The sequence below is a fragment of the Euleptes europaea genome, chromosome 8 (assembly GCF_029931775.1).
Source record: "Euleptes europaea isolate rEulEur1 chromosome 8, rEulEur1.hap1, whole genome shotgun sequence".
NCBI classification, from domain to species: domain Eukaryota; kingdom Metazoa; phylum Chordata; class Lepidosauria; order Squamata; family Sphaerodactylidae; genus Euleptes; species Euleptes europaea.
Genome location: NC_079319.1, coordinates 53,059,848 through 53,204,026, shown reverse-complemented (window position 1 = coordinate 53,204,026; position 144,179 = coordinate 53,059,848). Strand labels below are relative to the sequence as shown.

The window sequence follows — 144,179 nt, the reverse complement described above, 5'->3', positions numbered from 1 at the left end:
TTCAAAAATGCTGCAAACAGATCTACTCAAAGTGTTGCCAACTCCAGCTTAGGAAATTCCTGGAAATTTGAGGGCAGTGCGTAGGGAGGGAAGAATTAAAGTGGGGGAGGACAGCAAGAATGTGATACCTTAAAATCTGTTCTCCAAAGCTGCCATTCTTTTCCAAGGGAACTGATCTCAGTAGCTTAGAGACCAGTTGTAATTGAGGCCCACCTGAAGCTTGGTAACCCTATAAAAATGTAAATCACTTTTCATGCAAGGCAAATTTCATGCTGGTTTTTCTACTTAAAAAAAATTAAAAACAACACAATTAATTTTAAAAGGTTCAGATTGAGCCACACTATGGAATATCAATAGGATTCCAATGTCATACATGAGCTTTAAATGGTACTCCACTGTTTGCCATTCATATTCCATTCAGTATTGACAAAACATGGAACCACCACCACAGGATCAAGCTCAGGCAACTGTCATGCTCATTCATAGTTGAAATTTTCCTGCCACTTCCTCCTTTTGCACCAGCCTCTTCTCACCAGTAAGTGGTTGCAGCAGCAGTGGACACTTCAAAAGACAACCAAATGGTACCGTTTTACAGAAATGACAACTCTGTACACAATGAGCACACTCAGATTATCCTGAACACATTTTCTTATCTCCTTGGCACAATTGCTGGGGAGCATTCAGCTGAAGCTGATGCTCCCAACATCCGTAGAGTCACTCCAGTTTATGACCACCTTTTTTCTCACTATACTGAAACATATAGTTTCAGAGAAATCAGCCATGTGCAACTTGCTGGAACAAATTTACTTCCTTTTTTGTTGTTGTTGCTGCTTTGTCTAGTATCTTAGTTGGAGGATATTACAAGTGGCTTGCTTGGAAAAATAACAACCCAGGCAAAAAAAGGGCAATTAAAGCATTGTTGCATTGCATAACTGTATTTTTAGATGCTATCCTGGAGTTTCTCTGTTCCTTGACTGGAATGGCAGAAGTGTTTTAAACTAACAAGCTCATCATGTGAGAATCAGTGACTTAATAAGAATAACATTATGGCAAAACTGTAGCGTATGTTAGGAGTGTGCACCATTATTATTATTTTTGTATTTTTCGGATTTGGGTTTATTGGATCAAAAAAAATCAGAAAAGCTGAAATAAGCTAAATTCCTATACTGATAAAGGGTTGTTGTTGTTGTTTTTTGCTCCGCCCTCCCGCCCCCAGATATCTGGAAAAAAAATTGGCTCCATTAAAGTCTATGGGGCATGTTTGGGCCTCTGGAAAGGCTGTTGTGTTGTTGTTTTTAAGGTGAGCCACCAAGTTTGCAGCATAGTTGCAGGTGACTCGTCTTAAAAGACTCCCCAAGTTTGATGAAGTTTGGGTCAAGGGGTCCAATTTTATGGGCCTCCAAAGGGAGTGTCCTATCTATCCAATGCAATTAGTTATCCAATGGAGATTGAGCCACCAAATTTGCAGCACAGCTGCTGGTGACTCTCCACAGAAGAATCCCCAAGTTTGGTGAAGTTTGGGTCAGAGGGTCCAATTCTGTGGGAACCCAAATGGAGCTGCCTTATACTGAATCAGACCCTTGGCCCATTAAACTCAGTATTGGCTACTCAGACTGGCAGCAGCTCTCCAGGGTCTCAAGCAGAGGTCTATCACATCACCTAATGTCTGACCTTTTAACTGGAAATGCCAGGGGGATTGAACCTGGGACCTTCTGCATGCCAAGCAGATGCTCTACCACTGAGCCATAGCCCCTCCCCAGAAGGAGACTGTGAAAGAGAAAGTCAGCACCCCTTGATCCTGTGATCAAAAGCATGCGCCACATCATTCACAACCATCCCTTACTTCCCATTCTTTATTTAAACTGAGGCCAAGCTTGCATAGCTGGAATGAAAGAACATTCTTACCACATTTATTCTCACCTTCACTCTTATCTGTTATCTCCCTTATGGCAAATTTTAGACTGCAAGCTCCTTAGGCAGGACCTGTCTCGACATACTCTATAAGTAGGGTTGCCAGTTTCCTCTTTGCCACTGGCGGGAGGTTTTTGGGGCGGAGCATGAGGAGGGTGGGGTTTGGGGAGGGGAGGAACTTCAATGCCATAGAGTCCAATTGCCAAAGCGGCCATTTTCTCCAGGTGAACTGATCTCTATCGGCTGGAGATCAGTTGTAACTGCAGGAGATATCCAGCTACTACCTGGAGGCTGAAGGAAAATAACAAGCACTGATGGCTACTGGAAACATTGATAAGACTTTTTATAATGCAGTCATAAAAATCAAACCTTATACAGTGAAACAGAAGCAAACAAAGTCCCGTGGTGAAAATAAATTTCGCCAGGTGAGGTCTCCCGGTTGCCAAGTTCCAGGTGAAGGCTGGAGATCCGTTCACTGGGGCGGCACTAGCGGCATGCCAAGCCGCAGATGAAACAGGTACCGCAGGCAAAGGTAGTTGCAGATCGATATTGGCTGTATGTACCGTATATACCCATGTATAAGCCGACCTGCGTATAAGCCGAGGTGCCTAATTTCTCCCCAAAAATGGGGAAAAATTAGGCACCCGCGTATAAGCCGAGGGTCGGCTTATAACTCCTCCCCCCTGCAGGCTTACCTGACAGGGCTCTCCAGCGGCGAGGGTCCGGCGGCGGCGCGTCCCGGGGGGGCCTGGGCAGCCTTCCTGCGGCTGCAGGAGTCTGCCCCAGGCAGCTCCCGGCGGGAGGAAGCGGCGGCGAGGCCCAGGGGGACCCGGAGCAGCCTTCCTGCGGCTGAAGGAGGCTGCCCAAGGCCCCTCCCGCCCGGGAAAAATGGCGGCGGGGGCCGGGGCAGCCATCCTGCGGCTGCAGGAGGCTTCCCATGGCCCCTCCCGCCCGAAAAAAATGGCGGCGGGGGCGGGAAGGGCCGGGGCAGCCTTCCTGTGGCTGCAGGAGGCTGCCCAAGGCCCCTCCCGCCCGAAAAAATGGCGGTGGGGGGCGGGGGGCCTTGGGCAGCCATCCTGCGACTGCAGGAGGCTGCCCAAGGCCCCTCCCGCCTGGGAAAAATGGCGGCGGGGGGCGGGGGGGCCTTGGGCAGCCATCCTGCGACTGCAGGAGGCTGCCCAAGGCCCCTCCCGCCCGGGAAAAATGGCGGCGGGGGGCGGGGGGGCCTTGGGCAGCCATCCTGCGACTGCAGGAGGCTGCCCAAGGCCCCTCCTGCCTGAAAAAAATGGCGGGGGGCGGGGGGCCCTTGGGCAGCCATCCTGCGGCTGCAGGAGGCTGCCCAAGGCCCCTCCCGCCCGGGAAAAATGGCGGCGGGGGCCGGGGGGCCGGGGCAGCCTTCCTGCGGCTGCAGGAGGCTGCCCCAGGCCGCTCCCGGCGGCAGGAAGCAGCACGGGCCCGGCGGCGACGGCGGTAAGTTTCCCTCCTCCCTCCTCCCTCCTCCCTCCCTCCCCCCGTATTGACCCGCATATAAGCCTTTTTCAGCCCATTTTTGGGGCTGAAAAACTCGGCTTATACGCGAGTATATACGGTAGCCGAAGAATTTTGAGCCAAAACTTGATTTTAAAGCAAATTGTAACAAAAATTGGGGCTAAATTGCCCTTTACTTTGAGGAGAATTTCCTTAGAATATTTTAATCCCGAAATAGGATTCCGGTATTTTCCTATTTCGCTGATGCTTTGTCCATCGGGCTTAAGGTGGCTTGAGCTAGTATATTTGACTCTATATAAGAAAAATAATACAAAAATGCGAGACTTGAATATGCTATACAATCTTAAGAAAACTAATATTGCTAATATAATTATTCAGAGGAGTCTTAACACATACATACCAAATGCCAGTGAGTAATATCACATCTGTCATGAGGAAGGCTTGTAGCATTCTTAACAATGAGTACTCATAGCAATGCTTAAATGTGCTATATTGCCAACAGGTGCAACTAGCATTAAAGAAACAGTACATTTTAGAAACAAGAGAAGGCCTTGTGCCAATTACATGTTCAAAGCTACCAGGTCATTTTACAAAAAACAGGAATAATCATAGGCTGTATTCAATCCATAAGGAGACATTGTGTTAAACATAAAAATAAAGCGATTTTCTTGTTGAGACAGAAGTCTGTCTATATTTTGTTTTGTGTGAGGTTTGGGTGCATATTGCCAGATCACAAAGAACTGAATGTCAGTGTCAGCATGTCTCATTTCATTGTAATGTGAAACCAAAGGGGCCTCTACCACGTTATTGCGAATACGTGACCTGTGTTCACCCACACGTAATTTAATGGGTCTAGTTGTCTTTCCTACATAAAGTAGACCATATGGACATCTCAATAAATAAATAACATTTTTGCTATTACAGTTTGAGAAATGTTTTAATTTAAAACAAAAATTAGTAACAGGGTTGGTAAATTCTTTTACTGGCAAAGAAAATGGGCACATGTTATATTGTCCACATCTATAATGACCCAATGGGATAGTAGAAGATTTTTTAAGTAAGGCATCTGTATGAATTAATTGATCCCTTAAAGAGGAAGTCTTTCTATAGCCAAATCTGGGCTTTATAGTACAGCCAGGAATTTCCTGTACTAGATGCCAATGCTTATATATGATATTTTGAATATCCCTGGTATGGGTAGAAAATTGTAAAGATGAGGTAATCCCTTGAAACACACTTTGCCTTCTTTGGTCACTAATTAATGTTGAACGATCCATGTTATCCACTTTAGCTCTAGCTTGAGAAATCACTTCATGTGGATAACCTCTAGAGAGAAGTACTTTGGTCAAATCATCAGCTGCTTGATTGTAAATAGCTTGTTCTGTAGCATTTCTACGAAGCCTGAGGAATTGACCATAGGGTAGGTTTTGCTTTAAATGTTTTGGGTGAAAAGAGTTATAATGAAGGAGTGCTCCTTTGTCTGTGATTTTTTTAAATGGTTGCACTGATAAAGTTAAATCCGAGGTAACAGCCACAGTTAAGTCCAAAAAATTAATTTTGTTTTTGTGCATCTGTCCTGTCCACTGAATATGTGGATTTTTTGAATTAAGCCACACTATTAATTCATCATAGTGTTGCTTATTATTTAGGACCATGAAAGCATCATCCAAAAAACGAAAATAAACCAAAATATTAGAAATGAAAGGACAATTTCATTGTCCGCTCCTGGCCAGGAAAAGGCGGCGGCAGCAAGTTCCCCCCTCCCTCCTCCCTCCTCCCTCCCCCCTCTACCGTATTGACCCGTGTATAAGCCAAGTTTGGCTTTTTTAGCCCTTTTTTTGGGCTGCAAAACTCGGCTTATACGCGAGTATATACGGTATGTGTTAAGTGCTGTCAAGTCTCTTCCGACTCATGGCGACCCTATGAATGAAAGTCCTCCAAAATGTCCTATCTTTGACAGCCTTGCTCAGATCTTGCAAATTGAAGGCTGTGGCTTCCTTTATTGAGTCAATCCATCTCTTGTTGGGTCTTCCTCTTTTCCTGCTGCCCTCAACTTTTCCTAGCATGACTGTCTTTTCCAGTGACTCTTGTCATCTCATGACGTGACCAAAATACGATAGCCTCAGTTTAGTCATTTTAGCTTCTAGGGTCAGTTCAGGCTCGATTTGATCTATAACCCACTGATTTGTTTTTTTGGCAGTCCACGGAATCCGTAACACTCTCCTCCAATGCCACATTTCAAAGGAATCTATTTTCTTCCTATCAGCTTTCTTCACTGTCCAACTTTCACACCCATAAATAGTAATAGGGAATACGATGGCATGAATTAATCTATTCTTGGTGGCCAGTGACACATCCTTACACTTCAAAATATTTTCTAGCTCCTTCATGGCTGCCCTTTCCAGTCTCAATCTCCTTCTGATTTCTTGGCTGCAGTCTCCCTTTTGGTTGATGGTGGAGCCAAGGAATAGAAAGTCTTGAACAATTTCTTGAAGGGACTATACAACTGAATAAACTATGCACTTGCAACATGGATGTGCACACAGAGCTGTTTAATTCCATTATTGCAGTGGAATGAGGAAGGGTGCACACTCCAGAACTTCCACACATAAAACCCCCTGAAGCAGGGTTACTATTCAGCTGCTGCAGTCTTATTCTAGGCATATCCTGCCATGTTATTTTAGTTAAGACAACTATTGAGCAGCTTTTTCTCTAGCACTCTGGGTTAGTAAAATAATTAAGGGATGGGGGAAGGGGAAATTAGTGTCACAAACTAAAATAATAATACACCAGATAAATCTATGGCAGCCCCAATTTCCACAATTGGCATGACAAATGGAATCTCTGACAGCATCTGAGTTAGCTGTTTCCCATGTTTCATGAGTCAGTGCAAATTTCAGGCATCTGTAATGTTCATTTGATCTGTGTGGTCTGCACTGTAAACATCTGGAAATCACTGTTGGTGCAATGCTATCACCAAACTACACATCAAAAAAGGACCAAATGAAACTTGCTATAGATATATATGGATGAGTATCCTGAAAACTGACTATCGTGCACTTTTGCAACTCAGCATGTATGATGCTGTAGTATGTGTGGCTTGCCCGAGATGAGTTGGGTTTTTTTGTTTGATTGTTTCTCAAAAATGCAGTCACAAATGCTACAAGCAAAAGCAGAAGAGTGGTACATGCACGTGAGAGAGGGAAGTCAGCAACATAGGACAATTTTAGCAGGAAAATGGCACATTGAGAAGGATAATAAGACACCCCTGCACATTTTTCCACAGTACTGGGTAATATTTTTCTTGTGTTTGTTTGCCCCACTGCACTGTTCTTGTAGCATGCAAGTGCACAATCATTGTTAGAAATATCTGTGGCCATCAAGGAAATTGGCAGGTGAACATTACATGTATATGCATCCCACAGGAAGCAGAGGGGAAAGAGCATGTGAGAAATGCAGCAATAAACATAAACCAAAAATATGTGAAACAGAATGATATCCTACAGTACAAGCATCATCTGAAACCATGTTGAACCTATGAGCACCTTTGAAATTTTAAAAACATAAGAAAAGCCCTGATGGATAGGGTTGCCAGCTCTGGGTTGGGAAATACCTGGAGATTTTTGGGGTGGAGCCTGAGGAGGGTGGGGTTTGGGGAGGGGAGGAACTTCAATGCTATAGAGTCCAATTGCCAAAGCGACCCTTTTCTCCAGGTGAACTGATCTCTATCGGATGGAGATCAGTTGTAATAGCAGGAGATATCCAGCTACTACCTGGAGGTTGGCAACCCTACTGACGGATCAGACCATTGTTCCATCCAGTCCGGAAACTTTTTTCATACATAGGCCAACTGGCTGCCCAGAAAGGCCAACAAATGGCAGAGAGGCCAAAGGACTCCCCCGATGCTGCATCCTAGCACTAAGTTTCAGAGATTTACAGTACATTCCTAAGGAGAGTTACTCCAGTCTAAGCCCATTTGTTTCAATGCACAGGAATGCACTGTTACTGCTTCTGAAGATGGAGGTTCCCACAGAGCTAGTAGTCATTGATTGACCTATCCTCCATGGATCTGACTCACCCTCTTTTAAAGCCATCTATGCTCGTGGTCATCACTACATCCACTGACAGCGAATTCCACAATTTAATTAACCACTTGGGAAGTATTTCCTTTTGTCTGTCCTGTATCTGTTGCTCATCAGCTTCATTGCATGCCCCAAAGCTAGTATTATGGGAGAAGGAGAAAAAGCAGTTTTGAAAATAGGGAGTGGGAACCACCTCAAAATGGCTGCTGTGGGATCTAGGAGCAATAACAAGATGTTGGAAGGTTCCAAGCGCAGCAGCAGCCTATGATTGAGGTCGCTATTTTAAATTAAAAAAAAAAAAATCCCTGTAGACACAAAGGTGATGCTTCTTGGGTCCACTGAAGTGAAGGAAAGCCAGGAATGGCTGTTTGCTTTGAGGAAGAAGGAAGTAGATGCTAGAAAACACATCATCGGGCATCACAGTGACCATGGGAACCACACTGGGGATCACAAGCCTTAAAGAACAGAGAAGTAGGAGAGGTGCTAACATGAGTTCAGCAGTAGACAGAAGGTGGTTTATTTTCCCCTTGTCTTTTCATTTTGTCGGCACTTTTTGAAGCATGTTCAGCTCCTGTGGCCCCACTATTACCCTAAGATAACGAAGGCCAAAGAAAACAAGAAGCACTTATTAAAGCAGTTATTATACTTAGGAAAGCAAAACATCAAAGGGCCAGGGTCTTCATAAACAGCTATTTACATAAATTACAGAGGCACTGATCAAAATACTATATGATCAGCATCACATTTAATGGTTTGCAAAGCCTCTGTGTGCTTTCTGGGAAGAGAAGTGTGTTTCAACATTAGTTTTCCTAGATTTACTTACACCTGCTTGCTCACCTGAGATTCTTACAGGGTACAACTAAAATGAAAAACCTATGCTGAAACTATCAATAGTATATAAAACAAACCGCACGATGGCAACAATAACTAATTGTATTCTAAATCGTACCCTCCAAATACAGTAAAGCAGATATTATAGAAATACAGTCACGTTAATTGAAGTCAGTTTACACACGAAGTACTCTAAACCCCAAAGTTCATGAGCTGTACTTTAACACCACGCTAGGACAATGCTGGGGCAGCAGCATTGTTAAGTACCGCTCATGAACTTTGGGGTTTAGAGTACTTCACATGTGAACTGACTTCAATTAATGCGACTGTATTTCCATAATATCTACTTTACTGTATTTGGAGTGTATGATTTATAATAAAATTAGTTATTGCTGCCATCGTGCTGTTTGTTTTATATACTATAAAGGGTAACACTGGCATCGCCAAAAGTCAAAATGACTCTCTCATCATCCTGGCCTGCATACCAATTTAGACATCCACAACCATGGCTGTTTTATCAACCATATCCACAGCGGACAAAAATAACTATTAGAAAAGTAATCTTGCCTGGCCATTTTAGAGAGATGTTGTCTCAACAACTTTCCTGAAAGAAACTTTCGGCTGTTGTAGCATAGCATCGATTCCTATGGAATCATCTTTACATCTTCCATTTGTGACTTCCAAGGTGACTGAATACAGGGCTTTTTCAGTACTTGTACTTCACCTGTGGAACGCCCTACCCTTTGAGGATTGCCTTGCACCAACCCTACTCTCTTTTAGGTGTGAGGCCAAAACTACCTAGGATTTTAATTACAAGCTTATCTTTTAGCATCATTTTTATAGTCATCTGCTTTTAACCTTTTAAGCTGTCCAATGGTTGGTGCTGTTTAATACTCTGGCTAGGTTTTTAATGCCATTGTTTAATTGTTAATGACTTTTATTGTGTTTAATGTTTTGATTCTGTTTTATTTTGTAAGATGCCTCGAACATGTTCTCTTGAGAAAGAGGATAGAAATTTTCTAAATAAATAAATAATATGAAATAATTCTGCGCACTTAAACCATAGGTTACACACTACACATATACATTTTTATAAATGTAAACAATCATGCTAAAACTAATGTCAATGCAATTCAATCCCCCATTTTTTTCTTTAAACATTATATTTTTCAAAGGTCTGGGTTACTGACTTTCAGTTCCTAAGGACTTTGTCTAGGCAACTGCAAACATTACTAACAAATATTTCATCAGAGGATTTTTAATATCTTGGCAAATCTCTGTTCTGACAATCCTTAGTAATGCAATTATTCCTAACCAGCATTACATTTACTTTTCATAGCAGTCCAATTCTGACACATTTTAAGGGGGAAAAATTAAGTTCCTCCTCTTTCCCAATTCCCACAATATCCTTGTCCTGCCAAGGTTTTGTTTTTTTTAATTCTGTTCCTCGCATTTTCCCAAGTAATGTATCTTGAAAGCAATATTTTTGTGCATTGTACATTTAATGTCTCGTAAAAACTATAAATATTACAACACAATTCCTGGCAATGTTTTATAACTATCTGATCTTCAGTGTATTTTCTTCAAATCCTATATTATCTTTCCCTGGAGGAGTCAAGTCTTTCAAATAGTAACCTATGCAAATCCATCAGACAACCAAAATCGCTCAACAGATTTTTTTTTTTTTGTCCTTGTAATCATTGTCTAAATACAGATTATGGAGATCCCAATATTTAAAAAAAAATTTTTTTTACAGAGCTGTTGAATATTCCTGCTGGTGATCTGTTAATACCATGATAGTGTAATAGGAATGCTGACTGAGGAGAGAAAAAATCCTATAATGTTAAGGAAAAGAGAGCATTAGTAACACCACCAGTCCACAAGGACACTGCTGACATCCCTCAATTATGTAGCATATCATCATGTATTCTCAGAAGGAACCAGTCTCCAGACGATGCTGACATGCCACCATGCCCTACTAAATACGCGCACACAAACAGAACACTAAAACACACACACAATGCAGAACCCTCAACCATGTGAATGTCTGTGACTCATCTAGTACTAGATGTGCCGCCTGGGCAAAGTCCAAATTCCCTTATGTCCCACAAGACCGCAACCCACATAACTTTTTAAAGGAGAACCAAGCCTAAGAAATTGACGTGTTTTTACCCAACTCAAGAGTTAGTGAAGCCAACATTCTAACCATCTTCCAGTAATGTGTGGGGAGAGGAGAACAAATCCTATCTGCCCAAGCTCCAAGGAGACAGAGAGCTGTAAAATAGTCCACATTTTTATTGAAAGTAATAGAATTTCTTATGCCTTTGGGATTTTGAGTATAACATTTGTCTGGAACCACATCTACTATAGTCACTCTCGTCGTCTTCTTTGAGCCTATTCATATATTTGGAGTATGGTATGGTCATTGGTTCTGTATAGTTAAATACTGTAAGTGGTATTCCTACAGATTTTTTGCACAATTTCTAGGGTATTTGCAATTTCCATGGGATATTCCTTCATTAATAAAGGTTACTATCCTATGCTAGGAAAAGTTGAAGACAGCAGGAAAAGAGGAAGACCCAACAAGAGATGGATTGACTCTATAAGGAAGCCACAGCCCTAAGTTTGCAAGATCAGAGCAAGGCTGATGTTTTGGAGAACATTGATTCATAGGGTCGCCATGAGTCGGAAGCGACTTGACAGCACTTAACACACACATCCTATGCACATTTACCTGGGTATGTCCTATTGAACATAGTGAGACTTGTTCCAATATGCTTAGGAAACAGTCACTAAGCTCTGACTTTTCTTGAAGAACAAGAGGCAGCTTGAGATGCACAGGTGTGGTCCTAAACAGACTTATGTCTGTCAAAACCAGTGTAACTTTTTTCTGCATAAACAAGCTTAGAATCTAATTGCATGGACGTTTTCAAGGCAAAACTACCAATGGATATGTATCATATAGCCTGACAGTGACATAGGTTGTGATGAAGGGAGCTTTGACTCTTGGAAGCTTATACCCCAAAAAACATGTTGGTCTTTAAGGTGCTATTGGACTCAAATTGATGGCCATTTATACATGGTTATTAGATGTGCAATCCCAGCAGAACTGCCCTGGGGCTTCTTTTGAGTTATTCATGAATTTTCCATCATTGGGGTCACCCGCAGCCGCTGCTCACTTGTCTCACGTTTCCAGGGACCTGTTGTACTGCGATTTTAAACTTTGCGGTGGATCCATTATGAAGCAAAACGTATCAAAATCTGTGAATAGTAGAAGCTTTGGGTTTTCTCTTTCCCCACCCATTCTCACGTGTCCTGCCCTCATCCAAGCCCTCCCAGAGAATCTATTTTGGTAAGGAGCGTAAAGATCTCAGTAAGGGAGTTTGCTTCCCCCCCCCCCCACCCTCTTGGTGTCCTCTCTAGTTAGTTTCAGCAGTGGAACAAAGATGATCAAGTGAAAGAATCATGCTGCTGCGCTGGTGGAGACTGGGCAGGCTGCTGGGTTGGTGAGGCAGCAGCGGCGGCCATGAGGCAGAAAGTCTCCAGTGGAGAACCACAGCGTGTTTTTTTTTTTACCATGCTGCTTTATCAATGGAACATTAAAGTATTAATAAATAAAGCATTTTATCGATAAATCAGCACTGTAAAAGGAAAAATGCTGCGGCTCGCCACCGGAGAATTCCTGCCCCATGGCCGTTGCAGCTGCTTGTTTCCCCTTCTTCTCCTTTTCCCATTTACCTGGTGTCTCATGGCAGTTTCACTCCTGTGGAATGGAAAGTAACAGCTTTCTCATTTCAGCCAGCAAGCCTCAACACACGCTGCCACAAGAACATGCCCGACTGTGCTCTCATCAGCCTGGGCAACCGCAGCACCAAACAGCTGAGGGGAGGATGGGCCCAGAAGCTGTTGGCGCCCCTTGTCAGCCAATTAAACAGAGAAGCATTTTCAGGGGGGAGGGACTGACAGCCCGCACTTTTGTGGTGACTTCTTCATTGATTATATTTACTCCTTTTACTGGTGGGAGTTCTTCGGGGCAATAAGCCCCCATGCATAGGCCATTTATGCTTCGGATCAGAAAACTGTGCATCTGCAAAGCAGCAAATCCTCCAAAGAATAAAGGGCCTATAGGTTGTGAAAGTTTCTGCGTAAACACTTTGACAAAACACTAGTGTAAATCCATCTTTCAAAATTACTGGTATTCTAGACGTGTATATTTTCAAGACAATAATGTTAAAAAAAATGTTTACGTTACACCAGTATAGAAGTTCAGATCTTAAGCCAAAATAATTGTTTGCATGCAAGCTTTCTCTAGTACGAACAGAAGGCATCTTTTACTTGGTTTGTAAGGGGAAAAAATTCACCTTGGTATATTTGGATTTGTTTTTATTTATTTCATAATAAATGCTTTTAATAATGGCAAACAGAAAGAGCATTAAAGACACCTGGGATGAATAGATCAGTTAGTAATTAGAAGATTCTGTAATAGATACCCTGAAGGGACAAGGAATCACAATTTTTTTTTTAAAAAATGATGCTGTCAATAGCCACACACCTGCACAGTGAGGACAGAAGCATCCCCTGCCGCAGCTTCTGTCAAGCATCTGCCCTGGACATGAATGGGGAGCCATTAAAGCCATTAACCCTCTAGGATGTCTCTCAGCTGCAGCCACCAACACCCCATTCCTGACAGCTGGGAGAACGGCATTGCTGCGATGGCATTTTTGCAGGCACAGCCTCTCTATTCTCAATGGGGCAAAATACCCCATTTAAAATTTAAAAAGCCGGCGAAAGGCTTTTGGGTAAATGGGTTTGGAGGTGCTGTGGTGGTGCCTTGGCTACGCCGTTCCCGGCCGCCGAAAGGTAAGGAATGGGCTGCAAGTATACTTCCGGTGGCGCCTTAGTGGCTATAAAAGGAAACAGGGTCTCCGGGCTGCCAAGCAATCAACTTGCAGCCTAAAGTGGTACAGACACAGGGAAGCTGTAGCATGTGATTTTTCTGTCCATGCAGGTCAACTCTATATCAAGGCAGCAATATTAATTGCCTTGAAGTTATACTGTGGCAGAAACTACAATCCAACAGGATTGTCAATCAGAAGCTTGCTGGTAGTCATGTGACCATAAATTGGCCTGTCTTTTATTAACACTGTTGCTCATGAATAATTACTCAGACATACTCATTTACTTAAGCAGTAACTTCACTGAACAAACTACATGATTATCTATCCGAGTTCCTTTCCCCCCTGTGTAAGACGTTCCTTCTCCTAAAGTAGTACATGTTTTTTGTAAAGCCTAACTCTATATACCTGCCTTGGGACTTGAGGTGCACAGGAGAAAGGTGGGCATAAAAATATTTTAAACAAAGAAATATTTGAATAATAAATGCAACTGACAGAAGCATTGTGCTTCCTGGTATCACTCACAACTTCAGCTTGAGAACAGGGCGGGATTTAGGTTTGATGAGGCCCTAAGCTATTGAAGGTAATGGGGCCCTTCATATGTCCAGCTGTCCTTTGTCAACAACAAATTGTTGCTGTTTTTTGTGTTGAATATATGCTATATGGTAATTTATGGACCTAATAGGTATCTAAAGCTATTTGCACATAACAAAATATGCATTTTATCAAAGTAATTGTTGAACTGAAATACAATTAAGAAGTATATTAATAGTGAAATAATTATTAAGCTCTAACTTAAAATTATTTTTTATTCATAATAAACTTAATAATGCAAACACATTGGCATTTGGCAAAAACAAAAGTTCCTTTAGAAACACAATGTACATCCAGGTTTTTTTCCCTCTAAATTTTTTGGGGGGCCCAAGAGAGTGGGGCCCTAAGCTATAGCTTGTTTAGCTTATACGTAAATCCGGCACTGCTTGAGAATGATAAATAGCTGGTAACTGTGACCAACAGTGGGGAGTCAAAAAGAGTTTTTTGTACCTGCCTTGTATTTTATCTGTTTTGCTCTCTTAAACCGTTGTCAATTAAAATTATTTTTTTAAATCACAAAAGGATACTACAGCAGAGTGTTTCATGATAGGCACAGAGAGAACATCCTGTTGGCAGAGTAATTAATACAGCCAAGGTACACAACCTGATTAAAGTGCAGATAAAGTTTTATTCAGGAACTAACATACTTGACAGTTAGGTTGCCAGCTCTGGGTTGGGAAATACCTGGAGATTTTTGGGGCGGATCCTAAGGAAGGGAGGGTTTGGGGGGGACTTCAATGCCACAGAGTCCAATTGCCAAACCGGCCATTTTCTCCAGGGGGACTGATTTCTATCGCCTGGAGAACAGTTGTAATAGTGGGAGATCTCTAGCCACCACCTGGAGGTTGGCAACCCAATTGACAGTGAAGAGGAGAAAACAGAGATAGTGTCCTAACTATAATCACTAGCTGAGAGAGAGAGAGAGAGAGAGAGAGAGAGACTGATTAACAGTACAATCCTAAAGAAAGTTATTCCAGTCTAAACCAATTGAAATTAATGGGTTTAGACTGGAGTAACTCTCTTTAGGATTGTAGTGTGGAATTTCTGAGAAGATGCAGGATATTTTCGTAAAATTAGCAATCTGGAGCCAGACAAGGAAAGACACTTAACAGGATAAAAGGAGCTGACCTCACTATCCTATCTAATTGTCTTCTTGCTGACCCCTGCAGGGCCTTCTTCTCTTCTCCAACACGCCCAAAGGCAGATTATGCAAAAATATAGAAAAATTATTAATTAGGAAATCAGAATCACTCGGTACTCATAGAGTAAAATAAAAAAGCTGTTGTTTAAATAGTACTCTACCTCTCAAAAATAAGATAATACTTGCAAAATTACAAAAACAAGATTTAAGCAGTTAAAATCCAGTTTCCAAAGCTAGTTCCAAGTCCTGGAAATTAAGTAAGCATAATATTTACTGTTGCAAAATGATGTCAAACTTTGGCAAGTAAAACTCTTACTGCAGTTAATTTCAAAAAGGCTGCTGTCCTAATATTATCTTCGGATGTTCTGCAGAACTGTTGCCCTCCATAAGCCTAGTCACAGAACACTGTAGTTCTTATCATGTATTTAATAAGGCCCAAGCTCACTAGCCTAAACTGAAGCCAGCATATGAAAGTTTATACCATCCTGCAGACTCTAACAAAGAAGGTTCTAAATATCTGAAGGTAATTGTCTGGTTCCTTTAATAGAATCATGGAGTTGGAAGGGACCACCAGGGTCATCTAGTCCAACCCCTGCCCAATGCAGGAAATTAACAACTACCTGCCCACCACATCCCCAGTGACCCCAACCCTCCCCCCACCATGCAGGATCCCACAATCAAAGCCCTCCCGACAGATGGCCATCAAGCCTCTGCTTAAAGACCTCCAAAGATGGGGACTACACCACCCTCCGAGGCAGCGCATTACACCATCAAACATCCCTCACCGTCAGGAGGTTCTTCCTAATGTTTAGGTGGAATCGCTTGCAGGCTAAGGCTGCAATATTGGGGGGGGGGGATTCCTTAGGAGCCAAAGTGACTTTGCTCCAGCATAGGTGCCACTTTATCATGGGATAAAGTGGCAAACACACTGGTGTCCAGGAGCCATGGAGCTCTGCTGCCCCCCACCGCCAGCGCAGCCACTCTGGGAACTAAATCCCAGAAGATAACAGCTGCATGGCAGCTTCCTAACCCTGTTTGCCCCGGGAAAGCCCCCTTGAGCAGCAGCGGGGCTCACTGTTTTAATGAGACATTTCCCACCATTTTTCCTTTTTTAATTTTGTAAAAAACTTTTTTTCTCTCCATGGCAGCCGTGAAGCCTCAGAAGAAGTGGCGTGGCTCTGCTGCTCCCAGCCACTGTGGATCTATCCCCCATTTAGGAATGGGCTGCAAATGTGCAATAGACCATTGAAGCTTTCCATGGCGTGGAAGTAAATAATATCATTAAGTAAATAACATCCCATTAAACCTCTATTAAAGGGACAGAATATTTTTTCCATACCAGTTGGCAGCCACAAGTAACACAGCTCCACTACTTAATATAATTGGAAAAAGGGTACCTTCTCCCTTTTGAGTTATTCACCAATCACTGCACTTTGAGACAGATAACAGAAATGAGGTTGTGGGAAAATCTGTGAAAAGCAGTGCAGTTTATATTAATAGGAAGCATTAATTCTTCATGGGAAACTACCTTCCAAACAGACTGATCAGCAGTTACAGGAAGAAAACATAAAGGAAGGGAGAAAAATAACACATCCATTTTCCTGAAGAGATTTGGTCAGTACCTTGTTATGTGTGTGTCAGGAACACATTGCCCATAAAATAGCAACACTGCTGATTTCTGAAATTTGGCCTTTTTTAAAAATGGAAAACAGGATGCCAAGCTAGCCATACTTTAATTGTCCTGGCCCATTGAAGTCTAGTTCATTTCAATAATTTTACAGACCAAAACTTCAGTTTTATATATAAAAAATATTACTTCTTTTTAGAATGGTAGTAATTGCTAGGCATATAAGGTGCACATGTGAGTTTTGCACAACTAATACAAAACCTTTCCAAATATGTCCACTTCATACACCACATACCAACCACTTATGTCTATTGGTCAGCATCCTTTCTACACAGCATCTGTGTGTTAGAGTGTCAAACTAGGGCCTCAGAGACCCAGGTTCAAATTCCCACTCTGCCAGGTAAACTTGCTGGGTAGGGTTGCCAGGTCCCTCTTTGCCACTGGCGGGAGGTTTTTGGGGCAGAGTCTGAGGAGGGCAGGGTTTGGGGGAGGGGAGGGACTTCAGTGCCATAGAGTCCAATTGCCAAAGTGGCCATTTTCTCCAGGTGAACTGATCTCTATCAGCGGGATATCAGTTGTAATAGCAGGAGATCTCCAGCTACTACCTGGAGGTTGGCAACCCTATTGCTGGGTGACCTTGTAGCACTCATACAATCTCAGTACAACTTAACTCATAAGGTTGCTATGAGGATAAAATGGAGGAGTAAACTATGTTAAGCCGCTTTGGTCCTATCGGAGAGAAAAGCAATGGTAAGCGTAGTTAGCCCTTAGGCACTTGCTTCCCAAGTAAAAGAACAACTCATCTCTTCTCAGATCCAAACAAATTGTATTCTTTAATATTTAACATCAACTTGATAAGAATATTAGAAAATGTAGAACTGGGTACAGCAGAATTGTCTGTGTTCTTATTCTATATTAATTCAGAAGTCTTCTGAGGCCTTTTCTGCCAGCATTCTCAAGCAGAGCAGAACCTCCTCTTCTCCAGACTTCAGTGTAGCAACTCCCTTCATGGACTACCCTTCCTGGTCTACAGCTCTCTCAACTCTCAGGCGCCTTCCACCTCCTGAGGGCATTCTCTGCTGCACATATTTTTGAGACCTAGCCCTGTTGTCTGTAGCCCTTCAGAGTTCTTCCTCTGTCTCTCTGGCTGGCCAAGTTAGTTCTACTTATACATTGAAGGTTTTTGTTTTTTTAATCTAACTTTTGATTGGCTCCCATCAAAGTTTGCTAAAGGGGCCAACAGAATTGCTATATTCTCCCTGCTATCTGATTAGTTCTTCTCTAACCAGGCTAAAGGGATCAATAGGACAGCTCTATTTTCCCTTCCTTCTTCTCCAATCGGTTAGTTTTACCAACCCTGAATTTGCAGGATTGTTCAGCTTTCTAATACATATAAAGACCTTAAGTTCATTCCAATAGATATACTTTTCTATTTACAATTATATATACAAATACATTCATGGGTTTTTATTTCTTCACATACAGGTATAAATGAAGCAAATTTATTTATAGTAAATTTCAGGTGCTATTTTACCATATCAGAATATTTTATGATTGTTCTTTCTGGTACTCGTTCCTGAAAAATCACTATTTTTATATACACTTATATACACGTGGCACTATATTTCTCTGTTTTTGCCTTTGGAAGATGCTCATTTAAATTTTTGTTACTGTGAGGTGTTCCAGTTGTTATTTTCTACAGTCCATCATCATTCCTCAGTGTCTTTGGAAAATAAATCCTGGAGTCAATAATAGATTCATCATCTCAAACATTTTTTTGCACACTCATGAATATTGAGGAACCATACAGTGCCTGTCAATTAATTGCAGCTAATGAAGTATATTTTGAACTGTTAATTAACTATTGTAGGACACTTACGTTTTTTCTAACATATCTTTACAATTTTAATAAACAACCTCCTGGCTTTTGTACTGGTAGAAGACAGGTTGTAAACTAGGTAAGTCCCCTTCTGTTGCTGTCTTCCACCAGCAGGTGACTTTTTTGTTTCATCTGGTGTTCTCAGTGATCCCTTCTTCCTGCCCTGTTTTTGTCATTTTATGTGTGTGTATTTTATTGTATTGTATATGTATTTTAACTTGGTTTTAATTGTTTGAATGACATGTTTTTGTTTGGTTTTAATGGTTTTTAAGTTGTGTTTTTATTATGTGTGTTTTTAATATATTAGCCACCTTGATGGCCCTGATAAGGGCAGAAAAGTGGGGTGAATAATAAATGAATGAAATCAACACATCATGCAGAAATTGAAGCAGAGCATTTAGCCATGTGTCATAGGGGGGTTGGCCAGTGAGTGTAGTTATGAAGATTGGGGTATTACACTTGTGTACAAAAGCAGGTGCATGTGGTCCCTCATGTTTGAACATTGACAGTCTCAGATACACAAATGAAGATTGACAGTCACCTAAATGTGATGATCAGCATTAGTAATGTATGGGGAAATATGTATCTATTTTCAGACATTGATGAAAGTAATCTGGGATTGTCAGCAAGCGTACACAATGTCTGCCTTCACCAAATTTTGGGCAAATGTTGTGTGTGACCTTTCATGCAGCTATACACAACCGCAATTTCAAAAGGCAGAATAAGCAATATTTTGTCGAAGGCTTTCATGGTCAGAGTTCATTGGTTCTTGTAGGTTATCCGGGCTGTGTAACCGTGGTCTTGGTATTTTCTTTCCTGACGTTTCGCCAGCAGCTGTGGCTGGCATCTTCAGAGTAACACTGGAGGACAGTGTCTCTGAGTGTCAAGTGTGTAGGAAGAGTAATATATATACCTTTAATACTTTGCAGGACAATGACTCAACTCAAACCCAACCCCCTTCTGACTATATATTACTCTTCCTACACACTGGACGCTGAGAGACACTGTCCTTCAGTGTTACTCCTCTGAAGATGCCTGCCACAGCTGCTGGCGAAACGTCAGGAAAGAAAATACCAAGGCCACGGTCACACAACCCGGATAACCTACAAGAACCAAGCAATATTTTGGCCAAATGTTGTGCATGAACTTTCCTGCAGCTATCTACAGCAGCAATTTCAAAAGGCAGAATAAGCAATATTTTGGCCAAATGCTGTGCATGAACTTTCATGCAGCTAATACAGCAGCAACTTTAAAAGGCAGAATAGGCAATATTTTCAATGCTTGCGTTGAATCCAAGCTGAAAGGCATGAATGACTCTTGAGATGTGTGTGTGTGTGTTAAGTGCCGTCAAGCCGCTTCCGACTCATGGCGACCCTATGAGTCAAGGTCCTCCAAAATGTCTTAACTTTGACAGCCTTGCTCAGGTCTTGCAAATTGAGGGCTGGGGCTTCCTTTATAGAGCCAACGCATCTCTTGTTGGGTCTTCCTCGTTTCCTGCTGCCCTCAACGTTTCCCAGCACGACTGTCTTTCCCAGTAGTGACTCTTGTCTTCTCACAATGTGACCAAATCACGACAGCTCGATCAGTGTAGTCCTTTCCGCGTCTTGACTGGAGACGTCCCTCCTCCTTCAGAGGCGCCGAAGCCCCTTCTGAAGCGCCCAGCTTTGTGCGTTTCCCCAGGCTGGGGCTGAAGAGCTGGGGCGGCCGGCCGGCCGGGCGGCCCTTCTCTCTTCGCCCACCCTGCCCGCCTCTGGGGAAGCCCACCCCTAGGCCTGCGCGCGCCAAAACAACCCACCCCGACCACCCCTGTTTGCCTCCCGCCAGCAGGCCTCCTGAGGGGAGCCCACCCCACGGAGAGACGGGAGGGAGGCCGAGAGTGGAGGAATGCGGGCTTCGCAGGACAGTCGTGGAGGCTTTGGGGCGGCTGCGGCGCGAAGGCGACGCCCCGCCAGAACTTCTCCTCCTCCTCCTCCTCCTCCTCCGCGCGCCACCTTCGCCGGAGGGTTTATTCTTCCAGCCCCCACCGTGAGGGAGGCGGGGGGACCGGGGCGGGGTGGAGGAGAGCTGCCCGGGGAGGTCCGTGGAGCCGGCCGCTTTCCCCTCACGGAGCAGAGAGGGGAGAGGAGGGGCCGGGGCCGGCCGAAAGAGGGTCCACTCACTTCAACTCTCTGAGGCAGGCCGAAGCAGAGACCCCAGGGCTCCCAGCCGAAGGACGCGCGCCTTCTGCTGCTCGGAAAACTCCCGGCTCCCTGGCATGGAAGCGCACTGAAAGCGCGCCGGGGCAGGCGTCGCTCCTCCGGGCTCGGCCAGCGTCCCGGGCGGCTGCTTTGCGCGGCAACATGAAAGGTCAGCGAGCAGGATGCCGGGGTCGGGGGGCTGGCTGGTTCGCCACCGCGTTTGGGGGCCGGAGCCGGGGGTGGCGAGAGGAGCGGGCCCGGCTCGGTCAGCGGCGCGCGCGGAGGTCCCGGCGAGCGTGCGGCGGGCGGGCGCTGCCGTTTGCGCGTCCCGCGACAGCCTGCGCTCGGCTCCTTCTCGGAGTGGTTGACGGGTCCCGCTTTGGAGGCTTCTCTGATTGGAAAAGTCTGTGCGGGGAGAGCGGCGGGCTCACCCAGCTGCAGTCTCTGCTTTCCTGAACACGTATTCCTTTTCCACCTCGCTTCACATTCAGATTCCAACCTTTATTGGCATCGATCTTTCAAATGATCGCCTCTCTTTGGATTCCCCCACCCCTTGTCTCCTGTGCAGTTTTTCAAAGAGTTGTGTGTGGTGGTGGTGGTGGTGGTGGGTGCCAGCATTTCGTGATGTTCTTGGTGTTGCTTCTAAACATCTGGCAATGATTAGGTTCCAGTAGAGGCTTAACTGGCTTGTGAAATATATTTGGCATCTTTCTCTCTCTCTCTCTCTCTTTCTCTTCCCCCCCCCCCCCCATCTTCATAGGCTGGAAAATAGTTGGTCTTTGCGTTGCGTGTGCTAAAAGATGGAAGTGTAAAATTGCCCTGGAATCACACTCCGGCATGAACACACGGGGTTGCCCAGTTGTGCCCTATAGCTTGGGATCCCAGAGTGTGGCTTTGTGTGTGTGTAAAGTGCCGTCAAGTCGCAGCCGACTTATGGCGACCCCTTTTTGGGGTTTTCATGGCAAGAGACTAACAGAGGTGGCTTGCCAGTGCCTTCCTCTGCACAGCAACCCTGGACTTCCTTGGTGGTCTCCAATCCAAATACTAACCAGGGCTGACCCTGCTTAGCTAGTGTGGCTTTAGCCTTTTAAAAATTAGCAAACGAATCTCTCTACCTTAAGGTGGCTGTGACTGGGTAAAACACATGCTAATATTTTGCAATAAGGCCTCTTGTCCATGAGAGGGAAGAGCCTTGGAATGAGCTCAGAGCTCCATACACCAGGGAATAATTACAAGCCAGGCATCAAAGAATGTTTCGGAATGTTTAGAAAGCAGTGGTGAGCTTGCAAGGGTAGATTCTCTGATGAAACACATTCAAGTAGGTAAAGGGGGAAATCTTGAAGGAATCTATTTGTGAGTACCCACCTCTTGCGTGGATTGTGCCGTTTAATTCTAGATGCTAAGAGGGCAGTAAACATTGCAATAGTTTGTTTCTAGAGACCAATAGGAACACGATGTGATCACTGAGTTAGCTTGCCAGAGAGGCAGTCTTTGGGGAGAAATATCTTGTTTTACTGAGCCCACACACATGTGAAAATATTGTTTTGAATGTCATTTGGTAGGGAGAGCTGTTCAGAACACTGAAGGCTATTAGCAATTTAAAAAAAAATTATTTGCAGTGTAATCAGGTCTCATCTTGTTACCATTGAGTGCCACCAGGGTTGATGTAGTTAAAGAACAACTGTTTTTTAGCATACAACTCACAGTACAGTACTTAGGACAATGTTACTTGTTAGGATTAAACCACTGTTTAGTTGGCATTAAAGATTAACTATGTCTTAATGCTTCTTATTTCACTGCATGTTCTCCCAAACTAGATACTGACATGAAACTTTCATTAATTTGTCTCCAAGTCTTATAAAGACTCAGGTCACATAGCATTTACCTGTAGAATATGTTTTGTTTGCAAACTTATTTTCCTATTGAGTGACTAGTAGTATTTGCTCATGATAAGGAAGCTCTCCTTCCCTGGAGGTTTTTAAGAAGAGGTTCGATTGCCATCTGTCAGCAATGCTGATTCTATGACCTTAAGCATATGATGAGAAGGAGGGCATCTTGGCCATATTCTGGGCATGGAGTAGGGGTCACTGGGGTGTAGGGGGGAGGTAGTTGTGAATTTCCTGCATTGTGCAGGGGGTTGAACTAGATCAGGGGTCGCCAAACTCATTAGTCAAGAGAGCCAAATATCAACAGTACAACGATTGAGATTTCTTTTGAGAGCCAAATTTTTTAAACTCAAACTATATAGGTAGGTACACTGTTTATTAACTTAATAAACTTTAATTAAAATTTAGCAGAAGTGGAAACCAGTAGAGCACCTACTGCACAGTGGGGTGGTGAATGGCTGTGGGGAGAGTGTAAACTCCCCCCCCCCCGTTCCTTTTGAAAGAGGCACAAGTAGAAGGAAGAGGGTAAACCTGTAGTAATAGGCCAGGGGAGGGCTAACAATTGCCAGACAAAAAGGCCCAGTTTTCTCCCCACCACCACCATCACCCAGCGAGGGTCCAGATGTCCAGGGATCCCAGGCACAGAGGAAGAGGCCAGCAGGTCCCCAGTCTGTGTGTGTTCCATGCAAACAAACAAGGGGGAGATGCACAGTCCATCCTTCCTTTCCCCCCCCCCGCCACAAACATGCCAGTTCCCTCCTGGCCAGAGGGAGGGGCAGGTGCTCACCCCCCCCCCCAGCATTCTGGGACCGACAGGCTCCAGATTCAGGGCAGGCAGGCGGGTGCCCGGGCAAGGTGGCTTGGCTGGAGGAGCCCCCCCCCAGCTGGGGGGCAGGCAGGCAGGGCCGCGCACCCAGGCGGCTTCCACGGGGGGGGGAGGAGAAAGGAGAGACCCCCAACTGCCCCTTCCTCCCTCCCTCCCTCGAGGCCACGGCGCCAGCCCCCTCCCCCCTCCCAGGGGCGGCCTGAGCACGGCCTTGGGCCCGCTCTGCAGCCCTGGGGGCGAGAGCGGCCGTACCGAAAGAGAGGCCCGCGCGGCAGGGAGGGGGGAGGTGGCGGCCGCCGGGGCAGCTAGCTCTCTGCCTCCCCCTCCCCTCCGGGCTGCGGGTGGCCTCAAGCGAGAAAGGTGCCGTGCGGGGCTTCCTCGTCCGGGCGAAGCACGTCCAAAGCAATGAGAATTTCTCTCGAGCCTTTCTGAAGAGGGACTCGAGGAGCCGACAGCAGAAGCCAGGAGGCAGCGGGCGGGCTTACCATGCAAATATCGAAACCGCGGCCGCTCCCTCCGCTGCTTAAGAAACCCCCAATCCCCACAGCAGGCCAGCCAGCAGCAGCAGCACGTGGTCGCTCCTTTGTAATTCGAGCGCCTCCTGCGCAGACTCTCTCCCCACAGCAGGCCCGCCAGCAGCAGCAGCGGCATATAACCCAAGTGCCTCCTGCACAGACTCTCTCCCGCCCCCCGCCCCTTTCGTTACTCAGTCGGGCCCGGACATGGAAAGAGCCACACTCAAGGGCTCAAAGAACCGCATGCGGCTCGGGAGCCGCACTTTTGCGACCCCTGAACTAGATGACCGTGGTGGTCCCTTCCAACTCTATGATTCATCATAGAGTTGGAAGGGACCACCTTCCATCATAGAGTTGGAAGGGACCACCAGGGTCATCTAGTCCAACCCCCTGCACAATGCAGGAAATTCACAACTACCTCCCCCCAACCCCCCATTACATGCTCAGAAGATGACCAAGATGCCTTCCCTCTCATCATCTGCCTAAGGTTATAGAATCAGCATTGCTGACGGATGGCCATCTAACCTCTTCTTAAAAACCTTCAGGGAAGGAGAGCATGATAGATTGGCATGTAGTAGAATTTCAGATCAGCCTATCATGTGATAGTTACAGCCATCCTGTGAATTGTTAGTTGTTTACCCACAGGTGATTTCTACCTAGCTCCACATATGGTAAGATTTTCTAGAGTTTTGGATCATATTACCATGGCAGAAAATACATTCATTTCACCTTTCAGACAACTTAGTGATCATGCGTATCAGGGGGATCATGTGGAGTGTGTTCTCCCCCCTCACACAATGAAACATAATGACTGAAAATAGTTTAGTCTTTGCCTATGCTAGTGATAGTGATTTTTGTAATGTATGGTTGTTGCCAAGTTCTCAGTCAGCTTCATAGATCCTAATCATTCTTTTTGTAGGACATTTCATAATAACTTTGGAGTGTTTTCCCAGAATTGTGAAATCTTAATAAAGCTAGTAAAATGCAATGGTTACCTTACAGAGGCAATAAGAACATCTATCAATTAATATTTAGAGTCAATTGGGAACACAAAGGTTTTGAAAATCATAAATCCTGTCAACTCAATTTCACTTTTGTTTTTTCCTGTTTTCTCTAACATACATATTTGGCTTTCACATTCTTTGTTAAATCTTTGCTTAAATCACTTATAAAAATGCTTTTAAGTCCTTAGCATAATCACATGTTCTGTTCCTAGTAATAATAGCACTGACCTGCAGAATGCAGTAAACTCCTGCCTGTGTTCATGCATCCAACCTCTTGGAGAGCTAAAGATTATCAGTGAAATTACATCATTATAGATCTGCAACTCATAATTATGTTTTCCACTGCTGGAATTTCAATGCTCTGTATCAAATACCCAAGATGCCTATTTAACGGAATGTTTGTTGCCTATCCAGCAGTGTAAAGAAAGTTTGTAAACTTGAATGTATTTTAGTAATAATCAATTGAATTTAGCAGTGGACCTTTTCTGTTTTTGAGTCAGCTGTATATTTTGTTTAATATTTCTAGTTATTGAAAATCCAAGTACTTTAATTGACTTATGCAACATCTAAGGTTCCCAGGAGACAGGGAAAATGTTAACGTGTTAAAATGAAATTTATCATAGGATAACTTGAGGTTGATTCAATTAAACGTCTCTTGAATTCTGTCTCCTGGTTATGCTGTAGTATAACCAACAAAGAAGGGAGGCATACTCTCCCCATTACCCCACACTTCATCCACTACATTCATGAGCATTTTGCTGGTGGGATATTGAATGAATTCTGCTTTCAAAGCATTGTAACTTAGTTCATGATGTCATCACAATGTGTAGATTAGTGCAGATGCCATCACTAGTGTGCTAAAGAATTATAATTAGACTCATGAAGTCAATGCTAACATCAAAGTCTTGTGCAACCAACATTTTCCTGGGGTATTGTCATTAACATGAACTATGTTTCTCTATGTAAGCAACCTTCTCTTACTGTGGCAGTCTTGTGACCTTCTACATGCCCTACTGCAGCTCAGGCCAATGAAAAGACTAGTTGGTAAGATGTCTGGGGCAAGCCTACACAATTTGTGATCCACCAAGCTGAATGTAAGCCTAAATTATTTATGGCATCCTACCAGGCACTCAATAAACCTTCCGTTTGTGCTGCCATCCCAGGACAGCAAAAGACAGGTAGAGCCCAATCCATGACTGTTAGGCTGGGTTCTGTCTGCCAGGTCACAAAGAGAAACAAGAAATACATTATTTATGAAAATGGCATCACTTTTGTAAGTTCGGTCTGCAGAGATAGGTCACGTTAACTTTTAAATCTAAAATGTAACATCACATTCATGTGTCCAAGGTGGGTCACCTTTGGATCACCTTTGAAAGTATGCTACATATGGAACCTGCAGCATTAGATCAGTTTCCTTGCCAAATTCCAACTTTCTCCCCAGGTATTTTCATGTAAGTTTGATTTAAAAAAAAAAGATTCAGAAGAATTTTCTCATGAGTGTAAGTTTATTATTTTCACTCTCCTTGAATTCAAAAGTAGTGAAATGAGCTTTCTTTGCAATTATTTTCCTGGATGGAGACCGTTCAAATATAGCCATTCCCTTATGTGAAAGATTCTGGAACATAGTAAATTTGCCAATTATTATCAACTGAAAACTGAGGATTACAATGGAAATGATCCAGAAACCTGAACTTTTCTGTACCTGCCTCAAAGGCTTGAATGCCAAACTTTTGAGTAAGATTTTTAAAGCTATAATACAGTGAAAATCAAATCCTAGATTAGTAGGTAATCATTCAGTATTAGTAGGTGATCATTCAGAAGGGTAATTGTAAGTACATGTGTTTGCCATTTCTTGGAAGAAACGGGAATAGACTCCCATGTTACAATCCAACAAAATGATGTGTGTGTGTGGGGGGGGGGTTAGAGACTCAGATGTGGACATGGTGTTTCAGCCCACAACATCTCTACACATTTAAATGAAGGGCAAGTTCTGCATGCACATCTTTTCCCAAATGAAGTTCCTCTGTGATAGGGTTTCAGCTCCAGGTTGGGAAATACCTGGAGATTTTGGGGATGGGGGCTGAGGAGGGCAGGGTTTGAGGAGGGGAGGGACTTGCCATCAAATCCAATTGCCAAAGCAGCCATTTTCTCCAGGTAAACTGATCTCTATCAGCTGGAGATCAGTTGTAATAGTGGGAGATCTCCAGCTACTACCTGGAGGTTGGTGACCCTACTCTGTGGGAGTAAATTGAGGTACTCCACAGCATTTTGTGCTCAATAGTAACATATGGATTATGTAATCTAAGTACGGGTTGAGTATCCCTTATCCGGACTGCTTGGGATCAGAAGTGGTCCAACTTGGGGATGGGACCCAAGTCTAAACACGAAATTCATTTATGTTTTATATATACCTTATACACATAGCGTGAATGTAATTTTAAACAATATTTTTAATAATTTTGTGTACATTGAACCATCAATGACACTGCTGAGGGCCTGTGAGTAATGCCTGCATGCCAGCTCAAAAAGTCCAGTTTTCAGATCAGTCTGGATATCGGATGTCCGGATAAGGGATACTCAACCTGTAATAACATTGCAAATTATTGTAAAGTCATGTGATCCAGCTACAGTTACCAACCTCCAGATGGGGCATAGAGTTCTCCAAGAATTACAGCTGATCTCCAGATTACAAAAACCAGTTCCCCCAGAGGAAATAGCAGCTTTGGAGGGTGAATTCTATGGCATCATTCCTGCTGAGCTCCCTCCCCTCCACAAACTCCACCTTCCCCAGTCACTGCCCCTCCAATCTCTAGGAATTTCCCAAACTGGAGTTGGCAACCCTAGATTCAGCTCCCTGATGTAAGTCAGCTCATTATATTCCTGAGCATTTCTAGCAGGTGCCTACCTAATATTTCCTTCAAGCCTTGAACACATGAAGCTGCCTTCTACTGAATCAGATCCTTGGTCCATCAAAGTCAGTATTGTCTACTCAGACTGGTAGTGGCTCTCCAGGGTCTCAGGCAGGGGTCTTTCACATCACCTGCTTGCCTGGTCCCTTTAACTGGAGATGCCAGGGATTGAACCTGGGACCTTCTGCATGCCAAGCAGATGTTCTACCACTGAGCCACAGCCCCTCCTCTTCAAGGAAGACAACACAAGCTCCTTGGATAACTTCTTCCATTACTACTGGTTGCCTCAGTCAAGTTTTGCTTAAACCCATCGCATCTTATCATAATGACAATATGAGTGTGGTAATGAGTTGTTCTCCTTCCTTCCACTGTCATCTTTTTGGAAAATGTTGATTTCTCTATGTTGATTTCTAGAATAGTCTGCTAATTGAAACTTCCCAATCCATTCCTTCTAGCTATGGAGAGATAGCATAGAAAATCTTATTAAGCACATATACATTGCAGAGCATTAAATTATGGGTGCACAAATTAAAAAATAGTCAGGTTTTTTGTATTTTTTTTCAAGTGAGCCAGTTTTTTTAATATCACAATTAAAGTTAATAATATTACTCTGTCCAAAGTCATTGTACATTTATCCTCTGACCCCAACTGGAATGAAATCTACAGGTTTGACCCTCACCCAAGTGGTCCTGTCTGCCAAACTGAAGAGATAGGAGACAGTACTTCATTTTAGATGTAATTCAAAGTCTTTCTTGCCTGTGGTGGCAAACAATGGTTTGTCCTTAGATGCCTAGCATGCAGGCATAGCTCCAGAGAACAAAACAGTTAAATGCTCAGCAGAAAGTGGAAATACCGTTCACAGATATGTCAGTTGGGACCATTCCATTCATCTATAGTATTGGCAAATTCTTCTGGTTGTTCAATATCCCTGTCATACAGATCCTTGCCTAATTACTCTCTTCCCTCATTGCCCCCCTTCCATCAGTTGCTCAGGAGACTAAAACCAGATGAGGCACCTGAATCATTCAGATTGGAAGCTTTTTGTTCACACAAGTTGGAAATATTTTTTTTTCTGATTCAGCGCATTTATAATATTTATGCATGTGTGTTGGGTCAGAGTTTGATTCATAAAAGGTCTGGCAGCATGTCATTACAAAAAACTTCAAAGTTGACCATCAGAAACACCTTAAGAATAAATATGTATCCACATGTTCCTGAGTGGCTTCTAAATTTAAGAGGTGCAAAAATAAAACGTACAAACCTCAAACACATGAACATAGAAAATGCCACGTAATTTAGGCTAGCAAAATAGAATAGGGTTTTTAACCCGAGGATTAATGAGTTGCTAAAGGAATAATGAAAGCTAGTTAGACACTTGTGAGGAGAGAAGGACAGGATGCCATCCTTTTAAGCAAATAAGATGTTATTTCCTGACCCAGTGTGAAGGGTACTGACTGTCAGATTGAAAGCAGGGATAGGTGTAGTGAAATTCTTAGTCCAGAATAATGCAGTATTCTGTCAGAGAGAGGCTATGGAGCAGCTGAATGAAACTCTAGATTTCTTCTCCGCTTCAGGAAATAAAACCAGATCTGGTCCTAAAAATATTTCTGTTCTTTCCCCCAATTCAGTTGTTGTACATTCCTATTTTTGGTAAGTCAGCTTTATGTTTTCTGATTCATAGAACCCATATGTCATCTTACCTCCTCACTATGCACTTGCCACTACCACCTCTATTCTGTGTTAGTGCTATCAACCACAAAAATATTTTCCCTAGTTTTCAGTAGGGGTGCCAGCCTCCAGGTGGGACCTGGGGATCCCCCGGAATTACAGCTCATCTCCAAACTACAGAGATCAGTTCCCCTGGAGAAAATGAATGCTTTGGAGAGTAGTCTCTATGGCATTGTACCCCACTGCGGTACCTGTCCTCCCCAGGCTCCATCCCCAAATATCCAGGAGTTTCACAACTTGGATCTGGCAACCCTACTCTCCCAATCCCTTGTCAACCCTAGTTTTCAGTGATCTATGTATATGCAGAAGAATCTGAGTCTTAGCATACATGTCACTAGTCATTTATGCAGGGTCGATTCTGCTCCTCGCTCAATGCTGATTTTTTAAATCCGACCTTTAAAATGACTATTCACGGTCCCGATGCAAGAGGAGAAAGTCAAACAAATTCCACCCCCACTCGCCTGCTCCTTCATTCCTTCGTTTGCATAGCTATTAGCAATAGTCATTTGCATAGGTAAGCCAAGGCTGGGATTCTGCATGCTTCCTTCAGTGAATGCTTCGATGTGGGAGCGGAGCCAATACAAAAGGTCACATTAAAAGGGCTCTTAAGAAATGCAAAGCAGGTATGCGGCGGCTTTGCAGTGACATCTGGAATGATGGTTCAGTGTGAAGAAATAAAAATGTACATACAGGGCACTTCAGCCTGGAACTCGCTGCTAATTACCAAGCATAAATGGCCACTGTTTCTTCCAAGGTGAGGTGACAAAACACTTACAGCAGCTCATTTTCCCATGTTGCTTTACTATCTTCTCTTTTGGGTGGAACTATAGATAATTCCTCTTCAGAGTTAGATGTTCCCACCTCCTGTTCTTGCTGAAGCTCAGGGTTTTAATGTGTACATACATCTGAATTGTAGTTTTGTAAGAAAACAGTTTGGAGCAGAATCTCTTTGGTCTTGATTAGTCAGTTGCAACTACCGACTATTTGCTAACTCATATAACTTGCCGGACAGTTTAGTTCATCTTTATTAAGCTTTATTGGGTGAAAGTCATGTGAGTGACTATGTCAAAAGCCTTGAATGTTTCTGCTGTGTTTGCGAAAGCATTGTCTTTGTAGTTTGCAAGTGCAGTTTGTTTTATTCCACTGCTTGTTTGGTTTTGTCTTGGCACCATTGTGCTACATCACTCTATCCATCCTTAATAACCTGATTGCGTTCTACATTCTGTGATTTTCCCCACGGATTTTCAGATGGGATGGACAGAAAAGGGGTTCGTTTATATATTTGGTAACAGCAGTGCTTAAGTGACCCAAATGAATAGGATTACTCTTATTTAAGTAATTTAAAGATTTATGTTTTGGAAAAAATCTCTAAGGATGAATACATTTTAGACAGTTACAGATCTGTGTGTGTGTATGTGTGTGTCTGTATGTGTGTGTGTTAAGTGCCGTCAAGTCATGGCGACCCTATGAATGAAAGTCCTCCAAAATGTCCTATCTTTGACAGCCTTGCTCAGATCTTGCAAATTGAAGGCCGTGGCTTCCTTTATTGAGTCAATCCATCTCTTGTTGGGTCTTCCTCTTTTCCTGCTGCCCTCAACTTTTCCTAGCATGACTGTCTTTTCCAGTGATTCTTGTCTTCTCGTGATGTGACCTAAATACGATAGCCTCAGTTTAGTCATTTTAGCTTCTAGGGTCAGTTCAGGCTTGATTTGATCTATAACCCACTGATTTGTTTTTTTGGCAGTCCACGGAATCCATAACACTCTCCTCCAACACCACATTTCAAAGTAGTCTACTTTCTTCCTGCCAGCTTTCTTCACTGTCCAGCTTTCACACCCATACATAGTAATAGGGAATATGGTTGCCAGATCCCTGCCGAGGCTGGTAAATCCCCCACTTTGGGCCCCCTCCCCCAGCACCATACAGCTGTCCAGCGAGGGTCTTACCAGGCTCAAATTGAGGCCTAGACCTCAATGTTGTTGGTACATTGACGTCACTTCTAGAACAACAATGCTGTTGGTGTATTGACCTTTCTCTCTCTCTCTCTCACACACACACACACGTGTAAGGCATTGGGGATCTCAGAAACCCAGTGAGTAAATATTAGACCTGATGCTAAAATGTTTAAAACACAGCATTTGAAGCAAATACTTTGCTTCTTATCCTGATTCAACAATCTACAAGTATGGCTTATGCCTAGGGAATGGGAATAGGTATACTTTACTGTGGCAAAGAAGACCACCCACACTGCCAGCCCATTACAGTCTATTGGTGACATTTCAGAAGTAACATAATAATTTTCATTTCACAACTCTTGAGAACTCTGCAAAGAATGGGATTGAGGATGTTTCAAGGTTTTAACTGGCCCTACAGAAATTATATTTGGGCTCTGATCAAAAGTATCTGTCGTTAAAACAATGGAAAAAAGGAACAAACATTATATGTTCTTAAAATATTTGTACTGTCATGTTATTTCAACATCACTGTGTCAAGCCATTACATTTCTCAGAATATTTTGAGCTTTTCCTCCATTAAATCATCTTGATCTTCAAAATATGCATGCACAAGAATTACAAACTGTTCATGAGAATTTAAATCTGTCACACCAAGGGTGCTTCACACATGCCAAGTAATGCACTTTCAATCTACTTTCAATGCACTTTGCAGAAGGATTTCACTGTGTGAAATGGCAAAATCCACTTGCAAATGATTCTTAAAGCACATTGAAAGTGGATTAAAAGTGCATTATCCAGCATGTGTGAAAGTGCCCCAAGATACTGTCAATAAGGCTCCCATCTTCCCGGTAATGGCTTGTAATCGCCCACCAGTTGACCAGAAGCAGGCCAGCTAAAAGGGGGGAGTGATCTGCAAGCTCACCATGATGACTTCACTTCTGGGTTTACCCATAAGCACCGGCGTCACACTGGGGATGCTCTAGCACTTTAGGGTTGCCAGGTCCTCTTTGCCACTGGTGGGAGATTTTTGTGGGGAGCCTGAGGAGGGTGGGGTTTGGGGAGGGGAGGGACTTCAATGCCATAGAGTCCAATTGCCAAAGCGGCCATTTTCTCCATGTGAACTGATCTCTATCGGCTGGAGATCAGTTGTAATAGCAGGAGATCTCCAGCTACTACCTGGAAGTTGGCAACCCTACTCTCCTCCCAATATATGTTAGCTGTTCACATGTTAACAGAAAATTGGCACTGCTAGTTCAGATTAAACATTAAGTGAATTAAAACCTGCATATGCCTGGTGGTAAACTGAACTTGGTTTCATTGTGATTTTTACAATTCAGATGTCATGCTGAGTTTCAAAATCCACTCTTGTATACATATGGTGAAATTACAGAGGCAATCCATGGTTATTACAGTGACATCAATAAGTGATACATTTGTCCTTAAGCTTTCAATCCCTTTGTATATCTACTTTGCTGGTCAATGACCGTAATAAAAAAAAATTCTTAAGATTTCTTGTGTTCTGATCTGTCTTTACTTAGAGATTTGTTTGGTTCTTATTTATAGTTAGTATGACATGCTCTTATGTGAGCCAAGAATGACATACATAAAACCTAATAGTAAGACTGTAATAAGCCCACTGAAAGCATACTGAAGTCCAAAGAACCCATGGATCTGAGAGACTGCCAGAGAAGGGGAAGGTTCAAACCTCTACGGGCAAGAAAGGTTTAGCACTCTTCAGTCTCAACCATAAACATTTTCAGTTGAACTCGGTGAGTCCCAAGTGGCCCATGACAGAATGCATTTAAAAATGTTAGCACACTGAAGGCTCTCTCTAGTATCAGAGGAGCATGCCTATTATTTTGGGTGCGGTGGAACACAGGCAGGATGGTGTTGCTGCACTCGTCTTGTTAGTGGCTTCCTAGAGGCACCTGGTTGGCCACGGTGTGAACAGACTGCTGGACTTGATGGGCCTTGGTCTGATCCAGCAGGGCCTTTCTTATGTTCTTATGTTCTTAAGGCTGAAACCACTCCCTTTTGCTCTGTAGATTTCACGCATACCACCAGTGAATGTGTTTACATTTAAACAGATTAACCGAACTTTCTCAACATAACCCTTATGAATGCCAGCTCTCAGGATAGAACCAAAAGTTAGTTACTGTCTGTCCACAGAATGTACCCTCGGTAACTTGGTAGACTTTGATTAATCTTGCACTTAGATATGTTATAATACGAATTAACAGCAAAAAAAAAACAGGCTAAAATCAAACAGGCAGATAAGGAAAACTGCTGCTCTGGACTGAAGGACAGAACATGAAATAGAATAGAAACAGAATAAAAATTGCAGTTGCTTATGCTGAAAACTTTCCAACTCTGGATTTCCCTGTTGAATCATACTTTTCAATGTTTATCTCTTTCTGCTTAATTTGGAATATGAGAAGTACCAGGATCTGTGCCACTCAGAAATTAACCCCATGCCTTCACATCTCATTTGTATGAGAACTGCTCTACCACTGAGCCATGGCCCCTACCTTTATCTGCCTCTTTCCCTCATTCCTCCCCCCTGGCAGACTCTGCCCAGGAAAACTGCTTAAATTTAAACACAATGAAAAGTAGAAAACCAGCAATTAGTTTAGGACAGGGTTACCTGAGATGTGATCAAAGTGGGATCAAACGAATGATAAGGAAAGGTGGTCTTATGGGGACTTTATTACCATTATAAATGATTCTGTAAATTCAGTATGTATACATGGTTCAGTATGAACAATTTACAGGTGTTTCCCTTGTAATTGTACTGTTCCATGGGGTTCATGCAAAGGAATAATCAACTAATGGCCAGATCTAAATTCCTGCACCAGACTGCAGTGCTTCATAAATAGGGATGCCAGCCTCCAGGTGGGACCTGGGGATCCCCCGGAATTACAGCTCATCTCAGGACTACAGAGATGATGGAGAAAATGGGTGCTTGGAGGATGGACTCTATGGCATTGTACCCCACTGAGGTCCCTTTACTCCCCAGGCTCCATTCCCAAATCTCCAGGAGTTTCCCAATCTGGATCTGGCAACCCTACCGCCCCATCCCCCACTGGTGGCTGGGGGGACCTGGCAACTCTATTCATAAAGGAATATGAGCCTGGCAGTGAGGTCCAGGGAACTGAGGTCATAACCTTGCATGGCCTCTGCAGTATTAGTTCTTCATGTAACACATAATTAATTTAAGGAATGAATTGCTATAAAAAGCTATGATCGCTTCCTGAGAAGACTAATTCAGATCTGTCAATGGAAATTAGGTAGGAACAAGCAGGGCACCCACAAGGATTTATGGAGGGCATTTCATTTTCCCCTTCCCCATTATTTCTTCTTTCTCTTCCCTGAGAGCTCCCATAGCCTCACCACTTTTCCTGTTTCTTCCTGTCCTTCCCACCTACCAGCCAACCTATGTGTGCCGTGAACACATGAAACTGCCTCGTACTGAATCAGATCATTGGGTCTCAGGTAGAGGTCTCAGGGTCTCAGGTAGAGGTCTTCACATTATCTCCTACCTGGTTGTGCTGTACTGGACACCAGGCAGGACCCAATTGCATGGTGCTGGACCGGTCAGGTCCAGTTGCTTAGTGGGGAACTCAGAAGGACTTGCGAGGGGCACCTCACTTTCATCACACTCCCACTATTTCTTTTCCCTCTTGCTGGCATCCCCCATATCCTCATTTCCCGGCATGCTTCTCCCTTTCCCATTTATCAACCAACCTATCTTTTATCTGCTCCCCCAATCTTCAGCTATATTTATCATTTATTTACTTCATTTTTACCCTGCCTTTCTCCCAAGTGGGAAGTCAAAGCAACTTTCATTGTTCTGTCCTCCATTTTTTCCTATGCTGTGAGGTAGGTTAGGATGAGAGTCTGTGATGGGCCCAAGGATACCCAGTGAGCTTCCACAGCAGAGTGAGGATTATAACCTGGGCCCCCAGATCCTATCTGAAGTTGTAACCACTATGGTTTTGTGGTGTGGCTGCTGTTGAACAGTAGCAAGTGGTTGGACCTGGATGAGTCATGCAAGTCACATGGTAGCAAAACAGTCAGTAGTTGCTGCTGGCCCCTGCCCCAATGAGTCCTCTCTCAAAGACCAAAACAGCCTTGGAAATGGCTCTGCCTTTGCCTCTGCCTTTTACTGTCAGCATCCAAGGCTTGAAGGCTTGCAGTACTGTTGTAGTTGCTTAGCAATGGCTACAGAGGGCATTCATTTCTTAATGATACAGATACTTTTTCTACTATTTTGGGAGAATTGTAACCACCAATGTTTTTTGTTTTTAGATTTTAGATTTTTTTGCAAATCTAGAGCTTTACTTAGTTTTGTAGAAAGATCTGTCTTGGCTCCAATCACGGGATTAAAGTATCCACAGATGGGGCCATGTTCAAAATTAGATGCCTTTATGATGATGGCACTACGATGTGTACCAGTGGGATACTTTTGATTAACAGATGCTAGAGACAAAATAAAGGAGATAACTGTCACTCATTTCCAGTATGTGAACTTCCCAGGGTATTTAGTGGTCTCTGCTGGAACTGAAGTAAAGTAGATGTGCATGATTCAGCAAGGCAGTGTTATGTTGCTAGTAGTTTGAGAATGGGAGAGTCATTACAGGCAGCCAAGCCAAACTACTGCTCCTTTACTGCCCTGACTGCAGTAGGTATGGGACCAGCAGCACCAGTTCTACCCCTGCAGCTACAGAACCTGTATGATCTGCAGATGATGTTGCCCTCAGCCTCAGGTTTTAATTCTTTGCCCCCAAAGTAGCACGTTACTCTAATAGAAAGGTGGACAATGTCCTCAGAATAAACTTCATGCATCTGATTCAATGGACTCTAGGCTGTGAAAGCTTATACTATAATCAAATGGATAGTATGTCATTATAGAGTTATACTGTCATTATAGAGTTATACCTTGAAAAAACATGCTTTGAAAAATGACACGATTACCATGTTACAATAATTAATGCAAAGGTTTCAGGAAATCTACATAAATTCCTGGCAATGTTTTTACGTAAGCCATGAGTAATTAATTGGCTTACACAAAATCATCAAATGTTCAAGGGGGGTGGCAGTTTGGCTTTCTGAAACCAAGCAGAGATAGTTGTTTCACTTTTTATAATCCATACACATCTTTTTGATTTCACTTTGCCATACAGTTGTCCTGTGATAAAATATAACAAAGAATAGCACTTACTCAGAACACACATACTTTGTGTAATAATTTTAAAAGAGTAAATATAGAATGGAAGCTAATGTGTAATTGTGCAATGAAACTTCCAGTGTTGATAGCTGTTGCATACTAAATGGCAGCACAAACATTGAAATTCATTCTAGTCCAATGGAAGAAACACGTTGTCTACATTAAGGAAATTTTCCAGTGGCCTTTGGAATGAAGAAATATGGGATATGGGCGAGGAAGGGTTGGGGTGGTTACAACAAATCAGGAGACTCTACGTTGGATCCAACAAGTTATTCCACTATTGAAAAAAGGAGGAGAGTCTCCACTGAGTACCTGAAAAAGTCTATTGTGGAGATCATTGGGCCTGCATGGTCAAAAGTAGGGTTGCCAGGTCCCTCTTTGCTAAAAAACCTCCCGCTGGTGGCAGACCTGGCAACCCTACTCATCTATGATCTTTCTTATTGGCTAAACTGTATTTCGAACATCTTAGGAATCTTTCAAAATGGCTCTTAGGTTCAGTCTTTTTTCCCCTGGACTTTCCTGACTAAGCATTTACTTCACTCTTCTTCATTTGCTATTGCCATGCATTTTTACAACATATGCCTTCAGGGGTCATGCCTAATTTTATTCCCGTTCAATAACTGTAAATTTAGACTCATTTCAAATAATAAGGGAGAGTGGATCATTAAAATAAAACTTGGCAAATATACCGATTGTGGCCCTCTTTTTATTTATGGAAAACTAGTCAAAATCAGAAGCTTCAAACCATTTTGCTAATAGGTCCCAACCCAGTTTCATAAGGGATTTCTTTCTTTATCAGAGTCAAGACAACAGTTTAATCTCTGTATTTGTTTGCCTTACTGTAGTTTGGCAGCAAGGTTATATTTAAAGGCAAATATGGCTTGATTTCTGGGTAATTTTTTAAAAGTGAAACTTCTTCTATTAAACTATGTACTTGGACCACCCAGCCAATTCCACACACAGGCTGCTGAGTATGACCAGATGGTTTTGTACTTATAATTCAGACAAACGAGTCTCCAAGAGTTACGTATCATCTAAAGGCTGGGTAGACAGTACAAAAAAGGTCACTGTTTTCAGACTCCACTGAATCAAAATACAGTCAAAGGCAGTAAACTCCTAAAGAGAATTTTCAATGACTGTGTAGTGTGTGATTTTACCATTCTAATACAATATCCTGCCTGTGTTTGTTATGCAGACGACTTTGCGGAAGAGGAGGAAGTGCAGTCCTTTGGTTATAAGAGGTTTGGTAAGTTAGACTGAATCTTCACATTTCATTATTATCAAATTGACAAAAGAAAAGTCTGCAGTTATAACACAATGTATGCTTGTTATTGGAAAACTGCAAGGGGTGGGGTATTTGACTGAAAAAAAAGTATTCGGATATGATTGGAGCAGATGTGTCTTTTAGTTCATGGTTGGTTACAAGAATCTGTTTGTATCATTTCCTTATTTCCATCACTGTTCTTGGCAGTCCCTACAATTCAGTAGGAATGATCCCCTGCTGGCAATTGAGAGACAAACGCATAAAATCTCACATGTTAAAAGTTTCACCTTGTCTGCAGTACACCGGTGTCACTTCCTGATGTTTCTTCCCTTCACAACACTAGCAAGAAAAGAGACAATGAAACAGAAGATGACAAATTCCATGTGAGGGTTTGCACTGCTGTGATGTGCAACAGTAGCCTTCCTACTGGTGACAGTCCTGCTAGTTTATGTGCAGTGACTGGAAGGACTGACATGCATTGTAGCTCTTCCTTGTATTGTTGCATGCCTGGTAACACACACAGCTATTTAAACTACCAAAATGAAGCATGACTCATGATGCTTCATACAGACAGGGTCAATTCTGCAGAAAATACATGTCAAATCTTTTTGTTCTAAGTAAGTTTGAAACAACTGCTTTTCACTCAGAGATAGATTTGTGACAAAGAAGAGTTCTAAAAGCTAACAAGTGTAGGCCTGGACCTTCTGCAGGATTGTGGCTGCTGGGGCAGAGACAAACACACTGGGCAGGGTTTGTGGCAGCCACCCCTGCAGAAACAAAAAGAAAGGGAGAGCAGCAGCCGGGTGGGCAGCACGCGCACCAGCTGGGTCGTGGGCAGGCAGCTGCTTCCATGCCACGGTGGCACTCCTTCTGCCCATGCCCGCTCCCCATGTTTGTGCTGGGGGGGGGGGCCTCTCCGCCAGACTTCCCCAAGAGCCTGCCCTGGAGCTCGGGGGAAGGACGTTTTTCAGGGTAGAGTCACCAAATTCACAGCACAGCTGCAAGGGACTCTCCTTGCATGAATGCTGAAGCTTGGTAAAGTTTGGGACAGGGGGTTGCCGCCATCCTCCATAGGAAACTATTGTGAAGTTTGCAGTAGTTTTTCTTAGGTTTGCCTTAGATATGCCTTGTCTGTCCATGTTCCCAATCTCCAGATTTAAGTATCCACAGATGGAGCCATGTTGAGAATCAGATATCTTGATTTCCTGCCCTTTACTGTATTTGAAATAAAACCTCATGTTGCTTTTAGTGTTATATGGGTAAATTTAAAGTTTCTGTGAGGGGAAAGTTTGGCACACACAGCATGTCTGACCACAAAACTCTAAGGTTTTTATCAGCAGTAAAGCAGTGCATAAATGGACAGGGAAGTGCCAACCCTATTAATTCTCCTGGACTTATAGGCTGCTTTTGAGACCATCACTCATGATGTCTTTCTGGACTGCCTTTTGGGATTGGGACTGAGAGGCACTGTTTGGTGGTGTTTTCAGCACTGTCTTGAAGATAGGTTTCAGAGTGTAATGCTAAGGGACTGCTGCTCTTCCCCTTAGCCTTTGGCCTGCAAGGTCCTGGAAGGTTCTGTCTTGTCCCCCATGCTCTATCTTATACTTCCAGCAGATCCTAGGAGGCTATAGAAACTCTGAACTAGTGCCTGGAGGCAGTTTTGAGATGGATGGTGGCTAACAAACTTAAACTTAATCCTGACAAAATATAGATGTTACTAATAGGAGGAAGATTTTACCCAGGAATTGGGATATCTCCGGTTCTGGATGAGGTGATACTCCCCCTAAGGAGACGGTTTGTGGTCTGGTGGTGCTGTTGGACCCAGGCCTCCAGTTGGATAAACAGGTGGTGGTGGTGCTCAGGGGTGCCTATTACTAGCTTAGGCTGGTGAGCCAGCTGCGGCCCTTCCTGGGTAGGGAAGATCTTGCCGTATGTGGGGCTTTCCTTGAAGACTATCTGGAAGCTACAGTTGGTACAGAATGCTGTGGCAGAATGTTCATTGGAGTGGGTAGTAGGAACTGTATCACTCCAGTGTTGTACAGATGCTCCTAATTTGCTTCCAGGCTCAATTCAGGATGCTTTAAAGCATATATGGCTTGGGTCCAGCATACCTGAATTGTCACCTACTCCCATATAAACCTACCCAACCACTGCAGTCATCTTCAGAGGGCCTGTTTTGGGTGGCCCTATCATCTGAGGCTAGATGGGTGGCAATCCAAGACAGGACCTTTTTGGTTGTGGCATCAATACTTTAGGTCTCCCTCCCCAGGGAGATTCATCTATCTCCCTCTATCATTGTCTTCTTCCAGTGGGTGAAGGCTTTTTTTTGTATACCCCCAGTAACTGTTATTGGCTCTCTTCTCTGGTTATGTTATATGTATGCATGTATGTTTTTATTTCAATATTTCAATATTTTATATAGACCTTATTTTAAATAGTGTTTTGATGTTTTAGTAGTTTGATGGTTACCACCTTGGGGACAAATGTTTTAAATGTATTTTTAAAAATAAACTTAGGGATGGGAGAAGCTTTACCTGCTGAATGTTTCCCTACTCTAAAGCACAGCAGCAACCTTTAAGACAAATTAAGGGCATTTCTACAGTGCAACAAGAGAAATATGTTTCTGCAGTGAATACTGGATTCTTCCCCCACCCCACTGATCACTGCATATATGTCATCAGCATCATCTATTGCAAGGGGGAATGCTCACTAAATGTTTCTGAACTGTAAGGTGTGCTGATGTATGTATACATCTGCACAAATGAGCAAGAGCAGGTGCACAGTTGGGTCTAGGCAAAAGACTAGTAGAGTTAAAACAGAGGGAATAATATTGGCAGCCGTTACCCACAACTGGCCAGTAGCTGGCAAGGAACATTCTGCCCAAAATACATCCAAAATGCTCCACATAAGGAATTATTGTTAGCTACTTTGCTTTTGCTGATGTCAGTGGAGCTCACAGGATGAAGAGATCAGTATGTTGGCAATGGGGTCAGCGGGGAGGAGAAAGAAAGAAGGACTGTACTTGCTCCCTGCATATTTCATTTCACAGATTACCCCAGAGACTCCTCCTAGCTCTACATTTCTGTGTTTTTTGGAGGAGGAAAACAATCTTATATTTGGAAGAAGGGCTTTTAAAAACAATCTAAACAGTTACTTTTCCCTCCCTCAACACACAGGCACATCCCACATCCTCTGTCTGTGGGTTCAATATCTTATTAAACTCATTTGAAATACTGGATTGTGCTGCCACTCTCTGCAATAGCAAAAACCATAGTCTTGCTATGTTAAGCCAAAGAAGTATTAAGTAACAACCAGTGTGGACTCTGGCCTCCTTTTGAAGTGCTAGGAGAAATGTGTGCTAGCAATTTTATGTACTTGATTAAACAACAAAGAAGGCTACTGGGAGAAGTCACAGAGGTTAGGAGAAGTTCTCTGTCTAAGTTTTCTTCTTCTAAGGTAGCTTAGAAAATAGATTATTTGAAAGAGCCCATTGAAACCATGAGCGAGCAGAAGGGAGTAGGCTTGCCGCCAGCCTAGGAAATTCTAGAGCAGCGGTTCCCAAACTTTTGGGGCCACTGCCCCCTTGGTTCCACAAACTCAACCCCAGTGCCCCCTACCCTATAAAAAGCATTATTCAAAATAGGGGTTTGCATGACTCACTAAAGAACATAATAACAATAAAATTTCAAAACAGTAACAATTGTACATCTGTTCAAAATAACATTAAAACTTTTTAGTTGAAATTTATTCAACAAAACTGATGAACTTGATCCAATGGTTCCAGCTCTTCAAAATCTGGGGGGGAAATTCTGATAGTTTCCACCATATTTGCCAGCATGGTGCCATAGCTTGATCTACTGTAAATTAGTGAACAATACAGTTGAAGGGGCTCACCTCTAGTGGCCCCCCACCTGCCCACTTGCCTCTTAGTGCCCCCCTAGGTAATCCCACCACTCCACGGGGGGGGGGTACTGCCCACTTTGGGAACCACTGTTCTAGAGATTTGGGGGCAGTGACTCTGGAAGGGGGAATTTGGGGGAGAGATTTTACCTAGAATCTATGGCATATCATACAGTTTTCCCTTCGAAGCTGCCATTTGCGATTCTAAACTGAAATTTTTAAATTTTGGTTTTCATGTATTCTATGTATAATATCTATATTGTAAGCTGCCAAGCTCTATGAGGAAGAAAGGAAGTTTATACATGTTTTAAATATCAAGAAATAAAATTTTATCCAGGAGAACTGATCTCTGTAGTCTCAATATAAAAAGTGACATATGCTGTAAATTGTGTGTGTGTGTGTAAAATGCCATCAAGTCGCAGCCGACTTATGGCAACCCCTTTTTGGGGTTTTCATGGCAAGAGACTAACTAACAGAGGTGGTTTATCAGTGCCTTCCTCTGCACAGCAACCCTGGTATTGCTTGGTGGTCTCCCATCCAAATACTAACCAGGGCTGACCCTGCTTAGCTTCTGAGATCTGATGAGATCAGGCTAGTCTGGGCCATCCAGGCCTGTTGACGCACTAGCAACTTACCTCGCAAATCACCCGCATCCAATACACAAGAATCGAGACCGCCTTTAAATTCCTGTTCCCACCACGCCTCCTTTCCCCGCAGCACTTGAAAATCCCCAGACCGGCAAGCTTCCAGGCATGCCCAGTCGGCGCTCCAAGCAAGGACAGCAATTGGTTCAGCTTTAGTAAGGGAGGTGGGGGGAGTGCAGGGGTTGGCTGGCAGCAGGATTGAGGACGCATTGCATGTTCCCACTTCAAGGCACCGAGTATGGAGGACTCTTTATTTTTTTAACTCGCCTTATCAGCGGATCCTCTTACCGCGGAGAAACTGCGCTCTGGAGACGTCCTGGGAATCCTTCGGGTGAGTTGAAGTGGGAACATGCAAGGAAAGCCCGCAGAAGCCGGCGCCGCAAATGGTAAGTGCGGACACGGCCCAGGTCAAGACATGCTGTAAATTAGTAGGTAGCATATTTAAGACAAACCAAAAGAGTAGATGAATTTGTGCTAGTTTGATGTAGAAGCACCAGAAGCTATAATCTCCAGAAGCAGTCTCCGTTTTCCAAGGCACCATACCTCTGACATACCAGAGACTGGGATTGATTTTGCCAGCATGCCCTGCTTATGATCTCTCTCCTTGTGGCAGCTGGCTAGCCTCTGTCAGCAGACAGAAGAATGCTGAGCCAACCAGGGTAGCCGTTTTGAAGTTCTTAGGACTAGCAAGGCTTATGCTGCTTCTTCATTTTCAGTGGATGTTGTGAGTGTGGTAGAAAATTGCCAGAGTGTCTGCGGACTCTACTTTTCTTTACTCTGGTGTGCTGCGCTGACCGGACACATGAAAAATTGCAATTTCATATCATTCTTAGTCATGGAGTACCTTCTTTGAAGTCAGCTGCTCCAGTTAACCAACTAGAGATTTATATAGATTGTTTTCCTCCAGTAAATTGCCACCTATGCTAACCCCTTTCTCATTAAACAAATTCTGGAACCTTTTGTGTCCAAGGCTGCTCCCTTTTCCTTATTACAAGTGAAAATATTTGTGATATTGAAGGATTCTTTCTCTTTTAAATATATGATTAAGAGCTACTAGAAACTGAAATAATTCAGCTTGAGAAACAATATAGTATATAATCCTAAAATGAATGAGATAAATACCACATTAATTATTATGGAAAATATGTGCAATATGGGTGGGTGGGTGAATAGATGGATACTCTGTTATGCTGCAGGAGAGTTGTACTTCCCTGCTAACAATTCATAAGCAAAAATAACATAAATTCACACCCATCCAATTGGCTCTGCAGTGCAGAAATGTGTTTAGGATGCTGCATAAGTTATTCATCTCTTGTTAAGTTGTAGTTTGCCCTTTCTCTGTGTTCAGATAGGGTTGCCAGGTCCCCCTTCGCCACCGGTGGGAGCTTTGGGGGGCGGGGCTGGGGAGGGCCCCCAAAGCAGGGGATCCCCAGCTTTTTTGGGCGGGACACTCTAGCACTCTCACCCCAAAAACTCTAAAGAAATCATAGTGGCTTTTTGGGGAGAGTGCTAGAGCGTCCCCGTTGCAATGTGGTTTTTCCGAGGTAAACCTGGAAGTGATGTAAATATGCTGCCCATGGGATCACCAGAGAAACAAAGCAGCCTTACTTCTGTGTTTGGCCCAGTCAATTGGCAGGTAATTGCCCACCAGAACCAGGCATATAGTAAATCTAAGTTCAGAGCATTTCAGCTTTACAACAACCCAGAGAAGGGTACTTGAAGGACCACCCCCTCCCATACTGTCCAGCCTGCCAGCTAAGATCTTCCTCACCAACTCTGCTCTCTGTGTTCCTGCCTGCAGAAGTGAGAAATGGGGCTTTTTCAGCTGCAGCACCTTGACTGTGGAATGCCTTTCCCCTGGAGGATCACCTGGTACCCAAACTAGGTCCAAAATATTTCTTTTATCCAGAATTTTAATTAAGGGGTTGATTTTTTTAACATTGTTTTAATAGTGTGTTTTTAGCCTGAGAAATATTTAAGACTTATTTTAAGTTGCTCCATGTTTAATGTTTTATGCTCTGGCTGGGTTTTTAATGCTGAGTTTTAATTAATACTTTTAATGATGTTTTACGGTTTTATTGTGCTATATTTTAGAAGCTGCCTCGGCTGCCCAGTAAGCTTCATATCTGGACGGGTTATTTGATCCTCAGTTTCATGTGTCTTAGTCCAGTACTCTAGCAACAGACCAGCCTACCTTTGTCCTTCTGACACCATGCCATCTTGGCCTAATGCAGTGCTAGTGTTAGTGCTGTGCTTCATCTGGTGACAGTGGCTGTTTACTGCTAAGTGCAAATCATTGTGCTGTTTGATGGCAACATCACATCTTCCGTTGTCTTCAGATACCAGCACAGTACAGCTGTCATAACAGTGCATAGCCAGGGCTACTTGCAGCCTGGGAGGTCAGCCCAGCTCCTAGGAGGTTCCCATTTGGTTCCAGCAGATCAGTCCCAAGGACTCCTTCCTCTGATTAGGCACATCCTGATTCAAACTGAGACACAGGCAAATGGCTTTTTAACTCTCTTCTCTCCTGTGTGATCTATAGCAGATGCTCTGCCAGAGCCTCCCTTATGTGCAAGCCAAGACACAACAAAATAGGGTTGAACAGCTGACGGGTGCATAAAGGGAAGGCCCTGCCCAAGCATCTGTCACTGTTTACTTTGAGGAGGAGGAGGAGGAGCCTTTAACCGGTATCTTGGCTGGCATGTGATTGAATTGTGGGCAGAGCCATCTGCTCCAACAATGAAGGAGACAATTCCATCTCTTGCTCAACTAGGGGTGCTGATTACTTGGAGAAAAGAAATGTCCTGCCCTTTTAACAGAGGCTTATTTATAAGGTGAGGATAGTTACCTCCTTGCCATGAAAAGCTTCAGCTGCCTATTTCCACACATTAAGCCAATATTAAAGCCACAGGACATTTTTCTCCAGACCTTCTGGCAACTGTACTCACAGATAATGTTTGCAAATTTATTTGCTAGGCGCAAAGCTCACAAGGCACTGTGACCTAGGCCTTTACAGACCTTCACCTTTCCTTGAATGTTTCTTACCTGATAAACAATCATTAGCCTGTTCATGACAACAGCAAGTCAAGGGGATGGTTGATTAATTGATTTAAAATATTGATATCATGCCTTTCCACAATACCCAAAACAGCTTACAAAATACAAATGCATACAGTTAAAAACACAGCTAAAACACATTAAACTGCATGTATCAAGTTAATTACAGTCAGTGGCGGACCTACATTTTTGGGGCCCTGAAGCCTGAACTGTTATGAGGGTCCCTTCGCAACCAGCAACAATAGGGCAACATCCAACAAGGTCCAAAGGGCCTGGCTGCCCTTGCAAGGACCTTGAGGCCCAAATGGTGGAGAACAGAGTGGTGGGGTGCTTGAAAATGGGCCATACAGTGATGAAATTAAACTATAAAACTATTAAGCCTTGCACCAACGAAGGATTTGAGGATCCAGCTGCCAAAATGTAGGCTACGAATAGATTCTGGCAAGCTCAGAGAGCCCTTACAGCTGGGGGTTCAGGCTCTACAAGCCCCCGAGAAAATTTTGAAATTTAACCAATTACATTTTGAGGCCATATGAAATGGGTATTAGAGCATATTCTAAAGTCAATATTAAGTACTTCAACCCATTGGCTTATGATTCTGTCACTAAAAATCTCCATCGATTTTGTTGAGAAATTCACTCATTAAAAAAAAGTTGCTTCAGGGGGCCCCTCTGGGATTAGAGGCCCTGAAGCTTAAGCTTCATTAGTTTCACAGTAGATCCGCCTCTGATTACAGTTCCAGCAACATTTAGCACTACCAGCTGCCAATCAGAGACCTTTGTTAGTTACTTCTGCCAAAGTTATGTCAAAATAATTCCTCTTTATAGAAGTGAAAGGATGTGTGAGAGCTTTCTGTTCCATATTTGGTAGGCTGTTCCGAAATGTGGACACAGCCAGTGAAAATGAGTCTGTATGGTCTGCTGATGAGCAGGTTTACCAAACAGAGGAGACAGCCAAAAGTGAGGCCCTTGATTACTAGGCTTGCCAGGTCCCTCTTGGCAACAGGCAGGAGGTTTTTGGGTCAGAGCCTGAGGAGGGCAGGGTTTGGGGAAGGGAGGGACTTCAATGCCATAGAGTCCAGTTGCCAAAGCGGCCATTTTCTCCAGGTGAACTGATCTCTATCGGCTGGAGATCAGTTGAAATAGCAGGAGATCTCCAGCTAGTACCTGGAGGCTGGCAACCCTACTGATTACCTTAGTTGGAGCATGGGATCATAAGGGGAAAGGGGGTCCACTAGAGCCGTGGGTCCCATGTTGTGAAGGCTTTAAAGGTAACAACCAGCACCTTGAATTGTGCTTGGAAGCAAATACAGTGAAACTGCCAAAGCATAGGTGTACCGTGATCATACTGGTGTAACCTGTCAATAATCTAGCAGCAGCATTCTGTACCAGCTGAAGTTTCCAAACAGTATTCATGGGCAACCCCACATAAAACTCATTACAATAATCTAGTCTCAAGGTTACACTGCCATGGATTAGCACAGCAAGGTCAACGTACAACCATGTTTTATTGTGATGTTTAGCTTGTATCTGGATTGGTGCATGGTGGCTCTTGGTAGGCCTGCACAGGAGCTAGGGTTGCGTGGTCCCTCTTCGCCACCGGTGGGAGATTTCTGGGGCAGAGCCTGAGGAGGGCAGGGTTTGGGGAGGGCACAGACTTCAATGCCATAGAATCCAATTACCAAAGCGGCTGTTTTCTCCAGGTGAACGGATCTCTATCGTCTAGAGATCAGCTGTAATAGCAGAAGATCTCCAGCTAGAACCTGGAGGTTGGCAACCCTAATTGGAGCACACATCTCTTGTCCTTTGAAAAAAAGAAGTGAACAGATTATGTAACTACAAAGTTTTCAACTAAGGTAGCAACAGGCCTGGATAAAAACATCTAGTACCTTTAACAGAGGCTTCATGTGTGGAAATGGGCAGCTGGGGCTTTTCATGGCGTGAAGGTAAATAACATCCTATTTGGCATCCATTAAAGGGATAGGATTTTTTTTTCTGCAGACAATTGATTGCCCTAGTTGTTATCATCATTTCAAAGGGCCTCTCCCCCATTTTGTTTGTATAATGACTACATTCATTTTCAAAAGAACTTTTTAATATAGTTGGGCACAATTTTTTATATAGTTGGGCTTTGGGCCCAATTGTGTAGAATCACTCAAAGAAGTAGCAGGAGGCTGTTGTTGTTTTTTAACAAATGCTCTTTTCTCTGCTGTTAAATTTCCTCATTAGATGCTTGTCATTGCTGAGTTAGCAAAAGTTGCACAACAAAAAAAGGCAGACATTAGGAGGAAAGGGGAAGGATGGATGCCCATTGTTGGTATATGCTGATGAAGAGAAACAGCTTCCTGGAAAGTTCTGTGGTCCGTGGATAAGGAAGAGAGCAAAAAACAGATCACCTTCAGCAGGCTGAGCAGCACAACAGATAAGATGAGTGTCAGTGCATTCTGTTCAGCATTATTCAAAGGCCTCTGCGCTGGAGCCACTTATCTGAAGAAGGTGTTGGACATCTTGATATAAGAGTAGTTTTATTTACATGACAGAATGGCAAAATAAATCTTGGGAGGAGCAGTGAACAAGGAGCAGAAATTCTGAAAAGTGATAAATAAGGTGGAATGTTGACATGTGGGAATTTCTAAGTAGGATCTGCTTCAGTAATGGCTACCAAAGTTCCCCTTAGATAAAACAAACATATATGAGGACTGTATCATGTTTCCTCAGGTAAGGGTGAAATCCTGTAGTTATAGTCCCCTGGAATATTCTAGTCCTCAGCACAAAATTCAGGACTACTTCAGCATACCATTGTTCTTTCTGGGTCTAACAGTATGATAAATTGTTGTGGCGAGATCCTGAACTTAGGTTTTCCTTCATAACATTCTTAAAATGTCTGTCAGAGTACTGGTTATTATGTCATTGCCAAAATTTAACTCCTTACTATAGTTCAGTGCAGTTTATTCCCTCTGCTCTTTTTAATAGACCTTTGTGGCTTTATGACTTTGATGAGGGATAAAAGCTCAGATTAAAGCATTGTAATATTTTTAAAATACTGCACGAATTCCTAACTGGTGGCTAATGACCCCCAGGGTGGTCACAGGATGGTTCCAAAGGGAGAGAAAAATGTGTACCAGATCAAAGGTGTAATTTTATGCAAAAACAACTATATTTTAAAAGTAAAATAAAGTTTATTTTACAGTATATTTTAGTGAGACACTTGTCTTTAGCACCAGTTTCTTCATATTGGGTTAAATTATAAAATACGAAGCAGCAGTTTATTAATAATAACAGTATTTGTATTGTTCTTTCAGTGCTCAAAGTCATGATCACACACTGAACTGTTGTAATCATGTATCTAGTAGCCAACTGTACCCCGATCTGAGGACACTTGAATCCTCAGATTGGGGCCAGATCGAGAATAGGAAGTTTTTCCAGCAAACTTGCCCCCTCCCAGGTTTGAAGAAAAATCTAAAAACCCACAGAAAAATGATGGGGGTTAAATCCTCTGTTGGAGTAGTGAGATGTAGCTGTAGCCAGGCATCGGCAGCACTTCAGCTGGGTGCCGTGGCTGGGGGTGGGAGGAAAAGATCCTCCAAAATCCAGATCTAGTATGGATCCCTGCCCCCCACCTGCCTAACCCTGGCTTTGTCACCATGGCATCCGCCTAGGGTTACCGGACCCCCGCTGGGGGTGGGGAATCCTCCACTTTGGGGGCCCTCCCCATGGTGCCATTAAGCTGACCAGTGGGGGGACTTTCTGGCAGCAAACTGAGGCCTAGTTCGGTGACATGTCAGTGCACACTGGAAGTGACATCATCACGTCACTGACGACATATAGACACTCGGGTATTGGGGCAAAAACTGTATCCACTATAGAGTTTTGGCCCAAATACCAGAGCATCCCCACAACACCGGCAACATGATGACATCACCAGCGACAGAGGCCTAGGCCTCAGTTTGCTGCCAGTAAGTTCCCCATCCCCTGCTGGTTGCCAGGGGGTATCTGGCAACCCTACACCTTCCCCATCCTACCCAACTCCAGCTTCACAGCCTCACTAGCAGTGACTGCCCCCCAGGCTACTTGGCCCTAGCTTCACCAGGAGCCACACCAGGCCTGAGGGCCGGCAGCAGTGACAATGAGGGGCCAAGGAGTCGTGCCTGGTGTGGTGTGCAGAAGCAGCAGTGCCAGAAGCCATAATGGGAGCTGTGTCGGAACAGACAGTGGTGATGGTGGGGGTGGCAAAGAGTTGTGGCGAAGTTCAAGTTGGACAGCCTGGGGGGAATCACCCCCCTGCAATTCTTGCAGGTTCCCACTTGTCATATGAAGAGGAGGATTGGGTGGGGGAGCATTCCGGGGGGGGGGCGAAATAAGAAAACTAAGGCTTTGTCTACTTATGGGAAGTTCTAACCATAGAGTCCCTGACAATTTCTATAGCTACCAGGAAGTGAAAAGGAATAACTCTAGTAATTGCCAGAAATTCTATGACAATCTTACCATAGAGTTTCTGGCACTTCCTAGACCTACCTTTTGTCTGTTCCGGGTAGCTCTAGGAACCACTAGGAATTCTATGGTCAGAACTCTCTGTATATAGATGTTGCCTTATTTTTCTTTGTAATTTTTGTCCTCAGGATGATCCCCCCCCCCCCAGTTTGGCCCCACTTTCTGCCCGCTGATCGACAAGGGCTGCAGTTATCTGGAGGTCTCCCATCATAAGCAGGCAAATGGGAACCCTAATCCTTATCCAGAAGTGTGGCCCTTATCCATATCACATATGCCCTGATGATACCCAGCATCACATGTCGTTTGGCCCTGATATGGGTAAAGCCAAAGAAAAATTATTGCCTTATTTTCCAACTTCCTTGGGACAGTAAATACAGCAAAAAAAAGTGTTGATTCAGAGTGAATAATTGTCAGCGCTCCAGACTCTGTTTCAGGAATCACTGCCACAATTTAATTAATAATAACCTTAACAATCAATGTTAAAGAAAATTTTGGGAATCGCTCAGGAAGGATGTCATAAGCCAAAGGAGGTCTCTGCTAGTCCAAAATTGTTGAGAGACACTGACTTGCTTATTCATTTACATATTCTGTAGTATTGTCAGCTTGCTCTAATGTGCTGGTTTTGAACCCAGATCTAAGACTGGCTACTAGAGAGTGGAGACAATGTAGAAGTAAAGGACCAAGAATTCTTCATGCTTGGATGCCTATGACAAAGAATGAGGAAGATTATACTGTGTCTTTGTCAGCACAGGGGAACTGAGATCAAGTCTTTGTCCAAAGTGCTGAGATCCTAAAAGCTAGCCAAGAAACAGCAGGGATAACAAATTTATTTAGTCTTGTCTTTTTTGGAAATGTAATTTGCCCTTTTGCAATGAGCTACCACATAAAGGAAACCCAAGTTCTCTTGTTTGTTTTTGAGCAATGTGGTGGCTTTATGGGATGAATAGAAGCATGCAATGAAAGATATGTCAAATGAAAGACTCCAGTAAGGAAAATATGGAAATGTTGAGCAATAGTGCTTTTTTTCTTTTCCACTTTATGTGGATGATTGTCAGTAGTGCAACCAGAAAAACTTAGCTCTGAGGAAAGCTGAATTTTGTTGGGAATATTCCAACTTTAGGAGTAAACTGGGAATGTCGAGCTTGTCATATGAAGAGGTGGTTTTGACATGGAGGTAAGAAGATTGTTTTAGATCTTCTAGCTAGACTGTAACCTAATGTCTTGACGCATTCAATTACTTACTTACCTAGTAGTTTGCCAGAGTTTCAAACACCAACTGCTGTAGAGAAAAGGATGTTGGAGTATAAATCTCCTGCCCATCAACCTGTTGCTAAATTCCCTGTAGCTAAAGGCCTCACTAATATTCCCATGGAGTATTTTCAGGTCAAAGTTTGAGCATTCAGCTGAGTAGTTAGCAATCAGACAGCCAGGGGTGAGCAGATTAAAAACATGCAGTCCGGATAGCTTAACTGAATAGTTTTAAGGCTGTCTTTAGCAACTATCTCGGATTAATGTCCCCTGAGTAGGACAAGGCACACGATTCCTGTCCTGTTGTGGTCATTTTGTGAATCTTCCACATGATCATTATAAAAACATAAAAGCTAGTCAAAATAAGCTACAAGCGCATCACGAAGTTATGCAACACCCATTTAAACATGTGGCAGACTGCCTATACAAGCTCTGTAAAGCAGGTTATTTAACAGATTTTGGCCAGCAAATTCAAAACTCATGCTTTTCTAAGTGTTGCCCACTCCTTCCCACTCCTGTAAGTATACCTCTCTTTTTTTTAAGTCAGAGATTAAGAGAGGGAATAGATTTAATGTCTTTATACACAGGGCATTTTGAAGACATGGTTATAAAACATTTCAATATATGTTGATATACTATTCATATATTCTTTCATAAACCTGTGAGCTATGAGTTAGGTACATGTTCACACTTCTGAATGAAGAAAACAAACTCCAGGAGAGAAAACTAGGATGATACACAGGTATATGACTAATAGTTAAAGCTTTAAAAGGTAAAGGTCCCCTGTGCAAGCACCGGGTCATTCCTGACCCATGGGGTGATGTAACATCCCGATGTTTTCTAGGCAGACTTTGTTTGCGGGGTGGTTTGCCAGTGCCTTCCCCAGTCATATCCCCTTTACCCCCCAGCAAGCTGGGTACCCATTTTACCGACCTCGGAAGAATGGAAGGCTGAGTCAACCTTGAGCCGGCTACCTGAAACCAACTTCAGTTGGGATCGAACTCAGGTCGTGAGCAAAGCAGGCCCATCAGTTAATTTTTATGACATTATCAGGGCATTCCTATGCAGAGTTACTCCACTCCATTAAAATTAATGGGTTTGAATGAAAGGAACTCTGCATAGGATTGCAGTGAATATTAGTTAAAGTTGTGTGAAGGTGGCTGTGATGAATCTGTCTCTGAAGTTACAGATATGGGCCTTGCCTCTCAAGAAACACTAATGTGCCACTTGAAGAAGGAAGAGATACCAAAGTGACAAGGCACAGAAACACTTCTTAAAATGTGCCTAGACAGGATGTTCCTAGGTATGGAAAATGTCTTAGAAAAAAGGCCTTTTCATTGATGTGCATACATTTACTAAGGAAGGGCAACTATGCATAATGTACAGCTTTTATTTGTGACCCATCATCAGTGAAGGCTGAAGGATGGTACTGGACTCTGGGGACCGTAAGCACTGACCTAGCATGCATGGCACCTCACATCTAATCTACCTCACATAAGCCTACACATTGGCTAATGCTAATGAGAACCAGTCTGTTTTGTATGCACAAAAACATGTGATTAAGAGAACGATATCTTTTATATAAGGGGTGCCTTTGATAAGGATTCATTATCCTGCTTGTAACTATTCCATGTCCTTTTAAAAAAATACAACTTTGGAATTCAATGTATGTGTACAAATTCAAACAAACACTATTGGCTCTCACTTTGCTTGGACTATCCATGACACCTAGTGAATGAAAGGTAGCATGAATGAAAGAAAGAAGACTTCTGTTCTTGTTCCTTTCTATATCCCTGATGAAGCAATTTTGAATACTGAAATGTGTGTCATGCTAAAAGTACCATATTTTTCGCTCCATAGGACGCACCTTTCCATAAGACGCACCTAGTTTTTAGAGGAGGAAAACAAGAAAAAATCTTGTTTTCCTCCTCTAAAAACTTGTCTTATGGAGCGAATGCCGGCTGGGCTCGGGGGCGTCGGGACGGCGCGAGCTGGCGTTCCCCGCCCCGACGGCCAGCTGGGAGGCGGGCGGGGCCGCACAGAGCCGGCTGGGCGCGTGCACCGGCTCACTCTGTGTGGCCCCGCCCACCTCCCAGCGGGTTTTTTTGGGGGGGTTTAAACCCCTCAGTGGTTTTTGTTTTTGTTTTGTTTTTACATTTCAGATTTTTCTGGAAACCTGAGGCCTTTTTCAGGTTTGTAGAAAGATCTGTCTTGCCTATTCACAGCTCCAGTCGCCAGATTTAAGTATCCAAAGAATTGGCCAACTTCACTATTAGAATATAAGATAGGAAGACTGCCAATCTGTAAGTTCTATGAGCTTGCAAATGAACTGTGTTGGCTTAATCAACCCACATTTCAAAACAAGTTGAAACAGTTTTCTGCATATAGCAGAGCAGTCACAAGACAACCTCTGCCTGTGGCTACTCACAACCATCCCACTCTAAATTGGATCCATGGCTAACTGTTCAATTTAGCATAATCTCAGGTCGTCAGAGTCAGTCTTTTGATCAATGCATTACAGAAAGATGAAATCTAGAGATGTTCTGCTTCCATCCTCTTATGCAGCAGGGCTTTGGCAGATCTGTACAGCCTACTCTTAAATCATCTTACTACAATGGAAACCCCACGTGGAATGCAAATTGGTCCTTGATGGAATCTGAGAAATGTTTGTATAACTTGGTCAAAATTATTTAGAACTCAGTATTCCCAGAACTACTTTATAAAAGGCTACCTGTATCCTGTCTGCTTGGATACATTAAGTCAACCACCGGTACTGAACTGTCCAGTATCCAGTTTTTGTTGGCGCCAGGTTTAATAGAACTGAATGAAGACAGTTTTATTTTCCTCTCCTGTGTTTGATGTGTATATTGCTGAGGGTAGCAAAAATGGAGAACAAAGTACAACAGAGCAGAGACACAAATTATAGTTGTAGAAGCAGTTGTGGTTGTGGAGGCGTCTCATGCTTCCCTTCATGTGAAAATCTCTTATTGAGGGATGATGAAAAGCAATTTTGTTTTCATTGCTGAGGAAAACTTTTCTGAGATTTTCATTATGGCAAATGTATACACACAATTGTTTTGGACACAGCTCTTAAACAATGCATTCTTGTAATGCTCATTCATAGAAAGAAATCTAAATCTGTTCAGTCTTTCCAACTGCCAACTGGCATACATTAAGTCTCTCTCTCTCTCTCTCTCTCTCTCTCTCTCTCTCTCTCTCTCTCTCTCTCTCTCTCTCTCTCTCTCTCTCTCTCTCTCTCTCTCTCTTGAATTGTTTCACTTTATATACTGCATTTAACTCCATCAGACTGGAGTATGTGATACAGACATATTTCAAGACAAGGTTAAAAACATCTGTAGTTTAGAAACAGGGTCCCTAGGGAGAGTTTTAAATCCAGAGAGTGCTGATCTGTTTCCTGTCTTTGTTATGATTTCTCCACTGTAACTGAATATCCCTCTGAGCTACAGCAAATGAGAGTTATCCTAGTACGGCTGTGTCAGCAAGCCAAGAATTGCTGGCTTCACCTCCCCCTTTCACGTATACATAGCTAACTTCCAAAGTCCCAAAGCAGATTTTTATTCATTTACATCTTAAGCCATTCTCTCAGAGTTTGCCTTGAATGAAATGGACACTTGCTTCATGCTCTCATCCTCTTATTTGTTAAAAAAGGCAAAAATGCATATGCTAGTACAGAGAGCCCCCAGCTGTGTCATGCTTGCTAGCTCCCAGTTACACAAGAATGCACAGTTCCAGTTTAAAACAGATATTATATATTATATTTATGTCCAAACACACCAGACCAATTTAGGCTGCTTCCACACTGACCATCAGCTCTGTATTCCTCTCAAATTGCAGCAGGTTCTTTTTACTCACAAACATCATTGTACAATCATCCACCTTCCAGGTTTTCTTCTGCCTCTCAGCATTTCCACCAAATCTGCTGTTTTAATCTTCCTGGAAAGGTCCTATTCAAAGAGGGCTTGGTCACCATGTTTCTCAGAAAGTGTGGATTTTTGGACCTCCCCACCTTTGTCTGCACCTTTTCCCCTTCCTATCTCCTCATGACCACCATTCCTCCTCTCATTTCTTTTTGCCAGTTTTTTAGTTCAGTAGCACTGTAGGTATGTTGCTATAGAATCATTACACTGGAGCGCTTTGCCTTCTAATGATTTTTAACCCCTCCTCCCACTGGCATCAGGGGGGATTGCAGACATGAGGGGACAACACAGATGCTTTTGTGGACCCTCTCCTGCCACTATGCATGCCTCTCAATGCGGAAGTAGACCTACTTGTCTTCTTTGATCAGATAATAGGTTTCATAGATAAGGGGGATGCATTTGAGACAACATTTCTGAATTTCATCAAGATCACAGGACATTTAGGGTGAAAACACATGGTCGCTTTAGCCTCCTTTATTCCCTGTTTCAGTTAGGATTCAGCCAGGATCGAACGCACATTTGGCAAAAACACATGTGTTCGATCCTGGCTGAATCCTGGCTGAAACAGGGAATAAAGGAGGCTAAAGCGACCATGTGTTTTAGCCCTTAGTGTCATAGGACAGTCACAGAGAAAGCTCAGAAATGTGACATGGAAGAAAACTGTTGTAATTTTTTTAAAAAAGCAAGTGTACATAAAATAGCAATAAATGGTTCCATATCATCTTGAAAAGAGGCATTCTGCAATATTCTGCAGGATTCAGTGTTGGCCCCATTACTGTTCTAAATCACTACATCAGCGTTCACTGCATCAGAACATTCTTTTTAAAGATAATGAATAGAGCCATTCTGCACAACACAGATCAATTTGGACTATAATGTTCCATGCTAGGTACCACAAATATTAGAAAGAATTGGGTGAGAGCACAGGAGGTTAACGCTGAAGTACACTGACAAGAGAAGCTGTAGAATCTACTTTCTTGGTGGTTTTCAAGGAAAGGTTGGACGTTCATCTGATAGGAATGCTTTAAAAATAAGTTTTCCAACTTCTAGACAGGGCATAGGAAGAGAGGGCTCATTGGCATCCTTCCACCTATACAATTTGATAATTTAGAGTGGAACAGATTTGCCTTAGGCCAATAATAGGAAAAGCTTAACACTATTCAAAAATGTCAGGAAAGTAATTTATATCTGGCCTGGTACATCTGATGGAGGTTTGAAGACATTTTGAAGATTTACTTAACTGAGAGTGTTTTCGATTTTGTACACTCATATGAATTTATTTATCCATTTATTAAAAAAATGATTATAGGTAATCTTTCCCCCCAAAGTGGGCTCAAGATGATTTACAAAGCATCCCTAAACCATACAACTATAAAACATATAAAACACAAAACACATCTCAACAGCAGGAAATGCAGGCTATAAATAAAGCAAATAAATACATACTCAGAAAATTAGTGGAAAATTAGGGGGGGGGGGAATAGGGAAAAATTGGGGTGTTTTTTTCTTTCCTGATAGTCAGGATTTTAAGCCATGTAAGATCAAAGACTTTCAGAACCAGTAAGTCTTCAGTCACTGTTCCCTGACTGAGAGAGGAGATGAGGAAGAGGAGCGCAAGAACTCAGTGATTTGTGACTTGTTTACCTTAAAAACAAATTTGTGGTTGGTATACCATACTTGTCTAGTTACCATTTCCTTTTCCCTACTTTCAGCCCTAAATTAAACTTGATGTATGCACTCTTGTAGCCTCTGATCTCATCAACTAGAAGAAAGTAACAGTACCTTGGGTAGGCTAATCTGAGATAGATTTAGTGGGGTCCCACTAGGTTTGCCACCAGCAGGTTGGGAATTACCTGGAGATTTTGGGGGTGGAGCTTGAGGAGGGCAGGGTTTGGGGAGGGACTTCAATGGGGTATAATGCCATAGAGTCCACCTTCAAAAGTGGCCTTTTTTTCCAGGTGAATTGATCTCTGTCTCCTGGAGATCAGTTCTCCAGCCACCACCTGGAGGCTGACAACCCTATGTCCCACTCTCAAAGATCTGTGGTATTCAAAGGTCATTTTTTCACGGAGGTTTGGCACGGTTTCACCTTTGTTTTGCCCCGCAGCAATTTTTTTTATTTTTTATGAACGCTTCGAGTTTTAGCAGAAAAGCTGTGTCAACTCCGCATCTTCTCAAACCTGTGTTGGCCTGTTCTTTGTGGTTGCTACGTGTTTTGTTTTGTTTTTCACTCCATGAAAAACGTTCCTGGGTTCGGACCAGTTGCCCCCTCCCATGTTAATTTCTCCTCCCCTGTGAATGGCGATTGGCTGGGAGAGTTTCAAGCCCGGGGGACAGCCTCCCTCCAAGGCAGGACAGACCTCCCTCCTGCAAATCCAAGCCAAAACTCCCGTCACCCTTCTAAAGAGGGGCAGCCAGTCTGCTCTGGGTCTCCCTCCTGCCGGTGCGATCCTGTGTGTGTGTGTTGGGCGGGCATCCTGAGAGCTGCAAATCCAAGCCAAAACTCCCGTCACCCTTCTGAAGAAGGGCAGCCAGTCTGCTCTGGGTCTCTCTCCTGCCAGTGCGATCCTGTGTGTGTGTGTATTGGAGGGGGGCATCCTGAGAGCTGCAAATCCAAGCCAAAACTCCCATCACCCTTCTGAAGAGGGGCAGCCAGTCTGCTCTGAGTTAGTTGGCGTCACGGAAACGGCACGTGCGGTGGTCGTGTGGCTCTCCGCAGCTGGCGCACGGGTGGGCCACCGGGCCCCGCAACCTGGGCACCCAGGCGGCCATCTTGTGGGACTCGTCCTCGACGTCCCCGTCACTGGCACTCTCATAATGGACGGGGACCAGTGCCTGAGATGGTGTGGCGCCCCGGTCACCCAGGTGCTCAGCCCTTGCTGAAGATTCGGCCGCCGTGGCTTCCTCGACAGCTGCCATCAGGGAAACGTCCTTCTTTGCAATGAGGCGGCAATGCACTTTCTCGTTGCGGACACCAAAGACTAGGCAGTCCCGAAGCGTGCCGTCGAGGTTCGGAAAGGCGCAGAAACAGGCGTATGGCGGGTTGCCGCGAGGCACGCAGCGACGGATTCGCCGGGCTCCTGATCCCGCAAGTGGAAGTCCAGGCGGCGTGCGAGCAACGTGGGCTGGGGGGCGAAGTGGTTCCCCAGCGCCGCCATGATCATGTCGAATGCCGTCTCACTCAGCGGGGGCCAGCAGGGACTGCGTGAGCTGGAAGGTCCAAGGCTCACACACACTGAAGAACAGCAAACGCTTCTTGCTGGCGTCCGTGACATCGTTCGCGTCGAGGAAGAAGGCGAGGTGGTCGGCGTAGCTTTCCTACTCGCTGGGGTGGGCAGTGTTGAACGCCTCCATCGAGCCCTTCGTGTGTCGAGTGAATCAGTAAGGCAAGCTGGCCTGCCTACCGGGCACTGAGATTTCAGTGGAGGCATGAGTGATTGCAGCAGAATGGCCGGACTGCCTACCAGCCTTCGTCGCCACTGTTAAGTCCGCATGGGGAGGACACATGAGGACAGAGACGGAGTTCCAACAACAACGCTTTATTGTGAATGAGAACAGAACTGGAGAATTCAGTGACCCGACCCCTGCTTATATGCCCCCCCTGACCACCTGTGGCCACTCCCCCCCAGGTCCGTGATTGAGGGGGGAACTAACCAATCATGAGGGTTTTAGGAGCCTTGGGGAAAACCTCAAGCTCCGCATGGTTCCTCCTGCTTACTCCCTGGGTCAATATCCATACATTACGTTCCTGGCAATGGATGGCTGGAGCTCTACGGGTGGGGGGCACAATGATGGCCATCTGTCAAAGTCTGGGAAAGGGGGGCGTGGCCAAGTACGGGGGGGGAACAGGGAGCATGATAAATGTGTAAAGTGCTGTCAAGTCGCAGCCGACTTATGGCAACCCCTTTTTGGGGTTTTCCTGGCAAGAGACTAACAGAGGTGGTTTGCCAGTGCCTTCCTCTGCACATCAACCCTGGTATTCCTTGGTGGTCTCCCTTCCAAGTACTAACCAGGGCCGACCCTGCTTAGCTTCTGAGATCTGATGAGATCAGGCTAGCCTGGGCTATCCAGGTCAGGGCGCATGATAAATAGAAAAGTTATATAAGGAAACCGGAGGGACTGGTGCTTTTTTTGGCTGGGGCTGTGTCCACAGAGGTGAACTGCACTGAGTAATCCACTGGGCGGAGTCGGGGCGGAGTTGGGGGCAGGCATAAACCATGAGCTCTTCAGAAGGGGACAGACCAAACCGTTGTAGAATACTGCTTGCTTTGTTCCCATGAAAAACCAAAACTACTTCTGGATTGACGGGGATATGAAAACATTGCGCCCATGAAAAATAAATTTAAATCGCTTTTTTTTTTTTTTTTTTTGCTCCACGGCAAGAGAGCATCAAAATCTTCCGTGAAAAGTGGGCCATAGAGACCAGGTCATGGTGTGGGAAGGAAGAGATGGAAGGAAAAGAGGCACAGGATAGAAGCAACATCTTAAGTGAACTTCAGGAATAAATGAACTTCAGAATGATTTTGGTGCATAACATTCAGATGGTGGTAAAAATTTAATAATAGATGAAATAATTTGTTGCCCTTTAATGGTAACCAAAATCTGTTGCCATAATGATATGATAGAATCCTATGGGGTCTTAGTTGCACCTCGTGATTTTGGCAGTGTGATACATCTGGACAAAACTTAAAAGAGTATAAGTCCTTCTTTTTTGTGTAGTTAATGGTTTTCCCTGCTTGCTTACTCTTACAAAGCTAAGTGATAATTTACTCTAGGACCGCCTTTATAGTGATGCTTTCCTAGCTTCTTTGTTGGGTGCCTGAAAATTATACCTTCCCTACTGGATTGATTTTGTTTGTTTTCTTTCCTTCTTCCTTGTTATAGTAAAGGACATCTGGCAGGGCTTTGATGCTTTCTGGTAGGATCTATGTGTTCTCAGGCTGCTTAACCTGCCAAAGCTGACCACCACTGAGAGTCAGCGCATGTAGTCAGCATATTTCTTCTGCTTGGAAATATACCGCTTTAAAAGTCTGGAACTTACATTGCCTCTCCTTGAACTAACCAGTGAAGAGTAGCCAACAGATTTCCAGTAAACTGTACTTATATTTAACTCGGAGGAACTTTTTGGAAATATTTGAACCATGTCCTCTGTCAGATTTCTAAGCAAAATAAAAATGGTGCAGGAAAAGGAGTGAGGATAGCAGGTCTTGCGACCTGTGATTTATATACACTCTTTTCAGTGTATGTAAAATGTATAGGAAAATATAAGGCTTCTGCAGAAAATATTTGACTTTCCATTACAGGTCCCCACAGAGGTGATCAGTATTGTGTAGAGAAAACAATACCAGTTACACATTCACTGCCTGTATCTTCGACAGATGGACAGAAGATTTTTCTTCAAGAAACATCCTCCATCCATCTGGACCCGATCCACAAGAGCAATCCTCATGCAGAAATCTGTTTCTATTAGTGTGGCTAATATTTTGCAGTATTTTGGTGGGTATGTTTTTTACTCATGATGTTTGTAGAGATTCAAGTTTATGGTTTTTCTTAAATGCATCATTTATAAAGTTGTAATCCAGAAATTGTAAGATGAAATGCCCAGCTGAAATAAAGAACTTTGTGTAAAATTGTCCAACATTGCCTGAACTTCAAGGCCAGACCACCCGGCTGGAAGATCTTGCAGCACTTCTAAAAAATTGTTGGGCTCAGACTCTGACAAGCTTCCATGGAAGAAAGTTCCACCAATTCTCCTGGAGATAATAGCTGCTTTGGAGTGGGGAATCCATGGCATTTACTATACCCAGCTGAGGTCCCTCCCTCCCCCCATCCCACCCTCCCCAGGCTCCATCCCCAAATCTCCAGGAATTTCCCTACCTGGAGCTGGCAATGGTACGTGTGCATGATGTCTTCTAAAGTTGAAAGGTGTAATGTTTTAAACATTGAAGACTAGGCTTACCATTTGCTCTGTTCTGTTGGGGAAATTCCCACCCACGTTGTCTCATCCTTGCCATTACTCAAATAACCATCAGCGTGGGAAATTGGGGGAGAGGATGTAAATTTACATCACAGTGCTCTAGGAATTGTCTAAAACTCTATGGTATTTCCTAGAATGTTGTGATGTGATCAATACTTCCCCTTCCCGTGCCCCACCCCAGGGGTTGAGGACTGAGGTGTGGCAACCCTATGAAATCAAGACTAAATTTTGAAAGTGCAGTATATTTTAAGTCTATTTATTGTTATTTTTTCTGCCTTTTACGACAACTTATAATAACTAACACATGGCTGGGGCAATCTGCTGCCCTTCTTAAAGGACACTCCAGAATCTCACACTTGTATAGACCACTGAGAATGTCCCTGTATGTGCTTCTTGTTAGCTGAATTTAGATTCAATTTAGAGAGGGCGGATTTTGTTAATCTCGCAGAGTGTGATGGAACATAAAGAAGAAGATAGTTGTATAGTGCATGGGATCCAAGCAATTTAGATCCATGGACAAAGGCAAAGAATTCATTAAAGCACAAATGTGATGTATTTTCTCGTCTCCATCACAGATGAAATGCATTAATTATAAAAAGTTTTTAAATGTTTCTTGTTGCATTTTATGTGATTGAAAATATCTTAATCCTTTAGGAATGTTATAGTTTGGAACATTCTCCTCATTGGTTTGCCAAAGGATGTGTTTTGTTAATATAAATTACTTAATAATATACTTTGCACAAAATCAAGTGAAGTCAATTATTCCTCTAGGAAAAGGAACATACCACATTTATCCATTATATTGTTGTCAGTTAAGGTAACATGACATACAGTTTGTGATAACTCAGTGGTGCAACATTTGCAGAAATTAGATTAAATTTTATTATATTACAGGAGTGAAAAACAAAGAAAGGACACCTCTCCATATTAATAAAAACTATTTTTCTTAATTAGCATAATCATGGCTGATTTGGTTTCAAAAGGAAGGAATGGGATTACATTCATGTTTACTAGATCCCACAGATCTGATTTTTATAGCTCAGATGTTTTACAATTTGCTAGAACAATTAGACTTTCTGGATTGCTTCCATATTTCTGATTTACATAAGCAAGCCGATTGTTCCCTGGAAGTACAAGTTCAAATGCCTTCACAAATTCTAGGTCAATAAATCAAGACAATAGGAAGTACTTGTTTCCTGTACAACAATATCATTGCATTGTACAGATTTTGAAATAAATAGTTGCTAGGTAGATTTTCCACAAACTCCCATGTAAATAAAAGGGCTGAATGTGAACAGAGAATTAATGAAACATTAATGGTATTTTCCAGTATACATATATACAGACATTTATTAATTTTATAACATTGGTAAAAAAAATTACCTGTGACGGTTGCAGTATATGTTAATACTAGAAGATTGATGGGTAACTATACCACACATGTGGTGGTAATAACTGTGTGACAGATTACCATCTAGCCTGCACATGGCACAGAAAGCTCCCCTCCTCTGGGGCTACTTATAAAATTTAAGCCTGTGAATGCCTTCAAGCAACTGCCAGCTTTAAAAAAAAAACACTACATTTTTCTACCTTATCCCTGAAAATGTGCTTTCCTCCCCTTTGATATTATATTTAAAGTCAGGAGACAAAGAAGGGAATCTGCATGGCAGAAGAAAAGGATATTCACTGCCATATTTGCCTGATGTAGGGTTGCCAGGTCTGGGCTGGGAAATACCTGGAGATTTGGGGGGCGAAGTCTGAGGAGGGCACGGTTTGGAGAAGGGAGGGACTTCAATGGCATAGAGTTCAGTTGCCAAAGTGGCCATTTTCTCAAAGTGAACTGATCTCTGTCAGCTGGAGATCAGTTGTAATAACAGGAGATCTCCAGCTAATATGTGGAGGTTGGCAACCCCGCAGATGAAGGAAAAGGTTTTGAGAGACCTGGGGTGAGGGGAGACAGAATTCATACGCCCAGTAACCCAGTCATGGAAGGGAAAGCTTGAGATTCAGTTTTGATCTGTGCATTTCCTCATCATTCCCCCTCTCAGATACAGCGCTTTGGCAAAGCTGTGTGCTTCACACTGTCAAGTGCTATTTAATTTCTTTAAAATGCATTGTCAGCAAAGTCAAAGGAAAACAGAAATAAAACCTACTACCACAGCAGCAAAGGCAAGTTGATTACATGAACAGGAATTTAGTGCAAATCGGATAAAGAATACTTACTGGTCTCTGTCTCTCCCTCCTCCCCCCGTGTTCGTAAAGGAGAGGCCATGTGTGTGTGTGTAAAGTGCCTTCAAGTCGCAGCCGACTTATGGCGACCCCTTTTTGGGGGGTTTTATGGCAAGAGACTAACAGAGGTGGTTTGCCAGTGCCTTCCTCTGCACAGCAACCCTAGTATTCCTTGGTGGCCTCCCATCCAAATACTAACCAGGGCTGACCCTGCTTAGCTTCTGAGATCTGATGAGATCAGGCTAGCCTGGGCCATCCACAGATCCTAATTCATTAGGAAGTGCCGATCTAAACTGCAGGGGCTGGTTCAAGACAAGCCCAGCTTTAGATGAGAACTGCAACTGGCATTTCCCCCATTTCTTAACAGAAACATGGAGTGTTTATTTCATATAGCTGACACTGAGGGGCTGGATTCATACTGGACTTGTGGAGAAGCAAGAGGGGATTAATTGATTTTGAACAGTTGGGCAGAGGACTTTGAAAGCTCTATGCATACACCTAACAGTAGTGCTGCTTCCAGATCACAGCCAAATACTTAAACTAATGACTAAAATTAAAACCAAATGAATATATTCTGTATTGCAGTTCATCATAGAGAATTAGTCGGTAAGCACTATATGGATTCTAACTGTATCATCTTAGTTTTATGAAAGGTCACATGTTGTATCCTACTACTTCACTCAGTGTGGAACCTTCCTCCAATTCAAAGAGCTTTATTTTGCTGGAGGAAGGCTCCTTGCATTGGACAAATTCTGCATGTTAACTGAATGGAGTAGGATTGCCAGATCCCAGTGTGGGTGTGGGATCCCCTGCTTTGCCCCCCCCCCCCCCGGTGCTGTTCAGCCAGTCAGCGGGGGGATTTACCATCTGCAAATTTAGGCCTAGTCGTCTGTCGCCAGCAAGGCATCAATGTCACTTCTGGTGTTTCATCACATAGAGTTTTTGCCCAAATACCAGAGCATCCCCATTGTGCCAGTGACATGATGACGTCACTTCCAGTGTGTGCTGGAAGTAGGGTTGCCAACCTCCAAGTAGTAGCTGGAGATTTCCTGCTATTACAACTGATTTCCAGCCGATAGAGATCGGTTCACCTGGAGAAAATGGCCGCTTTGGCAACTGGACTCTATGCCATTGAAGTCCCTCCCTTCCCCAAACCCCACCCTCCTCAGGCTCTGCCCCAAAAACCTCCGTCCGGTAGCAAAGAGGGACTTGGCAACCCTAGCTGGAAATGACGTCGGTGCTTTGCCCACAACTGAATCCTAGGCCTCAGTTTGCTGCCAGTAAGTCCCCCCACCCCCATATCCCATAGGGTTGCCAGGTTCCCCCCCCCATCAGGGGGGGAGGGGAGGGTGGGGTGATCTTACCAGCTGGGGTCTGGCAACCCTAATTCCCCACCAGTTACCAGGGAGTACCTGACTGCCTTAGAGTGGAGGGATCTAAAGCCCATTATCAAGGTTTGATAGGGTTGCCAACTCGGCAGTGGGCAATCTCGGAGATTTGGGGGAAGAGCCTAGGGAGTGGGGGAAGGAGGAGGGGAGGATATAATGCCCTCGTTTCTACCCTCCAAAGCAGCCATTTTTTCCAGAGGAACTGATCTCTGTAATCTGGAGTTCAGATGTAATTCTGGGAGCTCTCCAGAGCACTCTTTCCCTCCTGTTAGCAATACTATCTTGCTTTGCACTGAGTATTAGTTCGTTTGTTTTTGGACCAGTGGTTTTCAACTTACCCTCCCATTGCATAGTTAGCACATTTCCTTTCTTTAAGAAGACGAAGAAGAAGAGTAGGTTTTTATATGCCGACTTTCTCTACCACTTAAGGGAGACTCAAACTGGCTTACAATCACCTTCTGTTCCCCTCCCCACAACAGATGCCCTGTGAGGTAGGTGGGGCTGAGAGAGCTCTAAACAGAGCTGTAACTTGCCCAAGGTCACCCAGCTGGCTTTGTGTGTAGGAGCGGGGTAACAAATCCAGTTCACCAGATTACCCTCTGCTGCTCATGTGGAGGAGTGGGGAATCAAACCTGGTTCTCCAGATCAGAGTCCACCGCTCCAAACCACCGCTCTTAACCATGCTGGCCAGCAACACAATTTTGCATCAACATAATTTATATTGTATTCTGCAGATTCCTTGAAAGTCATCTGCCACATTTTCCTGCTTGACTAACAGGCTCACTCCAGTTTAAGCTCATTGAAGTCAATGGGCTTAGACTAGAGTAACTCTTCACAGGATAATGCTGTAAATTATTGCATTCCTCCGGCTACACTATTCAGCAACCTTCTTCTAAAAGTATTCACACAAGTGTGGGGCATATTAATCTCTCCATGACACCTGGAAAGAGTCCACATGAAATCTTATACTTGTTGAACCCTAGGAGGCAACCCTTTCTAAAGTTCCCAGCAGTGCCGGGTGATTCAGTGATGATTCAAATCCCAGGAAGATTTCAACATCAGCTTAGTAGGGCACGTACAGCTGGGAATGATATATAATTATCCCTGAGTTAAATTCCTTAGAAAGTGACAATGTTGATGAATGTCATCTTGACTGGCTGAAAGTCAAGAAATTCTGGTGAAAACCATTTTCTACTAGTCTGGCCAGTAATTATGAATTTCTGTGTAATAAAGTATGCAGCGATAGGCCTGGTTTATGAACACACTAAGCTGCCTTCTACTGAATCAGACCCTTGGTCCATCAAAGTCAGTATTGTCCACTCACACTGGCAACGACTCTCCAGGGTCTAGGGCAGAGGTCTTTCACATCACCTACTTGCCTAGTCTCTTTAACTGGAGATGCTGGGGATTGAACCTGGGACCTTCTCTATGCTAAGCAGATGCTCTACCACTGAGCCACAGCCCCTCCCCAGAAGGAGTCTGTGAAAGAGAAAGTCAGCACCCTTTGCCAAACGTGTGTCTGGATGATGCCACTAAAGGTGGCATCTTTTCCCTAGACGCAGCTCTTCCCTCCACACAGAAAAATGATATGTCAGGAAGTTGACTGGGTGCAACTTTACTTCCTGTCTAGCTTTCTATGAGAAAGTTGTTTTTTTTTTAATAGAAGAGCATTTGATCCTTGGGCCAAAGATTATCCTGCTGTCCTCAATCAGGGCCACTGCCTTTTCGGCGGTGGCCTCTGCCTGTTGGAACTCTCTGTCTAAGGAGACTCGGGCCCTATCCTACCTTTTTAAGTTCCATAGGGCCTGCAAGATGGAGAAGTTACGCCAGGCCTATGGTTGAGGACAGTGACGGTTTTTCATCTGTGGTGTTCCATCGGCTGGCCTGGGCTCCTAAAACTCCCTCCTGCCCGTTTTGCCTTCTCCAGGCTTTTTTCCAAACCCCCGCCTTTTCTGTTGTTTTGTTTTAAGCAGGCTGTATATGTCCTTGATTTTTTATATTGTTATATGGGAAGTTCCTGGAGGTCCCAGGTTCAATCCCCGGCATCTCCAGTTAAAGGGACTAGGCAAGTAGGTGATGTGAAAGACCTCAGCCTGAAACCCTGGAGAGCCACTGCTGGTCTGAGTAGACAATACTGACTTTGATGGACCAAGGGTCTGCTTCAGTGTAAGGCAGATTCATGTGTGTTCATACAGGAATTCCTGACTGGTGCTGTTATTTTAAGGTCATGGCTATGTTTTTAATGTGATATCTATTGCTGTGCAGTTATGTATTTTATCTGTTGTGATTCACCCCAAGCCCACCTTGCTGGGGGAGGGTGGAATATAAGTATATTGTTGTTGTTCATTATGTGAGCATCCAACTGGAATCTGAAATGGTACAACCCAGTTACACAGTTACTGTCTCAGTGATAACGAATCTAGAGATTTTTGTGCCAGTTCATATGATCAGTTGACTTCTTGTCAGTGTGGTTTGCATGCATTCATGTAGCATGCAGCATTTGGCATTAAGAGCCCATTGAGTCATATGATTGCTGTGGTAGATGGCTGTGGCACATGCCACATCAGAACCACTGGAAATGGGCTATGGGAATATGCAATAAATGGCAATTAGAAGGCATTTTCTGAAGCAATTACATGACTGCATGCTGAATGTGGCCCATTGGGGTCACCTTTATCAATATGCAAAGTAAGTCCTATGAATTGGAATTTAATTGGTACAGTCTGTGTTTTGTGCTTGTTTTAGGTCTAAATAACAAACTAAAATAGAATGACTATTTGATCTTTACCTCGTGGAGGAACAGTCTTGATTCTGTGTAGCAAGTCAGCCAAAAACAGTCCATCACCGATGCCACTCCAAATTCCATGCATTGGAGGAATTGTGTGTGTGTGCTAAGTGCCGTCAAGTCACTTCCGACTCATGGCGACTCTATGAATCAATGTCCTCCAAAATGTCCTATCTTTGACAGCCTTGCTCAGGTCTTGCAAAATGAGAGCTGTGTCTTCCTTTATTGAGTCAATCCATCTCTTGTTGGATCTTCCTCTTTTCCTGCTGCCCTTAACTTTTCCTAGCATGACTCTCTTTTCTAGTGACTCTCACCTTCTCATAATGTGGCCAAAATATGATAGCCTCAGTTTAGTCATTTTAGCTTCTAGGGTCAGTTCAGGCTTGATTTGATCTATAACCCACTGATTTGTTTTTTTGGCAGTCCATGGTATCCATAATGGAGGAATTACAATATACTATAACACCTTATGAATTCTTCATGTTTCTATGTTGTCAGATGCTCATGGTTAAAACATAACTATAGATTCTTGAAAATGATGCACAGGTGGCATTTGGTGGCATTTGGCAGTGTAATTTTGGTAGCCCATGAGCCCAATATATTTAGCACAACTGGTGTGCAATGATCTGTACTACTTTTAGTAGTATTTGTGATGGAGTTCTACAGATGACATTACATGGCAACCACGGTTGGTGGACTGCCCTTCTAGAATCTGACTGAGCTCTTACCATGAAGATATTGTCATAATGTGGAGTTCTCATTTTTCATTTAATTCTGTACTTCTTAACTTGTTATGTCATTGACACAAAGTTTCAGTCCAAGAAGACCTGGCTTTAATTATACAGTGCTCAGCAAGAGCTTGTCAGTGCTTAGCAACAAAACATATTAGGTGTCTCACAAGTTACAACAGAACACAGGGGTACACAGCCAAATTAGGACAACAACTGAAATTGATGCATAACAGAGACAATGAACATAAAAAAGTATACAGGCCAATGTATTAGGGACATTAGTCACGGGCCATTATTTTTAAATCTAAATTTCCTATAGGTACAATGAAACTAAACAGAAAGGACTCTTCAATTATTAAGAGCATTGTTTGCCAAAATTACATCATGAGGTTTCATAGCATAGTGCCTGGTTGAGCACTTAGAATGAGGCAAGATAGGTAACTTTTCAAAGAATTCTTGATAACAGTGTAACTGAATACCAGATGGCATCAGTACTGGTTGAAGCACAAGTTGTTCACAGATACAGATCTTTTCCTTTCTTCCAGCAGAATATCAACCCCAGTGAACCTCATTGGCAAAATTGCCACAAAGCATTGGGGATTTCAGTAAAGAAGATGAATAGAATGAAATCATCCCTCACTTCTTCTTCTGCTAATGGAGCAAATGCAGCTGATTAAGATTTCCATTAGTACAATTTCACCTCCTAACTGCAACACCTCTGTTCCAATGCTATCTTGGTTATGAATAGGGTTGCAAGGTCCTCCCTTTCCTCCGGCGGGAGGTTTTTGGGGCAAGGCTGGGGTGAAGATCCCATGTGTACGGATGCACACAGCACAATTATGTCACATTCGGGTTTACCCCTGGAAGCACTGTATCATGACAGTGTGCTTTAGCACTAAAACCTCCTATGTTTTGGGGTGCAAAAGCATCCCATCATGATGTCCTGATATATTCCAGTGGTAAACCCGGAAGTGATGTAATCGTGTTACACGTGTCACGAGCCAGCCAATGGATTGGCAGGCAATTGCTCTCCTATGCTAGCATCTAAATATCAATGACAGAGCTTGTACATGCCACAAAAAATATTGTGAGTATAGGCCGATTGTAGACCCACTTCAGACTTATATAGATAAATATATATCTTGTCTAGAATGTGCAACATTATGTTATTAATATGTATGTTGTGTGTCCTGTATGTTATGTTTCATGTTGTTGAAAACTTAATTAAATTTCTTCAAAAAATTATTCTGAGTCTCCTGCTTTTGTTTTATTTGTATGAAAGACAATAGCTGTCAGTCTTCATTCGTGCATGATCATCAGTTACATTTCAACTGTATCCAAAGTACATTTTAGTCCACTTTTTTCTCTATAGAGTGATGTACATTTGGGAGTGGAATTTAACCTTTTCCCCATTTCGAAGTATCTTTCTAGTCCCTATTGACAGGCATGTCTTCCTTGCCCAATTCCTCTTCCTTTCCCATAACCATAGCCCCCTGTGGCATAACTACTTCAAACTCTCTGTACTCTAAATATTGTCGAAGGCTTTCACGGTCAGAGTTCATTGGTTCTTGTAGGTTATCCGGGCTGTGTAACCGTGAAATCTCTGTACTCTAGTTTCCAGAAAACCGATGGAGGAACAGTCAGTTCCACCAGCATGGTTCCTTTTTCTTAAAAAGGCAAATATGCTGGTGCTAGTGACTTGCCTTCTTGCCTTCTAGGAATATAGAAAAGTTCTGTCTAGAATGTTCCATTAGTGACAGATATTTTAAACATGCAAATGGTTACTTGATATCACAGTGGTGAACATATGTGTAAACTTGTCCTCAGTGACTTGTATAGCAGTGAAAAGGATTACCTAAAGAGAAACTCGCTCTGCTTCTCATAGAAACATTCAGGTCATAACAGAAAACCATGAAAGGTTTTTAATGATTTTGTGAAGAGAACACGGCAAGCAGAACAGTATGGATTGGTTCAAACAGTTCCTTTCCTCTACGTGAAGAGTTTTTGTCATTGGAGCCATTCTTCCACCACCAGAACATGGCTTCTTTTGACCAGAGAAAGGCTCCTCCCTCACTATAAGAAAGTGATTGAATCCAACCCATCGTTTTTACAATTACCTAATTACTGGCTTCAGCATATCATAGCTGAAAAACAAACACTGAGAAATTGATTTGAATTGATACCTGTTTTCAGGTAACACCATGTGTTATAAATCCACTTGGAATAAAGAAACACATCTCCCTTATGAATACTGCTACAAATGTAAAATTAACTGGTTGTGTTTCAATGTAACATTCAATGTAACTGAGTTGGGCAATTCAGTAGGCCAACTGATGGTTCTATGTCAGTGTTGAGTGATTGGAAATTACTAAAATGGGATAAACGAAATCTTTGAGATAGACAAATTATGGAGAGATTGCAATGGCATGACCATCCCGACCTTATTTGGAAGTAATTAAAACCTTACACAATGATGTGTGAATTTCAGGCTGACTTAAAAAAACAAAACACTTTGCACAATCACTTCAGGATTGGAAACACTTCATTGGAAAAAGAGAAGAACAGTCTTTGTTGCCACATAGCCAAGGAAACTCAAGGCTCAGAAAGCAGAAATGCCTTTGTAGACTTCCCTTGTGCTGTTAGCCAAAGCAAACTTCATTGTATGCGCTGCCATCAGAAGATCTGAAGGACTTAATTTTATAATATCAAGAACTCAAAGCAATGTTGCTGGGTAACACAATAAAATAATAAATGTGAAAACAAATTTTATATTAGTGGGGGGCTATTTTTGGCTTCTTCAGAGACAGCATCTGTAAACAATCAGGCAGAAGCTTTTCCATAAAACAACACAATAATCTCAAAGAGCATTTAAAGTCTGCAGCATTTAAACAAGATTTTTAACCCATGGGAAAGCCAAAGTCAACACAATACTTCCTGCACATAAAAGCCTGGAATGCCATGGCCATGTGGGGGCAATAAATGGCTGATACATTTGCCTTCTTCTGTTCGGTGTTGATATATACATTGGCAAAATGAAACAAGGTGGTAATTTATGAAGCACTGCCTTGAGGACATTGTCTATTGTGGTCTAATTAAAGATGGGTTAAAGATTAAAGTATAAAGATGAGGTATATGAGTTGATTCTGAACTGCTGTCCAGGTTTCCTAAAGGTCTTAAGGTACCCTGATTCAGAATGAAGCTGATCCATACAGTTTACTTAAGAAAAAGCCTACATCTAAGTTAAGTTCATTTTAAAATACATCAGAGAAAAATGGAACAAAGACTATGAAATGGGATGGATTGCATTACATGTCAACAGGACCAACCTTTAGCACTGTCACTCAGATCCTAAATACTTTTCTACACATAAAACTTCTCTGACTGCAAGAACAGCCCAAATAATATTTTAAAAGGTGTGATCTTCACTTTATGTATACATGATAACCTTCCTCCACCAAAGAGACTGAGGTAGGGTTACCAACCTCTAGGTGGTAGCTGGAGATCTCTTGTTATTACAACTGATTTTCAGGTGATAGAGATCGGTTCACCTGGAGAAAATGGCCGCTTTGGCAATTGGACTCTATGGCATTGAAGTCCCTCCCCTCTCCAAACCCCACCCTCCTCAGGCTCCGCCCCAAAAACCTCCCGGTATTTCCCAACCCAGAGTTGGCAACCCTAGACTGAGGTCACACAGAAAAAGTGAAAGGCACAGACCTGAGCAGTAGGGATGTCAACACTAGTCTGGGAAATTCCTAGAGATTTTGGGAGTAGAGCCTGCAGAGGAAGAGGAGGGAGCTCAGCAGTGATGTGATTCCATAGTCTCTACCTTCTGGGAAATTGTAGTCTTGAGATCAGTTATAATTCCAGAATGCCAGGTTCTACCTGGAGGATGGCATCCCTATAATGAGTACACATTTGATTGCATGCAGATCTCTGGATTGGAGGATTATTTAAAAGTAAGGATGTGTTTACCTTGTCAATCTCAGAGACTCCACTCACATGGAACATCCTATTACTTTTATGAGAACTGGACAATCTTGTGCCCTGACCTGGACGGCCCAGGCTAGCCTGATCTCATCAGATCTCAGAAGCTAAGCAGGGTCGGCTATGGTTAGTACTTGGATGGGAGGTCACCAAGGAATACCAGGGTCATTATGCAGAGGAAGGCAATGGCAAACTACTTCTGTTAGTCTGTTGCCCTGAAAACCCTACAGCTGTGACTTGACATCGCTGTACACAATCATAGAATCTGGTATACTTCACATAATGGAAAAGATGCAACTCTGTAAAAGACCCCCTTAATTTTCTCAAAAGGGGATTTCCTATGTTTGCATTACATGTTACTATGTGGTTTACATTTATCCTCACATTTGTCCTTACAAATAACTAAGGTTTTGTCACCATTGAGGTGATATTTTGCTGTAAAAATTGTGAAAATTATTTTTTTCATATAACTGGCACAACCCTATTTCAGTGGAATCCAATATACCACTTCACTGACTCCTCCACTGCACTTTAATACTAAGCTTCTTTGCTTTCACTGAAAAGTCTCTTACCTAGATACCTTAATGGAAACCAAGACACCCTTATGGATTACGTACTTTTGTTGAAGTCTGAAATATGCCCATAACTGTTGTCTGCCTGCTGGCTAAGATATACCTTAAAAACTACTCAGCTTGCAAACCAATACCATATGTATGGGAAATTGTGTCTTGATTTTGCAAACTGTCGAAGTGATTTAAAGAACTGTGCTGTCAAGGTTCACAATTATGGAATGCACTTGAATGTATATTGGAATGTATTATCCTTTATAGATATAATAACATCTGGGAAGCTGGCAGGCCTGTTATCATTTAAATATGCTTATTTATTTTATTTATTTAGAAATGTCTATGCTATCTCTCCAGAGAACTAATAAGTATGTTGATTCTGAAGGCAGAAATAATTTTGCAGAACACTTGGTCAAGGGGGGGGGGGTGCACATTCAACCATCATGGACTCAATATTCAGATTACTTTTCTTAATTCTTTCATAAACTCCAGTTTGGATTAACAAATTGATTAACTTCCCTCAAAAGACAGATTGGGTCTGCTCCCCTTCCAGGTCATTACTAAACGGAAATGTACTTAAAACCTCAAGCTAATGGGATGGCCTGACTGTCCTGAAACTTTCTGATTTTCAAAGGGACATGTGAACTTCTTTGCTTCATAGTAATGCTCTTAAAGGTTGAGCTCCTACTTTGGAAGTTCGAGTGGCCATTTTTTCTTCAGGACACAGCAGTTTTCAACTGCCTCTAAGGGTCTTCTAAGGGAACAATCCTAAGCAGGTCTACCCGGCTGCATGTCTCATGTTATTCAATGAGGCTTAGTTCCAGAAAAGGTACAGCCCTGTAGCTCACAAGCAGAAGTATGGGGAATGTCAAGGGAAACCCTTGGCACAGCTTGTATTTATTTTGGAAAGCATGCTCTGTGAACTGCACAACTCGTTCATTCACTGTTTCTTGTCAGCAGTGTGGATTGGTAGGGAGTAGCATAGGCAAAGCTTCTTGTCCAGAAGTACTGCAAGCATCAACATGCTGAAATAATGCATTTTATTTCCCTCATGTTGAATCTTAGTGCGAGTACAAGCAGCTCTGTCAGTGCTATTGTATGAAATAGGCCATTTTTGCATGGTAATTAGCAGCGCATTCCAGGCTGAATTGCCCCACTTTTTTTTTTTTTGAATTTTGCACGCTGAACCGTCATTCCGGAAGTGACTGCGAAGCCGGCACATACCTGCTTTGCATTACTAAAGAGCCCATTTAACGCGACCTTTGGTGTTTGCCTCGAAGAATCCCCCTCAAGGAACTATGCAGAACAACAGAGGCGCGTTAGCTATCCACATGCTAATGGCTATGCAAACAAGAACAAAGGAGCAGGCGAGTGGGGGGTGAAATTTCTCCTTTTGTGGCGGGACCGTGAATAGGCATTTTTAAAGTTGCATTTTTAAAAAGAGCTTTGAGCGAGCATCAAAATTGACCATGCAAAAATGGCCATAGAATGTTCACATACAGACACATTATCAGCATACTCCTGCTGTGGCTCAGATTCTAGCACTGTCTTCAGTGTAGACTGAAGGGTTGCATGCATAGGCCACAGTGCCGGTCACACAGGCTCACAGCAATTTGGATGCAGATTTTAAAAAGAGACTCCCTGGTGACTTCTCTTTTATAAGCTGTTCTTTTTTAAAAAAAACATAACAATTTTTTAAAAATTTAAACAGAAACAAAGAAATGCAAGGAAAAAATACCTACCATTCCAGCACAAGATATAAAATAAAATATATAATAAAGGATATTATTCAAAGAAAACTGGAAAAAGAAGAGCTATTTAATTCACAGCTTACTATGCCATAAGAGGGAAGGCCAAAATCCCAAATATTTCTAGCAACATAAAGACATAACCGAAAATAAGAAAAATACTGATGTTTGAATTAAGCAATATTAAGTGTAACACAGGAAAGCATTTTATTTAAGTCTTCATATATTAATAAATAAATTTAAAGATAAATTTGCTGGACTCCTTCCAAAAGTGAATCTGTGAAGACAAGAAAGGAAACTACTTCGTAAAAGGATGCTAGAATAGGTGGGGCTTGATGACCAAACTAGATGTGGCCAAGTGACATGTAGTCCAGTTGTGTGTGTTAAGTGCCCTCAAGTGGCTTCTGACTCATGGCAACCCTATGAATCAGTGTCCTCCAAAATGTCCTTTCCTTAACAACCTTGCTAGATCTTGCAAATTGAGGGCCATGGCTTCCTTTATAGAGTCAATCCATCTCTTATTGGGTCTTCCTTTTTTCCTGCTGCCTTCAACTTTTCCTAGTTATTCCTCTTTAAAGCCTGAATTCAGGACTGGGAGGGATCTAGTTCTCTGCACCATACTATTTTCCCAGTCTCAACCACCACCCACCACCTAACTGAGTTGCTATATTCCCTTCAGGAGGAAACATACAGGTGCTGTATGAGTACATTTTCTAGATGTCACCAGAGCAGCTCCTAGAGTAGCCAATTTCTAAACTGGTCCCTCTAGCTGTCCCTTTAATATCCAATTGTTCTGCAAGCCATTCTGAGGTGATGTTATTTAACTTTGTTCTATAAAAACATTCAACTGTCTATTTCCATTCATTATACTTCTATTAAAGGGACAGGTAGGAGCCCCGTGGCGCAGAGTGGTAAGCTGCAGTATTGCAGTCCAAAGCTCTGCTCACGACCTGAGTTCAATCCCGACGGAAGTCGGTTTCAGGTAGCCGGCTCAAGTTGACTCAGCCTTCCATCCTTTCGAGGTCGGTGAAATGAGGACCCAGCTTGCTGGGGGTAAAGGGAAGATGACTGGGGAAGGCACTGGCAAACCACCCCGTAAACAAAGTCTGCCTTGGAAACGTCGGGATGTGACGTCACCCCGTGGGTCAGGAATGACCCGGTGCTTGCACAGGGGACCTTTACCTTTACCTAAAGGGACAGGACGTTGTTGTTGTTTTCTGTCCAGTTGACAAGCTTCAAGGTGTGGAGGATCTGCATGTTGGTTTTCTGAAAAACAGACTTTCACAAATGGCAGGACAAAGATTGGTTCCATTAAAGAGCCAGCATGCTGTAGTGGTTAAGAGCGGTGGTTTGGAGTGGTGGACTCTGATCTGGAGAACCGGGTTTGATTCCCCACTCCTCCACATGAGCGGTGGAGGAGCTGGATTTGTGAACTGGATTGGTTTCCCCACTCCTACACACGAAGCCAGCTGGGTGACCTTGGGCTAGTCACAGTTCTATTAAGAGCTCTCTCAGCCCCACCTACCTCACAGGGCGTCCGTTGTGGGGAGGGGAAGGTGATTGTAAGCTGGTTTGAGTCTCCCTTAAGTGGTAGAGAAAGTCGGCATATAAAAACCAACTCTTCTTCTTCTCCTTCTCAAATGAATGTTTTTGGAAACTGCGTTGGCTGTGAGAGCCCAGACAGTGGCTTACAGAGAAATGATAAGCAGTTGAGAATCAGAGTTTTTTTAAACAACTTCTTTATAACCAATGTACTGCAGTTGATTCTGTTCCAGAAATGGTATCCTGGTGCTGATGAGAAAGTCCAAAGGCTATAGAAGAGACATTGCATTGTTTCTTGTATATCATTTGATACATTAGAAGCAATTATGTCCCTACATACTTGGGAGTTTGTCCCACTGGACTTAGTAGGACTGTGTTCAGAACAAACATGCACGAGATAGAGCTGCTAAGAGTAAGAGATTTTGTTGTATTTCTTACATTTCAAATCTTTTTTGTGCTAGAGACAGACTAGTAGAGCAAAAATTCCCACATAATTACTACCCACAAGACTTAACTGACCAAAAGTAAACAACACATTGGCTTGTCCACTCTTAGCGTTACAGTAAATGGTGGCTATTAGGGTTTCCTCTCTGAATATAATCTGTACTGAGGAAAACAGAGCATCTGGGAAGACTCCTTAATTGTAAGAGCCCACTCCCAAGGTAGTTCAGTTTTTATATCAGGAAATCTGTTATACCACAGAAATAATGTGGTATAACACTGAGAGATATTTGCTCTATTTGTCATAAACGCACATATCAGCATACATATTACTTCAGACTTAGGACATTATTTACTATTTAGGACATTATTTACTATTGAATAACAAGCATCCATATATCTGTCTGTCTGTCTGTCTATCTATCTATCTATCTATCTATCTATCTATCTATCTATCATTAAATCCTTCCATTACTTCACCTTAATTTACTTTCTCTCTTAATTTACTTTCTCCCGGTGCAAATTGCCCACTGGTGTCCCGGGAGGTGTTCCTGGGGCGTTCTGGGGGGCGGGGGCAGGGAGAGCTGCCTTTAGGTAGCTTCCAAACCCCTTCGCCCCAGGAAAGCCCCTTGGGATGCCGGCAGCCCCACGCCAATTTTTTGGGTGATGCAGGCCTGCTTTCCCCTATGGGGGAGTGGAATAGCCTTTTTACCTGTTTTCATTTTGGAAAAAAGGCTTCCTCTCCCTCCGCAGTGGCTGGGAAGCCTCTGAGGAGGCTTCTCAACTATGCTGTCCCAGCCATGGTTGCCCCCCCACCCAGGAATGGGCTGTGGGTCACCAGCTACCCAGTCAGTTTAGAATATTTGATTATGTTTCTGAGGGATTGGTCACATTGGTGATCCAAGCCAACCAGGGATCCTACAGTGAACATGATCATATAAAGATGCTACATGATAATGTCGCTGAGGGCAGGTTTAACCAGACAACAACAGAGACCACATTTACAGCAACAACATGAGCTGCATGGAGAATCATCTCCATGTATCCATGTAGAAATCCTCATGACATAGCAATACCTGAATCTCTACAGACACAAGAGCTTTGCCGATCACAAGTGTGGATCATCATCATAAATCCAATACAAGTCCTAGAGTTGTCCTAATGCAGAAGTACTAATGTAAAGATATGTCTAATATATAAATCTGGAAACATGCTATCCTAGTGGCAATAAATGCATACATTAAACAGCAGCAAAAAGATAATTCACAATCTTGTTCTTTACCTTCTTTAATCCAGCTATTTGAAGATATAAAACACCAAATCTGCTCAGATCTTGCATTTAGGTTTGTGAGATTCTGCTTTTTTTTTCACAGCCACGGACAATTGTAGTATTTGAACTCCCCACTGAGTTCCTTCAAACTACCATGAATAATTCAAACCTAATCTTATATTCATGCTTTCCAAGATTCAGGACTGGCATTCTTCACATATTTATGAAGTGCAAGGACTTTGGTTACAAGAATATGATGGAAAGGAAAGCTTTCTAAATGAATACTGCCTGTGTAATATTTTATATATTGAATTTAAAAGAAACACTCTACATATTATTTAAAATATTTTGGCTATATCAGAAAAAATATTGCTGGAACACTGCAATCACAGGAAACCGTAGGTTCTTCATGAATACTTACAAATGCAAGTAACATAGCAGGCAGCTGTGGTTAGCTGTGGACCTGGAAGATTCCAGTTCAAATTTTGTATCTGGCATTAGCTAGCTAGGCATCCTGAAACACGCCACAGTCTCCTCTCCCCCTGCCCCCACCATCTGGAATATGTCCACATAATAATATCGAGCTACTTTGAAGGGGGTTCATTATTATTTAATGTTTACTCCACTTTTGATTTTAGAAAGTTCCAAATAGCTGAAATGGGTCTGATCACTCTCAGCAATTGGTGCTTCTATGGCTTGTACTCCTTGTGCAATGCTGCCAATCTACATAACACCTTACCAGGTAATGTAAGCAAAGAGAAAAGGTTTCTGCTCCAAGGAGTTTACAGTTTTGTTGCACGAAAATGCTAAATATTATTATTTTTATGGGTTGGACTCCAACTCCTTTTCCACTTCAGAGACTGGAAGGTTTGCCCAAACGAGGCAGATGAGATTCAATGTGAGTAAGTGTAAAGTGATGCATATTGGGACAAAAAATCCCAACTTCACATATACACTGATGGGATCTGTGCTGGCAGCGACAGACCAAGAAAGGGATCTTGGGGTGGTAGTGGATAGCTCAGTGAAGATGTCAACCCAGTGTGTGTCTGCTGTAAAAATGGTAAATTTCATGCTGGCCATAATTAGATGAGGAACAGAGAATAAAACTGCTGATATCATACTGCCCTTGTACAAATCTATGGTGAGGCCACACTTGGAATACTGTGTACAGTTCTGGTCACCACACCTAAAAAAGGATATTGCAGAGCTTGAGAAGGTGCAGAAAAGAGCAACCAAAATGATTAGGGGACTAGAGCAACTGTCCTATGGGGAGCGGTTAAGATGCTTAGGGCTGTTTAGCTTGGAAAGAAGGCGGCTGAGGGGACACATGATAGAGGTCTATAAAATTATGCATGGTTTGGAGAGAGTGGACAGGGAGATGTTTTTCTCCCTCTCCCATAATACTAGAACACGGGGTCATCTGCTAAAGCTGGAGGGTGAGAGATTCAAAACAGATAAAAGGAAGTATTTTTTCACACAATGCATAGTTAAATTGTGGAACTCCTTGCCCCAGGATGTGATGATGGCTGCCAGCTTGGAGGGCTTTAAGAGGGGAGTGGACATATTCATGGAGGAGAGGGGTATTCATGGCTATTAGTTAGAATGGATACTAGTCATGCTGCATACCTATTCTCTCTAGTATCAGAGGAGCATGCCTATTATTTTGGGTGCAGTGGAACACAGGCAGGATGGTGCTGCTGCAGTCGTCTTGTTTGTGGGCTTCCTAGAGGCACCTGGTTGGCCACTGTGTGAACAGAATGCTGGACTTGAATGGCCTTGGTCTGATCCAGCAGGGCCTTTCTTATGTTCTTATGTTCCACTCATACCTCTGCCAACTGCAAATTTTCATGTTTTAGTTCACATCATCTCTGAGGGTTCCCAACACCTGGGGCCATATTTCAATGAATCCAGTAACCTGCAGAAGAAGTTGGACAGCACAAAGTTCTGTATAAGTGCTGCTACTTGAGAGTGTGACCAGCCCAAGGTCACCCAGCTGGCTTCATGTGTAGGAGTGGGGAAACAAATCCAATTCACCAGATTAGCCTCTGCCGCTCATGTGGAGGAGTGGGGAATCAAACAAGGTTCTCCAGATCAGAGTCCACTGCTCCAAACCACTGCTCTTAACCACTACACCACACTGGTGTATGCATGCATGACTGGTTCCAGATACAGGCAGTTTGCATGCCTTTGTCAGTAATGAACTCAGTGTTATGCAATTTGGAGATGCAGAGGGAGACAGCTAACAAATGTAAGTCATTAACTGTGAACCATTAATCTTTTGTATACTTAAAATATGTGCCAACAGCTAATAGAGAAGGAGAGGCAGTGGCAGATGGGGGGAGTAATGATTAAACAGTATGACAACATGCATATGCAATGAGCTGTTCTGCATGAATTAAACACACATAATAGCTGTTTGGGCACAAGTGGACAGTGGTTTGTTGAAAGCTCAGTGACGCTGACTGCAACTTGAAGACAGGCTGCAAACCAAACCAGCATGTGACTGACTGAGGACCCTTGGTTATTAGATAGAGCAGTACTCTTGTGAAGCTGTTCATGTCCTGCGGCCAGGAGTGCCTTTTACCAGCTTTGACTGCTTAGCCAGCTACGGCCTTTCCTGGGTAGAAAAGATCTGGCCACTACATGAGATACATCCTACTACTTACATCAAGATTAAATTATTGCAATGCGCTGTACATAGCATATTAGTCATACACACTGGGTAGACAATGCCAGCAGGAACTTCTACTGGTGTCCTGGAGAGGGCTAGGGTCCCATGACCCTCAGTTTGGAGAATACCCAAAGACAAGAGAGACCTGGGAGTCTGGGAGAGTTTCCTGCAGAGGTGAAGCTAAGTAAAGAGAATCTCAAATTTGCACAAGACAGACTAAGGCCTTTTACGCAGGGACATTTCCCCACAGTCACCCCCTCCGACTGCTTCAGGGCTTCCTTTTGATTATGCATGTCTTTTCCACCTGTCAGAGGTCCCCTCGCTCCCCCCAAGCATTTTGGCCATGTTTTCCAGATGCTGTTTTAGCCAGAATCTGGAATATGCGGGCAAAACGGGCAGGAAAGCGAGGCGACCCCTGACTGGTGGAAAAGGCATGCATAATCAAAAGAAAGCCCCGAAGCAGTCGGTGGGGGTGACCATGGGGAAACATCCCTGCATAAAATGCCTAAGTCTTAGAGACCCAAGTTGTATGAGGAAAGGTTGAAGGAGCTCTGTATGTTTAGCCTGGAGAGGAGGCAACTGAGAGCTAATATGATAACCATCTTAAAATACTTGAAGAGCTGTCATATAGAGAATGGTGCAGAGTTTTCTGTTGCCCCAGAAGGTTAGACCAGAACCAACCGGTTGAAATTAAATAAAAAGAGTTTCCAGCTAAACATTAGGAAGAACTTTCTGACAGAGCGGTTCCTCAGTGGAATAGGCTTCCTCAGGAAGTGGTGGGCTCTCCTTCTTTGGAGGTGTTTAAGCAGAGGTTAGATGGCCATCTGTCAGCAGTGCTGATTCTGTGAACTTAGGCAGATCATGAGAGGGAGGGCAGGAAGGGTTGCATCAGTGTTTGGCTCTTGTGGCCCTCTCTTACATGCCCAGGGAAATGCCGATTGCCACTTTGGGGTCAGGAAGCGATTTTCCTCCCGGTCAGATGGGCCAGAGATCCAGGAGGGGTTTTTTGTATGCTTGTTTTTGTTTGTTTGGCCAACTTTTGGGCATGTAGGGGTCACTGGGGTGTGGGGGGGACGTAGTGGTGAATTTCCTGCATTGTGCAGGGGGTTGGGCTAGATGACTCTGGTGGTCCCCTCCAACTCTATGATTCTGTGATTCTAATATGATGAAGAACATCCAGACATCTCAGGAGTTAGCTCTGAAAGTGTTAAATTATATGGTATATTATATTTATATTGACTGTACTTAAAGCAGTCTTTCTGGAATGTTAGGAATGTATGTGCTTATGTGAAGTTACAATCTTTTTTTAAAGCAGCAAGATGGAAGGGGTCCCGGAAAGACCAAAAATAGAGCAGAAACAGATGTTCACAACATAAATTACATTATAGCCTTCTGTTCTATTGTGGGGAGAGAATTATTTCTACTCTCTAAACTTTGCGTTTTTCTATCACTCCCTCCATCCCTTGCATAGCAGCAGCCTTTCCAGACTTTGTTCCATGAAGTTTCTTCAGAATGCCTTCTCTTTAGAGGCTTCTTGACTCAGTTCCTTGCTCCTTCTGTGCATTTCCTCAAACCCTTGTCTCTTTCTTCAGATTTCTCTTTGTGCATTCCCTGCTCTGCACTAACTCCTTTTATCAGGGATTCTGTGCTCTAACTTCATTCTAGGACCTCATTGACCAAACTAATCATTTTGCTTTCCCTCACAGAGGCTGGTCTTCAAACTCTTTAGTTTCCTGAGCAACTGAGCATTCAGTTTCATCAGCTGAGCCAATCAGTGCCATGGTCATACGCACATTACAAGATTGATTCTGTTTTAGTATTGAGCTACAGGCAAATCAAACCAACATACAATATGGGGAGTAAGATGAAAATTAACAAACCATCAAAGCAAATTGTTTACATTAATTTTGATTTGTTGTAAATTGTTTTAACATATCACAATTTGTCTAAAATGACTGTTGATACCCTCATTCTGAAGAGAGACAGCTCTGTGTGTCTGTTATGTGCTGTCAAATCACTTCTGACTTATGACAACCTTATGAATTAATGACCTTCAAAACGTCCTATCATTAACAGCCTTGCTCGGGTCTTGCAGACTGAAAGCTGTGGCTTCCTTTATGGAGTCAATCCATCTCATGTTAGGTCCTCCTCTTTTTCTACTGCCTTCAACCTTTCCTAGCATTGTTGTCTTTTCCATTGAGTCTTGGCTTCTCATGATGTGACCAAACTACAATAGTCTTTGTTTAGTCGTTTTTGCTTCTAGGGAGAATTCAGGCCTGATTTAATCTAGAATCCATTTATTTGTATTTTTGGTGGTCTATGTTATCTATAAAAATTCACCTTTTTCTAATTTTTTATATTAACCCTTTGTGGTTGGTACCACAATCGGGTCCTGGTCTTGTTTTAGCACAGAAAATAGAGCTTCTCCATCTTTAGCTTCCAGTTATGTGAACTATTTGATTTCTGTATTGGCCAACCAGTAACATCTACATAGATAATTGTTTGGTTGGCTGAATCATGTGTTTGCAATGAACAAATTGTTGGCTTCACAACATTCTATGAGTTGCCCTCCTGCTTCATTTCATAATCCTAATCCAAATTTTTCAACAATATTTGATTCTGCTTGGTTTCCTATTTCCCATTCCAGTCACCTGTGATTATCAGCACATCTTGTTTAGGTGTATGATCAATTCCTTCCTGAACACTTGCATAAAATATTTCCATTTCTTCCTGTTCAGCATCTGTAGTTGGGGAATAAAGTTGAATGATGATGTGGTCCCAGGTGGGGTAGTGGGTGGAGTCCTCGGGGCTTGCAGAATGGGAGCCCTCAGCAAGCTCAGGGTTGGGCTTGGTTCCATGCTCAGAGTAAAGACACTCCCAAAGTGAAAGTGGCAACAAATACTTCTTTATTGCTGCTTGCAAATATAAAGTTGCTCCTACCCTGAATTTCAGTATCACTCCCCTGTGTTCTCAACCCGTTCTTGAGTTTTCTTCCTCCAGCTGTTCCCCTCAGCTTCCATGCCTGATCTCTTTTAAAGCCTGCTCTAGTAACATAACCAGCCCCAGGAAGCCCATACTTCCTCCTCCTTGGGTTTCCTGGCTTCTTCCTCACACCCCCAAGGGCACATCCTCTCGCCCCAGGGCTACCAACACTGTCAGCCAACCCCACCCAATGTTATGGGTTCATGGCTACACCCGGCCTATGAGCTTCTCTTCTAGTTCTTCCCTAGTGCTGCCAGTGGTCACAAAGACTGACCCAACTGAGCTGACACAATTGCTAGCTTCCAGGTGGGAGCCATGCCCCCATGGGAGGGCCAGGTCACAGTTGGTTATGTTGATAAGCTTTCCATGAGGTCTGATTAATATTATTCGGTCAGACTTTGTATTATAGCCCCTGATTGCTTGTGCAATGTCTTGCCTTACTATTAGAGCAACACCTTCTGTCATTTCCAGAGTAAACCAGTTCATCATTTTCAGACTAAAAATATCTGAATCCAGACTACTTTAGTTCACTCCTACCTAGGATTGCAATGTCTAAACGTTCAATTTCTCATTTTACAATTTCAATACTTCTCACATTCCATGTTCTTATTATATGTGTCATCGGCCATGGTTAGTATTTGGATGGGAGACCACCAAGGAATGCCAGGGTTGCTATGCAGAGGAAGGCAATAGTAAACTACCTCTGTTAGTCTTTTGCCTTGAAAACCCTACTGGGTTGTCGTAAGTTGGCTGCGACTTGACGGCACTTTACACACACACATTTTCTCCAGGTGAACTGATCTCTATTGGCTGGAGATCAGTTGTAATAGCAGGAGGTCTCCAGCTAGTTCCTGGAGGTTGGCAAGCCTATCCCCTGGTGAGTTCAGTATCATGTGCTCAGAGCGATCTCTTGGAGTCAAGATGGATTCCTTCCTCCTTCTTAGTGTGACAAGACATCTTCTTCAATGTACTCAGATATTTTCAGTATCTACCTTAGCCCCCACCCCCAGCAGACCCTCTTTCTCTTCCTGTCTGCATGAAATGGCCCCTATGCCTTTTGGTCCCACTCTATAGCTCAAGTGTAACCATGTATGACTCTGACTGCCACTGTTCTTCTCTAGCATCTTCTGCATTTCTGTGGCATTGGCTAACTCTGAAGCAACCCTTTACTGCTTGTTTTTCCACTTTCTTCCTGCTAGTCAGCAAAGAGTCCCTCATAGCATCTTTGCCTGTATGGAGTGCAAACCCAAAAATTGTCATTTGGGGCTGCAAACTTTGGCATTTTACCACTCATGCTATCTCCAAATTTGGGTAGTCCCACGTAGGGCTGCTGAAAAAATTTGGGGTTAAAATTCTGGATACATTGTATCTCTATGGAGGAGTCTGGTGAACTTTCCCACCATTTAAAGCCCGGCTGCTCCACTGATATACATTGCGAAGATCACACTAAAGAATCTGAACACACCCACTTTTCCAATGGTTTTCAATGGAGGTAGTTAAAACACCCCCAGCTAAAACCAAAGGTAAGATAGCCAGCTCCAAATCCCTATCCCCTCCCCCCCTTAAAAGATGCCTGCCATTCCAGCGTGGTGTAGTGGTTAAGAGCAGTGGTTAGGAGTGGTGGACTCTGACCCCATAACTCCGGACCCCCTGACCCAATCTTCACCAAACTTGGGGGTTCTTGCAAGGAGAGTCCCTTCTAGCTACCCTGAAAATTTGGGACCTCTCCTGCAAAACTATCCCCCCAGGAGCTGCGGAAAGACGTTCCTGAAAAAGCTGGATTTTTGTCTGGCTTTTTTGGGAACGGCAAATTTGGCTTTGCCAACTCCCGGATTTTGCAGACTTAGTAAACCTGAATCAGAAATTTACCGAAATGGCATTTTTCCAGTATTTTTTCGGTTCGATTTTTACCAAATGCACAGCCCTAGTCCCACTTAGGATCCTATGGGACATAGTAGGCATATTATTCAGAGTTAATTCTTAATTCCACTTCTGTGCGTTATCATCTTTTACCTGTTAGTTAGTATAGCCTTTGTCTCCCCAGCTGTTCAGCAAAGTGGTTCTAAATCTTGCTTGTCTTGGAGAAGGGCAATACTATTTGAAATAGTACAATAATTTAAATTTCATCAAAACTTAATTCAAGATTTTTCCTAGCTGATGTGGAAATAAGCCTGCTGAATTGGTGGTTCTACAGCATGGTTTAAATATTTGTCATGGAAAAGAAACAAAAGGTCAGGACTCTTACATTGTAACTCCTCTGTTTCCCCAAAACACACAAATTGCTACCAGACTGTTAATGGCTTTAAACAACATCGAGGCACTTTAGTGTTTTGCAATCCTGTAATGTATAGCAATGGCCTTCTATGTACTGTAAACAGTCAGCAAAGACATCACAACCAAAGTTTGCCTTTTGTTTCTCTTGCAACATATTCCCAACTCCCAAAAACTGTGGCAAGCAAACAAACAAAGCCACAGGAATGGCTACAGTTGGGAAGTATAAACTGATGTGGTTGCGGTCTCACTCAGAGGAGGCTGGTGGCTTGTTTTACAACTGAGTTTGTCTGTAGGTAAAGTTGTGTAGTCTTTCCATTATAAATTCTAACTTTGCAGATTCTGTGTGAAATATACAAAAAAATAATACCTATCCCAAGAGAAGTATCTTATTTATTTATTTACTTGCATGCGTGCTTATTTATTTGGAGAGTTTTTGCCTGCCTTTCTCCACTCAATGAAGCAGACTCAAACAAATGGCACAATGAAACCCTTGCATTTCTCTCACAAACAGTCCTCCAGGTTAAAATATCACAAACAACAATATCCATCTGCTTGTTTCATCTGTAGCGAAGTAATTGTGGCTGCAACCGCAGAATTCTTTACTTTCTTCCATCAGTAATTGCCTTGAACTATTGTATTTAAAAAATTTGTTTAAAATATCTTCATATGCCTTCTCACCCTGCCATCCTAAAATAAATGCCTGAGAACAGGACAGTTGTCACTGTTCCTAAAGCTGTAGAAACTGAATGTGATCCACAGGAGAACTGAGTTCTGAGACTGAGAATCTGTCAGCTTCCATACTCTGCATATCTAGGGATGTATAAACTTCCAGTACTGGCTATACCTGCTCAGTATAGGACTATAGAGCTGTATCTGTTGAATCATTCCAATGCTCCTCAGGGATAGCCCCTCTTTACATGGCTCTTTAACGTGTACTGCCAAAAAAACAAATCAGTAGGTTATAGATCAAATCAAGCCTGAACTGACCCTAGAAGCTAAAATGACTAAACTGAGTCTCTTATACTTTGGTCACATTATGAGAAGACAAGAGTCACTGGAAAAGACAGTCATGCTAGGAAAAGTTGAAGGCAGCAGGAAACGAGGAAGACCCAGCAAGAGATGGTTTGACTCAGTCAAGGAAGCCACAGCCCTCAATTTGAAAGACCTGAGCAAGGCTGTTAAAGATAGGACGTTTTGGAGGACATTGGTTCATAGGGTCACCATGAGTCAGAAGCAACTTGATGGAAATTAACACACACACGCACGCGCACACGCGGGCACACACACACACACGTATTTAATTGTTCAAGTGCCATTACATAGGATTGGAGTATATAATTTAATCTAAGGTTAGTAGGGGAGGGATGAGAGGATAGTATAGCCCGATCTTATCAGATCTGGAAAGCTAAGTAGGCTTAATACCTGGATAGGAGACTACCAAGGACTCAATGACAAACCATCTGTACTTCTCACTTGCCTTGAAAGCCCCTTGCTGGGGTTGCTAAAAGTTGGTTGCAACTTGACAGCACTTATGTACATATGTAAGGTTAGTAGCCTGTTGTCTCACCTAATAGCCCTTAGAAATCTGATCATCCAGGATGTTTTAATCATTTCTAATACTTTGTGGAAAGCTTTTTAGCTTTAAAAATCATAGAATCGTAGAATCAAAGAGTTGGAAAGGGCCATACAGACCATCTAGTCCAACCTCCTGCTTAAGGGAGGGGCTGTGGCTCAGTGGTAGAGCATCTGCTTGGCATGCAAAAGGTCCCGGGTTCAATCCCTGGAATCTCCAGTTAAAGGGACTAGGCAAGTAGAGGATGTGAAAGACCTCTGCCAGAGACCCTGGACAGCTGCTGCCGGTCTGAGCAGACAATACTGACTTTAATGGACCAGGTGTCTGATTCAGTATAAGGCACTGCATAGAGCATTGTAATATATTACAGTGACCGTGATCTGTGAAATTGTAACTTACTACAGGAAAAGCAATGCTGGCATATAAAGACTAAGGGAAATTATATGAGCATCACCATTATGACCTATGGTATACACACTTCAAGGTCAGTGATGAAAACTGCTGGACATAACTAATGGATCCTGGAAGAGATGTAGTGATATACAATTCCTTGCTAATGTATAATATACTGTCAGTACTCCAATTAATTATATAGGTTAGCTATATTCTGATTGTTAAGCCACAAGCTTTACCAAACCAAGTTTGTCTTTCTACATATAAAAAAAATCAGTGAACAGAAATACAAAGGAATCAGTGCTCATTTATTCAGTTCTTCTTTCAGAGTGACATTGTTTGGTGATGGAGCAGCTGTCTTAAAACTTGGAATTTCCCTGATGTGCATGGGCTAAAGCCAGAAGCTTTGCATTAACTAAACATACTGTTTTGTATTAAGCTGGTAACATAAGTGGAGGAATTCAGGCATATTTGGATTAGGTTTAAGTTTTGGATTTTGACCTGTGTATATTGAGTGCTTTATTTCTGCACTTATATAGTTCTCCATATTGTGTTATATGAGAACAAGGCACTTCTGAGTACATAAATGTTCCCCTGTGGTGTGAGATGAGGCAGTGTGCAGAATGCGTGGTTAAGCATGTCAGCTGAAGACATCTCCACATGGATATATGGAAATCTCTGTGACTTTCAGATGTTTTCAATCTCCTGAAGTCAGTGCAATCTTTTTTCTTTTTAAATTTTTTAAAGAAGCGCCACGCAGATTTACTGTAGATATTTCACCTTATAACGTGTAAACTTGATAAGCTGTCAGGCAGTTCTAATTTTAAGACTCTTCTCATGTTTTAAATGAAACTATACTAACAGCTACTCATAACCAATCAGTCCTTGACTATAGGCCTCATTGCCTGTATTTTTCCCCTTCCCTATTTTCTCATAAATGTAGTTTTGTGGTGGTGAACAAAAATTGATGTTTGAGATGTTCCAACAAATGGCACGCTAATAAGCTGGGAGTTGCCACTGAAGCATATTTAAAGCACATGCCACATGCTCTGTATTAGTCCCAAGGTTGTTGCCAGTTTTTGAATTTGCTTTGAATATTAATTGTTTAAAAAGTTTGGAGGTCAAAGGGGATGTAATGAATTGTTCATATGTAAAGTGGAAAGCAGGATATTATGCATGCATGGGTGAATCAGTGCCAGTCATGAGAAGGAGGGATATAAATGTGCTGATTGTGGAGATGGAAATAATAGAATCCTAGAGCTAGGGTTGCCAGGTCCCTCTTCGCCACTGGTGGGAGGTTTTGGGGGCAGAGCCTGAGGAGGGCAGGGTTTGAGGAGGGGAGGGACTTCAATGCCGTAGAGTCCAATTGCCAAAGCGGCCATTTTCTCTTGGTGAACTGATCTCCTTCACTGGAGATCAGTTGCAATAGCAGGAGATCTCCAGCTAGTACCTGGAGGTTGGCAACCCTACCTAGAGCTGTAACACAACCAGAGAGCATCTAGTCTCATTCCCATCCTTATATATTAAAGATTAATCCTCTGCACATAAATGATGCCTGTTAGATAAATCTGGGCTGTGGGTTAATCTGTAGTGGGGGGAGGCTCATTATTTCTTGTCTAAGGAGGTGTCATGTTAAGGCATAGATCAGAGTATTGAACTAGGTAAGTGAGAGAATTTCTAAAGAAGAAAGTAAGAAATACACAGAGCAGTCCTATAGACATTTTCATGGGTATAAGCACCACTGAATAACATGGCAGAGTACTTCAGAGTAGAACTGCTTAGAATTGCTCCTGCAGAAAAATGAGATATGTCAATGTTGTGGAGAGTGTAGGTTTCCACACACGCACTTGGGGGGCAAAATGCAGTGTTCAGACTAAAAATAACTGTGAAATCGGTGTTGGGGAAATAGTCAGTTCCTAATGGAATTGGGGAAGGCCCAGGAATGTGACCACATGTACACATACACACACACACTAATGAATCACCTGCCATCACTGTACTGCAAATAACAAACCCCTGAGAGAGCTTTTAAAAGCGTGGAATTCTGAATGGGAGAGTAAAACACAAGGATAAGTGATTTTTAACAATGTTCCTTTTAAGTCCTGGGCTGTCTGAGTCCATTTCAAGGAACAGAGAGATGCAGCTTTACAGTAAGTAAAATGAAGTGATTTGGTTAAAATCTGTGAAGGAGATCTGTGATTAAAGCTGATGGCAAAGGGAATCCTGTCAGCCGCGACTGTTCACAGTTTTCTACTCAGTGGAGAACACTTCAGGTCACAAAGGTCCTGTAAATAGCCCAGTAATGGCTGGTTCCACAGCAGGCAGAAAGCATGTGCTTCGAGTTTGCGAAATGATTCGGAAGCATGCTGCGAGATAGCTACTGATAACAAGCAGATGTGAAAGGGGGGAAGGGTAAGAAGCAGAATTAAAAGTTGACGTTTGCCAAATCCGATTTTGGTGGGGATGATAAAATGACCGCCACTTTTGGTGGTGATGTAAGCCTTAGGGTGATGTGAGCCTTAAGTCCTAGCAAAAGTAAAAAAGGTATGCCATGGATCCAGAACTGTAAATGCATTTAAATAGGTTCTGAGTTAATTTATTTAGGAACTTTTATCAGAAGCTTACCAAAAGCACTTTTCCATTGACTTTCTATGCAAATTGTACTGATGGTTCCATATTATATTATACAACCTGGGAACCTGAAACGAATTGCGAGGAGAGGATTATTTGGCAAACTCACTCTGCGTAGGGCTGCCTTTGAGACTGATCCGGAGACTCCACCTGGTACAAAATGCCGCAGCTAGGCTCCTTATGGGGACTCCTCTGCGGGAACACATTCAGCCAGTGTTGCGTCAGCTACCCTGGCTCCAGCTGGAATACCGGATCTGATTCAATGTGCTGGTTTTAACCTTTAAAATCTTACATGGTCTGGGACCCTCGTACCTTCAGGACTGCCTCCCCTGGTACACCACCCAAAGAGCTCTGCACTCTAGCAATAACAACTTACTAGTGGTCCCCGGCCCCAAGAGTGCGTGGCTGTTCTTGACAAGGGCCAGAGCTTTTTTGGCCCTGGCCCCGGTCTGGTGGAACCCACTCACTGATTACATCAGGGCCCTGCGGGACCTTAAAGAGTTTAGCAGGGCCTGCAAGATGGAGTTGTTCCACCAGGCCTGTAACTGAGGGCAGCCACAGATTATCATCAGTGCTGGATAGGGTTGCCAGGTGCCCGGTGGTGGTGGGCAACCCCCCGGCAATTCACCCCTCTGCCCATCTCCAGCCGATAGAGATCAGTTCACCTGGAGAAAATGGTGGCTTGAGCAATTGGACTCTATGGCATTGAAGTTCCTCCCCCCAAACCCCGCCCTCCTCAGGCTCCGCCCACAAAACCTCCTGCTGGTGGTGAAGAGAACCTGGCAGCCCTAGTAAGGCAGCAGTATGAAATTACTTTAAATTAACAAGAGCCTGGGTAAAGACAATTTTCATCACAAAATGTTGCTTATAATGCAGGAAAGAGAGATATATGTACAGAAGCAATTTAGAGAAATCTAATTTTAGTAAATATTTGAGAGGGAATGACTAGACTGAGCATCAAAACCGAAAGTTAAGCTAAACATTTTGCAGTATTGATAGCAAACCAGGAAATATGCCATCCATTATATCCCATCATGAAGCAAAAAGGAAATTAAAATTAATGTTGCACTCCTTGGAAAACTTTAAAAAATCAGCATTACTCTCAGATGGATATGGTGAATTCCTAAGCAGATGACAAAACTCAGCCAAAAGGTCAAGAAAATCATAGGGCTAAATAACCCATAAAGAGTGTGTCGCTTCTACATTTTGTATATTTTCAGTACAATGCAATCGGACTCTTTAGATGTGTAGTTTTTGTTGGCAATATAGTTTCAAGCTTATCACAAAACCACTGGGGGCTGGGATGGGATCTGAGGTTGTTTATACTCTCTACAAATGGAAGAGAAATCATGTGTGACTCTCAATGTTAGTAGAAAAAGAACAAGAATAGTTTTCTGATGCGTTTTTGAAGTTCTCGGGCATACATACCATTTTAACCTTCTGGAATCAATATTCGCATCCTAATAAGAAATAATATGTTTTTCTGGAACTTATCTGCGTTACTCTGGAACCCAGAACTACTGCTATAAAATTTGCTTTGCTCTCCAAGTCGCCCCCTCACATAAGGCAGAAAGAAGAGTGGATGCCTTTCTCTGTCTCTCCCTACCATTATAGAAGGGGGAAGCTCCAAGTCACCACAGAGTCAGAAATTTATGTGCAAGCCTCAGTTCTGGATATAGGGAAATCTGCTCTATAGCAGCTTGTTGCCTGTACAGTTGGGCTAATTCTCCATCTGTTAAGTGTTTCTATATGTACATCACCCTTCATTGAATAGGGGCAGTTGACTAAAACAGGTTCAGCACTGACATGCGCTGCTGAGCTGGAATGCAGGAGTATACCTGGCAGCAATTCACTCCACACCAGGTCAGCTTTATACAATTTATTTACAATATTTACACAGTCAGGATACAGTTCTCTCCAACAAACTGCTCCGCCAAACATCTATTTTCTCTCCACCACACTTCTGTACATATATCATGGACTTATATACATTTACATCCATACAATTGACCAATCATATACAATTGCTGTGTCATGGTGAGTCATTCTGGAAATTCCCTTCTCAGGCTGCTCACGCCACCTAAACCGGTTCTGGCTGGCTTAGTCACATGACACTAGCTGTCACTTTAGATCAGTCTAATCTATGTCCAAACTGCTGACTAGCTACACATTATATATGTTGTCAAAATTAGGGTTGCCACCCTCTAGGTGGGATCTGGAGATCTCCTGGAAATTACAGTCTACATAGATCAGTTCTCCTGGAGAAAATGGCTGCTTTGAGGATGGAGTCTATGGCATTATACTCTGCTGAGCTCTTTTTGCTCCCCAAACCCTGTCCTCCCCAGGCTCCACCCACAAATCTCCAGGAATTTCCCAACCGGGAGTTGGCAACCCCAACTGGAGTACTGCTCTGTCCCCTTTTTTTGCCATCAGATCAGAAGGCAAGAGACTTTTGGAGGTTGTTTGCCATAGCCTGCCTCCATGTCAGGACTCTGGTAATCCTTGGAGGTCTCCCATACAAATACTTGCCAGGGTTGACCTTGCTTAGTTTCTGAGATCTGACGAGATCAGGCTAGCCTGGGCCATCCAGTTCAGGACTGTTCCATATTAGGGATGCTTTATTTAACATAAACTTTGATTAGTAAATAATTTCTTAATCTGAGTCATTCAGTTTGTCACACTTGTTCCATCCTATGTGCAGTACATGGAATTGTACAGAGGTTCAGACTGTCTCTGTATTCGCAATCGTTTTCTCATCTTCTGTTTCCTTCTTCCTTTGGCATAAATTTCTGATTTTTTAGGGAAAATGTGCAAAAGCACCATAAATGATGATGATGGAATAGATGCAGACTACTACCATCCAACATTTTATGGAACCCAATCGTAGATTAAGCAACTGTTGCAGTAAATGAAACACATATTAGTTTCCTTTAAAACTCAGACATGTGCTAGAGCTTTTAACCAACAATACTAACTCAGAAGATTAGATTTGTTATGCAATTCCTAGGTAGATTATATCAGCAAAACACTGCAAATATTTGTTCCTCTGATCCGCATAAGGCAAAGACACAATACCATAAAGTAAGGGATTCCCTCATAAAGTATGCATGGAAGAATGTATAATAATTTTGTTTTACTTTTCAAATCTAGTTGTCTGAAACACTGTTTCTGAATATTATGCTATGTTTCAACATTTGTTTAGGTTGCTGCTTCTGTTATTGAATTTGTCTAATATTCAGTAGTGCTTTCGGTGTATATTCCCAAACAGCAACACATGTTTGTATTTCTGTTACTAAGAAATGTGATTGCAACCACGCTTATGTTCAGCATAAGATTTAGCTTTAGAACTAATATGGTATTGATTGGCCTAATGAATAACTGTTAAATCTATTAAAATAAGTGGGTATTTAAAAAAAATATTGGGACTGTCCTGTTCTCTGTAGACTATTGTTCCATTTGATTGTCAGGATTATGAAACCGCACCAAATTAGTCCCTATTTGCATGTTTTCTAAGCAGGTCTACTCACTGAGTTTAAAAGGACTTATTCCTTTTAATCCTTTGCATAGGATTTTTTACTTGGGACATCCAGATCCTTTATAATGAAAGTTTCCTGCACTAGAAAACTGTTTTATCATAGCAACTAAGAATGTGAGTCAAGAGCCAGTGTGCCTGTCTCCTAAATTTGCTTGATGGCAACCCTCAGTTCTCTCAATCTCTGTTCCTCATTGTACGAATGACTGAGAGAGTAAAGTCCTTAATAAGAGTGTACAAAGAACTTCTCAGACCATCATCTTTTTTTACCCTGCAGATTCCAAACTGAGTTTAATCATACTTGACTGGGGTCCTTTATGCATGGGTACTTGGACTCATGTTCACCCCAGGACTGTCTTGGTTGTTCCTTGGAGTTATGTATGAATTTTCTGTCCATTAGTGATGACCTTGTGCCCAGCCCATGCAAATCATTCCTGTTATAACCCGATTCTTCGATCTCCCCTGAGATCAGCCCAGGTGAAATCTCCATGCATAAGCCAAAGTGCAGGACAGAGAAGCTGGGCGGGGGAGGGGTTACTATTTTCTCACAGTAAGTACTAAAGCCAATTACAAAGCAACGTTTCAAGGGGCGGGGACTCAAATGCTTCCTGATTTTTTTCTCCCACCTGGAGTTCTTTCTGAGCAGACATTTGCCTCAGTACAGAGTTTTAAAATTTCTCTTGGGTTTCTCCCCCCCCCCTTCTGTTCCGTTTAAAGAGCTCTGTTTGTGGTTTTTAACACGGCATGGGTTTCCGTCGGGGGGGGAGAGGGGAGGTGGGCGTTTTTCTCACAGCAAGCAGTAAGTCCCTGCCATTTCTCCCTCCCCGTCTGGAGTCCTCGTCTGGAGGCCTGGCCTACCGCCATAAAAGCCTATTGGTAGACCTGGCCTCCGGCTGAGTCCCATTGGGAGGCCAGGTCTACCCATTGGCTTTCTTGGCAGTAGACCTGGCCTCCGGAGGCCTATAGAAGCCAATTGGTAAAGCTGGCCTCTGAAGGGGGACTTTTTCCCCTCCTCGGAGTCCAGGTCTACTGCCAAGAAAGCCAGTGGGTAGACATGGCCTCCCAATGGGACTCAGCCGAAGGCCAGGTCTACCAATTGGCTTTTATGGTGGTAGGCCAGGCCTCCAGACGAGGACTCCAGACAGGGAGGGGGAAATGGCAGGGACTTACAATTTAATTTTTATCAATAAATAAGATCACTATTAAGTATGATATCAAGTTTTATTCAGTGTACCTATAGTTTAATTAAGACTTAAAACTTCAATTAAAGTTTATTAAGTTAATAAACAGTGTACCTACCTATATAGTTTAAGTTTAAGAAATTTGGCTCTCAAAAGAAATCTCAATCGTTGTACTGTTGATATTTGGCTCTACCAAAGGAAGCCCACCCCGCCCAACAGCTGATAGGCAGGGGGGGCCAGGAACCGCCGAGCTGCCCGCCCAGCAGTCGTGCGGCTAGAGGGGAGGGGAGGCTTTAGCCTCCCAACCATTGAGGGCAAGGGAAAGGGGGACCCGGCCATTCTCCATGGTGGGGGGAGGGAAGACAGCACGCCCGCTCTCTCTCCGCAACCCGGCTGCCGGCGCAAGCGGGCGCAAGAGCAGGGGCTCCGAACCAAGTTCGGAGAGCCGCACTCAACGGGCCAAAGAACCGCATGCGGCTCTGGAGCCGCAGTTTTGAGACCCCTGGTCTGGACCAATATTTCTAAGAACAAGACATTGATATCCAATGGGCTTAAAAGTTCTTAACTCTCCTGGATGGTGGCCACTTTGCTGATGTTATTGCTGATGGTGGATCCTACCATTCCACTAAGAAATGTTTGAAGCCTTCCTCCAACCTAAGCAGACTTTCTCCAGTTTATGTGTCTCTTCTTCCCGTGGAACAGCCATTTAAGTCAGAGGAAGACTCCTTGGAGAAAGGTTGGATCCATGCCACGATCATACATGAGAAGTAACATCTGAAAAGACAGAGACTTCTCTGTGTCAAGTCAAGTTTATTAATACGGTGTCAGGCTGCTATCTCGGTTTCGTTATTGCCTCTGTCTCTGCGCTGTATTGTCTGGCCCCCAAGGTCGCATACCTAGGCCTGGGAACTCAGCTCCTGGGAAACTGTATTCAGCCTATGCTTGTAATCTCCCGCCTTTTCTGCCTTATATCCGATATTAATGGGATAGGATAGGCGTTGGTCTGGGTAACCGCATTGAGCTTTCTGAAGTCAATGCACAGGCGAAGGTCGCCCTCTTTTTTCCGGACGAAAAACGCGGGGGCCGAGTTTGGGGCATTCGAAGGGCGAATGAACCCTCTGGCGAGGTTTTTGTCCAAAAAGTCCCGGAGGACAGTGCGCTCGGAAGCGCTCATAGGGTAAATCTTACTCTTGGTTAATGTGCAGTCCTTTACCACTTCAATCGCACAGTCTGAGGCCCGGTGGGGGGGTAAGGCATCACATTCCCTAAGGTCGAAGACATCTTCAAAGTCCCGGTATACAGCAGGTAGAACCGGTGGTGCTGGGGCAGTAGAGGTTAATGCTGGAACGGGCGGATATAGCAGAGCAAAGTTCTGCCGATGCTGGTCGCAGGTGGGACTAGCGAAGGAGATAGTGTTTGTTTCCCAATCAATACTGGGACTATGTCCTTTAATCCAGTTAATTCCCAAGACCACTTCAAATCGGATAGGGGCTATAGTGAAGTCTATTTGTTCCCAGTGGGAACCAATTCCCATTGCCACCCCTATGGTGCGGTGATCAACTGGACCCCCCTGGAAATGGCTTCCGTCCATTTGGGCAAATTGGACGGGGGCGGGTAAAGCCTCAGAGTCGGCTCTGAGTGCAGCAAAAGTGGCTTCGCTTATGAGAGTGCGACAGCAACCGGAGTCAATTAGTTCTTTGACGGGGATTTGTGGGCCACCGTTAAGGTGTTGTAAAACTGCATCCACGTAGACGGTGGAGTCCACTTCTTTGATTTTGGTAGGAGCATTCGGTTTGATAGGAAGATCCTGAGAGGTCTGTGGAGACGCTCCATTCACCACAGACCGGAGCCGTTTTTTGACAAGTCGAGGGGAGATTCCAGGTTTAAGGCTGGAGAAATCCAAGGATTTTCCTCATCCGAAGAGGGAAAGTTGTCCCCCAATGGGGCACTTGTAATCCGAGACCCGGCGGGGTCGTTGGTAGTAGGCAGGGAGGCTGGGTCCCCGGCATGGAGTGCAGAGGGTGTGGGTCTTCCCGGAGCTGCGCTGCGGGTGGCCGCGGTGCCTCTGCGTGGTGGACGACCTCGGGCGCGGGTTGTCGTGCTGGGACGAAATAATTCCTGGCGGCGCGGGCAAACGGCTGCAAAGTGGCCCATTTCTCCGCAAGTAAGACAGGCACCCCTCTGAAATCGGGCTTCACGTTCCTGGGGCGGACGTGGGGGATTTCGTGGGACGAGCAGTGGTGCCTTGGGTTGAGGCTTTTGGGTGCCTTTTTCCTTGTGCTTTTGACGGACGAGAGAAATAAAGCGTCGGCGGCTTTCCACTTCCTCGGCTAATAGGATCCAGTCTTCGAGGGTATCGGGATCGCCCCGCATGTAAGACCAGTTCAGAATGTCAGGATGCAAGGCTTCCCTGAAATGATGGATCAGGGTGGTCTCGGGCCAACCTACAATTTTACTTGCCAGTCGTTGAAATTCATCGGCAAATTCTCGAACTGTAGCAGAGCCTTGTTTTAATTGTAAGAGTTCCGTTTTGGCTCTTTCCCCCAGGAAGGGGTCCTCAAACCTCCTTCTCAGGGCAGTCATGAAGTTGTTGAGGGAACGAATAGCACGAGAGCGGGTGTCAAACTGGAGGACCATCCAGTCAGCCGCTTTACCTGTCAGAAGGGAAGCTACGTAACGCACCCGGCTATCTTCCGTGGGGAAAAGTTGTCCTTGTTCTCGCATATAACTGTCCACTTGATGCAAGAAACAAGGCAAAGTCTCGAGAGATCCGTCATACGTAGTCCTCAATTTGAGTTGCTTCCAAGGGCCGGGCGCAGGTTGGCCCGGTTGCACGGGTGGTCCGGGCGGAGGAACAACAGGAGCTCCAGGAGGCAAGGGTGGAGCAGGCACATTAGCGGGTGGTTGGGGTGGCTGTACGGGTACCCCCTGACCCGGTATCGGAACGGGCTGTCTCTGAGCTATCAGGGTTTGTTGTAATTGCCTGTTCTCCTGAAGCATACGTTCCATTAGTTCCTGGAGTTGATCAACACGGTCGGAGAGCTCCCGATTCTGGGCTCGTAAGAGATGAACCTCCTCACTTGGGCCACCAGTAAGATGAGGCTTACTGGTCCGGAAGCTTGTGGCCCATTGAGAGCTATCCCCATATAGATCCTCGTCTTCAGACTCTCCTGAGTCTCGACGTCGGTCAGCCAAACGGCGTGCGCGTTGGGTCGCGCGCGACGGGACAAACGCCGGGGAAAAAGACAGACCTGATAGCCCTTGTACATTGTCCTTGGGGCGCGTGTCCACGTTCGCCCGATCCCTAATCCTTGCTGCAGCTGCCCTGGCTGCTTCCGCAGCTTCTCTCTCTCTTGCGACCTTAGCCGCTTCGGCGGCTTGCTGATCCGCAAGAACTTTGGCGTTCTCAAGTCTTAGGGCAGTCTCTGCCGTAATGCGCGGCAAAAGTTCTGTCTCCAGGAGTGAGAGTATGGGGTCGGGTTCCCCGCCCAGCAGAGGTTGTACTCGAACCGCCAGTGCGGGTGCCTCGGCTCCAAAAGTCGAGGTTAAAACTTGAGCCAAGGTGGCTACCGGGGTGTCCTTTGTACATTCCACAAGGAGAAGAGCGGTGCTAATAGCGACTCGCTTGGCCTCAGCCTGACAGCTGGCTGCATCCGGGATCAGGGAAAAACCCTCCGGCGGGGCTCCCGCCATGGTAGAAAGAGTTTCTCGAGAAATAAGATTATCCAAAAGTCCAGTTAATATTTGTAAATCCTCAGTTGCCAACCGGGCATCGTCCAGTAATTGATCCAAGTCTTGAAGATCTAAACGAGTATCAGTATCCTCCGACGTTAACATCCAGAGAGTTCCTTTAAGAGATTGCCACTGTTCCTGTACCAGTCCCCTCAAGCGGCAAACCTCTCGGGTCGTCCGGAAAAGTTCAGCGATTAAGTCTTGTAACAGAGTAGGATCCTCAGAGAAGGGCTCCAGGGTAGTAGATCACCTGGAGAGCTGCACAGCTCCCATCCAAGTGGCAGGCGAACCCCCCTGGGCTCCAGCCTGGCTAGTAGAATGGTGAAGAGATAGCTGTCATAATGTCAGCCCTTGGCCCACAGAACCAGAAATCACCACAAAGTCATATAGAGTCCAAACAGAATTGTACTCGAACCGCCAAAATTAGCAGAATATGCCTACAATAATGCCATGCATCAATCCACAGGTTTTAGCCCATTTTTTGCTGTGTATGGACAAGATTTCAGTCCCATTGCTCCTGCAGATGATGTAGAGGGGGAGGGGAACCCCGACATTGCCTCCTGGGCACACGCCCTCCGTACCACTTGGCCCTGGCTCGTTAGCAACCTCGACCGGGCCAAGCGTAAATACAAAGCGCAAGCTGACAAACATCGCTCCCCCGGGGGTGATCTGCAAGTGGGTGCTTTGGTTTACCTTTCCACCAAAAATCTCCGTTCCACCCGTCCGTGCCATAAGCTCAGTGCTAAATTCATTGGCCCTTTCCCCATCACCCGGGTCATAAACCCTGTCACGGTGGAACTGGCTCTCCCCAAATCCTTGAGGCGTGTGCATCCTGTTTTCCACATTAGCCTCCTCAAACCCCATGTTGCTTCTCCACAGTGGCATCCGGATCCACCTCCTGCGCAACCCATCATGGTGGGGGGGGAGGAACACTTCGAAGTCTCCAAGATCCTTGACTCCCGTGTTCACCATGGCAACCTGCAGTATTTAGTCCGTTGGAAACATTTTCCCCCTGCCTATGACGAATGGGTGCGCGCACGGGATGTCTCCGCCCCCGACCTCGTCAACGCCTTTCACATTGCTTACCCGGATAAGCCAGCCCCCTTGCGAACTGGGAGGGGGCCTTGAGGGGAGCAGAATGTCAGGCTGCTATCTCGGTTTCGTTATTGCCTCTGTCTCTGCGCTGTATTGTCTGGCCCCCAAGGTCGCATACCTAGGCCTGGGAACTCAGCTCCTGGGAAACTGTATTCAGCCTATGCTTGTAATCTCCCGCCTTTTCTGCCTTATATTATCTCCCAGCTAGTGAGTCTCTCATAGCTGTCATTTTATTCGTTTGCACTGTATGCCTATTTGACCAGTAAAAGCCATCTGTTTGGACTCTATATGACTTTGTGGTGATTTCTGGTTCTGTGGGCCAAGGGCTGACATACGGTCAACTGACCAATCACGTGCCAATACATCAAAATTTCCAGACACAATAGTTTTGCGCCACAGATAGGGCTGTCAATTCGGTTCGGTCCGAACTGAAAATCAACCGAATTTCCCCTGATTCGGTGATTTTCAGTTCGGACGGATCCGAACTCAAATCTGGCGGGCAACCGGGGGGGGCGAATTCAGCGAGTTCGGGAGTTCGTGAATAAATTCGGCCAATTCGGCCCCCCCTTCAGGGGAGCCCGCTGAAAGGCGCGGGCTGCCCTTTAAACTGATCTGCGCCTCCCAGCTGGGAGGCTCAGATCAGTTTAAAGGGCAGCCCGCCTCCCTTCAGTGGGCTCCCCTGAAGGGAGGCGGGCTGTCATTTAAACTCATGTGTGCCTCCCGGCCGGGAGGCGCAAATGAGTTTAAATGACAGCCCTCCCCCCTTCAGGGGAGCCCGCTGAAGGGAGGCGGGCTATCATTTAAACTCATGTGTGCCTCCCGGCCGGGAGGCGCAGATGAGTTTAAATGACAGCCCGCCCCCCTTCAGGGGAGCCCGCTGAAGGGAGGCGGGCTGTCCTTTAAACTCATCTGTGCCTCCCGGCCGGGAGGCACAGATGAGTTTAAAGGACAGCCGCGCCTCTCCAGCGGAGCCCGCTGGAGAGGCGCGGCTGTCATTTAAACTCATCTGCGCCTCCCAGCTGGGAGGCTCAGATGAGTTTAAAGGGCCCCCGCGCGCCTTCAGGGAATCCCTGAAGGCACGCTTCGGCCGAATTTTCCCCCGAACTCCGGATCCCCCCGAATTACCGGGGATCCGAAGCGGGGGAGTTCGGACTTCGGCATGTACCGACCCCACAAGGGTCAAATTCGGCCGAATCCGAACTGTACCGAATTGTTTTTTTTTTTTGACAGCCCTAACCACAGAATCACAGACTGCCCGTACACATAAAGGCGTAAGGTCAATAAAAGCAACCCCTTGTTAAAATTATCACATTAAAATTGATAAAATTGTAAAATATTCTAACAATCATTCTCTAATAAAGCTCTGCATATTTTAATAGCAACAGCGCAAAACTTGGCAGTTTGAAGCGTAAGCTGAGGGTCTTCTCCTTATGGAAGCTTCTTTGACAAAAGCTCAACTGACTCATCAGGGAATATACCAAGTAGGGAGAAAATAAGCTTTGATCTAACTTTGTGGTAGAATGGGCAACGTATCAGTGCATGTTCGATGGTTTCAGTGTCCCCTGTTCCACACAGACATAACCTCTCTGATCTAAGGATCTTCTTATATTTCCCTTCTGAAACAGCCAATGGTAGTTATTCTCTGTAATAACTGGTGACTGCCCATGTGTATCTTTTCGGATTGCATCTTGTCACAAAATCATTCAAATTTCATAGCCACATGTCTAAAAAAATGCCCATTTTCCTACCTGAGATGCTGCACTAATTAGATCCATAAGCTTGGTGAGAGGTTTTTTTGGGGTGGGAGTGACCATGTTACAAATACAAATACATAGGTGAGATTTTAATTCAGCAAGACATGTCTTTTTTTTAATAAAAAAACAGACTTTAAAGGATATCAGCCCCTAAAGTTTAATAGTCTTAGTACTTTTCTGTGGCTTGACAAACAGCTGAAACAAATCTGTGATTTTCCTGAAAGTGTACCGTGGTAATCCCAAGGCTCACATTTGGGTAACATGCAGTTCAGACACTGCAGATTTTTTTGTTTCCCTTGTTGTGGTTCGGTTTTTCCCTCTCTGTCCTTTCAATTAAGATATTATGTGTTTAATCACAGTAGAGCATTGTGTGGTGGTTCCATATAATTAAATGTCTATGCCCATTGAAGTGTATAATTAGGATTTTTAGCAATTCATTTGGTATCTCTGGCCTACAATGAATATGAACAAAGCCAAACGCAAAATGTCTGTGTTATAAAAACAAGTGAGAGGTTATGGTCAAAGTGGGTAATGAGGATTCTTCTTCTGTTTAGAAAAAAATGCTTGTGTACATTACGTACAATCAAAACTATTTCCTTTGTTGAAACTGTTCCAGAGAAAATAATGGCACCCTTTTCAGATGCTTTATTATGTCAGGTGGAGGAGAAAAGATTAATGAAGAGAGGCACACAGATGACCAAAAATGTCATGTTTTCTTGTGTAAAGAGCCATTGAAAATACTACTTTTAGAGGCATTGATAAGAAATTGGAATAAAAACCCTCTTGAAATTCAGTAGCATGTGAAAATTCAAAGCAATATATTTCATGAGGTCTTCTATAGCATCAGTTCTTCTCTAGCATATGCATGGCTATCATTCTAAAGCATTTGAAATAGGGTTGCCGAGTCCATCTTCACCATCAGCGGGAGTTTTTGGGGCGGAGCCTGAGGAGAACTGGGTTTGGGCAGGGGAGGGACTTCAATGCCATAGAGTCCAATTGCCAAAGCGGCCATCTTCTCCAGGTGAACTGATCTGTTTGCTGGAGATCAGTTGTAATAGCAGGAAATCTCCAGCTATTACCTGGAGGTTGGCAACCCTAATTTGAAATCTCCCAGAGATTTTGAAATAAAATATTTGCTTTCTAAATGCCTTATTGTTGAGTTGAAAGCCCTCTTGTATTGCTGTTCTTTCTTAGTTTCCATGTGTAAGGGGCTCATTAGAAAGGTACTCACATAAGGTTCACATTTATGGTTGCCAGCTCTGGGTTGGGAAATACCTGGAGATTTTGGGGGTGGAGCCTGGGGTTTGAGGAGAGGAGGGATCTCAGCAGGGTACAATGCCATAGAGTCCACCTTCCAAAGTGGCAATTTTTTCCAGGGGAACTGATCTCTATTGTCTAGAGATAATTTACAATAGTGGGAGATCTCCAGGCCACATCTGGAGGTTGGGAACCTTATTCATATATGACAGCTTTTCACATGAGGAAGTTTTCAGTTTTCAAGGATTTTTCCATATGTAATCTTAGGTGGTACAATTCATGTGAGAGGGCTGTATCATTCTGTTTCGGTAGTCTTGAACTAACCCTCATCTGACATTGAAGTACAAAGAATTAGGATGTTTGCGCTCATTAAAGTACTTTCTTTCCAATACCTTCTTGAATATCCAGTTGAAACAACGCACCAGAAATATGCCATCAGGAAGTATTTTGATGATTACAGCCTCTAGCCATGATCTTTTCAACCTGTGCTTTCAACCTGTGCTTTTCAACCTGTTCATCAATGACTGGGAGTTGGGGTTAAACAGTGAAGTAGCCAAGTTTGCAGATGACACCAAATTATTTAGGGTGGTTAAAACAAAATCGGACTGTGAAGAGCTCCAGAAGGATCTCTGCATACTGGAAGAATAGGCATTAAAATGGCAAATGAGATTCAATGTAAGTGTAAAGTGATGCATATTGGGACAAAAAATCCCAACTTCACATATTCACTGATGGGATCTGTGCTGGCAGTGACAGACCAAGAAAGGGAACTTGGGGTGGTAGTGGATAGCTTAATGAAGATGTCAACCCAGTGTGCGGCTGCTGTAAAAAAGGCAAATTCTATGCTGGCCATAATTAGACGAGGAATAGAGAATAAAACTGCTGATATCATACTGCCCTTGTACAAATCTATGGTGAGGCCACACTTGGAATACTGTGTACAGTTCTGGTCACCACACCTAAAAATGTATATTGCAGAGCTTGAGAAGGTGCAGAAAAGAGCAACCAAAATGATAAGGGGCTAGAGCAACTGTCCTATGGGGAGCGGTTAAGACGCTTAGGGCTGTTTAGCTTGGAAAGAAGGTGGCTAAGGGGAGACATGATAGAGGTCTATAAAATTATGCATGGTTTGGAGAGAGTGGACAGGGAGATGTTTTTCTCCCTCTCCCATAATACTAGAACATGGGGTCATCTGCTAAAGCTGGAGGGTGAGAGATTCAAAACAGATAAAAGGAAGTATTTTTTCACACAATGCATAGTTAAATTGTGGAACTCCCTGCCCCAGGATGTGGTGATGGCTGCCAGCTTGGAGGGCTTTAAGAGTGGAGTGGACATATTCATGGAGGAGGGAGGTATTCATGGCTATTAGTTAGAATGGATACTAGTCATGCTGCATACCTATTCTCTCTAGTATCAGAGGAGCATGCCTATTATTTTGGGTGCGGTGGAACACAGGCAGGATGGTGCTGCTGCACTCGTCTTGTTTGTGGCTTCCTAGAGGCACCTGGTTGGCCACTGTGTGAACAGACTGCTGGACTTGATGGGCCTTGGTCTGATCCAGCAGGACCTTTCTTACGTTCTTATGTTCTTATGATCCACAGGTGCACAAGACATTTAGTAGTTCCCCCTACTCCAAAAGCTCACATCAGCCTTTTAAGTTTAAAGAATGGTTTGTTGTTTAGTATGAAGAACTATGAAAGTTTAAATAATGGTTTGTTGTTTAGTATGAAGAAATATGAAAGATAAGAACCCATATGAAATAGGTTGTCTTTTGTTAATGTGGTAATGACCAACCAGGATTACAGCTACGGTATAAATGAAAATTAAATGTTTCTCTGCAATTATTCTAAAAATCTTAACTACTATCGAAGCATACTTTCACTTTCTCTCAGGGGTCCCTTGCATCGTTTCATAAGTGCAGCTTGGAGTCATAATATAATCATTAGACAGTTCATAGAAAAGAGACTGGGTAGCAGATATAATGTTCAGTGTTGAACAATATGTCAGTTATAGGAGTACACCCTGTCCATCTTACAAGCAAATTATTCTCATGAATTATAGATAGTGATCATGTGAATTAGTCGTAGGGGTATAAGTTGTGCATACTACATGAGAACAAAAATCTTCTTGGGGGCAGACTGTATTGACTCACTCTGTATAAGCCATGTTGAGTCCCAGTGAGAAAGGTGGACTAGAAATAATGGAATTTTTTAAAGTGACAGCAATAATTATATTATGAACACTTTGTATCTTTAATAAGGATTGATCCTCAATCATTTGGAAACAGGGACCTTTGAAACTAGTATAGCTTTCTCTAAGGACATTTATGAAGGGGTATTTACTTCGCAGTCCCAGCTGGACTGCTTCGAGGCTGCTTTTGCATTATTCATGATTTTACCGACCTTAAGATGTGACTTCGCTCTAGCCTCATTCTTCCCCCACAGTTCCAGGATCCTGTTTTTGGATGAATTTAAATACTGCTTTGAGGCAAGAGCAATGCAAATTCCTCCTATTTCCATGCATAGCTCTTTACTTTGGGTTTCTCTTCCCATGCCCATTTTGACTTCTCCCTCCCACATGTCTTTCCCTTCCATCCAACCCCTTCCCTCAAAGCAAAGCACAAAAGAGAGAGTTAAACCTTCATGAAATGGGCAGGAAGACACTGAAGAAGGCTGCAGAGGTAGGAAGGCAGGGAGGAATACCCAGCAAAAGCACACTGATCCTTTAATAGCTGACCCTCCCCCTCCAAGTAAAGTGCAACAAGGCTGCGCTTGGAGGGACTCAGAAGCTCCGTGATTGACTGGTGATGCAAAATTAATCACAAGATACTCCTGGGATGGTAGGGGGGAACCCCTCATGCATTCAGAGAAGAAAACTGCAGCAAACCAAATGCAAATTTCCCCTGCATAAATGACCCAAGAAACTGGTATGGTGTAGTGGGTGGCTCAATGGTAGAGCATCATTGGGCAACTCTTAAGAATTATTCTGGAAAAAGCAGATAATTGTTCTCAAAAACATTCCACATTATGACACTTGAATCTAAGCTTGCCGATGAGTGGGAACAACTGGCCCATCACAGAAAATGGGTCACTGCCTCCTGACACTCAGCTGCTTCCTCTTGCCCCCTCCTGCTTGTCTCTTTCCTTAACATCAGTCTAGGAGGAGGCGGGGCAGTTTCTTCTCTACAAAGTGTCACAGGCATAGCAGGGGAAAGGGAAGGAAAGGAGAGCCAGTGTGGTGTAGTGGTGAAGAGCAGTGGACTCTGATCTGGAGAACTGGGTTTGATTCCCCACTCCTCCACATGAAGCCAGCTGGGTGACCTTGGGCTAGTCACAGTTCTCTGAACTCTGTTTGCTCCACCTACCTCACAAGGTGTCCGTTGTAGGGAGAGGAAGGGAAAGAGATTGTAAACCGGTTTGATTCTCCTTAAAAGGTAGAGAAAGTCAGCATATAAAAACCAACTCTTCTTCTTCATGGGTGGAGATAAAGTTTACTGATGACAACATGGTGGAGGAGGAGTCCAAGTGGAAGATAAGGAAAGATAGACAGGTCTGCTGACCACTTGGGAACACAACAGAGGCCTTCACACTAGCCAGGGAGCTAATGTGCTGCTGCTTGAGGTGATCTTAGCTAACTGGGCTTCCACTGCTATTGTTTTTCTACACAAGAAGAAGCTCCTTTCTTCAACAAGACTCCCCATTCTGCTGCAGCTCCCCTCTGGTTAGGAGGGGAAAAGAGATGCGCACAATGTTTTGTTGTTCTGTGGAGCTAGGCGATCTTCCTGGTTTCTAATGTTATAATGTACACTCATCCCTACGTAGCAATTTGTATTGGTTTAGTAAGTTAAGATCAGTCAATGCATTGGCTGCATATTGGCAGAGCACAAACTCAGAGTATAAAAGCATAGTCAGAGAGAATAGTTTGTTTTCCCCTTTTCTTTATTTTGCAGATGGGTAGCGTAGGATCAGTTCAGTCTGCCAGCCCCAGTTAGCACCAGCTGCCGCTGTTCCTGAGTCTCCAAAAGGCATCGCTGAAAATGGGCAAAAATAGTAAAACTGTTAGTAGTAAAACAACTTATCTGCAATCCGAAAAGAATCTGCAGATGGGACCCCCACATGAGAACAAAGTCCCCAGTCAATGGAATATAATACTAGAAAAACAAATACTACAAAGGTTAGTAGTAGGATGTCTGTTTCGCTTGTTTTTTTGTGACCATCTTGGCTCCCAGAGAAAGGGGGTCCCCAAAACACATGTGCCAGCTGGATCCCTTTGTACTGAGCATGAGCCTGTTTAGCCAGATGTCTTCCCAACAGAGACAGAGAAAAAAATAGAGCTCTTATTAAAATAAGTCAGGAAACAGAAAAGTGTGTCAAGTGAAAGGAGACCCATTGTGTCCCCCATCTGATATTTATTAAATGTTGTTTAAGTCAGCAATGAGAAATGTGCAACATTCGGAAGTGACCCTGCCTCTCTGGTATGCACCACTAGTGACAAAAGTCTGAGGGCAGCTCAGCATTAAAGCCATGTGCTCAGATTGCATAATGGAATGCGCAGACCGTGAAACAATAACAACACATGAAAATCTGATGCAAACAAGGCTCAGCTCTGCATGACTTAACATATGACCTCCTTTCAGAACAATGTATGGAGCCCTAAGTAAGCTACTAATGCGATGTCAGAAAGCTCTCAAGAATACAACGATTCATTGCGCACACATCTTTTCTCAAAACAGAACAATGGTGGACAGCAATGCTGTACCAGTTGTGCATACTTAAGTCCCTTTATTTTAATAGGACTTTTAATGGGACATTAACATAATAAATAGGATTCGGGGCTGGGATATACAATTTCAGTATGATTATGAAAGTGTATTTTCTATTTTCCCTTCTCCTTGACCCCAGCAAACAAAACATTACAAAACTCCCTTTTCATTAGCAGGGTACACAAGTTAAGCAAGAAGTTCCCATCACTAGACAAGGAAGTTTCCATAATTTAGTTGCTGACTATGGCATATTTGATCACAAGTGATAGTTGTAACCTTTCTGGTACCTGGGAAATGATTAGGAAACATGTTCTGCGGTTAGCTAGGCTGTTTTAAATAGCAAGTTCCTCTTTTCCCATGCCTTCAGTTCCTATGCTTTCTGACACAGTCTAACAGTAAAGCTGACACAGAATGCATTGCATGTAAAAGCTTTAAATGAAGCCTACATGTTGGTTACCTTGTATATTCTGGCAACAAGTTCTCTTTGTATCATGTAAAAGTGTCACTGTCCTCATAACCATCCCATGTATAATTGTGGAGGAGCCCATCAGCCTGGAGCCTACCATGCTAAAACCACTGGAACTTTCCCACCTGTGCATGTGGGAATTAGGCTGCCTGCTCCGGAGGTCTGCTTCTATAGCCAGGCTAGTCTGGTAATACATTCAGGAAACAACCAACGCCTTGCTGGTGTAAAAATGGCCATAACTTTATTGGTTACAGCTGTCAGAATCTTGGCGCATGGGGCAACAGATCCTGGCACTGGCTAACCTGCCTGCCAATGTACCAACCACACCCCAGCCCACCTGCTGGGGGACACTATGGGATGGCAGGATGCAAGATTCCACATGGAGTCCACTGCATGGTTTCCCTTGCCACTTGAGAATGAGGGTGCCTTGACAGCCCCTGAGCTGTGAATGTCCCCTGCAAGCCCTCACCACAAAAACCTTTAAGGGGATCCCCAAATATGGGGGGAATGGACATGCAGGCCATATTTACCCTGTTAATGGATCTGGCCGTGTACTGATACTGCCAGAAGGCAGTTGTGACAAGAAGAGAAAGGGCTAACGTGGCGATGAATTGTGCACAACAGAAATAACATACCCATAGCACAACAATAACAGGAGAAATTGGTGGGGAGAATATAATTGGTAAACATGCTCCATGGGAATTTTTATATATTATGTTATCTGCATTCAGGGCTGTTTTGTTGTTACTGTTTTGTCCATTCATCAATGTGTATTATTTGAGGGTTCACCAAGTCTCCAAAAAGGAGTTCAGCTGCTGCCTTTTTCATGATACGGCAGAGCTGTGTGCATTGCCAGAAATGTCTCCTTTGACCAGGTGCCTCCTTGGGCCAGGCCTACAAAATGTGGAAAACCATGTCTACACAAACAACTGTGCTGTAGAGATAGTAAATGCATATTTGATATCTGCTAAATCAAGTGTTCTAATCAAATAGATTGGTTACATCTTTGTGATGAACAATCAAAATCTGGTTTCTGATACACCTCTTGTCAGTCTCATCCAGAGATGTTAGAGCTGCTCAACAGACAAAAAAGGCAGGAAAACATTTACCAGAGAATATGCCTTGAGTTTGCTTCATGCTGTTAAAATCTCTTGCTAAAATAACTTAGATTTAAGAAAAGTATTGGAAATGGTTGCAGCTAGAGAGACAAGGGTTTATTTGAATTACTGTTATCAGTCCTTAATAAAAACAGTTGATGCTGCCCCTGATGCAGTCTCTGAGAAGTAACAGTTCACAAGGTAGAGGAGAATAAGACCAGCCAGAGGCTAATCTTTATGGGAAGTATAATTTACTCCTAAAGATTTTCTGAATGAATTTTCATCAGCTCATTAATTTGATGCAAGAAGTTTATTAATGTTAAAGTACTCTGAGGTTACCCCAATTGTAGAGTAATAGGATAAAAGCTGAAGGAAGTTCATTATTCAGAGAAACAGATAACTGCATTAATCCTTGTTTTCTATATCTTCTGTGGAATAGCACTAAGAATTAATGCAGCATTGATTGTAGTTCCATTTCACACCTCTGTACTGATGTTGGTATTGTATTTCTTGGAAAACCTGGAAGACAGGTGTATGGCTTATATTCTGCTAATATAGGCAGTTCGGTCTGGAAAAGACTCTTATACCAAAAGTTAGAGTCATAACAAAGCACTGGAAGCTTTCCTGGAGATTTGGGGATGGAGTGGAGTGTGAGGAGAGGAGGTAGCTCAGCAGTCATAGAGTCCACCCTCCTTATCGGCCATTTCCTCCTGGGGAACTGATCTCTGGAGACTGGAAAGCATAATTCATTATGAACTCCAAGTCCACCTGGAGGGTGGTGACTTGAGCCATGATGTTGATCAGATCCACGTGGCAGCCATTAGCCTTTTCAAAACACTAGGAAGAGCTGGTCATGGATCTTCTAGCAGCATCTCATGAAGTCCATCTTCCAGTTCCTATAAGCTTTCTTTTAAAATTATTACTAAACAAATATTCAGTTCTTCAGGGTCAAAATCTTGAACAGTACAACATGTGAACTAAAGCTCAATAATGATCTGTGATGACGCCCTATCTTCAGACCTAGAAACTAGGAAGTTAAACTTCACACCCTACAAATTTCTGTTAAAAAATATTTCCATTTTTATAATTGAGGCTTTGGGGACCTCTTCTAGTCTTCTAGTCCTCAATGAGGGCAACACCTGGACTCAGGATTCCACCCGGCATTCACTTGACCTATTATGAGGGAATTATAGGCTTGAAGGAATTACACAGTAGGCTTGATGAAAACAGCTAAGAAACTGGTTATCACAGGGATGCCAAGTTGTGTGGCTAATGTCTCTTTAAGGGCAGAACTAGGCTTACAATCTCTGAAAGCACGGCATGGGTGTAGCTTTGGCTGCAAATTTAATTTGCTACAGAGGTTAATGAGCGCCTATGTCTATTAAAATCGGACTCCTATGCTACCCCATGGAGGAAATTAATGTAGACTACACTCCAACTGCTGGGTTTTAGCAGTAGTGAATTGGTGATATTGGAAAGATCAGCAGGTTCTCTGCGGTAAATAAACATTTGTATAACTTGGTCTTCATCAGGCAAAAACGCATGGTCGCTTTAGCCTCCATAATTCCCTGTTTCAGCCAGGATCGAACGCATGTTCGGCGAAATGCATCCGTTCAATCTTGGTTGAATCCTGGCTGAAACAGGGAATAAAGGAGGCTGAAGCGACCATGCGTTTTCGCCCATCATCAGCACCACAAAGGCAGCCCATGGGGTATGCTCCCCTTTATACTTAGGTTTGTCTTATCCAAAGACGCCCTTACCATGTTTAGATTTTTTAACTGTTTCCTCGATACAGGAGAGTAGTTATGCTTGTAAGATTAAACTCTATCCTTTCTCAGGCAATGGAAGGTAGAATGCAAAGGACCACCTGCTCTGATAGACTTTGTGACTGTGCTTCTTTGGAGCATTGCTTACTGAAATGCAGTACCTTTGCAGTATTAGAGATTTGTGGATTACTGCTCTTCTCTGTGATAATGAGGGGCTGTGAACATCAGATAAAGTTAAAAAAACTTGGCAGGGGTGGATTTAGGAGTTTCATTGACTGTAGCGAAATATTTTGCTCACTGGTTCTTGTAGGTTATCCGGGTTGTGTGACCGTGGTCTTGGTATTTTCTTTCCTGACGTTTCGCCCACAGCTGTGGTAGGCATCTTCAGAGGAGTAACACTGAAGGACAGTGTCTCTCAGTGTCAAGTGTGTAGGAAGAGCAATATATAGTCAGAAGGGGGTTGGGTTTGAGCTGAGTCATTATCCTGTAAAGTATTGAAGGTAATGTGCTAATCATTGTCCTGTAAGTATCAAGATAATGTGCTAATGAGGGTGTGGTATATTAATATGGAACCATTGTATCCTGAATTGATCTGTTAACATGTGGAATCCAAAGCTAATCCGCATGGCTATTGTGGACTGTTGTCTTTGTTAGTCTGGAGGTTTTCAGGAGGTTTCCTGAAAACCTGTCCTGAAAACCTCCAGACTAACAAAGACAACAGTCCACAATAGCCATGCGGATTAGCTTTGGATTCCACATGTTAACAGAACATATATATATTGCTCTTCCTACACACTTGACACTGAGAGACACTGTCCTTCAGTGTTACTCCTCTGAAGAGGCCTGCCACAGCTGCTGGCGAAACGTCAGGAAAGAAAATACCAAGACCACGGTCACACAACCCGGATAACCTACAAGAACCAATGAACTCTGACCGTGAAAGCCTTTGACAATATTTTGCTCACATAATTAAAATTCAAAGCGTGGTAACTTGTTGGTTAATTAAATTCCTTGGTCTTGTTTTTGTTGTACCTCGTGTGACACTGCTCAAGGCCCATAGGATAAGTGAGCAGTATCATTAAAGTAGAAGTAAGAAACAGGTTAATTTCAGTGGGATGTGTGGCTTGCCTGTTTCCTTGTTTTCCTTTTCTCCAGCCTTTTCAGTACTAAAGTTACTAGAGAGCTGGGTCCTGAAAAGTGTAACAGTTACAAAACAGGTGTCTTGTTTGACTGATTTCGGCTTATAACATATAACATAAAAGTTTTAAACTTGTAACTGCTTTTGACAGGAACAGCATCTAAACTCTACCTATCGTCAAAATACTTGAAATCCCTAATGGGCTCCCTGCCTAACCAGCAGGTCTCCTCACCCTTCTCCCACCCAAATCCAACAACCCTCAGTGCTGTCAGTTGGCCAGCAGTTAAACTGATGATAGTTCTCTGAGTCCCTGTGAGATTATTATTTCCTTTCCTTAGTTCTTCTCTGGAACCGTTTTTCAACTTTGAAAAAATTGACTGTGGTTTTTCAGTAAAGGGCAACTGAATATTTCATTTAATGGATGTATATGTGATTCTTCAAAACAAACAAAAACCAAAAGCAGCCTGCCTGGAGTTTGGCCCAAGGGTAGGGTTGCCAGCTCCGGGCTGGGAAATACCTGGAGATTTTTGGGGCGAAGCCTGAGGAGGGCAGGGTTTGGGGAGGGGAAGGACTTCAATGCCATAGAGTCCAATTGCCAAAGCAGCCATTTTCTCCAGGCGAACTGATCTCTATTGGCTGGAGATCAGTTGTAATAGCAGGAGATCTCCAGCTAGTACCTGGAGGTTGCAATAACATTAATACAAAACCCTGTGCTAAATGAGACAGGCAAAGCAAAAAAGCAGCACGTAGGCTCAGTACCTGGAGGCTGGCAACCCTAGCCAAGGCCATAGACAAGACTAGCATTGTACTCTGTGTGTGTGTGTGTGTGTGTGTGTGTGTGTGTGTGTGTGTGTGTGTTTGGAGGGGGTACATTTGTAGACATCCTCAGTGGTGTAGATGCATGTGTCAACTTTCTTTCCAGTAATGACTACCGTATGTAAGTAATGTCTTTTTCAAACCTTCAGATTAACATATGTTATAGCACCTTGCTTCCTTTTAGCATGTGCTGAGTTGCTGTCCTTCATTTGCAAAATTGTATGTAACAAGAATCAAACAAGGAAAAGAGCCAGAGCCTCGCAAACTTCAGCTAGATCTAAAGTTTTGTGTTATTTTGCAGGTATTCAGGAAGGGACACAATGCACCAAGTGTAAAAGTAACTGGGCCTTGAAGTTTTCCATCATACTCTTGTATATATTATGTGCCTTGCTGACAATAACAGTAGCCATTCTGGGATACAAAGGTATGTTCCACATTTGTCATATTACCTTCCTGTCAAGCAGAAATCCCATTTTTAAAAGGAACAAATACAAGGAATTTTAAAAATGCATTTCAAGATTGAAATGTTTGCAGAATATACTATAATGATATCTCTGTCAGTATTAGACTCATTAATACATTTTATCTCCTTCATTTTATCTAGCTTCAAGATCTTTTACACAAATCTTAGGGACAGGAAAAACATTATAGGGTCTTATTAGGGGCAGGAAGTCCTAAGATAAGGTGTATGTACTTCACAAATTGATCCAATTAACTAGCCAGATGACCTACAGCAAAAAGGAGATGATGTAAATCCTGCAGAAGATTGGGCCCACTAGAAAATATGATCCAGGCAGAGTTCCTCAGTATGCAAAGAGAGGGGATGGTGGCGCCAGATGTTGAGTGATCTGCTTTTAGTGGCAACATTAGTAGGACCAACTTTCATTTCCATTACATAGTTTATAACTCACAAATGATAGTCCTAGACATATACTTCCTAATGGAATAATTTTAAAATGTACTATAATAATGAATAATAAATCTACATAAATAGTAATAAAAGGATTTGAACTCAGATTATACAAATTAGGGCAAGCAGGGCAAAAACAGAACAGCATTGGCCATAGGGTTGCCAGCTCCAGGTTGGGAAATACCTGGGGATTTTTGGGGCTGAGCGTGAGGAGGGTGGGGTTTAGGGAGGAGAGGGACATAGAGTCCAATTGCCAAAGCAGCTATTTTCTCCAGGTGAACTGATCTCTATCGGCTGGAGATCAGTTGTAATAGCAGGAGATCTCCCCCTAGTACCTGGAGGTTGGCAACCCTATCCCTACAACAGACACCCTGTGAGGTAGGTGTAGCTGAGAGAGCTCTGAGAGAGCTGTGACTGGTCCAAGGTCACCCAGCTGGCTTCATGTGGAGGAGTGGGGAAACCAACCCAGTTCACCAGATTAGAGTCCGCCACTCCAAACCACTGTTTTTAACCACTACACCACACTGGCTAGGTTTGTAGCTTGTCTGCTGGCCCGTATCATCCAGGGAGCAGCTCTGCTTGCCGTTGCTCTCTGTTGCCTGGTCCTCTTGGTCACCAGTCCCAGGGCCTATCCTTTCCTTGACTGTTGTCTCTGCTCCTCCTTTGAGCAAGCTGCCTGCAAGAAAGTCCTCCCTTGGCAGCTTCGTTTCCTTGCAGTCTTTCCTCCCTTCTCTCAACTGGGCCTGCCTTTTTATCAGGTTCCAGCTTGGGGAAGAGAAAGCTGCTCTGCCCTCTGCAAGCACACCTGTTTTACAATTCAGCCAGGTGGGCATGGGCACAGGGCCCACATGTGGCTTTCATGGCCCTCCTCTCTCATAGGGCAAAATTGCCCTTCCTGCTGGCAGATGAACTGCAGCTCCTATCCCAATTGTGACCAAATATTATTGACCTACAGGTACTTATTCACAAGTATGAAGTGATTTCACTTTCAGCAAATAATAGTTAAGTAATTAACTGTTGCTCTCCAAATGCGCTTCCCAATCCCTATTCTTAATATTGCACACGCAGACTTAATATTACACATGCCAACTAATGCTCTTTCGATCTAATTTCAATGCACTTTGCAACTGTATTTTGCTGTGTGGACACTTTCACACATCCTGAATAATGCACTTTAATGATGGTTTGCAAGTGGAATTTGCCATTTCACACAGTAAAATCCAGCTGCAAAGTGCATTGAAAGTGGATTGAAAGTGCAATATTCAGAATGTGTGAAAGCGCCCTAAAGTACTCTGAAAGTGGATTGAATTATTCAGCATGTTTGAAAGTGCTATTAATCTTGTGGTAGAGAAAGTCGGCATATAAAAACCAACTCCAACTCTTCTTCCTCTTCTTCTTCTTCTTGTTTCCCAGGTAGGTTACTTCTGTTAACTCTTCCCTTGGTTTGCCTTCCTGCTGCCAAAACTTGTTGGTGTGTTTGCGCAGCATTACTAAGATCTCTATCTCTCTCATTCTTCTTGCAAAAATGTTGGTGGTTTAAATCACAATCCAGGACGTCATTTACAGAGCACTCCTAAAAAGAGTTGCAGCCGCCTGGGCCCATTGACTTCAATTGATTTAGAAGGGTGGAACTAAAGTTTGTACTATTTAACACTTTGGGTTGTATTTTCCATTCTGTTCATTCTGAGAGCCTGTGTGGTGTAGTGGTTAAGAGTGGCGGACTCTAATCTGGAGAACCGGGTTTGATTTCCCACTCCTCCACAGGAAACCTGCTGGGTGACCTTGGGCTTGTCATGGTTCTCTCTGAACTCTCTCAGCCCCACCTACCTCACAAGGTGTCTGTTATGGGGAGGGGAAGGAAAGGCGATTGTAAGCCGCTTTGAGACTCCTTAAAAAAGGTAGAGAAAAAAAGAGTATAAAACCCAGCTCTTCTTCTTTTCCTCCTTCTCCTCCTCCTCCTTCTTCATCTAAGTGTGGAGCCTTTCTTCAGAAGACAAACCTCTTCTCCCAGAGCATGAGCATCATGCCCCAGAGGAAGACTCTTTCTGCTAGGGGAAGGTGTCACACTTAGCTGAATTGAGAAGTAGGATAGGGTGCAGGTCAGTGCAGTGAGTGACCTAAATTTGCCTAATGCTGTGGTGAATTGTAGCTTTATATTCTTGTCTCACCCTGAGGCCACCTTCCTGGCTATCCATGACCAAACCTTCACAACTCCGCCCCTATGACAAGAAGTTTATGCAGTTTTCTCCATTGTCTTTCAGTTCCACCGATCCTGTGTTCTTCATGCATAGACATTCTTCCCTTGCTACTTCTCTTCTCCTCCAAGTCACTTGAATCCTTGCAACATACTCTTCCTTCCTAGACCTTTTCTTGACCTCATGATCCTCACCGCATAAACTCGATGTCCAAACAATTCAGGTCGGTCTTCACATTCCTCACATATGTGGGAGTGTACACAGAGCTCCATCATTCACAAACTCTTCATTATTTATGACAGTGTTAGGGATGGTTCTGCATGTGCTTCTGCATTGTGTTGGCAAAGTTGCCCCCCTCCCCAACCTCCCCTGTAAATCCAGCTCTGCCTGAAGCAGCACAAATTACTGGGATCACCCCAAACTGTGTAGTATTACAGTCCCTAAGAACATAAGAAAGGCCCTGCTGGATCAGACCAAGGCCCATCAAGTCCAGCAGTCTGTTCACACAGTGGCCAACCAGGTGCCTCTAGGAAGCCCCAAACAAGCCCTCCCCCAGCATATGTTCAAATGCCAATCACAGCATATGGAGATAATGACAAGCACCTTCCTATGCATGTCCCATAGGTGAAGTCAGTCTTGCCGGTCAGATTCTGTGCTGTAACAGGTCATGAAATTATTTTGCTAACATTATTGTCTTCATTCATTCTAGTTGTAGAAAAAATGGACAATGCTGCTGGTGGCGTGAACACATCACACAGCCTATACAACGAGAAACTTTCAAAAGTGGAAAGTCGCCTGAAGAACCTGGGTAATCCATATGCACTTAAAAGCAATAACCTGATCATTGGTTCTTTAGTTTATTATTCAATCTGATTTCTTCAACAGTTAACCAATACTTAAATTACATTCATATTTTCCTTTTTTAAAAGGAAGCATGTGCTGGTGCATTTGTTTACATTAGGGAAAAGACTTGTGGTTAATCCCTCGCCAACATACCAGTGTGGTGTAGTGGTTAAGAGCAGTGGTTGGGAGTGGTGGACTCTGATCTGGAGAACCGTGTTCAATTCCCCACTCCTCCACATGAGCGGCGGACGCTAATCTGGTGAACCGGGTTGGTTTCCCCACTTCTTCACATGAAGCCAGCTGGGTAACCTTGGGCTAGTCACAGCTCTCTTAGAGCTCTCTTAGTCCCACCTACCTGTCTGTTGTGGGGAGGGGAAGGGAAGGTGATTGTAAGCCGGTTTGATTCTCCCTTAAGTGGTAGAGAAAGCTGGCATATAAAAACCAACTCTCCTCCTCCCACATGTTACTAGCCAGTAGTTAGTCTGAAGCTCTGAGATTCTGTCTAACTGGCTACATGCTGAGCACAGTAAATACACTGAATGTATTGCCCAGTGGCTGGCAGCTTTAGATAGCAGGGCTGGAAAGACTAGAAAGAGTGCCCAAGACCTTAAAGAGTAGCTGTCAGAATAAACAGCACTGACTATGGGGCCAGTAGTCTGGCTCTGTGTTAAGTAACTACACATCTTTCGTTAATGTGTAATCCACAGAAAATTAGGATTGCTTGTAAAAAATTTTTAAAGCAGGTAGTTGTGTTGGGCCATAGCAAAGTCTAAAAAGAAAAGTAATGTAATAACTTTTATTAAGACCAACCCTGTGTTATTTTGGTTTGCTCTTAATAGATGTGATCACATGCTTTGGTTCTTGTGAAATCAGTAGTGCTTAATCATGCTTTTCTCTGGGTTGTGTGTGTGCATAAAGTGCTATCAAGTTGCAGCCTATTTATAGTGACCCCAGCCAGGGGCTTTCAAGGCAAATGAGAAATAGAGGTGGTTTGCCATCGCCTTCTTCTGCAGAGCCTTGAAAGTCTCCCTTCCAAGTGTTGACCCTGCTTACCTTCTAAGATCTGACAAGACTGGGCTATACCATGCCACCTTTTCTCCTTCCCTGGCTTTATCTTTTGTTTTATACAGAAAAGATCTATCATATTATTCGCACCATAATGCCAGTAGAACAGTTATTCTGTTTCACAGGAATTAAAAACAGATGGTCATATGCCAGATATTTTCTAGCATGTCTCACCAGTTAAATGATGAGATTGCCTTCCTACTACAAACAGTAAGCAACAGCTCCCGCTGAATGGGAGTTGGGTTTGGGGGGCCGCGCCGGGGGGCCAGAGGTCCGGCCCGGATTCGGCCTTGTCCATCGGGAGGTGGGGGGAGTTCAGGAGAAGGCCACTGGCGGTGCGCCTCTCCCTCACAGCTCCAGATGGGCAGCAGCTAGTCAGGTAGACTGGCGGCGGCAGCAGGCCGGGAGGAGCCAGCTTCACTCCGCACCACGTGGAGTGTGTGGGGCGTAATAGCGGCGGCCAGCTGTGCACCGTGCATCTGCGCAGCCCACTGTTTGAATGGGCCAATCAGGGCCCCCGGTGCCTTGTTCCTCCCTGGCCGGCGGCAAAACAGACCTGAGGTTTGCACTCAGGGCTGCCGGCCAGGTATTTATTACCTGCACTTCTCCGACCCCAGCCAGTCCTCTGCTAACTTTGTCCCGCCCTCCCTCCCTATATTCAATGTCTAAGAATTTGTCACAACTTTACGGTTGGCGGTTTGGGCATGGGGCCGGATCCTGTTTGGGGAAAAGCCGGCCTGCGTGCCCCCTTTTCCCATGCTGGGGACCCCAATAAGGGGTTTTGGGGGAGGCCTGGAGTTGGATATGCCCAGTCAGGGGGCTGAAGGGATGGACACCTCCCAAGTGGCAGTAGACCACACAGTGAATGCCGTCCAAGTGGGTCCTGGATACTGCCATCTCAGGCTGCGCCCAGGAGTGGGCTGGGCGCAGGATACATCAGCTGGCATTTGGGTCACCTGATGTCAGGATACCACCTCCATGCTTGCCAATGCCTAATGCCGTAACCAATAAAGTTGTGGCCAGTTTCAATCCAACCATGTTTGTATTGTGATTTGTATACTACTTAATTTTGTATGCACAGTGGTTTGGGGTTCTGGGCAAACACTGTGGGCTATGGGCAGAAGGTGGGTGAGCTACCCTGTGGGAGGGGCCGGTCCTCTGGATCCCCCACTTGGCCTGGGCTTACAAACAAAACTTATTTTCCCTATTTTTTTCAGGTAATGAAACAGATGAGAAAGCCCAGAACATCAATACAGAACTTTCGAACTTCAGAGCTGATATCCTGGCCCTGCATCAGCAACTTCATGAGATTTCAGAGAAAACTGCAAAGAACAAAGATACACTGGAAAAGTTACAGGAGTCTGGAAGCGTGTTAGATAACAGGCAGACCCAAATGAAAGGTGTTTTGGATAGCAACTCCTTCATGATCCTCAATGTCAACAAAACTCTCCAGGTCTACAATGGCTACATCAGTGAGCTCCAGCAAGACAAGAATAACATTCAGACAAATTTGCAAAGCCAAGTACATTCACATAGTGTAGTCATCATGAATCTAAACAACCTGAACCAGACCCAGGTCCAGCAAAGAGACCTCATCAGTGCTTTGCAGAGATCTGTGGATGATACAAGTCAAGCTATCCAAAGAATCAAAAGTGACTTTCAAAATCTTCAGCAGGTCGCCCTCCAAGCACGGAAGGACACTGACTGGCTTAAAGAGAAAGTACAGAACTTGCAGATGTTAGCAGCCAACAACTCGGCCTTGGCCAAAGCTAATAATGACACACTTGAGGATATGAGCAGTCAGCTTAGCTCATTTAGTGGGCAGATGGACAACATCACTACTATTGCACAAGCCAATGATCAAACTCTGAAGGATCTCCAGGAGCACCATAAAAAGTATGAAAATGGAACAGCCGCCAAGTTTATCCAGCAAGAAGAGCGATTTCAGAACTTTGAGATGGATATAGTCAACATCATTAGCAATATCAGTTATACTGCCCATCATCTGAGGACATTAACTAGCAACCTCAATGAGGTCAGGACAACATGCACAGAAACTCTTAGTAAACACACAGATGAGCTGACTTTTATGAACAACACATTAGCAGATATTCGCCTGGATGCTACTAGCCTCAAGATGCAGCAGGATGTGATGAGGACAAGATTAGATACAGAGGTAGCCAATTTATCGATAATTATGGAAGAAATGAAGCTAGTAGATTCCAAGCATGGCCAGCTCATTAAAAACTTCACCATCTTGCAAGGTAAGAAGTGTCTTTGATAATGCTTTGGACATGGGCGTTATATACTGCCAAGAGCTATTCAGTGTGCTTTGCTTATTTATTTATTTTTTTGTCCTACTAAATACATGCAAAATATAAAGGAGGGAAACTCTGAAACTACATTGTGGCTACTAACAGTGGTGGCTGGGAGTGGCGCAGTCATGACGCTCACCAGAGGCTTCCCAGCCGCCAAATATAAAATAAAAGCAGTTACAAAAATAAAAAAGGGAAAATGTCCCCATAGCAGACAAAAAGGCTACGCCACCAAAAAAAAAAAAAAAAAGGCATAGCAACACCACTGCTCAAGGGAGCGTCACCAGGGCAAAAAGGGTTAGGAAGCTCACTAATGTCAGCTCCGCCCCTTGGAATGCACCCCCCCATGCTGACGCAGGCTTGCACTTCCAGGATTTCACTGCCGGCGTAGCAGCATCAGCGGTGGAGTGCTGAGCAGCAGTGTGGCTTACCTGTGCTGGCGTGAATGCCCCCTCTGCCAGCGTAAGTGTCCCTTATCCTGAGATAAGTGGGCACTTACATCAGCGTGGGGTCATGCCAGTTCCTAAGCCGATTCTGGGGGGCCTTTCAGGATTGCACATTAAGTGTTCCTCCATGTTTGTTTGTTTGAAATATTTCTGTCTCGCCTTTCTGCTCAATTCTGGGTCCTCTAAATTCAGAGATTTCATACATAAAACAGTGCAAACATAAACACATAAATACATTAAAACACACTAATAAAGCTAATAAGTGAGGGCTAAAAAGTGAGGTAACACCAAACCAAACAAAAAAGTGTTCACCCGCTGGTGGAAGACAGAAATAGAGGTAGACAGATGAATCTCCCTGGGGAGGGAGTTCCAATGTTTTGGCGCCACAACTGAGAAGGCTCTTTCTTGGGTTGCCACCCATCTTGCCTCAGATAGCAGGGACAACTGAAGCAGGGCTCCTGAAGTTGACTGGAGTGGTATGTTCGTATAGGAGTAGGCGCTCCTTTAGGTATGCTGGCTCCTCACCATATACAAATTCAAAGAAAAGTAGAGAAGGAACAGTTGGTGAAACGTCAGGATTTGGAGCATTAATGTATTTGTCTAAGCAAGTATAAAGGGCATTGTACAAAAAATTTGTATTTCATTAGGTGATCTATGATCAGACCTCCCAGAGCTGTTTTAAAGAGCCAAGTGCATGTCTGTGTGTTTTGTTTTGTTTTTGCCTATGCAATAAATAGCAACAGAAGGGAGGAATAATTTAAATTTAGCCAATGGTCCTCCCTGCATTGCCCTCTGACCTTTTTGCAAATCACACAACTGATTCAAGTACCTCTAGATATAATCAAACAGTTGCATTAATTAGGGGGTTCATTGGTTGTGTATTTTTATTTAAATTTGTATTGTTCATGCGTATATTACTTTGTAAGTCATTTTGAGCCCCCAGAGGGGGAGAAAGGAGGGATACAAATATTTAAATAAATAAATACATTTTCACTGCTACTTTATCAATTAATATGGACCCACTGATCTTGTCAAATCCTTATTCGCTGCTTAGTTCTTCTATCACATATGAATCCAGCCTTTCATTTGTCAGCCTTCCTGCACTCGTCTGGAATTTGAACATCTTTTAAATCTAGTATAATCTCATTCAAATCAGGATGGGGTATTTTTTCCTAATGAAAAACTTTTAAAGTTTGCATTAACTTACAAACAAAATCTAGAAGGGTATGAGGGCTATCAGACACCAATTCCTGCTAAAGAGGAAATGAATAAAAATTTGAGCTGGACTATTCCCAAAACAATTCAGTTTTAGAAAAACAACAACAGATGGTTAAAACTATGTTTTAAGCTAGCCAGGCGACAGCTTTTCCTTTGTACATCAAAGAACGCTTTCTGAGATAGCCATGGACAGAATTTTGGTATTTTTCATTTCTTCAAAATCCAGTATTTGAAGGCAAAACAGATAAGACTCTGTGATGCGTGCAGATGAATCTTCCCAGCTTCATTTTAAGCTGAATTAAGACCATGTAGGACTTGATTCAGATCATGGCTGAGTGAGGACAAAGAGGGAGGTTTAACCCATTCCTTTCACAAATGAGAAGAGATCCAGCAGCAAAGATGTATGAGAAGAATCCCCCCTTCTTCAGTCCCTCAGCCCATTCCACTCCTTCAGTGCCTTGCTGGATCCTGGTATATTATGGGGTAAATGTCTTAGTCAACGTGAATGAGATTTAAAAGCAGCCAGTTCACACCAAAAGATTTTAAAAGAGAATGGATCTTTAAAGCTAAGAATAAATCCTAATATAAACAAAGCACAGATAGATGGGAAATATTTGGAACACAGCTCCCATATATTGCAGACCACAAGAAAGTAACCAAAAGCGAATGACTAGCTAACCTACCCTTACAGACTGAGTCCTCAGCATGGAATGCAGGCAAGAATTAGAATCTAGACCAATTCTATCTCAAAGTCTTGGCACAACTCCTTAAATGTAGACTCCCTTCCTTGATGCAGTGCATCAATCCAAACTGACAGTTTCCATCCCTTTTTTTCTGCAGCCTGTGAGTGTCTTTATGGAGCCAATCATGCTTTGGTGGGACAGCCTAAAAGTTTCTTTGGTCACCCCCAAAGTTTGGATAACTGTTTTTAGGGCTACAGAACTAGAAATTAAAACTGATCCTCTTGGCTTCCTGGACAGTTTGACCAAATGGTGGGATTTGAACCATGGACTCCCTTCATTCCCCAGCTCATCTGTCACCAGATACTTGCCTCTCTTTCTCCTGGATGTAACTGGATATATTGCTCGGCTCAGGAGATATGTAGCTTGCTTAAGAATGGTACATTTGAGATTGGATGGTAGTTATTCAGCACTCCTGGGTCCACAATTGGTTTCTTTAGCAGTGGACTTGAGGCAGAGGCAACCACCCCCTCTCTCAGGGAGGCATTTACTGTCTCCCAGACCCAGTCAATAATTCATTCCCCCCGCCCCCACAGCAGCAGATGTAAGCAGCCAGGAGGTGCATGGGTTTTACAAGCAGGTGGTAGGTCTCAAACATCCAACAATCCTGTCCACATCCTCAGACTGGGCATTCTGAAAGATATCCCACACAACTGGACAAAGTATCCTAGGGCCATCCAGTCCTGTCCACCGCTAACCCAGAGTCCATGTTGGAGTGGATCATGTAAGAAGTTTTAATATGCAAAGCTTTTAGCAAAATGTTCACAGTGGGCTGCACTGCAGTCCACTTGCTCCTGTAGGCTGGAACCCAATAGGCCCCTGATCACCTGGAAGAGTTCTGCAGGTGCACACTGTGCAGATGCAGTGGTGACAGAGAAATATTGTTGCTTCACCACCATTATTACCATGTAGGCTTTAAAATAAGCTCTAGCTTATGCCTTGTCGGATTCATCCCAAGCCTTTCTGCATGGTGCCTCTAGTAGTCTCCCTTGTCTTTGCATTGTTCACAGCCTGTGAGTAAACCAAGGCTCTTATACCTGAAAGAGGGTGCCTAGGAGTGATCATGTCAATCGCCCAGGTCATTTCCTCACTGCAGCAGTCCACCAGACCATTGATAGAAGCACCGACTATATCAGCAGGAAAATCCCCTTAATGCCATCAGGAAACCAGTTGGCTGCATCAGGCTACAGGGTCAGATCATCTTAATTGATCCTCCGCCCCTTGCAAGGTCTTGGTATCCGTGTAATTTCAGCAAGTAGTTATCTGTCTGTGACAAGGGGGGCGTTTTCAATTCCCCCATCTTAAGATCAACTTCTTCCTGCCCACAGCAGAACATCTGATCAAGAGTGTCACCTGCACAGCGTGTGGGTCCTGTTATTGCCTGAGACAGGCCCATGGTTGTCATGGAGACCATGAAATCCTAAACGTCATTTCCCCATCCTCAACAAACTCTCCTTCTCTTCCTGTCGGCTGGAAGTTCCCCAATGACCACCTGAGGCTGTATGGCATAGGTGTGACTTAGGCTGCCCATGGTCCTCCTTCATCCAGGTTCACCTGCCTTTCTAAAGCACCTGCCTTTCTATAGCACTAGAGAAGTGCATCATCCCCACTTTTCTCAACTTTCTACCTACTAACTAGTGAAGAGCCCCTTACAGCTTCTGAGACCGTATAGAGTGCAAACTCAAGAATTATTCTTTGAGGCTACAAACATTGGCACTAATCCTGGGGTGGAAGGCATTTCACTGCATGGATCCTTGAGGGATTACACCAGGACTAGAGCAACTTTCACCCCACCATCAACCAGAGTATAGAACCTGTCCACATATCAGGTACATTTTCTCGACACCACTGTACAACTGCACAATGGATACATAAGCGTCCCCTTATACCAAAAGTCCACTTACAGCTAACATATACTCCTAACGACTATCATGAGCACACCACACAATCTGTAGACTGCAGTCAAGCACTACATTGCAACTACATTTGCTCTAGTTCCTTTTAAAAGGACTCCAACCTGAAAAATGTATATCAAGCATTCTTGGGATTCTTTGGATTACACTACCCACCCAATGAAGGGAAGAAATTGATTAATATTACCAGGCTGGTATGCAGAAATAGGCTACTTCAAGATAGACCCCAAAGATATAACAACAATGGTTGTCATCTGTAGCTCCCAACGCAAATCAGTCCAGTGTATCATCAAAGATCTACAGCCTACAATACAGCTTGGAAACTAGCCCTGGGTGGTTGGCCCTTCCTTGCTTTTATAGACAGCCCTCCAACTTAAAGCAGCTTTTTACCAGAAATAGTGGGCACAACAGAGATACAAACAAAGCCAACAGACCCTGCAAGAAACCCAGATGTTAACTGTGAGGAAAGAAAAACTATTTTGCTATTGGGAGGGGGGGTGAGTTTGCTCATCTTCGCTCAGAGAATGTTCTGGTCAGAATTGGTTTGAGTCGTCTCGAAGGTTCATTCATCGTGACCCTGTGATTGGAAGAATTGGATCATCTGACCAGAGTTCAAGAAATCCATAAGTTTACTCAACTCCATCCACATATCCTCTCAGGTGATACTATTATAGGATCTAATAACATCAGCAGCACCATCTTGGGCACATCTACTTTCTCATCCTCAAATGTGATATAGGCATTTGTGTGTTGACAATGTCTTTCTGCTCTTCACATAGGATAAGTAGGACAGTCCCTATGTAAAAGAACACAGACACAAATCTGACATTAAAAATGGCACTATTCAGAAACCAGTGGCAGTACATTTTGTTATCCCAAGATAGCACTGGTGATCTAAAAGTAACTGCCATCCATCAAAAGCACTTCAGAGGAAACTTCAGCATGAAACTGTTGAATTAGAACTCATAAAGAAGTTCATACCATCTCCCAAGGACTTGATGACCTGAAATTCCACAGATACTACAAATATTAAACAGCTTAGCGAAACTATGGAGACTACTATTTCACCAACTACTATTGGGAATGGTCACTATAATTTTCTTGAAAACATCTGAATTTTGCATAATTGTATTTCACTCTTTACTTCTTGCATTTCATGGACCTACGACCCCACTGTTTACAACATTTTCAATGGTTTTCTATATGCCTACCTAGTGAAAAAACACTACATGCATCTGATGAAGTGGGTTCTAGTCTACAAAAGCTTGTTTTTAGTTTATAATTTGTATTTCTTTTAAGGTGCCACAAGACTCCTGTTTATTTTTGTTTCATTTAATTTCTTCTGCAATGTAGGCACAATTATAAGCTAAGTTTCCTGAAGTTCTAGAAGTTGGGGTGGGGAATCCATCACATTTGAAATGTTTTAAAATTAGTACAAGTATCTAGTCCACATATGGCCTTATAATAGTAATGAATTGCACTTATAGGATTTTTACTTCATAATAAAGAAATCTCATTGCTGTTCTAATTTTCTTCTCTATTCAAATTATTTTAGGCCCTCCAGGTCCAAGAGGTCCCAAGGGTGACAGAGGACTCATCGGTCCTATGGGACTTCCTGGATCCAAAGGACAAAAAGGAGAGAAAGGTGAGCCAGGACCACCTGGTCAGCAAGGTGAAAAAGGACCAACTGGACCAATTGGACCACCAGGTGAAAAAGGTGGGAAAGGTTCCAGAGGTTTTCCTGGATCCAAAGGCCAAAGAGGTTCACCTGGGAAGACTGGTCTGCCAGGACCTAGTGGAGATCCAGGACCACCTGGAATAGCTGGAAAAGATGGCCCACCAGGCCCTCCTGGTCCACCTGGACCCCCCGGGCTTCAAGGAACTGTTGGTGAACCAGGAGTACATGGTCTTCGAGGGTTACCTGGCCTACCTGGAATGCGTGGTTTACCAGGACCACCTGGACCACCAGGTCCAGGAATGCCTATGGCACTTCAAAGTGTGACAACATCAACTCCTGAAGCTAATGGTAAGCTGTTCATGTGATTCCCTAACAATGTGACTGCCTCTCAGTGGTAGTGTTGGGTGCTTTAACCATAATATTAGACTATATTTTTGACAGCTTCCACAGCTGAATTACATAAGTGAACTGTGGTTCTGACGTTGATTCTAAGGTCAAAATAGACGTAATGCCACCCTGGAACAACAAAGCTATTTTAGAACCTAGCTGTAGGTGATTTAAAAATTTAATGAGGGCCTGATCCTGACCCAGCCCACAGTGGGACCAGGTGTTTTTGTTTTCCCCCTTCCCCTGCACCTTTTCAAGGTTTCAAGAAGTAGCTACAGTGTTTTGAATAATGGAAAAATTATAGTATAATGTGGATATACTTTTTTAATTTGGAAAGTCCTTAAATTGTTAAATATAATTTACTACCAATGAAAGCATACATCTAGTCATGGCATTTGTTGGTTCATATTTTATGTTTCAGGTTGTCCTGTTTACTGGAAGAATTTTACCGGCAACTGTTATTACTTTTCATCAGAAAGAGACATTTTTGAAGGTGCAAAACATTCCTGTGAAGAAACATCCTCACATTTGGTTTTCATAAACAGCAAAGATGAACAGGTATAAAACCACAGCTGGTGTTCCTACAGCTAGAGATTCTGAAGGCACTTTCACTGAGGAGCCTTCTCTACAGAAAAGACACCAAAACATCCGAAAGTCTGCTAGTATCACTTTCACCCAAAAGTCAGTAAAACTCTACAAAGAGGAGCAATACAAGGAGTAATATGACTGTTCCTCAGGAAATGCTGACAGTGACAATCCCCTAAAAAGTTAGTAGGCTCTTCTGATGCTTCCTTTCAGATCCAAACAAAGCAAACCTGTGACTTATCACCTGGCAACTTAAAAAAAAAACACCTAAAATGAACCCCTGGTAGTGGCAGGGATGTTTAACCGTTTCCCTCAGTGAATCGATCAAAATCACACATACCCTCAAAGTTTTTCTCCCGGAAGACAAACAACATGTGAGGGGAAGGTATTTTAATCAGGAGGTAGAGAGTAGAAAACACACAGCCCTCACACACAGCTGCTCCAAGCGCCAGCAGTTTCCTGTGGCTGTACTGTATTTCTTTTCAGTAAAAAACAAACACTTTGGGAGATCAATCACAGCTCATGTGACTTGACCCTGTCAGACCCAAGGTTAGTAGAAGAAGAAGAGTTGGTTTTTATATGCCGACCTTCTCTACCACTTAAGGCAGAATCAAACCGGTCTATATTGCCTTCCCTTCCCCACAACAGACACCCTGTGAGGTAGGTGGGGCTGAGAGAGCGTGACTTGCCTAAGGTCACCCAGCTGGCTTTGTGTGTAGGAGTGGGGAAACAAATCCAGTTCACCAGATTAGCCTCCGCCGCTCATGTGGAGGAGTGGGGAATCAAACCCGGTTCTCCAGATCAAACTCCACCGCTCCAAACCACTGCTCTTAACCACTGAGATGAAACCACTGAGATGAGGTGGTCTGAGATGAAAACTAATTTAAACTTGCAGTGGGCATCTTAAGCCTGGGTCATAATCTGGGGTATTTTCAAAGGAAGCTTTGTGTACACAAAAGAGAGTTGAGGACTTCTAAAACATACACACAGGTAGTAGCTGCTGTTGCCTGCCTCTTCCTAATGCCTTCTGCTGGAGCTGTGCTGTCCATAAGGAGGACACTAAAGTCAACAGAAAAGCTATGGACTCCAATTCTTTGCCCTTCTCACGCTAATGAATACATTCACACAACCTAGTAGGAGCAAAGGATAACATGTGAGTTGTCCTCTTAGTTCCCTAACACGAGCAATTAATTTAAAGGGGGGTGTTGTTGCTTCCCCCTTCCTTCTAAATTTCTGCACTGTAATTATCTGGCCATTATATCTGTTTTTGCTAGATACAATATTTATCGCTGTGAAAAATGAGGAAATAATGGATGCAGATACTGGGAGCATTGTGTACTGGTTCCCATGTCTACATATTCCTCGCTTGATAGCTGTCACATCAAGTGGTGATTGATTCATATGTATATGCAGAATATGCACATACCTCACATCACTTCAAATTGCTGTGCTGCTCTTCAGTGGGGAAAAATGTATATATTCTTCAGCCAGTAAGAGTTGATAAATCACATTGAGTTAATGCATGTCTGAACCACCCATATACTCGGTCAGTATATGTGATCTGTAAAGTCATTTAAAATCATGATGATCTGAAGTAACTTTTAAGGCCAGATTTGTGCTTTCATGGCTTAAAAACAAACAGTCTCTTGTATATTCTGAGATTCAGTACAGTTCAACCAGTACTTTCTTGTGTTCACAGCAATGGCTAAAAAAACAGATAGCTGGAAAAGGCAGCTTCTGGATTGGCCTCACAGATTCAGAGAGGGAAAATGAATGGCAATGGCTGGATGGAACTTCACCAGGATATACGTAAGTGTAGGAAGAGCATTTTTGGCTACTGTTGTTGTCGTTGCTTTATTTGTTGGCATATAATTGTGATTCTGGAATGGGAAATATTGCTGGAACCTTTTAAAACAAATCTTTATCTGGAAAGGTTATTGACTTCTACTCTTTCACGCTCATTCACACTCTCTCCTTTTGCAACAATAAAGCTACAAGGCTTTATTTCCTTGCCAAAAAGAAAACTGAATATTGACTAAAAGAATCATAGAACCACACAGTGTGATACTTTTTGCCAAGAAGCTCATTGTAGAATGTTATTGTAAAACAAGGGTGGAAATCAGGCCTGTCTTCCCTTGGTCTTGTTTCATATGTTTAATTCTTTTAATGTGTATTACAACTGTTCATAAGAAGAAAGTCTGTTTATTGACATATGTCAGACAGTAGACCATACGTTTATAAGAAATAATATTCCTCTCTGATTGTATCAGATGTAGGACACTGATGGAATTAAACTTTTATATCTTTGTTTTGGAAGCAATTAAATGTTCAGCCAGAGCCAAGTGCCTTTGAACTAAGTTCAGGGTGTACATTGTTGTGCTCAGGGCCAATCCTGAGCAAGTGCATTAAGATCCATCTTTCCCACTGAATTGAAGTATGCCTCTCTTCTGCTACCAGCATGCTGTAGTGGTTAAGAGCAGTAGTTTGGAGTGGTGGAGTCTGATCTGGAGAACCGGGTTTGATTCCCCACTCCTCCACATGAATGGCGGAGGCGAATCTGGTGAACTGGATTTGTTTCCCCACTCCTACACATGAAGCCAACTGGGTGACCTTGGGCAGGTTACAGCTCTGTTAGAGCTCTCTCAGTTCCACCTGCCTCACAGGGTGTCTGTTGTGGGGAGGGGAAGGGAAGAAAATTGTAAGCTGGTTTGAGTCTCCCTTAAGTGGTAGAGAAAGTCGGCATATAAAAACCACCTCCCCTTCTTCTTCTTCCTACCACACAATGTCACTGCCATTTGGCACTGGGCTGTATTTTCAAAAAATGCCACGTGATAGATAGGCTATCTTACTCTGATGAAACCCTCAGATACTTGGCTGAAATCATCTACCAATAACAAGTATGTCTCATTATGAAGTAAAGAAATCTGAATTCTCAGATCTGCATGCCTCCCTCTCCAAGGATACATGACCACACTGTTATGAGGAGTCAACCAAGGGTCAGTCCCTAAATACAAATTGCCTCTAGGCTTCTCAGCATCTCCTGATCCTTCAACTTCCCCCATCAGTCCTACATGTGCGTGTTATGTGCTGTGAAAGGGGAAGGGGAGTAGGTAGAAAGAAAAAGAAGAGTTTAACTACTGCTTGGGCAGATAAGGTCAAAAAGGCAGGTTAGGGATTTGGCTAGATCTCGCAGTCCTTTCAAGTGGAGGTGGACTGGGTTAGTGTAGTGACCGGGAATGGCACCTATTGGTTTAAAGCTCACATAGTCTTTCTGATATAGGGGGAATCTATGGGGCAAGTTGAGATTTGCGTGTTTAAAGCTCAAATGCAGTTTTAAATGTTAGGAAACCTGAGGGGAACATAGCAGATTTGTCATCAGAAAGTATTCTGAAAAATTGCATTATATAAGGAAACTGTATCTCCATATCTTGCATATAGTTACTCATGAAAATCCAAAACTTATCTTCCCTTGTAGGGAAAAACCCCCATTAATTCTTGTTGTGTTAATTCTCCTTGGTATTTAGGGTAGACAAGGTTATAATCAGGTTTTACCAAGGCAGAAGATGAGGTGCCTTCAGGAACACCATCATCGCCTTACCTTATGGGTGCCAAACTTTAAACAGTACCAAGCGCAGGCCAGTATATAAACTTATCTCTGGCCTCTCTGTATGTGGTGCTTGGTGTGTGTATTTGAGTCAGGAAAGTGTGGTGTGAGCAGTAGTCCTCCAGTATTCCTAAAAGTCTTATACGTTATCATCAAGAGGACAGTGGCACTGTACTGAAAGGGGCTTTTCCTGCCAAAAATATATTAGTGCCTACTTGTGCTATCCCAACCCACCACAGATATGATATTTCAGCCAAACTCACATAAATCCAAATATGAATGAAGTTTAAATATGAGAGGGTTGAAACCTTTCTAGCATTTTTAAGTGCATAAGACCAGGCATCGGGGGCTGCTCCTAAAATGATCTAAATGCTACTGATTACAGTTATTTTTAATATAGCAGAGTAGTACATAAAGTGTGCCATATGCTATGTCTGGTAGTAAACAGCTCACTGTTTGTCTGCTGCATGATTTTGGCATATTCTGCATTTTCAGTTTATTTTCTTTTTCAATCAGACATAAAATGTTAAGTGCAAGCCTGTAACTTTTGATGCTGCAGCTGCTCAGTTTCTCAGTGTTTACCTTATGTTGTACTTTCCCTGTACCCTTTTGACCACAACATTGTCAGTCGACTCAGTTCCATGCCGCCCCTCATATTCATTCAAACCCTTTGCGGGTGGCGAGTATGTTCTTTAGCTGGGTATTTTGGCTCAATTTCAGACAGTAAACCACAGACTTCTTGTGCTTAACAACCTGCTTCTTCAGGAAAGATGAGCTTTTAAAGTTCTGAGGGAAGCACATTTTATTTATTGAAAACAGTAAAGGGATTGTGGGTCTACCAAGCATGGTCTTTTCCATTCATCTCTAAATTGCTCTATAAAGACTTTAAAATCTTTATGACTATCCATTAATTCACCATCAAAAGTATGAGGTATAATGATAGATGATATATTTTTCCTTCTAAAGACCTAACAATTGCTGAAAAAAACTTGTCAAGAAATACAATACCAACTACTGCCACAGGTCAGTTCTTGTTGGATGGTAACATTAATGTAAATTCAGTTTGTCATATTTTAGTAATCTCTGGCCATTAACGCATGGCCTTTAAAAAAATTTTCTCCCTCCTCTGTAGCACCTTTCAGTTACACATTCAAAAAATTGAATGCATGGACTGATAAGGCGCACTGGCGGGGAGAGAGACGTGGGGTCTGCCTTTGCGGGCGGAGGCAGGAAGGAGCCACCCTTCTCTGCCTTCCTCCCATGGAGGTGAGTGGGGGAAGCCACCAGCAGGGAAGTGGGAGGAGGTGGCAGCGACTGGCGGAGGGAGCCGCTGTCACTCTGCCTTCCCTGGGTGGAGGGGGGGAAGCCAGCAGCAGGGAGGTGAGAGGAGGTGGCAACATCTGGCGGAGGGAGCTGCCATCACTCTGCCTTCCCCGGAGGAGGTGAGGGGGAAGCCAGCAGGCTGGTGTGGTTCTGTCATTGCCCCGGTGAGGCGGCGGCAACTGGAAGAGGAGTTGCCATTGCTCTGTTGTAGCCCGGGTGAGGTGGGGTGAAGCCAATGGTGGGTGGAGGCGGCGGGTGGGAGAGGCGGAGAGTGAGGGCGTGGGGTTTGGAATGGTGCTGCTGCCACCGTCAGTCCGGCAAAGTAGCTTCTTCTGGCGAGGAGTCGATCCGTACACGAAACGCTCCGGCGAGCTCACCCTTTTGCAGCACTTTTTGGATATGTCGCAATAAAACAAGAAAAGGGAAGACAAGGGCAAGTAGCAGCAGTGGGTGTGTTGAACACACTGGCTAGAGGCGGCCATGCGTGTAGATTGAGAAGTGCTACATGTCCGTAAGATTCTCGGGACAAGACAGCCATTCGTTAATGGCCTCTGTTTTGCCTCTTTCTCTGTACTTGAAACTGTTGGTTTTGTCCTGATTTGGGGATGGGGATATAAATCCAACAGGAAGACTTCTTTATATCTCAGTAGCTAATTTGGAGCTGTAAAGCAGACAAATGCAGCCCTGTGGATCATACATTCCCCTTTCATGAGCATCCCCAAATAAAAACAAAGCACATATTTCTAATTTTAGGCCACTGAGCCTTGGCAGTTTGTTGAATTGATTCCCTTCTCTGCAGTCCAGCTGTTTTCCATTTCCAAGAGGCGTCACGTATTGTGTGTCAAGGAGTGTATTTTATATTCAGGACAGAGCTGGGGGTCTTGTTGTTTTGCTTTTGCTTTACCGTTAGTCACTTCTGTTGCAACATCGCATGACAGTTTGCTGTTTGTTACATGAAATAATCCATTATTTCTTTTGCTGAAAGAAACTGGAAGGCTGGGCAGCCGGATAACTGGAACCATGGGCATGGACCAGGCGAAGATTGTGCTGGGTTGATCCATGCTGGGCTGTGGAATGACTTTCACTGTGAAGATGTAAACAGTTTTATTTGTGAAAAAGAGGTGGACAAAGGTAAGCCAGTCCGTAAGGTAAACTGGGTATTAGCCTGGCGCCCTTAAAAACTCACGGCTGTTTCGTCAAATGCTTTCATTAAAAAAATAGCTCTGGGATTAATTCACTCATTCAACTACATTGTGTATTACAGGAATATCTTTCCCAGTTTAAATTGTTGTTGATGGCAAAAACTGTATTTTCCTTTGTCAGTAATGCTTCCCTAATATTTGAGTAAGCATGGGGAACTACATTAATGGGGAACTACATTCAACAAGGCAAGGAGATTCCAGCACTCTCTATTGATTATCCACCTCAGTGATCCCAAATGTGGAGATCATGGATACCTCAGCACCTACTTGTTTCTTAAGTCTAAAATCCAGAAAATCTTGAATGAAAAAACAAACAAACAGGATCTTGAGGCCAGTCCTTATGTGCTGACTGCCTTGCAAAGCACTGATGTCTTCCTAGGTAGATCAGCTCCAGTCACCAGTCCTGCCACCAGCTCCAGTTTGAGCGTAGATCACATGACTCTTGGCTTGGTAACCTCAAAATGTTGTCATGCAGGGACCAAGCTCTCCTTTCTCTTTGAAAATGAAACAAAACAGTATCTCTTCCACAAACTGATCACATTTCCCCCACCTCCTTGAAGCAGGAGGGGCTCTGGGAAAACACAGGAGGCATCACTTTGCATCTGCAAAAAAAGTAGCTACCTCCGTTACAGAAGGAGTAATGGGTTAGAGCCAACAGTTTGTGATGGGCCCCTTGCCCATGGCAGCCATTTTCTAGTGGCACTCAGCACTATGCTTCAGAACTGTAAAAGTGCCCACAAGCTCAACAAGGCTGGGAACCCTAATGTTTTTATCTTGCCCTTCTTCTAAGGAGCTGAAGACCTGGTGCATGGTTCTTCCCCCAACCATTTTATCCTTTTAATAACAATTTGAAAATTTAGACTGACAGTGACCGTCACAAAGTTGAGATTCAAAATAGATAAAGGAAGTATTTCTTCACACAACTCATTGTTAAATTGTTGAACTCCCTGCCCCAGGATGTGGTGATGGCTGCCAACTTGGAAGGCTTTAAGAGGGGAGTGGACATGTTCATGGAGGATAGGGTTAGCCATGGTTATGAGTCAAAATGAATACTAGTCATGGTGCATATCTATTCTCGCCAGTATCAGAGGAGCATGCCTGTTATATTAGGTGTTGTGGAAAACAGGCAGGATGCTGCTGCAGTCGTCTTGTTTGTGGGCTTCCTAGAGGCACCTGGTTGGCCACTCTGTGAACAGACTGCTGGACTTGAATGGGCCTTGGTCTTATGTTCTTATGTTAAAGTCACCCAGTGAATTTCATGGCTGAGTCAGGATTTGAACTTGAGTCTTCTCAGTACTAACCTACATTACACTGGCTCACAACCTGTGTTTGTTTTATAATGCTAATCCGGATGGAAGGGACATTTACAGAAAACGATCTGTGGGTGGGTGAGGAATGCTTAGTCCATCCCCCTCCCATGATTTCTCTCCTATATTTTACTAACTTATTTTTTCCCTAGTCAGGAAACTAAACTTGACTCAGGGAAAATGGCATGGGGGAAGCCTTTGCAGTGGATAATTTGTAGGCCTATTTGTAAACTTTCCTTACCAGCTAATTCTTGTGGTCACATGTCTACCTTCCACATTTTCATAATTTCAACAAAGGTGGAGGGCAAGGAAGCAGCGTTTAGCAAAACTCTGTGTGGTTCTGGCTGTCTCCTGAGTTTGTGGGTTTTTAAAAACGTTTTACTTTCCTAGGAGTTTAATTTATCATTTTCCTTTTCCACTTTTCTTCAGGATTGTAACAGGCTGTAAACTTCAAGATGAAAATGACTATTTCTTTAAAGACAAAAAAAAATCCTCTGGGAGTGAATCATCACCTAACCAAAAGAGGGAGCACTGAGAACTGGTTTTGATGAGCAAAAAAGTCATCTGCATGAAGTGTCCTCATCTTCTGATTTTTCAGGGGCTTTATAACCTGTTGCACAAAAGCATTTATTGGAAATGCAATTGGACTGAACCAGCTATCAATCCTCTTCAACCTTAAATAGCACAGATACAAGAAAGGTGTTCTGGTCAGAAATGGACGATGCCAAGCTGACTACGAATCATGACTTTTCCACCGTAGTAAAACAATATGAAGCTACTGCATACACACAACATCCACTTCATAAAATCCCAGTATAGGCAAATTATATAAATATACATTTATAAATATATATAAATTTTATATATAAATATATATAGTCCAAGTCTGATCAGTAATATAGAATATACTTTTAAAAGCTTTTAAATTTTTGTATTTTTATACAAAATCTTTGCCTATTACATTGGTCTTTTTAACTGTCTGTAAAAAAATAAATTAAAGAAGGCCAAAGATTCACCAGAAATGATTGTCAGGTTCAACTCTTGTCCCCTATAGAAACATATTTTTGGTTTTAAATCACTCTAGTTTAAACAACTTTGAAGATGGTTTGGGGTAACATAGGTATAGGGTTGCCAACCTCCAGGCACTAGCTGACGATCTCCTGCTATTACAACTGATCTCCAGCCAATAAAGATCAGTTCACCTGGAGAAAATGGCCGCTTTAGCAATTGGACTCTAAGGCATTGAAGTCCCTCCCCTCTCCAAGCCCCACCCTCCTCAGGCTCTGCCCCCAAATCCTCCCGCCGGTGGCGAAGAGGGATCTGGCAATTGGGGCATTGGGAGGAGTAGTTCCAAGGAAAGTTAAGTTGCAAGCCTCAAACCTTTTTTTTTCTTGGTTGGCCTCATCTATGAGATGACTGCCACATAAGACATCTGTGGATGGGGAGATATCCTCAAGAATAACTGGCTGCAGGGATGAAGGGTTGCAGTTGATATGCTTCTCTACCAGAGTAGCAGGCTGCTGAGGACTGGATTGTGATGCCAGCAAATGGGAGCTCAGAAGCAAACAGGGCATTTCCTGCAGTTGCATCTAACTTTCCCCCAGTGTCATTATTTTAACCCAACGACAGCTTCCAAAGGGGAGCAGAGCAGCTGGGGTAATGCTTATGCTTTCCTTTCCAGACATTTTTCTGCTACAAATTGGCTCCCCAAAGCTGCTTTCTTTCACTTGTGGGGAAAATGACCATTGGGGGAAAGATTAACCACCCCCACTTCTAGAGTCACTGTTCCGCACTTGATTGCTCATTCTAAGAAGCATTTTGAGGTTGGGGGAAAGTAATGCTTATCTGCATGCAACTCCTAATTATGTCCTTAACTGACACAAATTAAGGCTTCCTACAAGCTTAAATCAAAATAAAAGACAGATCACACATTTTGACTTGCATGGGAGTTTTGTGAAATGCAGAATGTACCATACAAAATGTCTGTGTATATAAAGATTTAGCCGAAATGTCTATGATCAGTTTTGTCCACTGGAGGACATTTGGCTTGGAAACTTCCAGCATTTTGTGGAACTGCCTCTTGTGTTAGGCCCTGTCCATGAGGTAGCCTTTTGTGATTGGCCCCACCCCCATGGCAGCCATTTAACTAACCTTTCACAAAATTCCAAAAGTGCTGCCAGACCTAACAAGGTTGGAAACTCCAGTGCTAGACAATTGTGATGGAGATGTTAAACATTCCACCTCTGTTGGACAGAGATGTTATGCTTCATATGTAGAAAGCCAGTTGCTGGCTTTGCTGGCCTTAATTCCATATTTTTCCAAATATATGCCCTGGATCGTATTAAAGGATATGTTTAATTGCAAGGAGGGAAACAATGTTCACTGACTTAATGCAGACATAGCTTCAGATAATGTGCCTTCTACCCGAGAGCGAAAATGAATTTAGCTCCCTTAGAAATTTGAATTTGTTTACTTACCTTGCACCAAAACTAGCTCCAGTGCAGGCTTCTAAAAAACATCCTGATGCATACAGTGCTTTCATATGGACCAGCTTCCCTTATTCACATGAAGGTGGTGACAGTTGTTGGAATGCAAAGAGATACTTGTGGAATTTCCCTATCTCTGCAGTGAATGGGAAAACTCTTGCCTACACAGAGAAGACAGTCATGCTAGGAAAAGTTGAGGGCAGCAGGAAAAGAGGAAGACCCAACAAGAGATGGATTGACTCAATAAAGGAAGCCACGGCCTTCAATTTGCAAGATCTGAGCAAGGCTGTCAAAGATAGGACATTTTGGAGGACTTTCATTCATAGGGTCGCCATGAGTCGGAAGCGACTTGACGGCACTTCACACACACACACACACACACACAGAGGTTTCATTTGAGAACCGGAGCTCATGTGTGCATGAAGAAGACCTCCTGAGCTGGACTAGTGTATCTGATCTGGATAAAACATTCTTAAAAGCAAGTTTGCTTAGGCTATTATCCTTATTTTTCCCCCTTTTTTCTTTATTCATCAGAAGCAACTAAAGTAAGAATACAAGATAAGGACTAGACATTTTAAAGGACATCTTACTACTGAACAAGATATCCAGCATGATCATTAACACCCAGTTATTATTTCTACACCACAAAATAGAGGGTTATAGCTAATACCGGTAACTCTGTCATAGCTGATAGGGAAGCTTTCTTCCAACAGAAGATACTTGGAATAAGCTGCTCACACAAGCAGAAACTCCAACTGAGGGAGGAAAGTTCCACTATCAGCAGAATGTCATCACTAGATTAAAATCAAGATTTTTTTTTTAAACGAACATTTTATATCATTACAGTCTGAGAAATTTTGACTTGTTGTGATGCCATCAATTGGTAGCATTTCCTTTTCTGAAACAGCTACTTGCAGCTCTAACAAAATTAATTAGAATTTTCATATACAGAGTCTCTGAATATTCATGAGAGCAATCCTAAGCTAGCCTACTCAGAAGTAAGTGCCGTGTTATTCAGTGAGGCTTACTCCTAGGAAAGTAGGATTTCAGCCAAATCTGCTGCAGTAAACAAATCTTCCTATCATTCTAGTACAAGAAAGCAGAAGTATCCTATGAGGTATTTGAACCTAAACTTCCCATTTTCTGCAATGAGTATAATTCCATGTTCTTTATTATCCGTGTTGTTTTCTGCATCTGCTTTGGATTTAGGGTTAATTCTGCCATTTCATGTTTAAAATGTTTGAACAATGAAGCCACAGTAGTCTTAATATTCTTCTTATTTTTACATATTTATTTTAAAAATATGAAATCCAATATGGAGGTGTTTTTGAGGGATTGACTGTATATGAGTAAGAAAATATATTTTTAGATATCCTTGGGCAGAAGTCAGAAATCTCATATGAAGGATATGGAATTTTTGTAGCCATAATGTGTCTCCTCCATATTTCTTTGCATTCCTTGCAAGAGGAAGAAGTTTAATTGCTCCAATAACAGTACAATCCTATGCAGAGTTACTCCAGTCTAAACCCACTGATTTCAGTGAGCCTAGCCTGAGTAATTCTCTATATGATTGAACTGTAAGGCCATTTATGCTTGGTTATTAGCTGCATGATCCCACGGAAATGTGGGTCTTCTTTTGAGTTACTCATGATTTTTCTGTCCTCAAGGGTCACTGTGAGGCAGCCCCACACTTATCCTGTGGTTCCAGGGACCTCTTTTATCACCAATTTTAATTTTGCCTCGATCTCAAAGTGGAGCTAATTGAGGCAATTTCTGTGAATAGTCTCAACTTCGGGGTTTCTCTTCCCTTGCCCATTCTCACTTGTCCCACCCACATCCAAGCCCTTCCAGGGAAGCCATTTTTGCCAGTGGAAAGGAGCCAGCTTTCCCCCCCCCCCCCCAAGGCATCCTCTCCGGTCAGTTTCAGCAGCTTGTTAACATCTCTAGAAATGGAGATGATCAAATGAAAGACTCTTGCTGCTTGGCCGGTGGGAGGCTGGTAACGTTTGGCAGGCCTCGTCTATGAGTCGAGGGGAAACAAGCAGTGGCAGCATTTATGGGGCAGGAAGTCTCCACTGGGGAGCTGCAGTGGGGGGTTTTGTTGTTGTTTTACAGTGCTGTTCTAATGGAATAGTTGATATTTTAGCGATAAAACACTAAAATATTAATAAATTAAGCATTATATTGTTAAAACAGCACCATAGAACAACAAAAAACCAGGCCCGGCTCCCTCCCAGAGACTTCCTGCCCCATGGCGGCTGCCGCTGTTGCCTATTCCCCCTCGCCTCATAGATGTCCTCTCTGGTTTCCTGGGGCAGACAAGGGGTGCTGGCTCACGACCTGCTGGCAGTCGGCACCCCTTGGCAGCCAATTAAAAAGAGTAGCGTATAGAAAGGGGAGGGACTCTGATGGTCCACATTTTCACTGGGTTTCTTCATTGATGTAATTTACTCCTGCTACTCCCAGGATTTCTTCAGGGCAATAAGCCCCCATGCACAGGGCTTTTAAGATTCAGACCAGAAAACCGTGCGCCTGCAAAGCGGCAAACTCTTCAAAGCATAAATGGCCTAAGAGTCCCAGAGTATGGTTGGGAAGCAAATGATGCTGCCAATGTTGCTGAAGCTCAGCAAGTTTGCCCCTGGTCAGTGCTTTCAATGGAAGTGCCTTCAATGGATGCCGTGTTGGGTTCCAAGACAGAAAAGAGGAGGAATATACATGTGACATGCAAAAAAAGACCCTGCTGTCTGGAACAGAAAGGAATATGGGATTGTGCATTATTTGAATGCTGAAACTGGGAAGTAGATGGAGATGATGTCAATGTTCGTTCTGCCAAAATGTTATATCTTCAGGAATGATGTCTATATACGCTAATAGAAACTGAGATGCAACTGTTTATCTCTAAAGCCTAGACATTCCTATGACAAAAATAAAGTTAAAAGAGGCACTTTGATACTCTGGTCCAACAAAATCCACCATTTTGGATGCAACATTCGTGTGGCATCATGTACAGCAGTTTGCCAATTTCCCCATGCTACTACAAGCTATCAAAAAAGGATTTGTGGAGAGTGTGGTTAAAGCAGCAGACCCATGTAATGACAGGATGTACATGAAGAGTCTGCCATGGGGGCAGCCTCTATGTTAGTTGCTTTTTGTGTGTCATTTTGGGTCATTTGAAGCACACGCATGCACACACCATTGCTTATTTAGTAGTGGCTCATAGAAAGAAAGGCTGTTGTAAACAAATTTTAATTTCTTCCCCCCCCCCCCTCAAATATCTGGTTCGTTCTGGTACAATGAAACAGACATTTCTGTGTGTTTTCATAATAAAGCATGGTTAATGTTCCAGGACTTCTGAATATCTTCATTCTAAAATAACCATGTACCATAATAATCTGAAAGTGTGAATGTGTATACTTGATTGTTTTCCAAAGTGGATGTAAGTGTGGACATGTTCCACTTGACATTCACTAAATTCAAGGAAAGACAAGAAGAACTACAGGTGGATCTAAGGATTAGAAACCATGGTTGAAATACTATTTTGTAAAGTCAAAATCGTAGGTGTGGTATACTTAAGAAAAGCAGTTCAAGAGGAATTGAGGACAGATAGAACAGTGGATGTAACAGCTTTCTGGTTCTATCCAACTCTAATATAACAAAATTATAACAAAATATGGATCTAGTCAGCACTGGATCCTGGAAGGGAAAGTACAGGGAATCTTGGCAGCAATAATTGAGGCAAAACCATGCAAAGGGGCCAGATGAATCATACTGATTGCTGAGAGTGGAACCAAGACTTTTGGGTAGCTGGCTGAACAATAAAGAACCTGACAAGATCTTGGCAGCTTGCTGAAACCCAGTTATCCTATTCCCCCAAATTTATGCTGTCATTCATGTACAAATATCCGTTCCCCATGTTTGCAACTTGGAGTGGTACTTAGGAGGGTTTCCTGCCCCCCTAAAAGTCATATTTGTTTGTTTAGTTTAGAATAATTTAAGCCATTTGTCAAACAACTGGCAAGAGATGGAAGTCTAAATAATCAAAACACTACAGAAAGCTAAAAGAATCCCTTTCGTGTGTAATTGTGCCTATAATTTTAAAGAATGCAAGTGAAATGGAGGAAGGTATAGGGGGAAAGAGAAAGGATGTGAAAGGGAAAAGTAAAGAATAAGAAACGGAAGGGAAAGGACATGTTGCAGGCAACATGGAGAAAAGGCCCATACAGTGTTTGCTCTGATACCACCATCCACGAGCAGCAAAATTAATCTTGCATTTCCATATTTATCACAGTTATGTTCAACTTTTGGATGGAAAGTGTCCCTATGATCTTCCTTCAACGTAACAGTGAGATTTCAGCACTCTCCCTAGAGACACTGTTAACTAGGGATGTGCACCTGGGGGGGGGGGGTCCATTTTAGGTCTGGGATTTGGGGACCCAATTTTTTGTTATACCAGATTTCTCGGTGGCTGGTTACCATTTTAGGATTCTGTTCAGGATTTTATTTCATTTTAAGATTCTGGAATTTCAGGGCCATTATTTCCAATGGGGGAATCAACGGGGGGTCTCAGGCAGCTGTTTTTTCAGCTAATGGCACCACATTTGCACTGGAAGTAGTACTTCCTGTACACTAACAGCCTGATCCTGAGGGCTGCTGTGGTGGAGGCGGCTGGCTGCCAGTGCATCTGAGGCGCTGCTGGTCTGTTCTCTATGGACATTATGCAGGAGGAAAAAACGCACCCCCTTCCATAAGACACAGATAGCATAGCAAGCACACCGGAGTCCATAACAACCCCTGCAAGCACCCACCAATCAGGCAGCGGCACCCTATGATGTCCCTCTGAGTGGCACACACAGGCACAGCCAATCACCACCAGCCGGTCCAGCCTGCCCCTCGATGCCACTCCCCTCACATGCACAGAGAGCCAGCAGATAGAGCAAAGACCCATCAACAGCACATTTCCAGAGAGGCATGTGGCCTCAGCACACACACACCCCAGCCCTTAGGGGAAGGGCACCCGTGTGGCTGCCAGGATGCCCACCCCTCCCCCAGCAAGGGCCTGGCTGGCAGCAAAAGTGTTGCCCGCAACACAACCATCTCTGCTTGAAGCCCTCCCTTCATCTGAAAAAATACAAGAAGAAACAGGACAGGCTCAAAACTACAGCCCTCACACCCCAGACTAGCATCCTAACCACTGGGCTGAGAGCACAGATATAAAGGTGGCATACCATCAGGCATTAGGCACTCCACTTACTGTAGGGTTGCCATTCCCCTGCTGGTAGCAGAAGATTCTCTGCTCCAAGCTCCCTCCCCCGAGTGTTGTTCAGCCGGCTGGCCGGGGGACTTACTAGCTGCAGAAGAAGGCCAGCCCAGCGTCAGCACGCCAACATCACTTCTGGAAGCGACATCATCTTGTTGCCAACAATTGCAGGGATGCTCTGGTATTTGGGCAAAACTCTACAGTAAAAACGGCTTCTACCATTGAGATTTTGCCCAAAGTAGACTTCTCCAAGACTTGTCTCTGAGGCTGTACTCCTGTGACCGGCTACTGGGAGTGCTCTCCTAATGCCTCCTAGGTATCCCATTGGAAGGGAGGGCTGCCTCCTTTCCATTGCCCTGGAAATCAGTACATTTGAAGCAAAACAAGTCTGTGGAGACAAGCAAGGCCTAAACACACACACACCAAAACCCAGAAAATGTAGGGGATGAATTTCCATAATCCTGAAGAATTCCAGTATGCTGTTAATCCTTTCAGTAACTACAGAATGGCCTCAGAAAATGCATTCTTCAGGTTCATTTTCAGTTTATGTATTTCCAGATACATACCTTTATTGTTAACTGTTGAAGAGACTTTTTTTTTTAAATGATCAGGTGACAAATCTAGTTGTATTAATCTCTTTCCATTTTCATATGTTGTCATTGTGAGTCTTTTAATTTTGCCCATTTTCATTGCTGGTGTTCCCAGTTAAGAATATAAGAGCCCTGCTGGACCAGACTGGTGGTCCATCTAGTCCAAGATCTTTTTCCCTCTCAATCTCAGCACGTTCAGACCCCATTAGCCTATACTTGAAGCTGGGATCTTTTGTCCCAATGTGCATCACCCTACACTTACCAACACTGGACTTCATTTGCCACATGGTCGCCCACTTACTCAATATGTGGAGATCCTCCTAGAGCTCTTCACAGATCCTTGGATTTTACCATCCTGAATTTTGTGTCATCGGCAAACTTGGCCATTACGCTACTCATCTCAGATCATTTATGAACAAATTAAATAGTACTAATACTGATCCTTGTGGGACTCCACTGCTTACTTCCCTCCATTGTGAGAACATTTATTCCTACTCTTTGCTTCCTGTCATTTAACCAATTTTTAATCCTCTTATCCCATGTCAGCTAAGTTTCCTCAGGAGTCTTTGGTGAGGCACCTTGTCAAATGCCTTTTGAAAGTCCAAGTATATAATGTCTACCAGGCTACCAATATCTACATGCCTGCTCAGTTGCCGGCTTAGAGCTTAGCTGTGCGGTGCACTCCCCAGCCAGACACCAGATCCCCCCAAAGTCAAAACATGTAACGTAAGCCCAACCTGAAAAGAATGCACAGATCCAGTTTGGAGGAAATGGCACAACTTTATTGATTGCAGCAGCAAGGCATTGGCATGGCATGGGGGCGTATCCTCTCATCGACCTGCCACCCTGCAGGCCGATGCACAGCTCCCAGCACCCCTGCTGGGAAGGCAAGAGATGGCAGTTCAGGGACACACGAGGGCGGCAGCCAGCTGTGTGGTCCCCTGCCACTTGTAGGGAGGCCCGCTTGACAGCCCCATGGCAAGGTATGCCCCCGGACAGCCTCCGTTGAGGCTTGTCCCTGGCAACCCTCCATCTTGGCATGTCCCCGTCCGGCCTTCCCCCAAAATCCCATATTGGGATCCTCTAATTGGGAAAAAGGGCACGCAGGCCGTTTTCCC

General features: G+C 43.5%; 1 protein-coding gene across 1 annotated transcript; it reads left to right on the top strand.

Moving 5' to 3' along the window:
* The first annotated feature begins 36,069 nt into the window (after positions 1-36,069).
* COLEC12 (collectin subfamily member 12) lies at positions 36,070-135,695 on the top strand. The gene is made up of 10 exons (XM_056854933.1): positions 36,070-36,133; positions 37,871-37,921; positions 113,299-113,421; positions 116,812-116,910; positions 119,228-120,274; positions 126,198-126,668; positions 127,129-127,265; positions 128,992-129,101; positions 133,205-133,362; positions 135,158-135,695. Exons 1-10 carry the CDS (start codon positions 36,070-36,072, stop codon positions 135,163-135,165), a joined length of 2,268 nt encoding a protein of 755 aa, XP_056710911.1. The 3' UTR covers positions 135,166-135,695.
* Positions 135,696-144,179: the final 8,484 nt, after the last annotated feature.

Bases quoted from the DNA above. Each gene is read 5' to 3' on its own strand.
- COLEC12 (XM_056854933.1), top strand. From the start codon at position 36,070: ATGGGAGAGTCATTACAGGCAGCCAAGCCAAACTACTGCTCCTTTACT. The intron at 36,134-37,870 runs GTATGGGACCAG...TTTGTTATGCAG, and splicing joins TACTGCCCTGACTGCAGTAG to ACGACTTTGCGGAAGAGGAG. The intron at 120,275-126,197 runs GTAAGAAGTGTC...AAATTATTTTAG, and splicing joins AAACTTCACCATCTTGCAAG to GCCCTCCAGGTCCAAGAGGT.